We start from the raw sequence: 144,179 nt of genomic DNA, 5'->3' as shown, positions 1-144,179 counted from the left end.
TATCAATGGCTAGACCGAAATTCTAAAAAGTTCTATGTAGAAAGACAGCCAGAACTTCAGCTGAGTTAATATTTAGTGAAAAACCCATATAAATAAATTAAATACAATACTATATGCAGTAAGCGACACAAGCAAAAAACTATCAAAAAAGACCTCAGAAAACCAGGGAAACTGTGATCAGTTATCAAATATCACTCCGGATTCGGGCTGCCAAAAAATAGTGGTATATTCGGGATCCAGCAAACAATGTTAGCCACAAGGTAGATTTACCACAGATAGCAAGTCCAAGAGAAAAAGCCAATGAATGAAAGTCAAAATTGCTTTAATAATCCACAGCCAGTATTCAACAAACAAGCGCTTTTGCCTGGCGTATTCCAGGCTTTATCAAGTTACAATGTATTGTGTGGCCGTCCTTATTTATACCATAAGATAGGCCAACCAATTGATTAATTACCATTTAAAACATCAATTAAACAATAAAATAACTGTTTTAAAATACCTATATCTACATAATGATTAGAAATACATAAAATACAATAAATTACATAACCAGTATACGTTGTGTACCAATTGAATTAGCAAATAATGCCTAAATAAATCAAGCATAAATGCGTATACTTAGTCATTTCCATAAAAACCTTTCGTATATGAATACTGTGTAAACATTAAAAGCTCTAAAAACTAGAGTATTGGTTCATCACTATTAACATATCTATCTATATGGTACATAAGAAGACATTGTCAAAGTTTATTGTATTAAAAATCAAAACCATTTGGAGCGAAAATACCAACATAGAAAATGATACCATAAAGATGTTAACATAAAAATTGAGGCACCCCTTGTACCAGCACAACTACTTGAAAAAGTGGATAACCCTAAATACCACATTACTTCTTAATTAGGTACCTGTCCCCTTATAGTTGATTATTTCTAATTTTAAGTACACTTTTGAGACTGACACTATCATTTAGTCCAGGAAATCTGGTAGCATCCAACACCAGTTGCCACATCAGTTCACGATGCTCCAGAAAATTCTCCCAGTCCCCCCCTCTGGGATCAGGACTGACCCTTTCAAGAATAAAAAATTTGACCACCATGTTACTACACTTTAAAGAGTGCCTAAAAAAAGCATTACTCTCTTTCTTCTTTTCAATATCATATGTATGTTCATATATTCTTTTTCTGATAGTCCTGGTTGTTTTTCCCACATAGAATGCAGAACACACAACACATAAACCCAAGTATACCACCCCGAATGAATTACAATTAGAATGTTCCCGTGCTCTCAGCATACGGTTTCTAGATGGAATGTGGACATGATCATCATTCAAGAGGTAAGGGCATTGGTTGCATGCCCCACATTTATAAGAACCATTCTTTCTAAGTGTGTTGGTGCTATTAGTAATACAATGATTGTGGCCAACTTGTTCAAACATATCTTTTAAATTCTTGTCACGTTTTCTGATGAATTGGATTTTCTCAGGTAACCAAGATTTGATATTGTTTTGGGACGTTAGTATAGGCCAAAACATATTCATTGTATTTTCAATACATTCTGAATCCTCAGAAAAAGTGTATACAAAACCTCTAGAAATGTCAGCATGCCCCTGTCTATTATTAATAGGTAACGGAAGACCATGTCCTAGTAGTGGGGGGTAATGTGAGTCTCTCTTTGTTTTAATTTCAACCACACATGAGTTAATCAACCAATCCGGGTACCCTCTCTCTTCAAATAAGGTAGATATGTGCTGAATTTCATTCAAAAATAAGATCAAGGTACTGCACATTCTTGAGGCTCGTATCATCTGCCCTCTGACTATTCCTCTTTTCGTAAAATGTGGATGGTGACTATCATAGTGTAAGAATGCGTTTGAAAATGTTTCCTTCCTAAAAATCTGGGATGTGAATGTATTGTTGCTCCTGTCCTTCACAAGAGCTACATCCAGGTAGTAAAGAGAGTGATCACTGAGTTTGTACGTAAAAGCTAAGAAATTGGTGGAAGAACTTATATAATTACAAAACTCCAGGAAGCTATCCTTTGAGCCTTGCCATAATAAACAAATATCATCCAAATAACGCTTGTAAAAAATGATGTTATTCTTCCAATCTGATGCATGAATGAACGTGGACTCCCATTTATGCAACACAATGTTAGCATAGGAGGAGGCACATGGAGCACCCATGGCCACCCCCTTACACTGCCTAAAAAATTCCCCACTGAAAAAAAAAATATAATTGTTATTTAAGATGATTTCCATGAATTCAACTATTAAATTGACCATATTGCTGTTGAACCCTGATTCAGTGGCCAGAATCTCCGAAAACCACTCAATACCAGTACTGTGGGGTATGCTGGGGAACAATTCAGTAACATCAATGGTTATCATTAACAGATCAGGGTGATACCTATCCAAAGGGATACTGGCTAAAAATTCCCAAGAATCTTTGCAAATATAAGGCAGTGAAGAAGCAAAGCTTTTTAAACTGTGTTCCACAAATTTACTCAGAGGCTCCGTAATACCACCTGCACCTGATACCACAGGACGGAATTTTAGAGGTTCTAACCCTTTATGAACTTTCGGTATTCCGAATATAATCGGAATTTTAGGGTTAGAAACATGTAAGAAGTTAAATAGCTTCTCATTAATACAACCTTGTAATAAATGATCTTTCATCAAATAATTGATCTTAGCATATGCTACATTAACTTCATTCCTGGAGACTTGTTCATAAGTATTATTGTCTTGTAAGATGTCGTGCATATAATTTTCATAGTCAAAATGTTGCATCAAGACCACCCCTCCCCCTTTATCAGCTTTCATTACTCGGATTTTGCTTTCTCTCAAACTGTTCACCACCTCCTCCAAATTTGCATCATAGTTGTTAATACTAGAATTGTGAGGTATACCACAATTACTTCTGAGTTCTTTTTCCACTAACTCCTCATAGGTTCTTAGACTAGGATGAATAGGTGGGTTAAAAGTACTACTTCTATGTAAACTATTGTCAATGACATTTTGGCCTTTAAAATAAATAGACAGATTTAAATTCCTAATGAATAATTTTAATTCCACTAATAATTTAGGGATGTAGGAAGATTTAGCAGGGACAAAATGGAAACCTTTGATAAACAAATCAAAAAATTCCTGAGTTATAACTAGCTCAGTAAAATTGTAAAGGGTTAGATTATTATTAGTTACCACCTTACAATTAATACCAGCTTCCATGATTTCTTCATAATGAGGGTAGTCACCAATAGAGTTAATCTGCACCCCCTCCCCCAAATTTACTAATGGCATGACTGCTGCATTCCCGCTTGTCTGCTTTAAAGTGGAACTATTATTAGACACCACCAAACATGTATTACCAGGTGGGTGACTACTGCCATTAAGCCCTCCACCAGAAGTCAAAATCATCTGCGTCCCCTCCCCCAATTTTGCTGGTAATATGACTGATTCTTCCCCATCGGTCTGCCCTGGGGAAACTGAAAAAAATTTGGGGAACTGTTACCACCTTTTTGCGCTAGCCGCTCACTCCTCCTAGGAGGGTCCACATCAGGAGTGCTAATGGTGTTATCATTCCTTACCATATTATCTGCATTGACATGGTTTGCTAGGTTTGAGTTATGACCCATAGGTGAGGGATATGCCCTACCGTCCCTATATTCCTGTAGGTCCCTTTCCAACTTCCTAGTTTTTCTTTCCAAAACTTTAAGGCAATGCTGATCTACTTCTAGAAAAACATCATCATATTTGTTTTTATAACCTAAAAAATTTTTGTGCTTAACAATCGTGTCATTCAGTGCAGTTAGCTCATTCAAAATATTGTTAGCTTTATTTTGGTAATCATTTATCATCAATTCTAACATTTCAAGCCCCGTACGATTGAACAATTCAACCAACTGGGAATGTAAAGCTGAACCAAGTTTGGCACCATTAGGAAATTTATATACACGTAAACCTTTCGGAACTCTTTGTACTTTGAGACATTCACTCAAATAATTAATTTCCAACTGTGCATTTTTATACGTGTAGATTTTTTTATTAAACTCATCAAAGTCTGAGTCCAATTTGTTAGAACATATGTTTACAGTACCTTGTTTAAAGCTCAGTTGGAACTCAGTCCAAGCTTTAAAACTAAATGTTCTCCCATTACTGTTGGAAGCACCAGTAGTTTTACTCCATTCTCTCTCCTTATTGGAACCCTCCGTGTCAATTGCCGTGGGTAGATGTCCTTGGTTTCCTCCAGCTCCATTCGGCTCCTGAGTGTTCCCGGCTCTCCCATTAAGTAAAGCCTCATGTTGTTGATTCCCCGGGATCAACACATCCCGGTCAATGTTGCCGCTAGTCAAAGCATTGCTAATTTGCGTGAGCAACTGCAATACATGATTAAATTCTTTCCGTGTTACCGGGGCCTCTTCAGGCTCACCACGCAACAACGCAGGTGTGTTAACCAGGTCCACAGTATCCGGGTCTTCCGCCATAGACGTAAGAAGTAAGCGACACAAGCAAAAAACTACCAAAAAAGACCTCAGAAAACCAGGGAAACTGTGATCAGTTATCAAATACCACTCCGGATTCGGGCTGCCAAAAAATAGTGGTATATTCGGGATCCAGCAAACAATGTTAGCCACAAGGTAGATTTACCACAGATAGCAAGTCCAAGAGAAAAAGCCAATGAATGAAAGTCAAAATTGCTTTAATAATCCACAGCCAGTATTCAACAAACAAGCGCTTTCGCCTGGCGTATTCCAGGCTTTATCAAGTTACAATGTATTGTGTGGCCGTCCTTATTTATACCATAAGATAGGCCAACCAATTGATTAATTACCATTTAAAACATCAATTAAACAATAAAATAACTGTTTTAAAATACCTATATCTACATAATGATTAGAAATACATAAAATACAATAAATTACATAACCAGTATACGTTGTGTACCAATTGAATTAGCAAATAATGCCTAAATAAATCAAGCATAAATGCGTATACTTAGTCATTTCCATAAAAACCTTTCGTATATGAATACTGTGTAAACATTAAAAGCTCTAAAACTAGAGTATTGGTTCATCACTATTAACATATCTATCTATATGGTACATAAGAAGACATTGTCAAAGTTTATTGTATTAAAAATCAAAACCATTTGGAGCGAAAATACCAACATAGAAAATGATACCATAAAGATGTTAACACAAATAAATAAATTAAATACAGTACTATATGCAAAAGAGCAAATAAAAGTGTACTTAAATTCACTTATACATCCAGCTGATTTCAGGTAGATGTTAGCCAGCCAAAGCTCTGATATTAAGCAGAGATAACTCAAAATGTACCACTTATATAAGGCAAGACAGGATGTCAGTGATGAGCTGAAACTACCCCCACTGCTATCAATGGCTACACAGAAATTCTAAAAAGTACTCTGTAGAGAGACAGCCACAACTTCAGTTGAGTTAATATTCAGTGAAAAACACAAATAAATAAATTAAATACAGTACTATATGCAAAAGAGCAGATAAAAGTGTACTTAAATTCACTTATACATCCAGCTGATTTCAGGTAGATGTTAGCCAGCCAAAGCTCTGATATTAAGCAGAGATAACTCAAAATGTACCACTTATATAAGGCAAGACAGAATGCCAGTGATGAGCTGAAACTACCCCCACTGCTATCAATGGCTACACAGAAATTCTAAAAAGTACTCTGTAGAGAGACAGCCACAACTTCAGTTGAGTTAATATTCAGTGAAAAACACAAATAAATAAATTAAATACAGTACTATATGCAAAAGAGCAGATAAAAGTGTACTTAAATTCACGTATACATCCAGCTGATTTCAGGTAGATGTTAGCCAGCCAAAGCTCTGATATTAAGCAGAGATAACTCAAAATGTACCACTTATATAAGGCAAGACAGAATGTCAGTGATGAGCTGAAACTAGTGCCCACTACTATCAATGGCTACACAGAAATTCTAAAAAGTACTCTGTAGAGAGGCAGCCACAACTTCAGTTGAGTTAATATTCACTGAAAAACATAAATAAATAAATTAAATACAGTACTATATGCAAAAGAGCAGAGACAAGTGTACCTAAATTCACTTATACATCCAGCTGATTTCAGGTAGATGTTAGCCAGCCAAAGCTCTGATATTAAGCAGATATAACTCAAAATGTACCACTTATATGAGGCAATACAGAATGTCAGTGATGAGCTGAAACTACCCCCGCTGCTATCAATGGCTACACAGAAATTCTAAAAAGTACTCTTTAGAGAGAGAGCCACAGCTTCAGTTGTTAATATTCAGTGAAAAACACAAATAAATAAATTAAATACAGTACTATATGCAAAAGAGCAGATAAAAGTGTACTTAAATTCACTTATACATCCAGCTGATTTCAGGTAGATGTTAGCCAGCCAAAGCTCTGATATTAAGCAGAGATAACTCAAAATGTACCACTTATATAAGGCAAGACAGAATGTCAGTGATGAGCTGAAACTACCCCCACTGCTATCAATGGCTACACAGAAATTCTAAAAAGTACTCTGTAGAGAGACAGCCACAACTTCAGTTGAGTTAATATTCAGTGAAAAACACAAATAAATAAATTAAATACAGTACTATATGCAAAAGAGCAGATAAAAGTGTACTTAAATTCACTTATACATCCAGCTGATTTCAGGTAGATGTTAGCCAGCCAAAGCTCTGATATTAAGCAGAGATAACTCAAAATGTACCACTTATATAAGGCAAGACAGAATGTCAGTGATGAGCTGAAACTACCCCCACTGCTATCAATGGCTACACAGAAATTCTAAAAAGTACTCTGTAGAGAGACAGCCACAACTTCAGTTGACTTAATATTCAGTGAAAAACACAAATAAATAAATTAAATACAGTACTATATGCAAAAGAGCAGATAAAAGTGTACTTAAATTCACTTATACATCCAGCTGATTTCAGGTAGATGTTAGCCAGCCAAAGCTCTGATATTAAGCAGAGATAACTCAAAATGTACCACTTATATAAGGCAAAACAGAATGTCAGTGATGAGCTGAAACTACCCCCACTGCTATCAATGGCTACACAGAAATTCTAAAAAGTACTCTGTAGAGAGACAGCCACAACTTCAGTTGAGTTAATATTCAGTGAAAAACACAAATAAATAAATTAAATACAGTACTATATGCAAAAGAGCAGATAAAAGTGTACTTAAATTCACTTATACATCCAGCTGATTTCAGGTAGATGTTAGCCAGCCAAAGCTCTGATATTAAGCAGAGATAACTCAAAATGTACCACTTATATAAGGCAAGACAGAATGTCAGTGATGAGCTGAAACTACCCCAACTGCTATCAATGGCTACACAGAAATTCTAAAAAGTACTCTGTAGAGAGAAAGCCACAACTTCAGTTGAGAAAATATTCAGTGAAAACACAAATAAATAAATTAAATACAGTACTATATGCAAAAGAGCAGATAAAAGTGTACTTAAATTCACTTATACATCCAGCTGATTTCAGGTAGATGTTAGCCAGCCAAAGCTCTGATATTAAGCATAGATAAATCAAAATGTACCACTTATATAAGGCAAGACAGAATGTCAGTGATGAGCTGAAACTACCCCCACTGCTTTCAATGGCTACACAGAAATTCTAAAAAGTACTCTGTAGAGAGACAGCCACAACTTCAGTTGAGTTAATATTCAGTGAAAACAGAAATAAATAAATTAAATACAGTACCATATGCAAAAGAGCAGATAAAAGTGTACTTAAATTCACTTATACATCCAGCTGATTTCAGGTAGATGTTAGCCAGCCAAAGCTCTGATATTAAGCAGAGATAACTCAAAATGTACCACTTATATAAGGCAAGACAGAATGTCAGTGATGAGCTGAAACTACCCCACTGCTATCAATGGCTACACAGAAATTCTAAAAAGTACTCTGTAGAGAGACAGCCACAACTTCAGTTGAGTTAATATTCAGTGAAAAACACAAATAAATAAATTAAATACAGTACTATATGCAAAAGAGCAGATAAAAGTGTACTTAAATTCACTTATACATCCAGCTGATTTCAGGTAGATGTTAGCCAGCCAAAGCTCTGATATTAAGCAGAGATAACTCAAAATGTACCACTTATATAAGGCAAGACAGAATGTCAGTGATGAGCTGAAACTACCCCCACTGCTATCAATGGCTACACAGAAATTCTAAAAAGTACTCTGTAGAGAGACAGCCACAACTTCAGTTGAGTTAATATTCAGTGAAAAACACAAATAAATAAATTAAATACAGTACTATATGCAAAAGAGCAGATAAAAGTGTACTTAAATTCACTTATACATCCAGCTGATTTCAGGTAGATGTTAGCCAGCCAAAGCTCTGATATTAAGCAGAGATAACTCAAAATGTACCACTTATATAAGGCAAGACAGAATGTCAGTGATGAGCTGAAACTACCCCCACTGCTATCAATGGCTACACAGAAATTCTAAAAAGTACTCTGTAGAGAGACAGCCACAACTTCAGTTGAGTTAATATTCAGTAAAAACACAAATAAATAAATTAAATACAGTACTATATGCAAAACAGCAGATAAACGTGTACTTAAATTCACTTATACATCCAGCTGATTTCAGGTAGATGTTAGCCAGCCAAAGCTCTGATATTAAGCAGAGATAACTCAAAATGTACCACTTATATAAGGCAAGACAGAATGTCAGTGATGAGCTGAAACTACCCCCACTGCTATCAATGGCTACACAGAAATTCTAAAAAGTACTCTGTAGAGAGACAGCCACAACTTCAGTTGAGTTAATATTCAGTGAAAAACACAAATAAATAAATTAAATACAGTACTATATGCAAAAGAGCAGATAAAAGTGTACTTAAATTCACTTACATATCCAGCTGATTTCATGTAGATGTTAGCCAGACAAAGCTCTGATATTAAGCAGAGATAACTCAAAATGTACCACTTATATAAGGCAAGACAGAATGTCAGTGATGAGCTGAAACTACCCCCACTGCTCTCAATGGCTACACAGAAATTCAAAAAAGTACTCTGTAGGGAGAAAGCCACTACTTTAGTTGAGTTAATATTCAGTGAAAACACAAAAAAAAAATTAATTAAATACATTACTATATGCAAAAGAGCAGATAAAAGTGTACTTAAATTCACTTATACATCCAGCAGATTTCAGGCAGATATTAGCCAGCCAAAGCTCTGATATTAAGCAGAGATAACTCAAAATGTACCACTTATATAAGGCAAGACAGAATGTCAGTGATGAGCTGAAACTACCCCCACTGCTATCAATGGCTACACAGAAATTCTAAAAAGTACTCTGTAGAGAGACAGCCACAACTTCAGCTGAGTTAATATACAGTGAAAACACAAATAAATTAATTAAATACAGTACTATATGCAAAAGAGCAGATAAAAGTGTACTTAAATTCACTTATACATCCAGCTGATTTCAGGTAGATGTTAGCCAGCCAAAGCTCTGATATTAAGCAGAGATAACTCAAAATGTACCACTTATATAAGGCAAGACAGAATGTCAGTGATGAGCTGAAACTACCCGCGCTGCTATCAATGGCTACACAGAAATTCTAAAAAGTACTCTGTAGAGAGACAGCCACAACTTCAGTTGAGTTAATATTCAGTGAAAACACAAATAAATAAATTAAATACAGTACTATATGCAAAAGAGCAGATAAAAGTGTACTTAAATTCACTTATACATCCAGCTGATTTCAGGTAGATGTTAGCCAGCCAAAGCTCTGATATTAAGCAGAGATAACTCAAAAACTACCACTTATATAAGGGAAGACAGGATGTCAGTGATGAGCTGAAACTACTCCCCACTGCTTTCAATGGCTACACAGAAATTCTAAAAAGTACTCTGTAGAGAGACAACCACAACTTCACTTGCATTAATATTCAGTGAAAAAACAAAATAAATAAATTAAATACAGTACTACACGCAAAAGAGCAAATAAAAGTGTACTTAAATTCACTTATACGTCCAGCTGATTTCAGGTAGTTGTTAGCCAGCCAAAGCTCTGATATTAAGCAGAGGTAACTCAAAATGTACCACTTATATAATGCAAGACAGGATGTCAGTGATGAGCTAAAACTACCCCCACTGCTATCAATGGCTACACAGAAATTCTAAAAAGTACTCTGTAGAGAGACAGCCACAACTTCAGTTGAGTTAATATTCAGTGGAAAACACAAATAAATAAATTAAATGCAGTACTATACGCAAAAGAGCAGATAAAAGTGTACTTAAATTCACTTATACATCCAGCTGATTTCAGGTAGATGTTAGCCAGCCAAAGCTCTGATATTAAGCAGAGATAACTCAAAATGTACCACTTATATAAGGCAAGACAGAATGTCAGTGATGAGCTGAAACTACCCCCACTGCTATAATGGCTACACAGAAATTCTAAAAAGTACTCTGTAGAGAGACAGCCACAACTTCAGTTGAGTTAATATTCAGTGAAAAACACAAATAAATAAATTAAATACAGTACTATATGCAAAAGAGCAGATAAAAGTGTACTTAAATTCACTTATACATCCAGCTGATTTCAGGTAGATGTTAGCCAGGCAAAGCTCTGATATTAAGCAGAGATAACTCAAAATGTACCACTTATATAAGGCAAGACAGAATGTCAGTGATGAGCTGAAACTACCCCCACTGCTATCAATGGCTACACAGAAATTCTAAAAAGTACTCTCTAGACAGACAGCCACAACTTCAGTTGAGTTAATATTCAGTGAAAACACAAATAAATAAATTAAATACAGTACTATATGCAAAAGAGCAGATAAAAGTGTACTTAAATTCACTTATACATCCAGCTGATTTCAGGTAGATGTTAGCCAGCCAAAGCTCTGATATTAAGCAGAGATAACTCAAAATGTACCACTTATATAAAAAAAGACAGAATGTCAGTGATGAGCTGAAACTACCCCCACTGCTATCAATGGCTACACAGAAATTCTAAAAAGTACTCTGTAGAGAGACAGCCACAACTTCAGTTGAGTTAATATTCAGTGAAAAACACAAATAAATAAATTAAATACAGTACTATATGCAAAAGAGCAGATAAAAGTGTACTTAAATTCACTTATACATCCAGCTGATTTCAGGTAGATGTTAGCCAGCCAAAGCTCTGATATTAAGCAGAGATAACTCAAAATGTACCACTTATATGAGGCAAGACAAAATGTCAGTGATGAGCTGAAACTACCCCCACTGCTATCAATGGCTACACAGAAATTCTAAAAAGTACTCTGTAGGGAGAGAGCCACAACTTCAGTTGAGTTAATATTCTGTGAAAACACAAATAAATAAATTAAATACAGTACTATATGCAAAAGAGCAAAAAAAGTGTACTGAAATTCACTTATATATCCAGCTGATTTCAGGTAGATGTTTGCCAGCCAAAGCTCTGATATTAAGCAGAGATAACTCAAAATGTACCACTTATATAAGGCAAGACATAATGTCAGTGATGAGCTGAAACTACCCCCCCACTGCTATCAATGGTTACACATAAATTCTAAAAAGTACTCTGTAGAGAGACAGCCACAACTTCAGTTGAGTTAATATTCAGTGAAAACACAAATAAATAAATTATATACAGTACTATATGCAAAAGAGCAGATAAAAGTGTACTTAAATTCACTTATACATCCAGCTGATTTCAGGTAGATGTTAGCCAGCCAAAGCTCTGATATTAAGCAGAGATAACTCAAAATGTACCACTTATATAAGGCAAGACAGAATGTCAGTGGTTAGCTGAAACTAACCCCACTGCTATCAATGGCTACACAGAAATTCTAAAAAGTACTCTGTAGAGAGACAGCCACAACTTCAGTTGAGTTAATATTCAGTGAAAAACACAAATAAATAAATTAAATACAGTACTATATGCAAAAGAGCAGATAAAAGTGTACTTAAATTCACTTATACATCCAGCTGATTTCAGGTAGATGTTAGCTGGCCAAAGCTTTGATATTAAGCAGAGATAACTCAAAATGTACCACTTATATAAGGCAAGACAGAATGTCAGTGATGAGCTGAAACTACCCCCACTGCTATCAATGGCTACACAGAAATTCTAAAAAGTACTCTGTAGAGAGACAGCCACAACTTCAGTTGAGTTAATATTCAGTGAAAACACAAATAAATAAATTAAATACAGTACTATATGCAAAAGAGCAGATAAAAGTGTACTTAAATTCACTTATACATCCAGCTGATTTCAGGTAGATGTTAGCCAGCCAAAGCTCTGATATTAAGCAGAGATAACTCAAAATGTACCACTTATATAAGGCAAGACAGAATGTCAGTGATGAGCTGAAACTACCCCCACTGCTATCAATGGCTACACAGAAATTCAAAAAAGTACTCTGTAGAGAGACAGCCACAACTTCAGTTGAGTTAATATTCAGTGAAAACACAAATAAATAAATTAAATACAGTACTATATGCAAAAGAGCAGATAAAAGTGTACTTAAATTCACTTACACATCCAGCTGATTTCAGGTAGATGTTAGCCAGCCAAAGCTCTGATATTAAGCAGAGATAACTCAAAATGTACCACTTATATAAGGCAAGACAGAATGTCAGTGATGAGCTGAAACTACCCCCACTGCTATCAATGGCTACACAGAAATTCTAAAAAGTACTCTGTAGAGAGACAGCCACAACTTCAGTTGAGTTAATATTGAGTGAAAAACACAAATAAATAAATTAAATACAGTACTATATGCAAAAGAGCAGATAAAAGTGTACTTAAATTCACTTATACATCCAGCTGATTTCAGGTAGATGTTAGCCAGCCAAAGCTCTGATATTAAGCAGAGATAACTCAAAATGTACCACTTATATAAGGCAAGACAGAATGTCAGTGATGAGCTGAAACTACCCCCACTGCTATCAATGGCTACACAGAAATTCTAAAAAGTACTCTGTAGAGAGACAGCCACAACTTCAGTTGAGTTAATATTCAGTGAAAAACACAAATAAATAAATTAAATACAGTACTATATGCAAAAGAGCAGATAAAAGTGTACTTAAATTCACTTATACATCCATCTGATTTCAGGTAGATGTTAGCCAGCCAAAGCTCTGATATTAAGCAGAGATAACTCAAAATGTACCACTTATATAAGTCAAGACAGAATGTCAGTGATGAGCTGAAACTACCCCCACTGCTATCAATGGCTACACAGAAATTCTAAAAAGTACTCTGTAGAGAGACAGCCACAACTTCAGTTGAGTTAATATTCAGTGAAAAACACAAATAAATAAATTAAATACAGTACTATATGCAAAAGAGCAGATAAAAGTGTACTTAAATTCACTTATACATCCAGCTGATTTCAGGTAGATGTTAGCTGGCCAAAGCTCTGATATTAAGCAGAGATAACTCAAAATGTACCACTTATATAAGGCAAGACAGAATGTCAGTGATGAGCTGAAACTACCCCCACTGCTATCAATGGCTACACAGAAATTCTAAAAAGTACTCTGTAGAGAGACAGCCACAACTTCAGTTGAGTTAATATTCAGTGAAAAACACAAATAAATAAATTAAATACAGTACTATATGCAAAAGAGCAGATAAAAGTGTACTTAAATTCACTTATACATCCAGCTGATTTCAGGTAGATGTTAGCCAGCCAAAGCTCTGATATTAAGCAGAGATAACTCAAAATGTACCACTTATATAAGGCAAGACAGAATGTCAGTGATGAGCTGAAACTACCCCCACTGCTATCAATGGCTACACAGACATTCTAAAAAGTACTCTGTAGAGAGACAGCCACAACTTCAGTTGAGTTAATATTCAGTGAAAAACACAAATAAATAAATTAAATACAGTACTATATGCAAAAGAGCAGATAAAAGTGTACTTAAATTCACTTATACATCCAGCTGATTTCAGGTAGATGTTAGCCAGCCAAAGCTCTGATATTAAGCAGAGATAACTCAAAATGTACCACTTATATAAGGCAAGACAGAATGTCAGTGATGAGCTGAAACTACCCCCACTGCTATCAATGGCTACACAGAAATTCTAAAAAGTACTCTGTAGAGAGACAGCCACAACTTCAGTTGAGTTAATATTCAGTGAAAAACACAAATAAATAAATTAAATACAGTACTATATGCAAAAGAGCAGATAAAAGTGTACTTAAATTCACTTATACATCCAGCTGATTTCAGGTAGATGTTAGCTGGCCAAAGCTCTGATATTAAGCAGAGATAACTCAAAATGTACCACTTATATAAGGCAAGACAGAATGTCAGTGATGAGCTGAAACTACCCCCACTGCTATCAATGGCTACACAGAAATTCTAAAAAGTACTCTGTAGAGAGACAGCCACAACTTCAGTTGAGTTAATATTCAGTGAAAAACACAAATAAATAAATTAAATACAGTACTATATGCAAAAGAGCAGATAAAAGTGTACTTAAATTCACTTATACATCCAGCTGATTTCAGGTAGATGTTAGCCAGCCAAAGCTCTGATATTAAGCAGAGATAACTCAAAATGTACCACTTATATAAGGCAAGACAGAATGTCAGTGATGAGCTGAAACTACCCCCACTGCTATCAATGGCTACACAGAAATTCTAAAAAGTACTCTGTAGAAAGACAGCCACAACTTCAATTGAGTTAATATTCAGTGAAAACACAAATAAATAAATTAAATACAGTACTATATGCAAAAGAGCAGATAAAAGTGTACTTAAATTCACTTATACATCCAGCTGATTTCAGGTAGATGTTAGCCAGCCAAAGCTCTGATATTAAGCAGAGATAACTCAAAATGTACCACTTATATAAGGCAAGATAGAATGTCAGTGATGAGCTGAAACTACCCCCACTGCTATCAATGGCTACATAGAAATTCTAAAAGTACTCTGTAGAGAGACTGCCACAACTTCAACTGAGTTAATATTCAGTGAAAAACACAAATAAATAAATTAAATACAGTACTATATGCAAAAGAGCAGATAAAACTGTACTTAAATTCACTTATACATCCAGCTGATTTCAGGTAGATGTTAGCCAGCCAAAGCTCTGATATTAAGCAGAGATAACTCAAAATGTACCACTTATATAAGGCAAGACAGAATGTCAGTGATGAGCTGAAACTACCCCCACTGCTATAAATGGCTACACAGAAATTATAAAAAGTACTCTGTAGAGAGCCAGCCACAACTTCAGTTGAGTTAATATTGAGTGAAAACACAAATAAATAAATTAAATACAGTACTATATGCAAAAGAGCAGATAAAAGTGTACTTAAATTCACTTATACATCCAGCTGATTTCAGGTAGATGTTAGCCAGCCAAAGCTCTGATATTAAGCAGAGATAACTCAAAATGTACCACTTATATAAGGCAAGACAGAATGTCAGTGATGAGCTGAAACTACCCCCACTGCTATCAATGGCTACACAGAAATTCTAAAAAGTACTCTGTAGAGAGACAGCCACAACTTCAGTTGAGTTAATATTCAGTGAAAAACACAAATAAATAAATTAAATACAGTACTATATGCAAAAGAGCAGATAAAAGTGTACTTAAATTCACTTATACATCCAGCTGATTTCAGGTAGATGTTAGCCAGCCAAAGCTCTGATATTAAGCAGAGATAACTCAAAATGTACCACTTATATAAGGCAAGACAGAATGTCAGTGATGAGCTGAAACTACCCCCACTGCTATCAATGGCTACACAGAAATTCTAAAAAGTACTCTGTAGAGAGACAGCCACAACTCAGTTGAGTTAATATTCAGTGAAAACACAAATAAATAAATTAAATACAGTACTATATGCAAAAGAGCAGATAAAAGTGTACTTAAATTCACTTATACATCCAGCTGATTTCAGGTAGATGTTAGCCAGCCAAAGCTCTGATATTAAGCAGAGATAACTCAAAATGTACCACTTATATAAGGCAAGACAGAATGTCAGTGATGAGCTGAAACTACCCCACTGCTATCAATGGCTACACAGAAATTCTAAAAAGTACTCTGTAGAGAGACAGCCACAACTTCAGTTGAGTTAATATTCAGTGAAAAACACAAATAAATAAATTAAATACAGTACTATATGCAAAAGAGCAGATAAAAGTGTACTTAAATTCACTTATACATCCAGCTGATTTCAGGTAGATGTTAGCTGGCCAAAGCTCTGATATTAAGCAGAGATAACTCAAAATGTACCACTTATATAAGGCAAGACAGAATGTCAGTGATGAGCTGAAACTACCCCCACTGCTATCAATGGCTACACAGAAATTCTAAAAAGTACTCTGTAGAGAGACAGCCACAACTTCAGTTGAGTTAATATTCAGTGAAAAACACAAATAAATAAATTAAATACAGTACTATATGCAAAAGAGCAGATAAAAATGTACTTAAATTCACTTATACATCCAGCTGATTTCAGGTAGATGTTAGCCAGCCAAAGCTCTGATATTAAGCAGAGATAACTCAAAATGTACCACTTATATAAGGCAAGACAGAATGTCAGTGATGAGCTGAAACTACCCCCACTGCTATCAATGGCTACACAGAAATTCTAAAAAGTACTCTGTAGAGAGACAGCCACAACTTCAGTTGAGTTAATATTCAGTGAAAAACACAAATAAATAAATTAAATACAGTACTATATGCAAAAGAGCAGATAAAAGTGTACTTAAATTCACTTATACATCCAGCTGATATTAGGTAGATGTTAGCCAGCCAAAGCTCTGATATTAAGCAGAGATAACACAAAATGTACCACTTATATAAGGCAAGACAGAATGTCAGTGATGAGCTGAAACTACCCCCATTGCTATCAATGGCTACACAGAAATTCTAAAAAGTACTCAGTAGAGAGACAGCCACAACTTCAGTTGAGTTAATATTCAGTGAAAACACAAATAAATAAATTAAATACAGTACTATATGCAAAAGAGCAGATAAAAGTGTACTTAAATTCACTTATACATCCAGCTGATTTCAGGTAGATGTTAGCCAGCCAAAGCTCTGATATTAAGCAGAGATAACTCAAAATGTACCACTTATATAAGGCAAGACAGAATGTCAGTGATGAGCTGAAACTACCCCCACTGCTATCAATGGCTACACAGAAATTCTAAAAAGTACTCTGTAGAGAGACAGCCACAACTTCAGTTGAGTTAATATTCAGTGAAAAACACAAATAAATAAATTAAATACAGTACTATATGCAAAAGAGCAGATAAAAGTGTACTTAAATTCACTTATACATCCAGCTGATTTCAGGTAGATGTTAGCCAGCCAAAGCTCTGATATTAAGCAGAGATAACTCAAAATGTACCACTTATATAAGGCAAGACAGAATGTCAGTGATGAGCTGAAACTACCCCCCACTGCTATCAATGGCTACACAGAAATTCTAAAAAGTACTCTGTAGAGAGACAGCCACAACTTCAGTTGAGTTAATATTCAGTGAAAAACACAAATAAATAAATTAAATACAGTACTATATGCAAAAGAGCAGATAAAAGTGTACTTAAATTCACTTATACATCCAGCTGATTTCAGGTAGATGTTAGCCAGCCAAAGCTCTGATATTAAGCAGAGATAACTCAAAATGTACCACTTATATAAGGCAAGACAGAATGTCAGTGATGAGCTGAAACTACCCCCACTGCTATCAATGGCTACACAGAAATTCTAAAAAGTACTCTGTAGAGAGACAGCCACAACTTCAGTTGAGTTAATATTCAGTGAAAAACACAAATAAATAAATTAAATACAGTACTATATGCAAAAGAGCAGATAAAAGTGTACTTAAATTCACTTATACATCCAGCTGATTTCAGGTAGATGTTAGCCAGCCAAAGCTCTGATATTAAGCAGAGATAACTCAAAATGTACCACTTATATAAGGCAAGACAGAATGTCAGTGATGAGCTGAAACTACCCCCACTGCTATCAATGGCTACACAGAAATTCTAAAAAGTACTCTGTAGAGAGACAGCCACAACTTCAGTTGAGTTAATATTCAGTGAAAACACAAATAAATAAATTAAATACAGTACTATATGCAAAAGAGCAGATAAAAGTGTACTTAAATTCACTTATACATCCAGCTGATTTCAGGTAGATGTTAGCCAGCCAAAGCTCTGATATTAAGCAGAGATAACTCAAAATGTACCACTTATATAAGGCAAGACAGAATGTCAGTGATGAGCTGAAACTACCCCACTGCTATCAATGGCTACACAGAAATTCTAAAAAGTACTCTGTAGAGAGACAGCCACAACTTCAGTTGAGTTAATATTCAGTGAAAAACACAAATAAATAAATTAAATACAGTACTATATGCAAAAGAGCAGATAAAAGTGTACTTAAATTCACTTATACATCCAGCTGATTTCAGGTAGATGTTAGCCAGCCAAAGCTCTGATATTAAGCAGAGATAACTCAAAATGTACCACTTATATAAGGCAAGACAGAATGTCAGTGATGAGCTGAAACTACCGCCACTGCTATCAATGGCTACACAGAAATTCTAAAAAGTACTCTGTAGTGATACAGCCACAACTTCAGTTGAGTTATTATTCAGTGAAAAACAAATAAATAAATTAAATACAGTACTATATGCAAAAGAGCAGATAAAAGTGTACTTAAATTCACTTATACATCCAGCTGATTTCAGGTAGATGTTAGCCAGCCAAAGCTCTGATATTAAGCAGAGATAACTCAAAATGTACCACTTATATAAGGCAAGACAGAATGTCAGTGATGAGCTGAAAATACCCCCACTGCCATCAATGGCTACACAAAAATTCTAAAAAGTACTCTGTAGAGAGACAGCCACAACTTCAGTTGAGTTAATATTCAGTGAAAAACACAAATAAATAAATTAAATACAGTACTATATGCAAAAGAGCAGATAAAAGTGTACTTAAATTCACTTACACATCCAGCTGATTTCAGGTAGATGTTAGCCAGCCAAAGCTCTGATATTAAGCAGAGATAACTCAAAATGTACCACTTATATAAGGCAAGTCAGAATGTCAGTGATGAGCTGAAACTACCCCCACTGCTATCAATGGCTACACAGAAATTCTAAAAAGTACTCTGTAGAGAGACAGCCACAACTTCAGTTGAGTTAATATTCAGTGAAAAACACAAATAAATAAATTAAATACAGTACTATATGCAAAAGAGCAGATAAAAGTGTACTTAAATTCACTTACACATCAACCTGATTTCAGGAGGATGTTAGCCAGCCAAAGCTCTGATATTAAGCAGAGATAACTCAAAATGTACCACTTATATAAGGCAAGACAGAATGTCAGTGATGAGCTGAAACTACCCCCACTGCTATCAATGGCTACACAGAAATTCTAAAAAGTACTCTGTAGAGAGACAGCCACAACTTCAATTGAGTTATTATTCAGTGAAAACACAAATAAATAAATTAAATACAGTACTATATGCAAAAGAGCAGATAAAAGTGTACTTAAATTCACTTATACATCCAGCTGATTTCAGGTAGATGTTAGCCAGCCAAAGCTCTGATATTAAGCAGAGACAACTCAAAATCTACCACTTATATAAGGCAAGACAGAATGTCAGTGATGAGCTGAAACTACCCCCACTGCTATCAATGGCTACACAGAAATTCTAAAAAGTACTCTGTAGAGAGACAGCCACAACTTCAGTTGAGTTAATATTCAGTGAAAAACACAAATAAATAAATTAAATACAGTACTATATGCAAAAGAGCAGATAAAAGTGTACTTAAATTCACTTATACATCCAGCTGATTTCAGGTAGATGTTAGCCAGCCAAAGCTCTGATATTAAGCAGAGATAACTCAAAATGTACCACTTATATAAGGCAAGACAGAATGTCAGTGATGAGCTGAAACTACCCCCCACTGCTATCAATGGCTACACAGAAATTCTAAAAAGTACTCTGTAGAGAGACAGCCACAACTTCAGTTGAGTTAATATTCAGTGAAAAACACAAATAAATAAATTAAATACAGTACTATATGCAAAAGAGCAGATAAAAGTGTACTTAAATTCACTTATACATCCAGCTGATTTCAGGTAGATGTTAGCCAGCCAAAGCTCTGATATTAAGCAGAGATAACTCAAAATGTACCACTTATATAAGGCAAGACAGAATGTCAGTGATGAGCTGAAACTACCCCCCACTGCTATCAATGGCTACACAGAAATTCTAAAAAGTACTCTGTAGAGAGACAGCCACAACTTCAGTTGAGTTAATATTCAGTGAAAAACACAAATAAATAAATTAAATACAGTACTATATGCAAAAGAGCAGATAAAAGTGTACTTAAATTCACTTATACATCCAGCTGATTTCAGGTAGATGTTAGCCAGCCAAAGCTCTGATATTAAGCAGAGATAACTCAAAATGTACCACTTATATAAGGCAAGACAGAATGTCAGTGATGAGCTGAAACTACCCCCACTGCTATCAATGGCTACACAGAAATTCTAAAAAGTACTCTGTAGAGAGACAGCCACAACTTCAGTTGAGTTAATATTCAGTGAAAAACACAAATAAATAAATTAAATACAGTACTATATGCAAAAGAGCAGATAAAAGTGTACTTAAATTCACTTATACATCCAGCTGATTTCATGTAGATGTTAGCCAGCCAAAGCTCTGATATTAAGCAGAGATAACTGAAAATGTATCACTTATATAAGGCAAGTCAGAATGTCAGTCATTAGCTGAAACTACCCCCACTGCTATCTATGGTAACATAGAAATTCTAAAAAGTACTCTGTAGAGAGACAGCCACAACTTCAGTTGAGTTAATATTCAGTGAAAACACAAATAAATAAATTAAATACAGTACTATATGCAAAAGAGTAGGTAAAAGTATACTTAAATTCACTTATACATCCAGCTCATTTCAAGTAGATGTTAGCCAGCCAAAGCTCTGATGTTAAGCAGAGATAACTCTAAATATACCACTTATATAAGGCAAGACAGAATGTCACTGATGAGCTGAAGCTACCCCCCACTGCTATCAATGGCTAAACAGAAATTCTAAAAAGTACTCTGTAGAGAGAACACCACAACTTCAGTTGAATTAATATTCAGTGAAAAACACAAATAAGTAAATTTAATACAGTACTATATGCAAAAGAGCAGATAAAAGTGTACTAAAATTTAATTATACATCCAGGTGATTTCATGTAGATGTTAGCCAGCCAAAGCTCGGATATTAAGCCGAGATAACTCAAAATGTACAACTTATATAAGGCAAGACAGAATGTCAGTGATGAGCTGAAACTACCCCCACTGCTATCAATGGCTACACAGAAATTCTAAAAAGTACTCTGTAGAGAGACAGCCACAACTTCAGTTGAGTTAATATTCAGTGAAAAACACAAATAAATAAATTAAATACAGTACTATATGCAAAAGAGCAGATAAAAGTGTACTTAAATTCACTTATACATCCAGCTGATTTCAGGTAGATGTTAGCCAGCCAAAGCTCTGATATTAAGCAGAGATAACTCAAAATGTACCACTTATATAAGGCAAGACAGAATGTCAGTGATGAGCTGAAACTACCCCCACTGCTATCAATGGCTACACAGAAATTCTAAAAAGTACTCTGTAGAGAGACAGCCACAACTTCAGTTGAGTTAATATTCAGTGAAAAACACAAATAAATAAATTAAATACAGTACTATATGCAAAAGAGCAGATAAAAGTGTACTTAAATTCACTTATACATCCAGCTGATTTCAGGTAGATGTTAGCCAGCCAAAGCTCTGATATTAAGCAGAGATAACTCAAAATGTACCACTTATATAAGGCAAGACAGAATGTCAGTGATGAGCTGAAACTACCCCCACTGCTATCAATGGCTACACAGAAATTCTAAAAAGTACTCTGTAGAGAGACAGCCACAACTTCAGTTGAGTTAATATTCAGTGAAAACACAAATAAATAAATTAAATACAGTACTATATGCAAAAGAGCAGATAAAAGTGTACTTAAATTCACTTATACATCCAGCTGATTTCAGGTAAATGTTAGCCAGCCAAAGCTCTGATATTAAGCAGAGATAACTCAAAATGTACCACTTATATAAGGCAAGACAGAATGTCAGTGATGAGCTGAAACTACCCCCACTGCTATCAATGGCTACACAGAAATTCTAAAAAGTACTCTGTAGAGAGACAGCCACAACTTCAGTTGAGTTAATATTCAGTGAAAAACACAAATAAATAAATTAAATACAGTACTATATGCAAAAGAGCAGATAAAAGTGTACTTAAATTCACTTATACATCCAGCTGATTTCAGGTAGATGTTAGCCAGCCAAAGCTCTGATATTAAGCAGAGATAACTCAAAATGTACCACTTATATAAGGCAAGACAGAATGTCAGTGATGAGCTGAAACTACCCCCACTGCTATCAATGGCTACACAGAAATTCTAAAAAGTACTCTGTAGAGAGACAGCCACAACTTCAGTTGAGTTAATATTCAGTGAAAAACACAAATAAATAAATTAAATACAGTACTATATGCAAAAGAGCAGATAAAAGTGTACTTAAATTCACTTATACATCCAGCTGATTTCAGGTAGATGTTAGCCAGCCAAAGCTCTGATATTAAGCAGAGATAACTCAAAATGTACCACTTATATAAGGCAAGACAGAATGTCAGTGATGAGCTGAAACTACCCCCACTGCTATCAATGGCTACACAGAAATTCTAAAAAGTACTCTGTAGAGAGACAGCCACAACTTCAGTTGAGTTAATATTCAGTGAAAAACACAAATAAATAAATTAAATACAGTACTATATGCAAAAGAGCAGATAAAAGTGTACTTAAATTCACTTATACATCCAGCTGATTTCAGGTAGATGTTAGCCAGCCAAAGCTCTGATATTAAGCAGAGATAACTCAAAATGTACCACTTATATAAGGCAAGACAGAATGTCAGTGATGAGCTGAAACTACCCCCACTGCTATCAATGGCTACACAGAAATTCTAAAAAGTACTCTGTAGAGAGACAGCCACAACTTCAGTTGAGTTAATATTCAGTGAAAAACACAAATAAATAAATTAAATACAGTACTATATGCAAAAGAGCAGATAAAAGTGTACTTAAATTCACTTATACATCCAGCTGATTTCAGGTAGATGTTAGCCAGCCAAAGCTCTGATATTAAGCAGAGATAACTCAAAATGTACCACTTATATAAGGCAAGACAGAATGTCAGTGATGAGCTGAAACTACCCCCACTGCTATCAATGGCTACACAGAAATTCTAAAAAGTACTCTGTAGAGAGACAGCCACAACTTCAGTTGAGTTAATATTCAGTGAAAAACACAAATAAATAAATTAAATACAGTACTATATGCAAAAGAGCAGACAAAAGTGTACTTAAATTCACTTATACATCCAGCTGATTTCAGGTAGATGTTAGCCAGCCAAAGCTCTGATATTAAGCAGAGATAACTCAAAATGTACCACTTATATAAGGCAAGACAGAATGTCAGTGATGAGCTGAAACTACCCCCACTGCTATCAATGGCTACACAGAAATTCTAAAAAGTACTCTGTAGAGAGACAGCCACAACTTCAGTTGAGTTAATATTCAGTGAAAAACACAAATAAATAAATTAAATACAGTACTATATGCAAAAGAGCAGATAAAAGTGTACTTAAATTCACTTATACATCCAGCTGATTTCAGGTAGATGTTAGCCAGCCAAAGCTCTGATATTAAGCAGAGATAACTCAAAATGTACCACTTATATAAGGCAAGACAGAATGTCAGTGATGAGCTGAAACTACCCCCACTGCTATCAATGGCTACACAGAAATTCTAAAAAGTACTCTGTAGAGAGACAGCCACAACTTCAGTTGAGTTAATATTCAGTGAAAAACACAAATAAATAAATTAAATACAGTACTATATGCAAAAGAGCAGATAAAAGTGTACTTAAATTCACTTATACATCCAGCTGATTTCAGGTAGATGTTAGCCAGCCAAAGCTCTGATATTAAGCAGAGATAACTCAAAATGTACCACTTATATAAGGCAAGACAGAATGTCAGTGATGAGCTGAAGCTACCCCCACTGCTATCAATGGCTACACAGAAATTCTAAAAAGTACTCTGTAGAGAGACAGCCACAACTTCAGTTGAGTTAATATTCAGTGAAAACGCAAATAAATAAATTAAATACAGTACTACATGCAATAGAGCAGATAAAAGTGTACTTAAATTCACTTGTACTTCCAGCTGATTTCAGGTAGATGTTAGACAGCCAAAGCTCTGATATTAAGCAGAGATAACTCAAAATGTACCACTTATATAAGGCAAGACAGAATGTCAGTGATGAGCTGAAACTACCCCCACTGCTATCAATGGCTACACAGAAATTCTAAAAAGTACTCTGTAGAGAGACAGCCACAACTTCAGTTGAGTTAATATTCAGTGAAAAACACAAATAAATAAATTAAATACAGTACTATATGCAAAAGAGCAGATAAAAGTGTACTTAAATTCACTTGTACATCCAGCTGATTTCAGGTAGATGTTAGCCAGCCAAAGCTCTGATATTAAGCAGAGATAACTCAAAATGTACCACTTATATAAGGCAAGACAGAATGTCAGTGATGAGCTGAAACTACCCCCACTGCTATCAATGGCTACACAGAAATTCTAAAAAGTACTCTGTAGAGAGACAGCCACAACTTCAGTTGAGTTAATATTCAGTGAAAAACACAAATAAATAAATTAAATACAGTACTATATGCAAAAGAGCAGATAAAAGTGTACTTAAATTCACTTATACATCCAGCTGATTTCAGGTAGATGTTAGCCAGCCAAAGCTCTGATATTAAGCAGAGATAACTCAAAATGTACCACTTATATAAGGCAAGACAGAATGTCAGTGATGAGCTGAAACTACCCCACTGCTATCAATGGCTACACAGAAATTCTAAAAAGTACTCTGTAGAGAGACAGCCACAACTTCAGTTGAGTTAATATTCAGTGAAAAACACAAATAAATAAATTAAATACAGTACTATATGCAAAAGAGCAGATAAAAGTGTACTTAAATTCACTTATACATCCAGCTGATTTCAGGTAGATGTTAGCTGGCCAAAGCTCTGATATTAAGCAGAGATAACTCAAAATGTACCACTTATATAAGGCAAGACAGAATGTCAGTGATGAGCTGAAACTACCCCCACTGCTATCAATGGCTACACAGAAATTCTAAAAAGTACTCTGTAGAGAGACAGCCACAACTTCAGTTGAGTTAATATTCAGTGAAAAACACAAATAAATAAATTAAATACAGTACTATATGCAAAAGAGCAGATAAAAGTGTACTTAAATTCACTTATACATCCAGCTGATTTCAGGTAGATGTTAGCCAGCCAAAGCTCTGATATTAAGCAGAGATAACTCAAAATGTACCACTTATATAAGGCAAGACAGAATGTCAGTGATGAGCTGAAACTACCCCCACTGCTATCAATGGCTACACAGAAATTCTAAAAAGTACTCTGTAGAGAGACAGCCACAACTTCAGTTGAGTTAATATTCAGTGAAAAACACAAATAAATAAATTAAATACAGTACTATATGCAAAAGAGCAGATAAAAGTGTACTTAAATTCACTTATACATCCAGCTGATTTCAGGTAGATGTTAGCCAGCCAAAGCTCTGATATTAAGCAGAGATAACTCAAAATGTACCACTTATATAAGGCAAGACAGGATGTCAGTGATGAGCTGAAACTACCCCCACTGCTATCAATGGCTACACAGAAATTCTAAAAAGTACTCTGTAGAGAGACAGCCACAACTTCAGTTGAGTTAATATTCAGTGAAAAACACAAATAAATAAATTAAAAACAATACTATATGCAAAAGAGCAGATAAAAGTGTACTTAAAGTCACTTATACGTCCAGCTGATTTCAGGTAGATGTTAGCTGTCAAAGCTTTGATATTAAGCCTTCTGGGAACTTAAAATTGACATTGTGGAAATAAAGACATATATCATATTTATTTAGTGGACTATGATGTTTGCAGATGACATTGTGATCTGTAGTGAGAGTAAGCAACAGGTGGAGGAGACCCTGGAGAAGTGGAGATATGCTCTAGAGAGAAGAGGAATGAAGGTCAGCAGGACTAAGACAGAATATATGTGTGTGAATGAGAGGGAGGATAGAGGAAGAGTGAGGATGCAGGGAGTAGAGATGGTGAAGGTGGATGAGTTTAAGTACTTGGGATCAACAGTTCAGAGTAATAGTGAGTGTAGAAGAGAGGTGAAAAAGAGAGTACAGGCAGGATGGAGTGGGTGGAGAAGCGTGTCAGGAGTGATTTGTGACAGACGAGTACCAGTAAGAATAAAAGGGAAGGTCTACAAGAGGGTAGTGAGACCAGCTATGTTATATGGGTTGGAGACACTGGCATTGACAAAAAGGCAGGAGTCAGAGCTTGACGTGGCAGAGTTGAAGATGTTAAGATTTGCACGGTGTATGGCGAGGATGGACAGGATTAGGAATAAGTATATTAGAGGGTCAACCCATGTTGGAAGGTTTGGAGACAAAGGTAGAGAGGCAAGATTACATTGGTTTGGACATGTGCTGAGGAGGGATGCAGAGTATATTGGAAAAAAGATGCTAAGGATGAAGCTGCCAGGTAACCGGAAAAGAGGGAGTAAGTCCAAGAAATATCACTCCCCACAGGACTAACACTAGCTGTGCCAAACTCAGTCCAAGCACATAAACTAACATAAAAGGCAGAGTAGCGATGCAGGCAGTGAACACAGCACTAAACAAAATGCAGGAAGCAAAGCTGAAAGAACCGCTGCTTCATGAACTTTAAAATTTGGATTTATTGTGATACAAACAGGAGACGTGGTAAGCGCTTTCACCTGGATAGGCTTCTTCAGACCAAAAGAACCCCCCCTCTTGTACACCGTTCTATGGCAAAAAAGGTGCAAAAACAGATAAACCATTAAAGGCACAGTGCAACTATCATAGTACACAACATAAATAAAGTGCTTACTCTAAAATACATTAACCATAGTGAAACAAAAATGCCTATACCACTCATAAAACATGAATAAAAATGCATAAAAACAAAAAAACTGCATAAATTCATACTAATTGCACAACACTAACAATAAATCCTCTCATAAAAATGCTCTCATAAAAATGCTCTTATAATATATGTAAAAAGCACAGTCATACATATCACTTCAATCTCCTGGACTTCAGGAAATGTCTCAATGGTACTTTCTCATTCAGTCCAGGAAAAACATCTGCTCTAAGTCTAACAATCTATTTAGATTCATTACTCTCAGTTCTACCCCTCACATCTCCCCCGCTAAAACTAGTGTGTGTAAGATCTAGTACTTTAAAATGAAAAAGATGTGTGGAATCATTAGACAAGACATTTTTGGACAGAGCATTGACAGTGGAATGAATCCTGATCTGGTAGAGATGTTCCCTTATCCTGTTCCTCAGCCTCCTGTCCGTCTTGCATACACAGGAGGCCAAATAAACAACATGCGTAGATTCACAGTTTGCATGAACTCGAACTTCATGGTTAGTGCCATAGACAGGGTGATAAAAATGGACATCAGTGTCTATGGAACAACAATAGTTGCAACTACCACAGGGTACAGTACCAGCAACCCTATCAGCTCCACCATCCATAACAGGATAACACAGCAATTTCTTTAAATTCGATCTAATCTTATAGACAAAACCTGGGGCAACACCCACAATTTGTCTCACATTCGGGTCCAGTGTTAACACACCCCAGTGGGATCTAATCACATCCTTCAACCTACCTACATCCTTAGTGTAATATAAGGGCACTCTGAAACCATGATTTCTACTCCCTGCCAGAACACCCTGGGAGGGACCATCATGGTCCACTCCAGTCTCAGAGAAAAAGGGTGCAGCAGCTTGTTCCCTCAAATTAATGAGGTCTGCCAATCCTCTCTCCCTATCAGATGTTTGATATTCCCTGCTCTTAACTCTCTCACATAAATCCCTAACATCTGCCTCAAAACCATCCTGACTGGGATTATACCGTGACATCCTATATACCTGACCCCTCACAATATTACCAAAGATGTAACCTGGATGCATACAGCATCTATGAAGATAGGAATTACATTGACACTCCTTATATACACTCCTGTGTTCAATAGGCCACTTTCCAATCTCTGAATGTAAACATCCAAAAAGGAAATCCAATTCTCAGAAACCTCATGGGTAAATTTCAGATATTGCGTTATACCATTAACTCTCTCCGGGAAGAGAGATAACTCATCTTTTGTGCCCTTCCAAAGGAAAAACACATTATCTACAAATGCCTATAAAACATCACGTTCCTCGAAAAATCACCTATACCAAACGAGAACTTGGTCTCCCATGCAGCCAAAAAGAGGTTGGAGTAGCTATTGGCACAAGAATTGCCCATAGCCACACCATCCATCTGTAAATAGCACTGAGAGCCAAAACAAAAAATGTTCTCTAACACAACTTCCAAATACAAAGCTAACAAATCCACTGCATCACTATCTAATCCAGATTTGTCCTTCAAGTAATCCGACACCAACTGCACCCCATCTCTGTTTGGTATCACAGTGAATAGGGACTGAACATCCATCGTGACTAAATAATATGGGAGATCAATGGGGACAGATCTCACAAACTCATACAAATCCAACAGGAACTGTTTCGTGTCCCTAGGAATATAAACATTTGCGTCAACCACCGGGCGCAGGAACCTCTCCACATACAACAAAAATGGTTCCGTGATCCACCCCCTGCCCACAGCAATGGGCCTTATGGGTGGACACACACTATCCTTGTGGATCTTAGGAAGACCCTGTATCACTGGCAAGAGGGGATCACTAACAAACAAATATTCATACAACTCATTCGTAATAACATTAGTCTTAATCAAATCATCCAAAACCATCTGTATTCTATGGACATCTTACATTCCACCAAATTGTAAAACCTTTGGTCTGATAACACAGACCTCATTGCCTCAACAAAGAATTCAGAATCCATAACTACCAGGGCACACCCCCTTGTCAGCAGGTCTAATGACAAGGGAGGGATCACTCCACATTTGTTGAAGGGCTCTCCTCTGTGCATAAGTTAAATTCCCCGTTCATTTCCTGGACTTACCCACTCTCTTTTCATGTCATACAGATCATTCTGAACTAGTTTTCTGAAAGCAGCTACTAGCGGTGGTACCATTGGCATGTACACACTAGGCTTCTTAAATGATTTCCCATTTTATTTCACTATCATTAATGTATGTTAGAGTAAACACTTTATTTATGTTGTGTACTATGATAGTTGCACTGTGCCTTTAATGGTTTATCTGTTTTTGCACCTTTTTTGCCATATAAGGGTGTACAAGAGGGGGGTTCTTTTGGTCTGAAGAAGCCTATCCAGGTGAAAGAGCTTACCACATCTCCTGTTTGTATCACAATAAATCCGAATTTTAAAGTTCATGAAGCAGCGGTTCTTTGAGATTTGTTTCCTGCATTTTGGTTAGTGCTGTGTTCACTGCCTACATTGCTACTGTGCCTTTTATGTTAGTTTATAGGAAAAGAGGGAGGCCTAAGATAAGGTTTATGGATGTGGTGAGAGAGGACATGCAGAGGGCAGGAAGAAATGGAAACAATTGATCTGCTGTGGCGACCCCTAACGGGAGCAGCTGAAAGAAGAAGAAGAAGAAGATCATATTTATTTAATGGAAATAAGAATACTTGTAATTTTTTAAGTATCTGACAGTAGCTGATATGTTTTATAGCATCTCATTAACCTGTAGCAGCAGCATGATGACTCTGTCCCATTGTAGTTAGAAGTGTCTGTAGCTGAACTGCTGGAGTGATGTTTTTTAATTTCCAGATGATCACAGGTTTGGGTGTTCTTTCCTAAAACAAGTACTTTGAATGATGGCCCATTATCAACAAAGCATGGCAACATGAGATGATTGCTGCACTCTTGAAGAGTCTTCCTTAAGGTGAGGTATTAAATGTCATGTAAAACTTTTATTTATTTATTTGGTTGTTTGTTTGTTTATTTATTTTTTTATTTTATAATTGGAACAGTATTTTTTGTTGAGTATTTACAGTCCAGCTGCTGGGTCCTGTTATTTTCTTCTCTGTTTAGAATAAATTGTTAATATTGTTTGTAAAGTAATTACATTTAATAATTTTATTTCCTGTGTTACTATGTTTGTCCACATTTCTGTCAGCATTGCACTCCATGTTTGGTTGATGTGACTGTAGGGATCAGAAACTACATTTGTTTTGGAAGTGGCTCACCATTTCTTGCTACAGAAACCAAATAACATTGCTCTAACAAAACATTTGTTTTATTCCAGCATATTGTGTATGTAAATGTATGTCTGTATATATATATATATATATATATATATATATATATATATATATATATATATATATGTGTATCTATATATGTATCTATATATACAGTATATACATATACATTATATTTATATTACATGTTCATCATTTAACAGTGAATCACCTGCACTTTGATTAGAGAGAAATGTCAGATAAGGAAAACCTGGCAGCAGGAAGTATGTTTACTACATGGCAGATCAAGGATGGAAACAACATTTCCAGGAGCTGCAATGGATTGTTACAGGAAGCATTGCAATGTAAATATTTGTGCAATGCTTCAATATCTGGTGAAAGAAAGTCCAGGATAATTCTGAATATATCATAAAGAAGAAGAGGAGGAGGAGGAAAGTAATAGCTTTGGTGGAAGATAAAGAAGAAAGTGGAGGATAGCTATCTATTTTTCCGCATCTCTTCTGCAAAATGTCTTTGTCCCTACCATGACAGGCTCTTCAACTCAACAGCATAGGCAGACAAATATGTTCAGTTTTGCTTTTTGACACTAAATGAAATATTAAAGTTTTACCAATAAAACTTCAGAGTTTACATCGCATTTAAGGTGACCTGAATAAACATAAATACAAACCTTTAGTAGGACGGCACAGTTAATGGTAATCCACCATCACATTTTATTTTTGTATTTTTTATGCATTTCTAAATCCACTACAAAGAACACTAAAGTTAAAAGACTGAAGTAATATCACAGTGCTCTTATTTTTTGGTACAAGTACTGATGTGAAGCTATTGGTTTTACAGGAAACTACTGTACTTAAATGGGATAACTTCCAGTAGGCAATTGTTGAGGAGTCTAAAACTTCTTACCAAAAGATTAAGAAATGCAGGAAAATAAATTACAAGATTAAATAAATTGTAAGCAGGGGGAGTTAAAAAGCTGATTATTCTAAATACATTTAATTTGGGATTCTGACCTCACTTTAATTACTAAAAGGATGTTATGATCTTAGAGACAGCTTATAGGCAACTTCATTTGAAGTTTTATCTGATGATTGAGCAGGCTTTCCATTATCCAGTACCATGCAAAGCTTAAAACTCCTATATTTTTCATAATCAATAACTGGTAATTATTACTGCAGCTGTAGTTTTTAAAAAATTATACACACACACACACACACACACACATATATATATATATATATATATATATATATAAAATATATATATATATATATATATATATATATATATATATATATGTGTGTGTGTGTGTGTGTAGAGAGAGAGAAAGGGCGGGTAGAGTTATTAGCTTGTGACATGTGGTGGGACTTCAATATGTACAGTCTGAAATATCAGAAAGGGAGTTTGAACTTGGGCTCATCACATGTATTTAGTCGTCTTTCATGAGGTTGAGTTTGGGCAAGGTGCTTTATCAGTGAGATGCATTCAGTAGCTGTGAAGATACCAGGCACAATTCATATCACTGGGAAGATATAGGTAATGGAATTCAGCTGATCCAGTTGTTATCCAGGCAGAACATGGCTTTCCAACAGGATATATTATGGAGGACTATGATCAGGTGACCGGACATAAACAGCTTAGGATGTGTTTGAGACATGGATGCCAAGACATTCACCTCAAGAGCAAAGCTAGAGAGCTAAAGATTGATATTCATGCTCAGAACACATAATAAAAAAACTCTGATTGGTCACCCAGTCATAATTCCTTTTAGTACATAGAGCTTTATCTGCTTCATGTACTACCAATAACCAGGGCCGGATCATGGTGAAATGGGGCCCTAGGTAGGGTAATGTATCACCCCCCACTCCGCAGCCATTCCAGTGTCCTGTTACTTGGCTATTTCTCCCCAGTTACCGTAAACACTGTTCAAACCTGTCTTTGTGCATACTATTGTCTTTTTTACTTCTACAATAATTGCATATATTTAGATTTAATTTAAACTTTTATTTCAAATTTTATAGTGCAAACACTGATATACATTTGCCAAAGAAACAATACAATCACAATGAAAACAGAAAATGAGCAACAGTAAACTTCACTGGTTTTGAAACATACATTAATTGAAACTGCATTGAAACCCACATTCATAGAAAATGCATCTGGCCAATGGAAAATTAAGTGGCCCTTTGGGCTGTTTTCAGACCATAAGCCCATTGCATACATTTTTAGGACCATGCATACATGCATGTGTTCTTTGTTTCACCTTCTTGATTTTATTAAATTATTTTCCTTGTATAATACACCATCACTTGTTAGATTGTCTTTTCTATTTGTAGTTTTGAACATTTTCCCAGTAAGCAATGAAGCCAAATGTGTGAACTAGTAATGACTAAACTACCGATTTCAAAACATTTAAAAATAAAAGGCCACTCAGACTTCTGTCATTACAATCCACCAATATCAGTTAATATGCACAACCTCTGTGGAAGCAAAAGTCATCTGAATAATTCCACATTAAAGAGATCTGTAACTAATTAAGAGAATGCTGCTGGCAAACAACTTTGCATTTCAGTGTTGTATCTACAAATTCATTGCCTGTTGCCCTTGAAGAGTAAATTGCCTATGTTACATTTAAAAAATGGTGTGTGTTGCTTGCCAGATCAGGACAAAGCAAGCAAGCATCATGGGTTCTTATTCAAGCAGCTTTATTGTATGCAAACACATCATAAATGAGGTTGAGTAACTTTAACTTATAAACAGTTTTGGTATCATGCACATGGATGTTAACATTCTGGCTGCACCTTCAAAATGGCATTGAAGCTAATACGTGCTTGGTATTTATATGCACACTCAGCTCTTGGAAATGCTTCTTTAAGGTACAGCACACCTGTTATTCTACATCCTCCCTCTTTGAGAAAATGAGTTAGACATTGTCACCGAAATTAATGAATATGCAGTTTACATAGAAATGATTTTCACCATGCAATTATACAGAGCTAGACACATATATACAACTATATCCAAGCTGCTGTGTATTACACACTAGGCTTTGAAATGTGACCATATTGAGTGACATAAAATTTGGGATCGGGTTTAGCAACTGGGATTGTCTCTGCTGAATGCTCATTCTTAGGAACCTTGGGACCATCTGCTGGAACAGTATCAGAAGTTAAGACAGATTCTGGAACAGGAAGATCATCTGGATTGCTCTGAGAGTTAGTCTTTATCACAGGTAAGATGCTGCGATATCAGTTCTGCTACAGGAAGATGTCTGCAATTTCTTCTGTACTGCACATCCTCGAATTTAACAAAATAGGTTCCATGCTCTGCACAAATACTTGTTACTTGACCAATCCGGTCGAAACCTTTCACTGTTTGTATCCTCACTGTCTCTCTTTTTTTCAATGGATGTAGAAATCTGCTCAACTTGTCATAGTTTGACTTTTGGAAAGAACTCTTTCTAGATTACTGGGCTTTGATTGCTTGGTTGTTCTTAGCTTTAGGCCTCAATAAACTGGAACTGATAGGCAATGATCTTCTGGTTTGCTAGATAGATGTTTCTGAGCAGGTGAGCCAAGTATATCATCATGGGGTATGTTTCTGAGATTGAATAAGTTAAAAAAAATGCTTTGACTTCTGATGTAATTGCTTTGCACTCTGTTCTGCAAATTCAGCAAGTCCATTCAGTTGTGGATACTCAGGACTACTAGTAACATGTATGAAGACCCATTCTCTGGCAAATTTCTGAAACAATTGACTGGTGAATTGCGTACCATTGTCAGAGATTAATTTCTGGGACTGCTATGGACTGAGAAATTATGTTTCAACTTAGTAATGACTGTAGTAGAAGTTAGATTAGGTAGTAAATCAGTCTCAGACCAATCTGAATAAGAGTCTACCAGTACTAAGTAACGTTGATTGTTCCACTTGAATATGTCAGTAGCTACAATAGACCAAGGTAGATCAGGAATTTGACTTAGATGAAGTGACTCTTTGCAAATGCACTTTAGTATTATTACATACTGAACAGGAAGACAGTACTCTACCAATGTCTTTCACTAGAGAAGTCCAAAATACTAGTCCTCTTGCTCTTCTCTGAATAGATTCAGAACCCGGGTGACCACGATGCAAAATCTGTATATATTCGTGTTGTAAGGAAGCAGGAACAACAATTTTCGGACCTTTGAAAATAATGCCATCTTCCATCAACAACTCATCTCTTTAAGGAAAGTAAGATTGCACTTCTGGTGGTACACTTGATTGCTTTCACGGCCATCCAGCACTGATATATTGATTGAGCTTTTGCAAAATTGGATCAGTCATTGTATGATCTCTTAGCTCTTCAAGTCTTGTGGTAGAATAATTACGCAATTCCATGATATCAAAGTCAAAATTCTCTGCATGAAGCTGTTTCATTGTATTTCTAGGTGATCTGGATAAGGTATCAGCCAGATAAAGATGTTTGCCTTTCATATAGACCATTTTGAAGTTGTACTTTAGCAATTTGAGCATCATTCTTTGTAATCTTGCTAGAACTGAATGCATATGCTTCTTTAAAATAGTAACTAAAGGTTGATGATCAGTTTCAATCTGGATTTCTCTAACATAAATATAATCATGAAACTTGAAACATGCAAACACTATTGCCAAAAGTTTTTTCTCAATTTGAGCATATTGCATCTCAGTCTGGGTAAGTATTCTAGATGTGTAGGCTACTGGCTTGCCTTTTTGGAGAATAACTGCACCTAAACCAAATTTTGAAGCATCACAGGAAAGAGTCACTGGTTTGCTGACATCATAGTATCTTAATGTTGGGGGGAGCAATTTTCTGCTTAAGAATTTCAAATGCTCTCTGATGCTGGTATAGCCATGACCAAGTAACATTCTTATGTGTGAGCTCTCTCAAAGACGTTGTCAACTCACTGAAGTCTGGTATAAACTTGCCTAAGTAATTGACCATACCAAGAAAACATTGTAGAGCTTGCACGTTATCTGGTGCTGGCATTTCAATAACAGCTGCTTGCTTGGATGGGTCTGGTCTCAAGCCTATACTTGTAAACAAATTACCTACATCTGTAACTTCTGGTAGTCTGAATTTGCACTTCAGAGGATTGAGCTTTAAGTTCACTTCACGTGCTCTTTCTAGAACTCTCTTAAGATTTATGTCATGCTCTACCTCACCATTTGCTCCGACCAATACATCATCTACTATTATGGTACACGGATCACCCAAAAAAATTTGCTGCATTGCATGCTGGAAGACTTCACTTACAGAATTTATTCCAAATGGCATCCTGAGAAATCTATATCTTCCAAATAGGGGTACTGAATGTAGTCAGTAATGAAGATTTGCGATCAAGCATCACTTGCCAAAATGAACTCTTTGCATCTAAGACAGAAAAAAACAGTAGCATTCGGTATCAGGGCTGCAACCTCTTTGACTGTACATGTGGGATGATGTGATCTCTTCAATGCTTTATTCAAATCTCTTGGGTAAATAAATATTCTGATTTCATCTGAGCCTTTTTTATGAGCTGCTACCATGGATGACACCCATTCGGTAGGTTTCTAACTGGACAAATTACACCTTGTTCCTCCATTTTGTCCAACAGAGCTTTGACATTATGCTGTTTAGCTATCAGAGCTCTTCTTGCTGGTCTGACCACTGGACTGATTTTCTGGGTCTAATTTCATGGAATACACAACTGGAAGTTTGCCCAACTTATTATTCAAAACATCAACATACTCTGAAAAAATAGTATTGGTGAAGCTGGAACTAGGACATGTGCTTATCCGATGACTTTCTTTGGTAAAAGAAAGCAGATTCATTTTCAAACTGTCTCTGAGACCCAATAATGACTGCACAGGTCTTTGAACCACATAGAACAATAGGCTATAACAGCTCTTAGCTACATAACATGAACGCACTACTGAGCCTTCGGTTTGAATTTCTTCGCCTCCATAAGCTATAAGTTTCGCACAACTAGTCACATTTACTTGTTCACCAGCTCTGACCCTTGCAAACGTATCTGCAGACATGACATTACACTTTGAACCAGTGTCTACTTTAAGCATGGTGGATTTACCATTGATCTGGACAGCACAAAACACTTCATTTCTTGTCAGTAAATCTACCGCATCAATCTTTTCACCAATTACCGATACACTATCAACATAGAAAGACTGTTGCAGGTTTACTTTATTAACTTGCTTTTTTGAGTGACCCTTCTTTGTAATTGTGTGAGGCTTACTTGATTTACAAAATCTTTGGAAATGGTTCCATTTCTTACACTTATGACATTGCAGACCAAATGCCATGCACTTTTCTCTTCTGGACTCATGTTTAACACCATAATTGTCAGAGTTAACAATAAAGCTTGATTTGAGTTTTGCTGATTTACTCATGCTGTAATGAGGAACATTTGTTTTGCATTAGGTACCCTTGGTTTTGCACTGAGCATGCTCCTTTAACTGAACTGTTCTTGGAATGTTCTAGAAGACTATGGGTTTTACCTGGAAGTCCTGCAGGGGCTGCTGCTGTCATGTGCTTAAGCCTGATTTTGCCTGTCACATGTTGAATGCTGTCTACATGAGCTCTGGAGCCTACAGAAACTATGCTCTTATCACTAGCAAGCATATTTGTGTGCCTTTCTGTAACTTCATGAATCTGATACATCTCAATGGCTTTACACAGCATTAAATCACTGTCACAAGGCAAAATCTTTCTCAGAGCAGCATTATTAATACTGCACATGAATCTGTCCTTTATTAACTCATCCTTTAAATCACCAAACCTACACATTTTAGCCTTGTTTCTCAGGTTAGTAATATAAGCTGTGAAAGTCTTCCCTTGGTTTTGATCTCTTGTGTAAAACAAATGTCTCTCTAGTGTAACATTAGTCTGGGGGTTACACATTTCCCTGAATTTGCACTTTAAACACTCAGAGACAGAGTCCTCCCTTGACTTAGCCTGCACAACAACACAATGAGTTTCTCCTTCACCTTCATACACTGCTGGTGCATAGACAAATGAATGCTCCCTTTCAATGGCTTCTGACCCTGCTAGGTTCAGCAAAGTGAACGTCCTGGTACGTGCATCTTTATCCAAATAAACTGCTTGTATAATATATCAAATTCTTGTGGAAATATTCTCCAGTTCTCTGCAATGTTCTGATCAAACAGAAATGGTCATGGCTTGCGAAATCCATCTGCCATATTGACATATCTTAGTGAAAACACTTGAAAATATGCACAAACATGCACACTTTTACATACACATATACATGTGCTTGAAATTTATGCCAGTACTTGTAACAACACAATGAGCCTTTGTATAACTGAATTTCACAAAACAGGTTTCCTGGGCATTGCAACACTTTGAAATCTCTTTACTGTAAAGCCACTTGCCTTGAAATTGTTTTACTATAAAAGCCATTTGTCTTGTAAAGGAAATAATGCTAGAGTCATTATCATCATTTTAAGAAACATTTTGAACTGCACAGTGTGACTAAACTGAGCCATAAAAGCTGAGGGCCCGAAACATTTTGAAGTAACTGTACTTTACGAATACACTAGCTCAAAGCAAAGGCACTTTACGAATAAACTGTTTTGAAGTAATGGCACTTTGCGAATAAACTGTTTTGAAGTAATTGCAATTTATGAAAGTACTGGGCAGGAGAAGCTCAGAGTGAGAAATCCCTCACAATAACTGCACTTTGTGAATAAACAGTTCACAGCATACTGGAATTTCCCAAAAATGGCTGCACTTGCTATTCGGAATTAATGCACAGTAATAAGCACACACTGTAAGCACTTTTACGCACTGTGAGATACCTTGAACTACTCTAGTTATGCTATTCAAGGCTTCAATCAATGCTAAGTAGTAATCTCTATCAAACACAGTAATTCGCCCAAAACACATGCAGTCGCCTTTGCTTTATTTATACTCAATGTGCCCTTTTCTGCCCTTTCTATTATAGTTGTTTCATTCATTGAATCTCTTAATATGCCTTTTATGCCCTTTATGCCCTTTTACTATATTTGTTTTGCTCATTAAATCTCTTTTCATGCCCATTATACTTTCTTGTGCTCATTTTAACTTTAAACGTGCTCGTTGTACAATTCTGAGGCAATTCCGAACCCTTTATGTACTTTTCTAATGCTCATTTTATCAAATAATTTGCTTTCAAACATTATGACTGATTAATGAGCTCTTTTCTACTTCTCGTTTGCTTAATAAACTTTTCTATACTATTCATTTGCTTAACAATATGGTTTGTGCTCTTGTAATGCTCCATTTAACTTCTTTCAATAAATAAATCATTCACGTGTGTTCTCTTTATCTTTGGCTTGTTTCTGGCCCTTTTTAGCTCTCAATTCTTTTAGTTTGCCTTAGCCATTACCTCTGCAACTCGTGGCTCTGAAGAATAGGCTTTGCCATCCCGGTTCTGACACCATGTTACTCGGCAGGTAAGGATAAAAACAAGTGAGCATCACGGGTTCTTGTTCAAGCAGCTTTATTGTATGCAAACACATCATAAATGAGGTTAAGTAACTTTAACTTATAAACAGATTAGCTATCATGCACATGGATGTTAACATTCTGGCTGCACCTTCAAAATGGTACTGAAGCTAACACGTGCTTGGCATTTATATGCACACACAGATCTTGGAAATGCTTCTTAAAGGTACAACACAACTGTTATTCTACAGTGTGCTGGTAATATTGCAATAGGGAATGGCTTGCAAACTGACAACAGGTTCATAGTTGTCTGACATCTCATCCAAAGAAGGGACCACTCAGGAGTGCAGCTCCCCCATCCATACTTATGCTGCACAGTAGTGTCAGCAACAATTTACCTCTTGTGGGAAGATAACCCACAACCTTCTGCACCAAAAGAGAATGTGCTACTTTTTGCACAATAGACACTGAACAGCAGCTTTGAAACTCTATGATTGACATTGACAGGCTATATTCCTCAGTGATATTAAAACAAGCAAAACAATAAAGTTAAATGAGACCTGGCAGTTTGTGTGGAGGTTTAAGGCACTTGCTTGCTCTTAATTATTAAGGTTCAAGGTTTGACTCTGAGCATAAGCATTTAACTAGACAGTGCTTCTAAATGGGGCATTACAGATACACACACTCCCACACACCTCCATCTGCTCTAAAGGAAAGAGCAGCTGTGCACTAACCAGAATGCATCTGTGCTCTGCATATCCATTACAAGAGATGCTGTTGCTCTGTACCTCCCCTGTAGATGTCACCAGCTTCATATCTCTCATAGGTTTCTACAGATGACATTAGGGTGTTGTCCTAATATTAATCCTTCTGGGGCTTGCAGAAGTCACAAAGTAAGGACATTTTTCTGCAAGGTCCTAATGCTATGGTTTTAATTTACTGAATATATATTTTTTTTAATTTTATAATGAAGCTGGGTAGTCCCCAGCCAACCTGGCCCCTCAGCCAATATGGATTCTAGGCAGTTGCCTAGGTCACCTAGTGCTGGATACAACTTGGGCAGTAACAGAAAAAAAAGAGGGAAAGTGGTGGACACTGACATGTTTTATTGCCTTTGAAATCTAGCAAAGTGCATACCAGTGTCAACCAAACAGCAGCATACCTGAGTTTCTTTGCTTAAGAATTCTGGACAAATCCAAAAATGATGGGGGGGAGAGACAAAGGATCAAAATCAGGAACAGTTTTTAAATATTGCTCTTATTTACTTAAAAAGTTAATAGAACAATGTTTTACATCAATATGCATGTTCTTAATAATAAGAATATGAGACTCTAATGTCTGTCATTACTGACTGTAATCCTCAGTGATTTACCAGAAAATGAAAAAAATTATGAGAGACAGAGCAAAAATATGGAACAAACTCAGAGCCAGATGAGAGACATGAACAGCATGCTGAAACAAAGCTGCCTTACCCTGTGCCACTATTCTCTGCTGGTTTACACTGTCACCACTTAGTCTGTAATATGAAACATGATAATAACAGTGCACTCACCTTAATGCTGTTACAATCAGGCCTCACTAGGAAGCTGTTACAAGCTCAACTTTTTATCATATTGGAGCATAATCTCGATGTCCCGTGGACTGCAGATAGATCTCCTCATGCTCCAATGTAGGTTCTCAACTCTTGTCACAGTGAGCTTCCATCAAACTACAAAAAATTATTTTGCCTTCCTTGCATATCAAAACAGTACTTTAACCTCCACATTTATTTATTTTTATTTATTTATTTGACATTTATTTGACATTTGTTAACAGGGATAGTCTGACTGAGCCAAAGCCTTTTTTCAGTGGAGGCCTGGGGAGAAATGAGGTTTGGAACAGACCAATTTGTCCTGGGACATCTTCAAGTGGGGAAAGATAGAGTAGCAGGAATTAAGAGGATAAGGGTAGGATAGGGTTAAATGGGATGGAGGGATGTTTGGAAGGAAACGAGGAAAGGATGGAAGGAGCTTAAAGGGTTTGAGGCAAGTGTAACTGGGGTAAGAGTCACATTTTAGGTGTGAACTTGCTAAGGCAAGTGTATTTTCGAGGTGAACTTTGGTATTGTAGGAAAACAGGTACGCCTCGAGTTAAAGATGGATGGTGGGATGATTGGTGGCAGGTTTGTATATATATATATATATATATATATATATATATATTTTTTTTTTTTTTTTTTTTTTTTTTTGCTGATTTGTTATGGTTGGAAGTGGGAAAAGGGCAGCTGGGATGGAGGTAGTAGTGGGGTGCAGGCCATTGAGTTATTTTGTGCTCTCTTGTCCTGAAGTGTCTTAGGATTTTGGGGGGGTTTGCTGTGTCATCCCAGTTTATGGATGTTTGGTGTTTTGCTGAGTTGGTGAGGTGCAACAAGCTTCTGGTTCAGTATATATATATATATATATATATATATATATATATATATATATATATATATATATAAAATAATTTAAAAAAAAAAAAAAAAAAATATATATATATATATATATATATATATATATATATATATATATATATATGTATATATAGTGTTTGTTGGCTTTGTGCGGCTGGGGTTGCTTGGTGTTGTAGCTTGTTGTTAGGGATGTGGGCGGAGCGGTTTTTGAATTGTGTGGCTTGGGTTTCATGTCAATTGGCAGTGGTCAGGGCATGCACACCATTGAATCTCAGCAAGGATATTTTACAGGCTTTGAGGAAGGTGCAGCACCAGTTATCACCGTGCATGTGCAGTGCTTCTTAACAGTAAAGTTTCTTGAAGTCACATTCCTAGCTCCTCTCCCATTCGATTTGGTTACACTTAGCTGTTCGGATGCATGAAGTTGAACAGCTTGAACAGCACTATAATCTGTGAAGTGGGACTATTTCAGGGGTGTATTTAGTAATGCTTTTGAGGCCAAGGGAGCTGTGTTAGAGTTCCATTAGGTAGAGGTTGTCCCCGCTCATGCACGGTAGCATATGCATGGTGTTAAGGGGATTGGGCTTATCTCGCAACTGTCCTCATTGTCATAAGGTTAGTAAAGTTTGTGGTTTTTCAGAATATCTAAGGTGCAAGCAGATAGTGCCTTATAAAGTTCCGGACATCCTACAAAAATGCATGCTAACTCTTTTAGTAACTTAACATTTATAAGAGCAATATTTACAATCCATCCTGGTTCAGTATTACATACGGCAACCTGCTTGACTCCCTTAGCATGTATAACTGCAGGTTTGCTTTCACAGTTGGGCCGAGTGGCAAGTTTATTTGATTTAATAAGGAAAAGAAAGACAAAATAAAGAAATAAAATACAAGGCATATCTTCATTGTAGTGGCAGGGCTGTTTATGCTTCAAGTGCGGTTGTTCATGAGGGTTTTGTCATGCCGGTCAGCAATAGAAATTTGTGCAGAGTGCTTCGTGAAGTCACTGTTCACCAAGTGTTTGTTCTCATGGGCTGGGGTGTGAGACAAGCAACTGGAAGGTCTGTGTATGCGGGTTAAACAGCAATGGCAGGGAAGGGAGAGGTTTGCAAGATTTTCGCAGAATGTCCTGAATTTTGCATCATGTTTGGTCCATTTTTCATAACACTGTGTTTTTTCTGACAAATCATGGACAGTGAAGATCAGGAAGTAGACAATCATTTGAGTTTCAGACTTTATAATCTTTGGGGCCTTTGTACCTCACTACTGATGGCTTCGTCCAGATTGCTTGCTGTAGGAGGTTGAGAGGTATGCTATAGCATTAATGCACTAACTGTTTGGGGGAGGCGTTTGGAGGAAGGATGTCAGCATTAAGCGGAACAGATCTCTCACTTGTCTATTAATAGTGGTGGGGGATGCCTTGCAGTAGTTTACAACTGTGATTATTGGAGGGTGATCGCTGCTAGTCTTGGCATAAGCAATAAAGTTAAAAAAAAAAACAGCCAGGGACTAGCCTTTGTAAGCAGGTTTGTAGTCTGTGACAGGGGCATCTGTAATATAGTGTGTGTGTTTTTCAATTCAGATGCATGTGCAATTGTGGGGGGGGCTGTTGCTGCGGTTAGGTATTGGATGTTTTGCTAGTCCTACATTTTAAATATACACATTGCAATTAATGTGTAAAATATTGTCATTATTATAAAAAAAAAATAGATGCTTTAGATTTTGAAGTATATCCAGGGTTTTCATCCTTTTCTGTTCATCTTTGTATTGAGGTTCTGACTAATCATTGAGGGCAGAAGTTAGAAACAATGACAGGTATTGAAGCTTAAGAAACCTACTTGGGCAAGCCGGTCATTCTGTTCATTTAAGTTACTAGGGGCAATAATTAAATGGGTGACTAGTTATTAGCCAGGGGGTTAGCATAAGGTTAAAGTGTTTAGTTTGACTAACACAAGGTGCAGGGTTTTCTTCTCGCAAGAGAAGTTGGGAGAGACAGGAGAGCGAGAGAGAGACAGAGATGTAAAAAAAAAAAAAAAAAGTGGCAGCTGGTTGCAGTACAGCTAATGCTTGGCTTGGTGTACGGTACAGTTTCCTTTTTGGTAGAGGGGATATGGTATTGTTCACTTCTGTAGGTGTTGGTGTTCTCTTTGGCTTTGCTTTTCAGAGTGCTGACTCCTACATTTTACATCACTCTGGGTTTATTTGCAGGTTTTAAATATTTTATAGGTAATTCGTAAGTGTGAACGCATGGGGTCTGGCACCTTGAAGTGATTCTGTATTTTAGTTTGGCCCTAAGTATCCCCGACATGTAGTGCTCAACGGTAAGGATTGCATCATGCAGTTTTCCTTATTCATAAAGCTCTTTGTCACTGCATTGTTTACAAGCATGGAGCTGTTGCTTACTGTGACAGCTAATAGCAGGAGACTTGACTCATGGACTGTTTCCTTGTTCTAGCCTTTACTTTTCAATTGGTAGGGGAATGATCATTGAGCTGTGTCAGCACAGCGTGGGTGGGGTTTTAGGACAGTCATGATGATGTCAGTGGTGGGACCATGGTTGGCAGGAAGGTGCTTATTACAGCTACAAAATATTTTTAGGCTGATGACACAATCGATATGTTATCGGTTAACTCTTTCAGTTGCTAAGGGGGATAGGAAGGGTTACATATAAAACTTATTTCTTTGTGTTCAGAAGCCTGACAAAATTAGAGGGGGTTTTTGAATGTGTTTGGAGGACAAGGATGTTTCATATGACTTGCATTTCATTTTCTTTGCAGATGACGGTGCAATGATTGGTCCTTCACCAGTTAGAGGATTATGCAATGCGGTCACAGATGGTTCAGCGCAGAGGTCATATAAGCTGATGGTGTGAAGGATGTAGTCTTACCAGGTGATGGATGCTGCTGTAAATTGTTGACTGGTGGATCTGCATGGATTGTGCTCGCAAGTGGTGATACAGTTTTACCTCTACATTTTGGCGTGAGTGGGTGTGACATGTGAGTGTGCGGTGACTGGTAAGGAGGATATATCTTGGTAGATCACTGAAGCAGGTGTTAAGGTTAATTATGGGGAGTTTGGGGTCTAGCCTCAGTTGGGGAATTGTCCTACTTAATAAGGTTGTTTAGTCCTTTTTCACGTTATGGGATTTTGGTGTGTTAATTTCCCTTGGGGTAGAGTTCACGTCAAGCAGAGAGGCTTGTTGTAGTAGGTTATGGCCTTTCCCTTGTCAGTAGTGTTTAGCTACAAGAGGCGGGGTTTTATGTTGGTAGTCAGCAGGTATACACTCAGTGGGTAGGTATATGGAGGTACAGGCAATAGATGAGGAAGGCATGTTGGGTATTCTCAATAGTCTGATTTTGTTAAGTGGGTAACAGATGGGATTTCTTTATGGATTTTGATTGAATCAAGGAGTATGTGGGTCAGTTTGTAGGACTAGTTCCTTCTTATAAGAAAGGTCAGGTTTGAAGTTATGGTGAGGTAGGAATGGGGGATGAGTAGCTTAGTACGCCTAGGTTAGGACGTTTGAAGGAGGGATGTGAGACTTTGATATTAGTTCCAATTTAGCAGGCATCATGTTTTAGTAGGTGCACTTGAGGGGAGAAGGGTTCATTTTCTCCGGGTAATATGGCAGGGGTATGGGTTGCTGGTGCAGCTATCAGAGGGTGTTAGGTTATAGGGATTAGATGCATGTTGCAGGAGTCATAGGGTGGGGTGTTGTGAGTTGGGTCAAACTGTGTTGCTGTTGTCAGGATAGGAGATTGGTGGGATGGATTTTGAGTTTATTCACTGAGTGTGTGAATAAGGTGGGGTATTTTTGTTGGGTGAGGAAGATTTATCAGTTACTGTCACAGTGGTAGGATGATTAAGGTAATGTTAAGTTCTTAAATCTTGAGCAGTGGTGCATATGTCAGAAGGTTTATGGTAGATTTGTTAGTGTGAAGGTTAGGGATATTGGCACTGTCAGGTTAAGCGGTTTGCAAGGGGTGGTGGTTCGCAAATAGAGAGTCATGGGTCTATGTTTAGGGTGGTTTCTTCATGGGCTTGAATTCATTAACATGGTGTTTTTGGATGCTAGATGTTTAAGGGTATTGGGGAGGATGCCAGGATGAGTATGCAATTGATCCATTAGAAAAAATTTAATTTCACTCCATCATTAGTAGACTTGTTGGGGGGGGGGTGGCAAAGAAAATTTAAAAAAAGGGGGTTTGCAGTGGGGGATGATGGTCACATGGCCTCATTTTGGCTGTTTTGGACTTCCTGCATTTTGGTGGATCACTGGGTAGGTATTGGCACAGATATGGGTTATCAGTTATTGAAAGGTGTTTTTGTTGGTTATGATATGTTAGGATATTATTAAATGTTTATTTCAGTAAACTGGTGATGTGGATTACTACAATATTGATTTGAAGGAAGTGTCATTTGAATATTAGTAGATACATTGGGCAGTTAAACAGGGATGCGGTTAGACATGATGGGGCAATTGGAATTTTGATCTGAGAACTTATGTAGGGGCTATATTTATTGGGCAATTAAATGGGGCTGCAATCTGATGTGAGGGTATGTAGTGGCTTTTGGATGGTTTCAAGTGAAGAGACTTCATTTGGTTATTATAGTCACTAGGTGGTAAATGGGGTTTCTATGTGGCATGATGGTATGCAGTTGTCTTTGCATGGTTTTTAAGGGGCAGAGGGTTAATGTTTGAGCTATGCACTTGGTTGGTAATGCCTCGGGAATCATTGCAAGGACTTCATTTGCTGTTGGGGAAGGTTTATTTAGCTCTTGCACAGTGGTTAGGCTAGACTATGACATTATCGTGTGTTACTTTAGCATAACAGAGGGATCACAGGCTTGCTTTCAGCTGTTAGGCGACTGGCTAGATTCATTGGTTATGTGACAGGGTTTTAGGAGGGGGACAAGGATCCATTTGGTTAGGGAGGATGGGGTACACCAAATGATGTTTGGCCTTAGGCCTTAATGGTGGTTAGGTTTGGAAGTTGGGTCGGAGAGAGGAGGAACAGCCTGGTCAGGCTGGTGGGTGGAGAAGAGGGGCAGGCTTGCCCTCTTCTGTTCCCCCTCTGGTGTTGTATGTTCAATTCAATAAGTTTGGGAAGGAAAGTGAGCAGATGTGCTCATTGATAAGTAAATGGGCAAGCAGAGCTGCTTATTTGGTTGGAGGTGTAAGTCAATAAATTGAAGGAGAGCGGTGTAACGCTGCCTTGTAAGTGAAAGGATAAGTGAGCAATTGGGGAACACTACTTATCCAAGTGTGAGTGGTTACACTGCCCTTATGGTTATTTAGTTTATGTTTTCTTTCCATGTCTGTTATTATCACCTGTGTCATGTTTGGTTGAAATTAATAAGTATTGGTTAACAATCATATTTACGGAAGTTTAATAAAGGTCATCAAATGTCATTTGGTGTGATGTGTTTATTGAAGGGGACCAGGACAAATGAGATTTCTAACAGACCAATTTGTTCTGAGACATCTTCAAGTGGGGATATATAGAGTAGCAGGAATTAAGAGGATAAGGGTAGGATATGGTTAAATGGGATGGAGGGATGTTTGAGAGGAAATGAGGTAAGGATGGGGAGGAGCTTAAAGGGTTTGAGGCAAGTGTAACTTGGGTAGGAGTCACATTTTTGGTGTGAACTTGCTACTCTCCCTCCCCTTTTTATGGGTGCGGATTATGATTACTTCAGTTTGGGTAGGGCAGAGAAGAGGGGCAGGCTTGCCCTCTTCTGTTCCCCGTCTGATGTTGTATGTTGAATTCAGTAAGTTTGGGAAGGAAAGTAAGCGGTTGTGCTTCTTAATTAGTAAATAAGCAAGCAGAGCTGCTTATGTGGTTGGAGGTGTAAGTCAATAAATTGAAGGTGAGTGGTATAACACTGCCTTGTAAGTGAAAGGATAAGTGAGCAAGTGGGGGACGCTAATTAACTAAGGGTGAGTGGTTACGCTGCCCTTATGGTTATTTATTTTATGCTTTCTTTTCATGGATGTTATTATCACCTGTGTCATGTTTGGTTGAAATTAATAACTATTGGTTAACAATCATGTTTATGGAAGTTTAATAAAGGTCATCAAATGTCATTCGGTGTGATTTGTTTATTGAAGGGAACCAGAACAAAGGCTCCACAGTAAAACAATTAATTACATCAGTAAGATATGATACAAGAATATATAAAAACAATATGCAGGCAAATCACATATAACACAATAATATGCATAGCACACTGACTAGTAGGATACTAAAGTAAATGGCATTAAAAGTATATGCAGACTTACAGAAATAACCTAGGATTGCTCACGTAGTCTTATAGTGAGTTTTGGTTTAACCAGAGGTCCAAGAAGAAATATTAACAGCATTTGTTAGATAGTGAGCTGGGAATGTATACTGTTAGTAGAAAGTTATTTAGGGAACGGAGGAGCTATAAGAATTGGATAAAGGCATGTATGTAAGGTTAGAAGGGAGGCAGGTACCAAAGAATCTTATGCTGTACTACATAGAACAAAGCATCCCTTCCGCTTCCTCCAAAACATCCAAATAACCAAGACTTGGTATAGTATATTTTTCTTTTACTCTTAATTTTCAAACAAACATACATCTTAATCGACTATTGTATTTCCCATTTAGCAGTGAGCCCCCCATAAAAAAACAATACCAGATAGTTTACCCCGAATTACATTATAGTCAGACTGATCCCTGAATTACATCATAGTCATACTGACCTATACCTCCCACAGAACAAGTCCTGGCTGAGACAAGGTCGACTGGACTAATGAAGAAACAAGGTAAAAATCTAAGTAGACCAGAGGGTCTTCCCAAATCCATCATGTAGATCTGTGCTGCAATTAATTTATAGGCAGAAATTCAGTATGGAAACAGCCAATCTACAATTGATAAAAAAATAAATAAATAAAACTTTGCTAAGTTGCATAGATTACATCTACAATTGAATCTTGTTATGATATAAAATAAATATATTTTGAGACACATATGTTTTAATGTTAGATGGTTTGGTGTGTGACAACAACTGTTTACAAATGGAAATTTCTGGCAACACTCCACTACTAAATGCAAAAGGATGACATCTATTAAAGGTGAAATTTGCAGTGACTGCATTGCTTTCTGCGTTCAGCTTCCCATTATTTTTCGTTAAGGTGCTCTCACCCACATGTCACACAAAAATTCTTCTGCAGAGCTAAGACAATGTTAGAATGTTCTTCCCCCATCTTTGCAGAGAAGAACAGTCAGTCCATGTTGAGGTCTGATTACAATTTTATACTTAAATAAAAAAGTAGGCAGCATTAAAGTGGCAATTTATAGATAGAGGCTTAACAAATATTTTATTAAAATGCAAGATCAGCCACGAAAATCATGATGTCAAAGCAAAATCTTTTGGGTAAGGTCAGCTGGCTTTTTGGTGCCAGAGTTGAACTCGGATTATACTTTTGTTTAATTTTTACTCAGACCAGAAACACTCAGAATATATGGAGATAAAATGGCTATAAATACTGGCAAATGAATTTCTTGGATGTTTATATGCATGATCTAGTAAATGCATGCAGCAATGTATCAGGTAGCTCATTGAATGAAAGACTTGAAGACAGTATGTAACCTGATTGCGTTTACCTTAACTGGAGGAAGATGTACTGCAAGGAATACAATATTCCCAACCATTTTCAGGAAAGGATCTCTTGGACTTTGCTGTTAGAGTCATATGACAAGGGAGCCCACTATATTATAACTGCCCAAGTAGCATTATTTATACTCTCTTTCTGAATAAAATTGCTTAAATTGAATTAAGCATGTTTGAAAGTGTTAGCCAAGCAAAGAAGGACACCAATTAAAAATGCATGCTGGTTGATGTATAACAATATCACCATGGTAACCAGTCTTAAATTTGCATTTTTTTTATCAAAAATTGATAGGTACATTAACAGTTAGAATAAAACAAACATGTCAGAGCACTCAGTTATTGTAGGATATTCAAATGGTTCTCTTTAAGCAAACAGAAACACAAACAAATGATAATAGAAAATTATAACTCCTGAGTAAAGTATGCATTTTGCACATCTAACACGATGTGCATATTCTAGACTATGACTGCAAAAGGCTTGTGCAAGGGTATTCATACATCAGTTTGGTTTATGTTTTCGACTGAAAAAATTAACATTGGCAAGTAGTTTTCCCATTCAATTTGAGAGCAGTATATATCAAGAAATCAGGTATCAGAGTACTTCTACTTAGCATTGTATTTATGTAGGTATATTTCTTCGGAACTGTCTCATGACTGGGAATCCATATGGTCTACAAGTCGAAGCCCCCAGTTTGCAAAAAATGAGTGACTTGCACCAGCCAACCCTCTCAAAAAGGAATATTTACCTGATATCACGCCTGAAGTCCAATGCAAGTGTTTTTGTCTGCTGTATTTGTGAAGATGACTAGATATTACAGGAGATATACTTGTTTTTAGTGTGGGAATATTTACATAGCAGATATGGCTGTAAACAGTAGTCATAATGTGAGCAACAGTCTAAAGTCTTTAAGATCAGGCAACATCTCTTTAAAATTCTGGAAAATAATTAAATGCAAAGAACACCTATCATAAAGCTGTATTTTGAAATCCCATCCAATGTATGCAATCTTTATACTGAAGAAAAACACATTTTGAGACTTCTAACATGGTCAGTTATCAATACTGACATGGCACACTCATCAAATTTGTCAAAAAAACCTGCTCCTCGAATGTATATAGAATCTCCTCCAATTTTGTTGCACCATAGTAATCTTATTCTTATAGAAATAGTTAAAAAAGTTATTAAATTATCAAAGTATCTCTTAAGATATGGGCACATATACCTTAACAGAAAAGAAATAAAACCACAACATTTTTTTCATGCACTATACATTACATATATGTTTTCTTCTTTTATATCAACTGTCATACACTCCAACATTACATATACTGAGCAATGTCTGCCTTAGCTTTCGGCATAAGCATGAAATGAAATGTAATTCATGGACAATGCTAAGATGCCAACACTTTTTGAATATATAAATATATTTAGATTTTATACATAATGTGTGCTTGTGTGTGTGCGACACACACACACACACATACACACACACACACACACACACACACACACACACACACACACTCACACACACACACACACACACACACACACACACACACACACACACACACACACACACACACACATGCACACAATGAAATGGGCAAGGAAAATGTCTAGACTACTATCTACCTGTGTGTAATAAGAAAAAGAACAAAGCAAAAGTGAGGATTATGACAATTTAAAAAAAAAAATTAGAGTAATAGAGGCAATAAAAGATCAAATTTTAGTGCATAACCTGATCAGGAAAGTAAAAGACATTTAAAATGGTACAAAATAACCTCCATATGAAAGTGAACTTATAAACCCACAAGGATGGAATAAAGAAGTGTTGGAAGAGATAGGGAGTCAATAACAGAGCAAAAACAGGGTAAGCTCTCATAACAGCAGATAACAGCCACTATATCCTAGGAGTCAAACTGCAACCCCCCCCCACACACACATACACTTGAAGATACAAACAGAAATAAACTCACATAAAATTACCTCAGACACCCAATTAAATAAAGCCAATAGACGTGCAATCAGCTAAGCCAACTTAAGAAAAATGACAGGAATGGGAGAGTGTTAGTGCTTAAATCCATATGTGTTTTTGTTTTGCAGTTCAGGGAAGTTGCCACCAAAATGATTACCTCTGTCAATATGTTCTGGTGTAGTCTACATATCATTAGCAAAACCAACTTAAAAAATGAAGGAGGGGACCATTGCTGCTTGCATAATTATGTATTTCCCTTTGAATAGTTGTCATCAAAATGATTACTTTTGTTAATATATGTGAGTCTGTGTTACCTGGAAAACAGTATACGTGTTTATGGAGAACTGTGCGACCATACTTCTCAATTGCTTAGTGCAAGAAATTTGGACAAAGCCTAAAATAATAGGGGGGGGGCAGCACATGTACAAAAAAAATAGGGACATAGTTTAAATATTGCTCTTATAAACTTAGAAAGTTGCTAAAATTACATGATTTTTGTTTGCATGTATTTTCTGAAAGATATAAAGTCTGAAATTCAAACATATTCAATTATTTGCTGGGAGGTTGGCATAATGGTTAAGGTGTTTACCTAACAAACGCAAAGTGCAGGGTTTGATTCTCACATGGGATAATTGGCTAGGCTGAAAATGGCCCACAAGGGCAGTTAGCCTAGTACTAATCTATGAACCTATTCAGCGGCTTCAATTATCAGTGATTTGCCAGAAAACCACAAGCTTTATGAGGAACAGAACAAAAATATGAGGCAAAAATCTGGACAGTTGAGATGCATGTGTACTATTAATATGTATGTCTCTTTATCAGGACCGATTCACTGCCAGAACTCAGCTACGTGTTGTGTAGTACTAACACCTAAAAAAACTTACATGCGAATGACTACCATCATTCAAGTAAAAACACAAATAAACAATAGAATCTTGAACTGAAACAAGTCCACACGAAGACAATTCACCAAAGAATCTAGTATTTAAAACTAAAAGTTTAGTATGATGTAGTCTTGAATCCTGCTTTCTATTTACTGAGATGAAAGTGCTTACTCAATTGTGTGGAATAAATTGTTGATTCTTTTAGTTGCTTGTCTTCTTGTGGACCCACGTTAGTTCATTTTCCTATTGTTAAGGATTAGCACCACTTTATAAACTGGAATGTGCATTAGCATACTGGAGTTTGATAAAAAGGTCCTTTAAATGATGACATTTCGTATAAAAATTCCACACAAATAAAAATATATAGCACAGGAATCAGTTAGTTAGAATGGGCAGAGGAACTATTTTACATTAAAACACATGGCAAAACATATAATTATCCTACATAAACAACTAAATGCAAAAGTCAGACTGCAAAAAAATATGGAAGCCAATTGGGGTATGTGTAGTACAGGTGTTACCTTATGCACAGGGATGATATGGCACTTGCCTTTCAAGCATCTGTCTCACAAAACCCCTGGGCATGGTGTAATACCTGTACTATGCTCACCCTTTCTTGCTTTATTGCGTGTGTGTGTGTGTGTGTGTGTGTGTGTGTGTGTGTGTGTGTGTGTGTGTATATATATATATATATATATATATATATATATATATATATATATATATATATATATATATATATATATATATATATATGTATATAGTTAGATAGATAGCTATATAGATCCCCATCAGTTTATGAAAAGAACACAAGACCAAAATTTAAATGAATGAGATGAAAACAACGAAATTGTAAAAGGACAAATGTTCACAAAATCAAAATGTACACCAAAACAAGCACAGTCAGTCTAATACTTGCCTACATGCATAACCATTCAGTAGAACTAGACATATGTCCCTTTAAACTAACTTCTGATTTACAGCAACTACTATGGCATACACAGACCACATTTCTCCTAACAATTGCTCAAATCAAATAGTAAAGGTACTGTAATGTTTACCTTCAATACAACCTTTTTTAAAGTTTTTGCAGGGAGGTTAGCCCCGGCGCCCCTCAACTGTTGGCCAAATAGTTACTTTCCCTGTATCACAGGTTCGATGAAGTGGACGTTCAATGGATGGAGATTCGATGCTTTGCATTCTAGGATATGTCGTTTGATGGTTAGTCCTTTCGATGATAAAACCATAGACCCATATACATATATATGTATGCATGTGTATGTATACACATATACATGAACACACATATTTTGTAGAATATTACAGGCAGCAAAGATTACCATTGTTAGAAAAATAATGAAGTTTATTGGACAAAAACATAAAGAGGTAAGTTCTTCCCAAAACAAAATGGCTTAACAAAAGTTCACAGCAAATACCTTAAACATAGTCCCATAAGGGTGGGATAGACCTTTTTTTACCAGGTCTCTCTCACTTTCTCTTTCTTTCTCTCTTCCTCTATCTCTGAGCCTCTTGGTAGTTCTGCCTACTATATTCCTATAACAGGAACAATCTCAGATTCATTCTTATATTTTCATGCAGATATATTTTCACTGTGCTCTCTCTTTCTTCCAACTGCTATTCTAGACATCAAACCTCTCTCCAAGAAGGGCGAACAATACTTTCTGAATAGGCTTTCTTTATCATTCCTTTTATAAAGCATTAATTGTTTCATTAAATAAACATGGTATAGCTAAGATAGCAGTTTCCCTCTGCTCTTAAAGCAACATTCTTATTTAAAGTCTTTTTTGGATGGCACAGTGGTACAGCGGTAGCATTGTTGCCTCACAGCAAGAGGTTCTCTGGTTCGATTCTCAGCTGGGATGCCTTCCGTGTGGAGTCTGCATGTCCTCCCTGTGTTTCTGTGGGTTTTTTCCAGGTACTTTGGTTTCCTACCATGTTACAAAGACATGCATCTGGAGTGTTTCTCCCCAGGCCTCTGCTGAAAATTGGCTTGTTCCAAGTCGGACTTTCACGGTTAATAAATAAAGTGATATCAAGACTTCTCCAGCTAAAGTTCCTCTGCTTTGTTAAAGCAACTATTTTATTTACCTTATGTGCTTAAAGAAAAGACATCTTATTTGCAGAAGCAGTTCTATTTGTACACTGTTCAAACAAAAAAGTGTTGAACTCTCTTCCTAGAAAAGGCAGCTTAGAGCAGTATTCTTTAATGCCAGTTGATATCTCTAACATTTTAGTTTGTTTTTTGTTCCTTTCCTTTGTGAAACTAATACATAGACACCTCTTCTTTTTGCTTTGAGCACTTTTATTTTGGTGCAGCAGGCATATCATTAAAGTTCTGTTTAAAGTTATATTGCCTCTTAGTTACTATATCTTCTTTTTCTTCACTTTATATGGCTCACCAGATCTATTTTAAAACATCTAATTATCACTTTACCAAACCACTGTCCGCTGAGTTGACATCGCTGAATCCACAGTACATCAAATGGTAATCTCATTGAATTACATGTCATCGAAAATCACAGTGGGCCATCAGCTGATAATGTCAGTCAAACATGGTTGACAAGTATAAGCTTAGCCATAAGTTCACACTCGGCTCTTTGAAGGGAATATATGAAAGTACAAATCTCAGTGACGTAAAGAAATATTAATCATTGATGGTTACATCTATCATTTGGAGAAATGGTCAAAGAACAGAAAGTATTGGAGCTGTAGACTAAAATCAAGGGATGGACGTAAAGGTAGCGCAATCACTCTGTGTGGTGTGAATGGTGAACAGTTAGTTAAACTAGTGGAACAGTAACATGTCTTAGATTCAACTGTATCAGAAAGATATAAAGCGTGTGCGGAACTGAAACAGAGAGCTGTTATGTCTTGAAATATTCAGTGCTTAGTGGCTGACAATGTCATTGCTAGTACATTTATAGAAATCACAGTGTCTTTGCCTACATAAAAAGCTATGTAACAACAGATGAACAGGATGAGAAAGAAATGTCTACTAACTAATGCTTCCCTAGATATACCCAGTAGCATATCTACTCAGGATTACCCATTAAAATGTGTGACTTTATGCAAAAACGTATATGTGATTCTTTCACAGAGACACAGGTATTAGTGTTTTCCACCACGGACAATTTGAAAGATTTAAGCACAGCTAACATTTGGTTAATGGATGGTATGTTTAACAAAAGGCAATGTCTGCAGGCAGTTATACACTGTACATGGTTACATGACTTACTGTGGAAATAGTAAAACTGTGCCATTAGTTTATTTTCTAATGAGTAGAAAATCACTGAAAGCATACAGTTATATGTGGCAGTGTATCTTCTACCCATTAGCAAAGTGCCAGCTGACATGTAATGTGAAGTATGTTTTAACTGACTTTGAAATAGCTGCTATTAGGATCTATTAATATAGATGGTGCTGAGGCTAAAGGTTGCCTTTTTCAATTCGGGCAGAAAATATGGAGAAAAATGCAAACCCCTGGATTATCTGCATTGCATGGCAAATCCCCTACCTTTCATTTAGAAGTTAAGAAATTGGTAGCATTATTGTTTTTGAATGAGGATGGAGTTATAATGGCTTTCAATTATATCAGCAGTAGTTCTCCATCTGAGGGTTGGGAATTTCTCATATATTTTGCAGAGTGGTATGCATTTGGTCAGCCTTATAAGTTTAGCATTAGAACTGCAATAACATCAAGGTTCCTCCACTTTTTCCAGTTAAATTCTGGAATGTTTGTGTTTTAATCAGCTTTTTCTTCCATGAACATAGAATTCTGTGGAAGCCTGGCATTGATGGATAAGATGCCTCTTGGGAAGACAAATAGCTAACATTCTGTCCATAATGTCAGTGTTAGCTAGGAAACAGAGTAGAACTGATGAGTTACATTTGCAGTTGTCTGGTGGATGTCTACCTTCCCCTAAAAAGTGGAAATTAATTAAAAAACACAAACAATTGCAGCATGTAATTGATTCTAAGAGCTCTTAAACTATCCAGAGTTTTCTAAAAGCTATTGGCATGCTTATCAAAGTGTAATCTGTCTGTATTGCTTACTGCATCAATTCTATGTGTCACATGCGTTTGCATATTACTTTTGTTATACCTGGGTTTATGTTGATAGCCCTAGTTTTATGTGAGTATAGTTGGGTTAATCATATTATGTTTTATTTTATTACCACATTGTATGTTATACACTGTTATTCCTGTATGGGATTTGGATGTGTTGAATGGGATTCACTATTGTACAACAGTCAACAGAGTACTTAATTTCCTGTGTAACATGTTTTACACTTCTGGGTCATGGTGCTGAGTATGATACTGGCCGACCATGATTTTTGATGATGTATATTTTGATGAGATCGACATTTGATATACTGCAGATTCGGTGATGTTGTCTTGACTGATAGTAGATCATTAAAGGGAAAATTTGATGTTTTAATGTTGCTCTCCCTCTGTAAAATATTATCAGTTTTCCCTTTTTCCTTACTTACTGATACAGTATATGTTGCCTTGTGTCTTCCTTTATTTGAGGTTTTAGTTTTATGCTGACAGAAAGAGATTTAAAATTATGACTAATTACTGTTCTTCCCTTTTTAACTAAGATGGTAATTATTTTCTCTCTTCGACACTCACCTGCCTCTCAGAACTCTCTGCTTCTTGGCCTTTCTGTTCTAGACTGACAGAAAGTTCAGAATTCTGTTCAAGTTGTGCAGTTTTCATACTTCGCAATGTCAGTCCCTCAGGATATACTATTCCAGTGAGAGAACTCACCTCTTTACTTTCATTCAGTGCTTTGCACCACTTTCAGACTTTAATATTCTGTTACGTTAAGTGCATTTTGTCTACTGACTGTACTCTTTCAAGCTGATCTGTCATAGGTGTATGCTAAGATGTCTGTTTAAAAGGTGTAGGTGCAGTGGTGCAGTGGTAGCTTTTTCATCTCACAACAAGGTTCTCTGGTTCGATTCTTGGCTGGAGTGCCTTCTGTGCGGAGTCTGCATGTGCTCCCTGTGTTTGTTTGGGTTTTCTCCGGGTACTCTGATTTCCTTCCATGTTACAAAGACATGTGTCTGGAGCATTTCTCCCCAGACCTCTGCTGCAAATTGCCTTCATCCCAAGTCGGACTTTCCTGGTAAACAAATGTTAAATAAATACATTTTTCTGTATCCTTAGCCAAACTTTTGAACCTTTGGTGTTTTCTAACATTATGCCCTGATCTTTTTTGGAGTCATATACTCTAACTAATATGACTGGTGATTGCACCTCTCCCCGTTTTTTTCAAAGTTAGCCAAAGTTATATTTGTAGGCTTTATTCGCATGCTGGCTCCTCCCCCCACACCAATAAGGAAGTTCATCAAACGGGATTACGTTCTTCCCATTGTTTCCAAAAACTATAAAATATAGAAAGCTTTCCATATTATTGTGTTTTTTACGTTTTATTTTGGTATGTTGTCCATCGGGATCTGACCATTAATTAAGCATATGATTTCAGCTGCGTAATTGTGATCTTACAATTTTGTTATGAGAAAACATCCAGCTATAAAACTGTGAATCTGAGGTAACACCAGCTATGACAAGTAATACCTATATAACTTTTTCATAATTAAAATGCTTAGTCACTCCTATGTCTATGAAGGCTTTCAGCGGTTCTCCAGTCAGTTCAGCTGAAAGGATCCTGACTCATCAGTTTGGTCCCATGCCCTTTGGCGTACTGATCAAAAGCAACAAGATACATCTATCTGTCCTCCTCCTTGGTTAGTTCTTTTAGTGGTGGAACTGTTCTTTGGAGCCATCAGTTTGGCCACTGCCATATCCCTTCAGCTGCAGCAATGATGGAATGGAATAATTTTTCTACAGCCATCATCCTGGTCAGTGGACCAACACAGACTCACTTAATAAACAGGAAAATGAACTGAAATACAGACTACAGGACAGTTTCTGTCATAGTGGGGAAAATTATGGATAAAATGTCTGAGCTTCTTGTAGGCAACAAAAGGTGCATTCTTGGGACTTTGACATGGAAATGTATGGCAAAAAGATGCATGAATTCTCTATCACTGTGTGGGATATTATTGATAGCATAGATTCCAAGCTTTTTAAAAATGTAGTCTGTTGTAAAAGAAAATAAAGATGCAAGTTCTTCCTAAAACAAAAGTCTTATTGCCATACCTCCCAACCATTTGGAGCAAGAAATCTGGACAAAGCCATAAATAAAAGTGGGACAAAGGCCCAAAAATAGGGACAATTTTTAAATATTGCTCTTGCAAACTTAGAAAGTTGATAGAGTAACAAATTTTGCATGACCATGTATTTTCTAAAGGGCATGAAGTCTGAAACTCATTATTTTCTAACTTCAGTCGTTAATGATTTGCTACTCATTTGGCAGAAAACCACAATTTTATGAAAAATGGACCAAAAATACAAGGCAAAAATCTGGACATTCTGCAAAAATCCGTGCAACTGAGAGGTATGATTATGGCTTAAGAAAAGTTCACAGCAAGTACCTTCAATGCATCTTTATACAGTTGGATACATTCTCTATTTCTCTGTCTCTGGGCCTTGTATTATCTTTCTCTTCTGGACTCCCACAACAGTAACTATCTCCAGTGCCTTTCTGGTGTCTTCTCTCAGGTCTTTGTTCAGTCTACTGTCTCTTCCAACACCACTGCTCTCCACATTGAATCCTTCTCCAAGAAGAGCAAGCAACACTCTCTGAATATCCTCCTTTCATACAGCATTAACTGTTTTATTAAGCAAACTTGCTGTAGGTAATTCAGCAAAGTTTCTCTCTACGCTTAAAGTAACATCCCATTTGAAGTGATACCAACACGTCTCTGGGTAATTCAGCAAACTTTCTTCTCTCTTCATAGAAAAACACTTACTTATCTTATATGCTTAAAGGAAACATTTCATTTTTTTATAATAGTCATCTACAAAACACCTCAGAATTTACAATGTAAAACAAACAATAGACCTGGGAAGGTATACAATAAAGCTCGCAGGCAGTCAAATTCTCTTCCTTTAATGTCACAATCAAAGCACAAAAACAAAGCTCTGCATTAACGTTCTGAATTACGTTTTCATTTGTAAAAGTTCATCAGATGTGGGCTTCAGAGCTAATTCGGTAATAGAAAGGTGTAGATCAGTGGGGTACCAATAGCATTTGTAGTACCTCAATTCACTTCTGGATCCGGAGTTACAGGAAAATAATACAATGAATAAATAGCACTAAGTAACTTGGCTGGATTCCTAGCACCAGATTTTAATTTTGCCAGCAATGATCTTAGTTTATTTTAATTTCACAACAGTGAGTTTGCCTTCTGCCGATCATACTTTGCTTTATTTTAAATTGTAAAGGAGGAAAAACACTAAAATAAGCATTGGTTATCAGTTGATACTAGGAATGGAGCGAATGGACCAGACGCTCTATTCCTAGTATCGACTAATAACCAATGCTTAAGAATCCAGCCAAGTTACTTAGTGCTATTTATTCATTGTATTATTTTCCTGTAACTCCAGATCCAGACGTGAATTGAGGTACTACAAATGCTATTGGTACCCCACTGATCTACACCTTTCTATTACCGAATTAGCTCTGAAGCCAACATCTGATGAAGTTTTACAAATGAAAACATAATTCAGAATGTTAATGCAGAGCTTTGTTTTTGTGCTTTGGTTGTGACATTAAAGGAAGAGAATTCGACTGTCTGCGAGCTTTATTGTACGCCTTCCCAGGTCTATTTTGTGGACCTAGTGCAATTGTCTTCTCACTATTTACAATACTGTTAGATGTTCTTGTTTTGTTTGCATGCACTACAATAGCAGTATTAACAACAGTGGTAACTATTATAGCAAGAACAGACAATGTTGGTGTGGTATATTGAAGATTTACCCATGGTTGGTGTGGTTTAATCACAAGGGTAAAGCCTGAGTGATTAAATGAAGCCAGCAATGGGTAAATCTTCAATATCACACACCAGAGTCAGTTATTGCTATTATACAATAACTTTATTTAAGAAATAAATTACTTACTTTTCCTAAGTAATGTCTTTGTGTAACAGTGCCGTGCTGTTCTTCTGCTTCTACTGCATATCCTGTTGCTTTTTTTGATGGACTGCACATGCATATGGGACTTGCATTCCCACTCTTACCCAGAATATCAGTGCTTTGGAAATGAAGCAATGGAGAAAGGAAGGTCTCCATTGCTCCTTTTTTTTTTTTAAACAAAAAAAGGTTTCGGACACTTTAGGGGTAGGACAGAGAGACAGAATGGAGGAAATACAAGGAAAATCAAGTATATTTCTTTAGTTCTGAATAACATACATGATTTTCCTAGTATTTTCTCTGTCCTGTCTCTCTCGTATGTCCAGACTGTCCGGATTTCTAATTGTATTTATTTCTTTTGTTTAAAAAAATTAAAAGTTACAGTATATAACAGTGGAAGAAAGCCAAGGCGACTGGACCTTTTTTCATTGGTATATGCTCAGATTTACAACAGGCATGCTGGTTGGGCTGAACGATCAGCGTGCTACCTTTTGAATGCTAATGCCCAGTAATTGTATAATATAGCAATAACCCACGCCTGGGTGAAGGTAATGCTGGATTTACCCATGGTTGGTGTGGTTTGGTCATGAGGGCGAAGCCTGAGTGGCCAAACAAAGACAACCGTGGGTAAATCCAGCATTACCCACACCAAGAAGTGGGTTATTGCTATTATACAATGACATTATTTAAGAAAAAAAAAACTTACTTTTCTTAAATAATGGCATTGTATAATGCCTCCTTGCTGCCCTTCCACAGCTGTCTGGTAGTGTGCGGCAGTTCTGATGTACTGAGCATGCGTATGCTTACGCAGTACATCAGAAGTGTGGGTGGAAGCAATGGAGAAAGCAAGATCTCCGTTGCTTTTTACGAAGTGTCTCGCTAAGGTAAAGGAGTTTAACATAGCGAGAGAGCTTTAAAAAAAGCAACAGAGAAAGGAAGATCTCTGTTACTTTTTTTTAAAGCTGTCTCGCTATGTTAAATTCCTTTAACATAGCGAGACAGTGTCTAAACAGCAACGGAGATCTTGCGTTCTCCATTGCTGTAAAAAAAGACTTATACTAATGGAAAAAGTCCTGGCGACCGGACCTCTTTCCATTAGTGTAAGTCTGATGTACAACGTGCATGCTGACCAATCAGCGTACACGTTTTGGAATATTAACGGAGAGGCGTTGTATAATATGTATGTTGTCTTTGATGGAATCATTTATTTCCTAGCCCTAGCTGAAACTGTCAAGACAGAGCTTCTGCTGGCATTCTGAAGTATGTCATGTTAGCTGAACAGTGCTAGAGTACAGCTCAAAAAATTGAAGCATTGCAGGCTGTTTTTCAGGGATTTGTTCATATTTTTCCTGGGGCTTCAAATGTGAAAGGATAAAAGTAGTACAAATGCATTCAGATTTACTTTTGTAATCTCAACAGTATTATACCTGAGAGTTTTACTATTTCACACAGCACTACTTTTCAAGGAGTCACCATTTAGTTTGTGCAATGGTGAAATAGGTTGTAATCTGTGTATTGTAATGCCAGCAGCCTCATGATTGTTGAAGTTCATTTTGAAAAATGGCACAATGTGTTTTGTTCCTTTGGGAATAGTTAATCATTTATATATTGTTTTCAGATGTCTAAACTAAACTAAGATATGATGTTAGTTATGTTGTGCATACTGCTCAGGTGTTCAAAATATTGCAAATATCCCTGATTGTGTTTTCAGTCACACGTGAATCCTTAACACAATACCACCACACACTTCATACATGACTTCCACATGCTTAACTCTCAACTTTTCTGAATACTGCATAATGTCCCTGACCATACCTCTCAACTTCTTAGCACAAGAAATCCGGAGAAAGCCATAAATAATGGAGGACAAATTACCACAAAATAAGGACAATTTTTAAATATTGCTCTTATAAACTTGCAAAGTTGATGGAATAGCAGGTTTTGCATTACCATGTATTTTGTAAATGGTATGAATGTCTGTCATTATTTTCTGACTTCAGTTCTCAGTGATCCAGAAAACCAAAAAATGTATATGTACAGATCAAAAATATGAAGCAAAAATCTGGACATTCTGTGAAAATCTGAACAGTTCAAAGGTATGTCACTGACTAGATTTTCACACAGAAACGGAACTTTATCACAATACCACTGCATACTTCATACATGACTCCGATGTGTACATCACAATATTTCTGAGTGAACTAATCTCAACACTATTGTTATGACACCCTCTCTCTTTCTCTCTCTCTCACTCTACAAATAGTTTCAGGAATATTTGTTCCCTTTTAAACTGTACTACACAGCTGTCTTATAGGTTCATGCTACATTTTATTCAGAAATGAAAAAACATTCACATTACATACAGACAAATTTAAATAATGCACTGAATTTCAATCCCTTAACAAAAAACAAGTGTGTGTGTGTGTGTGTGTGTGTGTGTGTGTGTGTGTGTGTAGTTTTATGTGTGTGTGTGTGTGTGTGTGTGTGTGTGTGTGTGTGTGTGTGTGTGTGTGTGTGTGTGTGTGTGTGTGTGTGTGTGTGTGTATGGGTGTGTGTATGTCCACTCCTGTCTGAATCTTTCTGTAGCAATATATGACACACAGCTTCTGTGAGGATCACTACAGTGTTCATTCCTAATTTTATATTTATAACTAATTTTCAGACATATTTATACTGCTCACTAGTGTCTTCTTCTACTTTTCAAACAAAAAACACTTTACCAACACACTTACTTCAGCCACTCAAAACATTAATAAAAACAGCAGTACACAGCTCTGAACCCATAGTGATAACTAAGTATGCCCACAAAATGAAAATAATACATTCAATCATTAAAAAAGAGAGAGAAAAAATCTATCTATCTATCTATCTATCTATCTATCTATCTATCTATCTATCTATCTATCTATCTATCTATCTATCTATCTATCTATCTATCTATCTATCTATCTATCCACCTATCTAACATAACCTTATGAAACAGAACAGTAAAAGAGTTAATAAAAAAAGAGCAATAATTTTTAGAGAGAATATAAAATGACTGAAAACTGCACAGACTAAAAGTAATGGTTTTACAGGGGTGAGCCCTCCGCAGTCCCCATATACCCCACCAATTTTATTTATATATATATATATACTAACTCCGAGATTGTGCAACAGTGGGGTCAGGGCAAATTCCCTTACCCTGCTGTACCACGATCCCATACAAATAACTCTAGGAAAGAACTCCCTACAAAAGAATGATCACTCATGTTAGTGTTTTTTTTTTTTTACACCAAAGCATTCATTCATATGACTGTTCGCTCCTCTGGATTACCATATGTATATTTTTTATTGCAAAAGAACATCATTTTCTACTAGCAGAACTTATACTATTCATGATTTCCCAAATGCCTTTTACTATGGTATGTAAGAAGCCATACAGCCTCATCAACATCACTATCATCAGAAATTCTTGCTGAAATAAAATAAGGATCATCTATGAAGAGATTTAGAAATTCAACATCAGTAGTTTAACAACATAGACACAGCTGCTATCACTAGAAAAAAAAATCTCACTCCTTAGAATTGCATTCATGCACTGAGCTGACAGCATTAGGGAAATCTCTTACACAATATCAAAGGTCAGAGGGCATTCCAGAGAGATTTACATGGAGGCAGAAAATCACAGAATAAAAACAACAGGAGAAAAAAAAAGAGAAAAATGATTGTACACCCTGAATTGTTTATGGCAAAAACACAGAAGGAGGCATTTAGTCAATGAAACAGCCATGAAAGTAAGAATAGTGACAAATCACTTTAAATTAATGTGGCAAGATCTGCCATCCTATGCTGCTATGTGGTGTATATGTATGTGTATGTGTGGTCATTTATATATATATATATATATATATATATATATATATATATATATATTTTTTTTTATATATATATATATATATATATATATATATACATATATATATATATATGTGTGTGTGTGTGTGTGTGTGTGTGAGGGTGAGTATATCTCAAATAATCAAATTCACTAGTTTTCAAATACAAAATAATAAAACATTATTGATCAAAACAACCTGTAAAAAATCAAAATAAACAAAACTTTTCTAACAAGTGTTTTTTTTTTTTTTTTGCTGGAGGGAAGCCCCTGCACCCTCATCCCTATTACTTACATATATATATATGTGTGTGTGTGTGTGTGTGTGTGTGTGTGTATACATATATATATATATATATATATATATATATATATATATATATATATATATATATATATATATATATATACATGGGTCTACTTCAAAACAGCAAATACTCACAATATCGAATCCCACTTCATTGAGCCTGACTTCATCGAATCTTCATTATATCAAACTCCTGGAACAATGAAAATGAACCCCAGGAAAGGAATCAGTCGACCACCAGGACAAAACAGCAAACAGCAAAACAAAAAACACCTCCAGATGTGGGGGGCCCCTCCCACACCCCTCCAAATTAAATATACGAACTCTGAGATCCCACTACAGTGGAGGAAGTGCAATGTTTACCATGGTGGCCAGTGGTTCCTTTCCCAGAGTTTGTTTTTGTTGTTCTGGGAGTTCAGTATAATGAGATTCAATAAAGTCAAGCTCAATGACGTGGGATTTGATAATGTGGATGTATATATATATATATATATATATATATCAACTGTGAGATCGCACAAAGGTAAAGGAAGAGCAAATTCTCATTTCTTGCTGTACCACAGCCTTTGAATAAGAAATACTAGCACTTTGCAGTTACTTAAGTTTACAAGCTCTGGCAGTTCAGTAACCTGAGCTTTCTGCTTTTTTGAGACTGATTCTGTTTATCAGATATACCCAATTCAGTGGTTACATAAATAGAGCTTCTGCTTGATTTACTTTAGAGTTATATTGTTTAAAAGTAGAAGCTGTGGATATTAACCTTCCAATCAACTGGATGTATCATTCCCATGTGTATCCTACTCCTAGCAAATGTATCCTTTATGCTTGGTCAGTCTCTTTGCTGTTGTATCTGTGTACAGCTAGCAGTATGGCCATGCATTTTAAATAAGGAGAGATAGAGGTTTTGACTACTATAAGCAGATATAGCATACAACATCATATTTTACTCCTGATGGGGACACAATTAAAAGAATCTTTATCCCATCACATGTTAAAACAATGTTGTATATTTCGGCTTTTCCCAGTTAGGGATTGCCACAGTGGAAATCTGGTCTGCTAATGATTGGCAGTAGATTTTTACATGCCGAGGTGCCAGCCCTGACGCACAACCTTCAATGAAGGTACACCCATTCATGCATGTCTCCACACAGAAAACGCTTTAGCTGAGAATCGAACAGGACAACAACTTACTGTGAGGCGACAATGCTACCGCAGCACCACCACTGCAGTATCACATGTTAAAACAATGAATTCTAAACAATGAATTCTAAAAATTTAAATTAACATGTATTTATGAATGTGCACAAAGCTGAAAGGGATATCATCAAGTTTGGTGAACTGATGTGAGAACTAAAAATGAATAATTGAAAAACAATCAGTTTATGGTAATAGTTTCAACCTAGTTTATTGTAAAAGCAGCCACACTCGGTTAAACATTGCATATCTCTGTCTCTGCCAATCTTTACAAATTCACAGGATGATTTTGTGAGTGGTAAGAAATACAGCTAAGAGAGTCTGTCAGTCAGGCTTATAGAATATCAATAAAAGCAATGCTGGCATTCAAATTCATACTTGTGAGAAGTATCATTGTATTAATTTTTGTGTAATTTTTCACTGCAGGATAGTTTGTGGTAAAGTCAGCCTGAAGATATTTTCCTGCATTTTTTTATATTGGCATTCTGTATGCAGCATGGAATGCACTGGCATTTCTAAATTCATCCTCAGAAGATTTTCAGTTGCACTGATGAAATAGGCCTATATTTTAATTAAATACACTTTGGTAATTTCTCTGCATTGTTTTTGCAGTCATGTATTATTACCTATTATACCATGACTCCCCAAAAAATGATTGCCGCTTGGAGCAAAAATCGAAAGTATAGGAAAAGAGAGTACCCCAAAGGTCCGTTTCCCGGACTTTTTTCCATTAGTATAACTGTTTTTGTTTTTTAAACATGTTGCCTGGTTAAAACAATTTTTTAATAGTGTATTAGTGCAAGAAATGACCCCAAAATGTGCACGCCTGATTGGCAGTGTGCGTGTTGTATCGAGTTATATACTAATGGAAAAGGGTCCGTCATGTTTTTTTCCCGTGGCGCTATGTTAAATGAGTTTAACATAGCGAGACAGTTTAAAAAAAAACGAGAGGAGATCTCCTTATTTTTTGTTTTGTTTCCCTATGTTAAACTCATTTAACATAGCGAAACACTAAAAAAGCAATGGAGATCTTGCTTTCTCCGTTTGTTTTTGCCATGATGTACTGATGTAACAGCGCAGCAGCATCAGAGAACCCCAGCCGCCGCCGAGCGGGCAGCAGGAAGACGGGCAAACAGGCATTATACTATGCCATTTTTTAAGAAAAGTAAATCGTAATAAAAAATAACATGAATAACTAATATAATAACAGGGAAAATAAATCTGCCCGGTGTGGGTCTTGTGTTACGCTTTTGTCGGTTTCTTTGACCGACTACCACCGGACCAAACCAATTAACGAATAAATTCCATTTACTGTTACCCACATAATAATGCTAACAATGATGGCAATACAATGTATCCTTATCTGGTAATACTAACAATGATGGTGATAAAATGTATCCTTATCTCGTAATACTAATAATGATGGCAATAAAATGTATCCTTATCTGATGGCAATAAACTGCATCTTTATCTGGTAATACTAACAATGATGGCAATAAAACTCATCATTACCTGGTAATACTAATAATGATGGCAATAAAATGCATCATTACCTGGTAATAATAATAATGGTGGAAATAAAATATATCCTTACCTGGTAATACTAACAATGATGGCGATAAAATGTATCCTTATCTGATAATACTAACAATGATGGTGATAAAATGTATCCCTACCAGGTAATACTAACAATGATGGTGATAAAATGTATCCTTACCTGGTAATACTAAAAATTATGGTGATAAAATGTATCCTTACCTGGTATTACTAACAATGGTGGTGATAAGATGTATCCTTACCTGGTAATACTAACAATTATGGTGATAAAATGTATCGTTACCTGGTATTACTAACAATGGTGGTGATAACTTGTATCATTACCTGGTAATACTAACAATAATAACGAAAAAGTAACTTGAGGGATTCTTCCTGTAATGCGATTATTTTGCAGGTGTATCTATTCCTCAGCATAGTAATGTCCTACTAATTCAGTGCAAAGACACATCCAGTACTGGCACATATAAATTTCCGCATTCTGTCTTAAATAACTTTTGTTTTGCAGTTTTCACTTATATACTGCTTAAGACTCTGGGCCAGATTCATGAAGGCTTGCACGGAGTCTAAGAGTAGAGTAAGACTCCATGCAGCCAACATGTTCGCCGAGCGATCCAGGAACAGCCGGTAGGGGCATGCAACAGAGCTCCCAAAATGAGTCCTACACGGACAGGGCTTGGATATGCAAATTACCTCAATTGCAGGTGAAAGCTATGAAAATGAGGTAAATTTGCGATCCAAGAAACCCGAACCTGTCCAAGTAAGAGTAGTGTTATTTGCAGAAATGTACTCAGTTGACAACTGAGTACAGTTCTGCAAATAGCAAAACGGAGCCATGACAGCTCCAAAAAAGGATGCATCCAATTGAGGAAGCATGTCAATGGCCAAAAATACGGCCATTGGCAATGTTCACTGATGCAAAATAAAAATAAAATAATTTTTTTTTTCATCCCGATCCCCGGGGTTTAAGCGTAGCGCAGTGCTGCGTAAACGCGCTGCACTGCAAAAAACAGAAAATCAATAATTAAGATCCACAAATGTGGATTTTATTGTTATTCTGAATTTACAATGCAAGGGAATGGCAGGCTGAAGACAACATGGCCACCGAGTAGAGGTTGCTAAGGGGGGAAGCTCAGTCAAAGAAATGTAACCAAGCATTAGTAGGCAATCCTATGCAAATGAGGGTTAGGATAGTGAATCGCAAGTTTACATAGCAAATGAGCACAGTCAGTGGAGTGTAGGAGTAGGATAAGGGGAGTAACAGAATAGAAGATAGGTGACATCAGCTCATTGGAGCAGATTGGCATGTGTCAGCTGTCATTTACACATCAGTGGAAAAGGTGTGTCAACAGGTAGGCTAGGTAAAGGCAAGAAATTGAAGGTGTATGCCATGGATAACACTAAAGTTTCTTGCTGAGCATGTATCTTGTAGAAGACTGTGTGTGCGTTTGTTGGAGTAAGCATGTACAAGGCTGTTTAAAGTTGTGTAAGCGTGTTTGCGCCGGTGTGCGTGCGTTTTACCAAGAATAAGCAAGTTTTAGTCAGTGTAAGCATGTGTGCGTGCGTGTGAACTGGTGTGCACGTGTTTGCGCTTGTGTGCGTGGCACTGCCCCCTTGAGGAAACAGAAAGGGAAAAGGAAGCACAACAAATAGTAGGAAGTTTACCAGGGAGTACCAGCAGAGCTAGCAGGTGAAAACCATCAGAATCAGGCAATTACACAGGCAGTACACTAGCCCAGCCCAGAACGTAAAACTCTGCAAACAACATTCCACTATGTTTCTCTCAAGAGACACTGCAACACTGCAATAAGTTAATAGAAGTGAAAACTGAAAAAGCTTTACTGAGACAAAGAAATGTTAGGGGCTTCCATTGCTGCTATAAGGCGACATATGCAACATGCTGAGGGTGGTGACAATGCGAATGCTGCTGGACAACCCACAGTGAGGAGACAGAGAAGAGTGTACAGGCCCAGGGTAACCTACCAGGGGCTACATGAGCTGGAGATAGTGGAGCGCTATAGAGTGGACAGAGACCTCTTGCAGCAACACACAGAACCAATGCCTCATACACAGAACCAACAGAGAGGAACCCAGCCCAGTGGAAACCAAGGTATGTGTTGGCCTAAGAATATTAGCAACAGGTACCTTCCAGAGACCAACTGGTGATATGATGGGGATATCACAGGCATCAGCATCCAAGGTACTGCACCAGTTCCTGGATGCCATGTCAGCACATGTTGGTGATCATGTATATTTCCCCAATTCCCGTGAGGTATTGGCCAGCAGTATGCATCTCTTCCAGCAAATAGCAGAATACCCTGAGGTAGTGGGTGCAATAGACTGCACGCACATACACATCAAAGCACCAGCCGGTGAGCGGGGTAGGGTCTACTTCAACCGCAAGGGCTTCCCCTCCATCAACTGCCAGGTCATGTGTGATGCCCAGGGCATAATACTGAATGTGTGTGCTGGCTGCCCTGGAGCTACCATGATTCCCATATCTGGCATCTGACGCAGCTGTACCAGACATTTGCCAATGGGGACATCCCTCATGGTCACCTAGTGGGGGATGCTGGCTATGCACTGAAGCCATGGCTGATGACACCCATCAGAAATGCACACACACACCTGAACAGGAACGCCATAATGTGGCACATGCACAAACACGAAATGTAATCGAGCATGTGTTTGGCCTGCTCAAGTCATGGTTCTGGTGCCTGGACACATCTGGTGGAGCCTTGCAGTACTCACCAACTACATGTACCCAAATTGTCATGGTATGTGCCATGCTACATAATATGATCCTGCGAAAACACCTGCAGCAGGAGCTGCATAGGCCTGGACAAAACAACCCCCCACCATTGCCAAGGCCATCACAGGCAGAGCATGACTCAGAGGACGAACAACCTGAGCCTGCCCCAGTAGGCAGAAGGAGGGGTGCCCAGTATGCTTTGGCCTTGGCAAAGAGGCAACGCATAGCACATACACTGGCTCAGTAGGAACCCTGGAAATGATACCTCTCTCAGACTCACACAAATAGTAAAAAGGATGCCTAACTTGACACTACCTGTTTCCAAACATGTATAGGGAGTGCAGAATGTGCATCTGACATAGGCAGCTCTGCAGCACCACCTGAGGCATGATTGCCATGTGTTAAGCAATATAAAGCAGTGCTAAACAGCTTTCACCACCATTTAGTATATGTAAAGCAATTGCACACACTAACACTAGCACAACTGTGGTCAATGTTGAGCAATATTGGGCAATGTTCTGTAATGTTGGTTAATGTTGAGCAATGTTGGACAAGCCTGGTCTATGTTGGGCATAGCTGAACAAAAGCCAACATGCTCATATTTGCTCTACTGGCCCTTAAGCAGTCTGGTCTGCTCAGTATGAAAATATAAAGCTGTGACAGGCCTCAAACCCAGGATACTGTGCACTACAGTCATACTACTGAACCACTATACCATGACAGTATTGCACTGGTTAGCCTGTATGAAGAAATGTTGATAAGTCTATGCAACGTATCTCATGGAAACCCTGCAGGCACAGCATAATCCCTGTCGAGTTATGACACAAAGGTGAGCCCTGCAGTAAGAATAGAACCTGATTTTCAACACACATATAATATAATTGTTAATATTGGTCATGTTCACACACATCAACAAATGTAGTGGACTTCAGACAGCAACATACTGAAAGGTCACACTGGGCATGCTCACACACGAATAAATGAGACAAATGTCAGGCAACAAAACACTGAAAGGACAGACTGGACATGCTCACACACACTTAGGCCATGCCTGAGTATAGCTGTGTTGTCTGCCTTGGAGAGGGCAGCACTCACCTGATCATCTGTTATGTCAGGGAGGCTACACTCTGTTGGGATGGACATTTGCTCATTAGGGGGGATGGGGGGTGACATTTGCACTGAACCTGTTTGCCAGGATGATGGCAATGTCTGTGGGTTCAGTGTATGTATTGTCATTTCACAGTAACACACAGCATATCTGGGAGTTGGCACCCAGGTTCATGACATAACTAAAGAAGGCCTTGTGATTGTTCTCAGTGTGTGGTGCAATTTACCTTTCAAAGTGGGTCTTAGATGAATTTATGAGTGAATGTAGCTTCTTGCTAGTACTGATCAGAGATGCCTTCCCTTATTGGGATTGTGCTCAATCATGTAGTAGCCCCCTCCTTTTGTTGTATAGCTTATTCATGGCTGTGGTCCACCAGACAGATCCCCTGCCTTTGGAGGAGTGAGTCTTGTTCTTATTTGGGATAGCACGATCCATGCATTCCAGTAGGTGTCAATAGAATGTGTTTGTAAAGGATTCAGTGGTCTGAGCCGTACTTACCTCTGTCCCAGGGTCTTTGAAGGATACCACCTTGGTTTGGAGGAGTGTGACATTTGCTATTGGTAAGTACTTCACCGAGAGAACCTAGGATGGGGATGGGGACGGGATATGAATGTCCAGTGAGATAAATGTATGGTCTGACCTTACCAATGAGGGGCATACCTCTGGTGTGGAACATGGAGTCTCCATGTTGGTGATGATCAGGTCCAATATGTTTTCCCCTCATGTGGGTGTGGTGACCAGTTGTGACATAGCATTTGTGTTTAGAAATTCTAGCAACCGTTGGGTGAGGGTGTTGTGGCTTGAGTAGTATTCCCAGTCAATGTTTCTGTAGTTGAAGTCACCCCATATAATGGTGTTTGTAGAGACCATCATATCCTCCAGTGTTTCCAGGAAAGCAGAGTGGGGTTCCTGAGTTCAAGTGGGTGGTCTGTAGCAGGCTACAAACTGAAAGGCAGTTTTGCCCACTGTTAGTTGCACATGTATGGTCTCTGATGCTTCCTGCAGTGCTACTAACCTGGAGGTGTGTGTATCTGTGATGTATACGGATACTCCCCCTAAAGTTGTTGGTCGGTCCGAGTCTTGTGGCCAAAAAGCATGGTATGAAGTATAACCTGGTAGTATTGGTTTGCATTTGGGAGCCTGAACCAGGTGTCTGTTACTGCACAGATATCGACATTTATCATAATGAGGAGAGTCTTGAGTGCATGCATTCTGTGATCTACACATCTGGTGTTGAGCAGCATTACCCGTACTTTCTTTTACTGTGTATTGTCCATGGAGGTGGGTTTGTCATTTGAACCTTGCCCAAAAAAGGCAGTGTGGGGGTGGCAACAGCCTTAGCCAGTATTTTAAAGTCCAGGGGTGACAGGTGCAAGCTGTCCATAGCGAAGCTATGTGGCATGTCGAGCATGTCATCCCAGGCTGACAGACACCAGATCCCCTTTGAATGACACCAATATGTTAGCCAACTGTTACAATTGATCAGCTTGTCTGTATACTGTGCCATCATTCTTGGTGAGGGTAAGATGCTACACAAGGTCAGGGTGAGCTCCTCTATGTCCCTTGTCATGTAGTCCAGGGTGGAACGTCTGAGGTAAGTCACACCAGCATGGACAATGATGGAGCCATATTTGTACTTGCTTTGGAGTGACCTGAGTGCTTGTTTAATGTGGCAGAACCTGCCACCCGACAGACAGCGCAAAGTGTCCTTCTCCTTGTTCAGCCTGGTGAGTGTGACATCAGTGTGTCTGACAATAGAGTCATCTATTACAAGTGTATTAGGTGTGTTTTTACCCCTACGGGCAGTGACTGTGTGGCACACTGACTTTGTGAACCATGTGATATGTGGGTAATATCGTGGGGTAGCAGTTGTCTGGGTGTCTGCTTAGGAGGTCTCTGCTGCTTAGGCAGATATTATGTACAGCCTCCGAGTATGTAATTGTGTGGTAATGTAGTTTGTTTGCTGTCACTATAGGTCTATGTGTGACGGAGTTGTGGTGTGTGTGGTTACCTTCACCACCTGATAGACTGTGCCAGTCATGGGTCGAGAGAGCTGAGCCTCCTGTTTGTCTATATAATTGCATCTCCCACATATATCTGAGTTTGTTGGGAGGAGGTGAGGGTTGTCTGTGTACATAAGGCAGTTGTAACATTGCCTCAAAAGTCCCATATTCACCAGCTGGACTGGAGAGTACATGCAAAACCAACCATTGGACATGCCAGGATATTATGATGGCATACTCTCTGTTGACTGATCAAAAGGGATCAGTAGGGCATTAAGTGTGTAAAAGAGTATAACAGGGGTTTAGTGCTCAGGTATGTTGGTGTGTTTGAAAGATTATCTGCGAAGGAGTCCAGACAGAACCATGACACTTCCTTCAGCTATGTCATACACAGCACTGTACACACATATATGTCCTGAGTCAGGGCCAACTGTACCTGGCTGACAATGCTGACATCCTTTCAGACAGGCCCATACATACATACCCACCTCCCACTGAAAAATGTCCCTATCATCATACCAGGAGATATCACATGTAGAATGGGTAAACAGCTCCTCCCAAAGCCAGAAACATGGCAGCAATTGGATGACATTGTTTCCCGATATGTGTCATAAGTGAACTACAGAACAAACAGACCCTGCACCTGAACAGTCTGTTGAGCCACACCCTCTCTACAGGATCTGAAACTGTTGAATGTGTTACAGCAACATATGGCACATCCCACAAGTGTTAGTGCACAACAGACCATGGGAACTATAATCCTATAAGCCTATGACGTCTGATCTGCAAGGCCATTGAGTCCATCATGATTGAAGTCATAAACAGAGCTATTGGAAGCCGACAAACACACAGCCCTACCAACTGTTGTATGATCACGGGCAGATCATGGTTCCCACACCTGCTAGACTGTTTGCAAGGCAGCCACCCAGGACACACATCACTGAAGGGAGCTACACACGTCCCACATAGACTCTGAATAGCCCTTTATCAACATCACAGACATATGTTGTATCCACAAATTCAACAACCTGTGCATAAATATGTAGTGTCATATGAAGGAATGGAAATTTGCCCACAGAGAGATCACACAAGCTAAGAATTGTGGAGTCCTGTTCAAGCTGTTAACACCTGCTGACCCAGATGGTTCATTTCTGGGATTGCATAAAACAAAGTGCACACACATTACCATGTCTAGTCTGATGATGTCAACATCCTAGAAATATAGCAGGAGAAAATACAACACCCAATAAAATATATAGTGTGTCGTGTTAATGCGTACCGCTGTAGTATCATAACATAGTGAGGTAGGGGTTTGAATCCTGCAATTGATGTATGTGTGTGATCTCCGGTGAGAGGAGTGCCCTTTTTGGAGACTAGGTAGACACATGAAAAGAGGTAGATTCTTCTTTGGCAAGTCTGATGATGTCAGCATCCTAGAAATATAGCAGGAGAAATGAAAACACCCTGTAAAGCATACAGCCTGTTGTGTTAATTCATATCTCTGTAGTATCATAACATATTTAGGTAGGGGTTTGAATCCTGCAATTGCTCTGTGTGTGTGATACCCTGTGAGAGGAGTGCCCTTTTTGGAGACTAGGTACACACATGAAAAGAGATAGAGTCTTCTTTGGCAAGTCTGATGATGTCAGCATCCTAGAAATATAGCAGGAGAAATGACAACACCCAGTAAAGCATATAGTGTGTCGTGTTAATGCGTATGTCTGTAGTCTCATAACATAGTTAGGTAGGGGTTTGAATGTGTGTGTGTGTGTGTGTGTGTGTGTGTGTGTGTGTGTGTGTGTGTGTGTGTGTGTGTGTGTGTGTGTGATTTCTTGTGAGAGGAGTTCCCTTTTTGGAGACTAGGAAAACACATGAATAGAGATAGATTCTTCTTTGGCAAGTCTGATGATGTCAGTATCCTAGAAATATAGCAGGAAAAATGAAAGTGCCCAGTAAAGTATATGCTGCTTCGTGTTAATGCGTATCTTTGTAGTATCATAGCATAGCTAGGTAGGGGTTTGAATCCTGCAATTGATCTTAGTGTGTGTGTGTGTGTGTGTGTGTGTGTGTGTGTGTGTGTGATTTCTTGTGAGAGGAGTTCCCTTTTTGGAGACTTGGAAAACACATGAATAGAGGTAGATTCTTCTTTGGCAAGTCTAATGATGTCAGCTTCCTACAAATATGGCAGGAGAAAAGAAAACACCCAGTAAAGCATATAGCGCATCGTGTTAATGTGTATCTTTGTATAGTACCATAACATAGTTAGGTAGGGATTTGAGTCCTACAATCGCTGAGTGTGTGTGTGTGTGTGTGTGTGTGTGTGTGTGTGTGTGTGTGTGTGTGTGTGTGTGTGATTTCCTTTGAGAGGAGTGCCCTTTTTGGAGTCTGTGAAAACACATTCAAAGAGGTAATCTCCTGTTTGGCATGTCTGATGATGTCAGTATCCCAGAAATACAGCAGTGGAAATGAAAGCGTCCAATAAAGCATATAGTGCATAGTGCTACTGCGGATCTCTCTAGTATCATAACATAGTTAGGTAGGGATTTGAATCCTGCAATTGCTGAGTGTGTGTGTGTAACACTGGTGGTTAATGTGTTGTGGGTTTTGCTTTTACAACTGCATGACATATCAGTAAAACAACAGTATGTGCATTGCACACTTCTGGTATCTGTGTGGCACATACATATATGTACACATGACCTCAATTGTTATCTGTGTGGCAAATACATATATGTACATGTGACCTCATTGAGTTCATAGGTGTGAAGCCTGCTTTCTACATGAATACATCTGTTACCATTAACAGTCTGTGCTGCTGCTTCACAGACCTTAGGTCACATATGTATGTATGTGTCAAGGCCAGCCACTGTAGTGATCTGTGGCCTAGGTCATCTGTGTCACACACACCCATGACAGTTTCTATACAATAGTGTGAGTGAGGGTTCATGCCTGGGGTATATGTCAGACATGTTCAAACACAACACAGTCTGTCAATAATGGCCATTCATTACAGGTGTACAACACCTCCATGGATATGCATACAGACCCCTTCATGCTTATGTGATTCACTGAGGGACATCAGCATACCTTTGGAAATGTGAACACCAAAGGACAGATGACATAGCATGTGGCTGTATGTACACATTGGTATTCCTGCTACATGTTGTGGGCTACTAACAATGTGGTACTGTCAGGATACTATGTATTGTAAATGTGGATGACTATGCTATAGTTGGCTTATAGCTTTACAGCATGTGTTGGTCAACAGGTATCTGTCTGTATGATACCCATGTGGAGGATAAGTGTCTCATCTGGAGAATGCATTGTAGGCCACTGTATGCATTACCAGATCTGGACGGAGATATCCCTAGTGTGTTTGCTTGTACCTGGGACGTCTACATGCCAAACAGGAGTGGTCCCAGGAATGTGTGGCGGCCAATACCACTGGTTACTGGTATAGTATAGTACCGGAAGGACTCAATTGCTACTGTGTATCCTGCATCTGTGTGTCAGTTGCCAAGACATCAGCTAATGATTGGGTAAAGTCAGGCTGTTGAGGTTATGTATACTACCAGTATGCAAAACAATGACCGATATAAACAGTATCACCCACAGCATAGTGTCAAACCATGTCATACACACATGTGTACCCAAGTTGTAACATGTGTAGTAAAATGCATACTGGCCACCAATAGGAAATATGAAGTGTTAACACTGTGTAATACAGGGAATGTCACCCTTCCCATGTGTCCACTATGCACAAACATGCAGATGGTGCACCTCCACCATGTTCACAAATGTACACCTGCAAATCTGTACTGCACACATCACACACATACCATCCACTCACCAACACATGCTGCCAGTACTGCACACATCAGCAAATTGGCACATGGGCGGACAATACAGTATTGGAATTAACACTGGAGTAAACAATACTACATTGATAATCATAGTTTTAATGCATCATGCCTGCTTAGATATACCTACAAGGATATCAGTACACTTTGCTGTTGACAACATGCTAACACTGCTACACTGCTATTAGGTCACCCTGTGCATCAGCATCATGTAAGCCTGTTTCTGCATCATTGTCACAGATGACAGGAGGTGGCAAGGTTTCATCATATGCACAGGGTGTGTTATTGGTTTGCCAGAGCCCGACAATGACCCATCCAATCGACATGTGTGTGTGTGTGTGTGTGTGTGTGTGTGTGTGTGTGTGTGTGTGTGTGTGTGTGTGTGTGTGTGTGTGTGCGTGTGAGCAACAACAGTACAGTATGGGTCAAGGTTGGTGTAATGTGTGTGTGTGTATGTGTTAGCCCTAGGTGTTTGGTTTATGTGTGTGTGTCTGCATGCATACAGTTCCACCTTGTGGCTGCCACATACGGGTGATTGTGGGACAGCCATGGACTGTACCTGCCAGGCTGTACAGCTCACTGTCTCTGACCACTGACACAGTACCTGTGCCTGCCAGGGGTGCCACGGGCAGTGTCAGGTACCAAGCCAGACTGGGTACTATCGTCAGAGGCAGAGGCAGAGGGATGTCGACTGGACCCATGTCTCCACTGGGACTGGCCAGAGCCATGTGCACGTGGTCGTCTAGGACGGTCTATTGACAGCCCAGCCCCAACATTGCTGGGGCTGGTACTGCCACTACAGGAGTGGCCGGGACTTGTGTGTCGTCCACGACGAGTGCCAGCGGATGATGTTGCTGGCATACATCCACATCAACATCTCAGCCATCCTGCTCTGTCCTGGCACATGGACATTACATTGAGGAGGACATCTACTGTCTCCCCCAATGTCTCTCAATGACCTCGGTGTAATTACGGATGGCACCAGCAAGGTCACGGATATTGTCATTGATAGCACTGTTGTGAGCCCTCTGTGCCCTTAGCCCCTGCCTGGTGTACCATTCCATACATGCCCGTGCCTGCATTACAGACCGGAACATGGCTGAGGTTGTGTGACCTGTGGGGGCGCGTCTGCCAGGGGCATTGCGACCAGCAGTGCTCCCACAAGCACCCCTGGACATAAGCCTATGTGGTACTGTTCCAGGTGTCTGGGTATGCTGTGTGGGGTTGCATGTGCCATAGATACCACACTATCCTGGTCAATGCCTGCTGTATGCTGTTCCTCCGCTAAGGCCATTGGTGTTGAGGGATGTATCGACAGTATGAATGTGCACGTAGATGGGGTGGACAGCTGTGTACTGTTGATTGGCGGACCAACAACAGACCCTGACAAACCTGCCTGTGCCACTACATATGTGTCATCATGCCCACTATTTGTGGCAGCGACCTCAGGTTCCCTGCTGCACTCATCCAATACCTCAGCACCTGTGAGAGGAAGATATGAAACACACTTCACAATCTGTACAGGATGTTAGCGCACATGCACACATGAACACATGCACATATGCACACATGCACACATGAACACATGCACACATGCACACATGAACACATGCACACATGAACACATGAACACATGAACTCATGCACACATGCACACATACACTACTCAGTCAAGTTAACACACACACACACACACACACACACACACACACACACACACACACACACACACACACACAAACAGCAATATGGAACATATCCATTAGTAGTTGATGGTGCAGTACAGTATCACAAGCCAAAGAGTCTTATCACATGTGTCAGCATGCAGGATGTGTGTTGCTCAAAAGCATGCAGCGCGAGTGTGGGGAGTCCTTGTTGATAACAGTATACATGTCTTTGATGCATGTGTGTTGTTCAATGATTGGCCTCACCCTGGAACACAATGTGTACATGGACACAACATTGCTGTGCAAGTCTGGAACACTTTCCAATGTCCTGTGCACCATCACTCATAGGTATACATACCATGGCTGGATGCACACAACTGTCAGGTGTATAGCAATGAATGCTATATGTAGTACTGAAGTTACTGTAACTGGATGTAGTGTAGTACCATGAGCCATCATCAGGCAGCATCATGTGGTCACTCAAAGCCACTAATGTATATCACACTGGCAACTATCTTGCTGTACCTGACCTGCACCACTTTTGCAACTGCATATGACAAAGTGGCGTATGTTGTGTGCATGTGTATTGACTCTGCCTATACAATGTCCACTACAGTGTACCACAATTGGTTGGGATGCTCTGTGTGTTACATGTGTTTGAGGCGGATACTCATGTTACTGGGATGTGCATAGTCCCACAGAGAACATGCAGAGCATGCATTATGTGTAGGTGTTTTACATGTGTATATGGCCTACAGGTCTCCTATGACATGCACATCTTATATGCTAAATTAAATGTAGAACACTCACCAGCATGGGTGTGCTGTCTTGCTATCACACCAGAGGGACCTACAAGGATATGAGACAGTCTGTCAGTGTCAACAACTATGGCATTGCTGCTGTGTGTTTGCAATTCCACACTAGTACAAGAGGTGACAGTCACAGGCATACATATTATGTTCCAAATTATCAGTATTGCATGACACCAGGCTCCACATCTTCTGAATACACAGTACACATCTGGTAAATGCATGTTCTAACAATTGATCTAACAGTAGTCTACAGATATGCCATGTTACCTGCACGCTCTGTATCTATGTGCTGGGTGACTCCGGCCTCCATGATGATGCATGTCTGTTGTACTGCTTGTCCAGGAGCCACCATGCTGAGGAGCAGCTCTTCCACTCTGCTGAGGGGGGATGTGTTGATGCACCACCACCCGTGACAAGCAGTTGTCTGTGGACATCGGAGGCATGCTGCTGGACATGTCTGATTAAATCACTGCAGTGATGGCGTACCTGCTCATAAGTCTGGTTATGCATGCCTACATCATTCATCCGACAGACAACATCCTGCCACAGTGCAGTGCATCCAAGCTGGTCCTGGCTAGATCTGGAGAACAGCAGGTTGTAATGCTGTACCAGGGTATCAAAGATGACCTCCTCAGGGGAATAGGCAGGCTTCTTGTTGTGAGACATATTCCTGTAAGACAATAAAACAGTCATTGTGAGCAAGTCATGTGGCACACTTATGCTAAAGTACAGACATCAATGAAATGCCATATATAGCAACCTATTGGCTGTCAGTAGATACACACCTTTAATACCACATAAGACTGCTCAGCCCACAACTGCCTGACAGTGCCAGGCACATACTATATTCCAAAACATGTTCTGCACAGCAACAAAGTGGAACCAGTATGTAAGACTATACAACAGTACATGGCACACTCTATGTGACACAATGCACCACCTAGCCACAGGGGGTGTGTATGAAGCTAATGCAGACATTTGTCATCCATTGAAATGAATGTTAAGTACAGTTTAAGTACTATCAGTACACCACACTACTTGTTGATAGCAAACCCCTCAGTAACAAATATGCACATTCATCACTATAGGTGGCATACTGCTGTAATACACTACACATGTTGCTAGATATGCACATATATCCTGTGACACACATACCACCAAGGCCATGTTACAGGCATACCCATACACACATCAGACATACCTACAGGACAAATAGGTATGGCAACCCAGATCAGTTTTACCTGTGTAACATACAGTACTGTGTGTCAGCACCTACAAAACCTCATGCCTGAGGTTTGTAATGTGTGAGGACTACAGGTAACAAACAAAACAGTGTGTCCAAGCAATGTGGATATAAACCATACTGTGCTGTTTAGGCCTACAGCTTCAGGTAATACTACTGTTCATACAGGATTTGTATTCACTAGTGTTACCAATCAATAAGCATACATGTATGGCTTAAGCCTACAATGGCACACTCCAGTCAACACCATGGGACTACATCACACCGTATGCCTTACTGATTTTCCTGCCTAGCAATAGCATACATATTCGTTGCTGGGATTTGAGCTACAACACTACATACCATGATATACACGGTTTCACACTAGGCTATCACACATATGCACAACTTTGACACATTCACCTACACATTCGCCATCACACCCAGTCAACCTCACATAGCAAGTAATGCAACAAGTACATGCGTGTGTGTATCGGGTCCTAGGTAGCTAATAGGCTATTATCTGTAGGACCTATGGAAGCCTAGTGCACGCTTGCTTAAACCCACTTACTACTGCTTAAAAGTGCTTACTCCCGCTAACCCCTGCACTAATTTCTTTGAAAGAAAAGAAAATGGGGAGATAGGAAAGCAGTGAAAAAGGGGGCACAAAGAGGGAAAGACAGTAGGAAAACAAGTTTGTGATGTGCAGGACCTGTAGGGAAGGTCCATAGCTGCCCATTTCTTTACCAGCAACAGCTGTGCATATGCAATAAATTTGGAGTGAAATTTGAAACCTTCCACCTCTGGGAGAGGGGTGAGGTCAACAAAGTATGTTGTACTGCCAATTATAATTATCAGTTTACATGTCCAGAGGACATGTGTGCAAAATGGGCAGCTATGTATGGGACATAATTTTTTTGTGGGTACAGATTGCCCTTTTTTTTTCAGGTTAATGGGAAAGTGAGGTTGAGGAAGTAGGTATATTTGGGGAGGTAGGTTGGGGAGGTAAACAGACAAGACAGACAAGATGCATACAAGGGCGTTGTATGACACATGGGGTGGGTGAACACAATTGAAGGGGACGGATGTTTGGAAATCGCAAGCCCACAGATGGTAACAGTGGAACTGAGATCCCCACCCATGGGCAGTCACCACTGCACCTTCACAGCCCCGAGGGTGGCTGTGCTGGGGGCTGCTTAGGATGGGCAGGCTCACCCATGAGATGCGCCACTCTTGCCTTGAGCTGGCGTAGGGGATCAGTGACTGAACGCTGGATCTCCCTACGCATCACAACTAGGACCCTTCGAAGGGTGACAGGTAGCCCTTCTCTGCCCACACTTGCACGGGGGGGGACGAGCCCCATCCCCTGCAGTGCCTCCACCCAAAGGTGGCACAGGACCAATGGAGGAGGGGAGCCCGGGCTGGGCACCAGACCTGCTGGTGCCAGGTGCACTCGCCAGCTGAGGAGGGACAGGTGGGTCTGCTGGGACCGGCCTTCCCATACATTCTGTGATTAGGTGTGTTTAATTACAACATAAACAACAGCATTTCAAATTAGTTGTAACAGCATGCAGTAATATTCCCATTAATCCAACACACCAAGGTTCCAACAGTTGAACAGCAAGCATAACACATGCATAAATTGAACGACAGTGGATATTCCAACAGCATGCAGGGATGATTGGTGGCAACAGACCACCATGATTGTGGTGTTTGAACAGGGCATATGCATCAAAATGAATGCAGATATTTATAGAACACTAGGACATATGTCTCAAAAATGTTTTGAGATTACACATACCCATTGAGTTGTGGAATTGCATTGTTTATGCACATACAGTAGGATGTAGAAAGAAACCTCAATTAACATCTTATAAGTACTTTTAGTTTACACTACATTCCTATTGACTGCAGGTGTATATCCCCTACATGTATTATTACACTTGGCAACATGCATTAGGTTGTGTAATGGGTTTGGCTAGTTCATTATATACCTGACCTATATCTGACATACTAACTGTCCAAGATGCAGATGTTAATGCTACATATTTATTGTTGTATTTATATTTCTTTATCTACATATCTGGATGTGTTCACATGACATTTTCAGTTCAATTTGTACAGAACCCTGTATTTCTTGTAGCACACTCACATTTCTGGGGAACAAATTAACAAGCTACTCATGTGCCAGATTTACTTATGCATGCCAGCCAGTAACTGACTGTTGAGGACTGTATATATGCTTCACAGCTACTAGCACTTCCATCACCCACTTTAGATGGGACTGCCCAACTGTGTGTTGCCAGCACTTATTAAAACAGTACTATTTGTATAATGCAAGGGTACAACAACATTTCAAAGTAAGTGACACAGACACACTCCAGGTTTTATACCTTTATTAATTACATTACACACTTTTCCACAGGCTCACTCCTTTATTTGATATTACAGTGCATATGTAAGACATATTCAAGACATATTATACCTTTATTAATAGGTTAGAACACTCTTTTTCAGGCTCGCTCACTTATTTTATATGACAGTACCTGCTGAGATATTATTCCGGACATAGTTTACCTTTCTTAATGGGTTACTACACTTTTTTCTGGCTCTCTGACTTATTTCATATCACAGTACATGCAGAGGACTTATTCAGGGCATTTTATGGCTGTATTATTGGACTACAACACTTTCTTTCAGACTCTCTCCCCTATTTTATATAACAATACATGCAGAATAATCACTAACCTGCCTGGTGGCGCAGCTTTAGCAGCCTATCTGCATAGGCTTTCTGATTCGCAACACGGTCACCTGCAGCTGTGAAGTAAATGAAGGGATATTGAGACATACCTATCCATTATACAGAATCAATTATCATTTCTTACATACTGCATTCCATGGCTACCTACTCAGTTGTGGGGCATCTTGCATCCCACGGGCCTCCTGTATCCATTGGTTCAGTAAGTCCTGCTTCCATCTCTTCAGGTCTGCATGATGGTGACGGACCTGCTCACCAGTCTGCGGAACACCTGTGACACTGGTGAGGTCATGAGCTAACCGGTTCCAAACCTCTGCCTTGTACTCCGTCCCTTGGAATTGGCCCCACAGGAGTTTTGACTCATGACGGTGGACAAGGAGCCAAACCATGTATTTTGACTCCTCGATGCCCCAACGTTGCACTCGGAAGCGTGTACCCTCTCCAGTACCAGCCATTCTAATTGCAGATGTGAGCTACAATTAGTTATGGCGAGTATTCCCGCCTATGGGTTTAAATATGCCGCATTGCCCGCACTTTTTTGTGATTGGCCGTTTTTGAAAATTCTTGGCTGACTGCAGACCTGCTTAGTAATGATTAATCTACCATTTATGAGTATATGTATGTTAACAGTGGCTGTTTATCCTAAGCTGTCATGGCTTAGTGGTTCAGTACTTTGATTATGGTGCACAGAGTCCTGGGTTCGAATCTTGTCATGGCATTTTTATTTTACTACTGTCCAGAAAGGCTAGGGGGTGTGGCTGTGTTTAAGCAACTTTGCTCTACATTGCTCCACGTTGCCCTACTGTGCGCTGGTTGGCGCGGCGCGCACCTCCGCTCAAACTGACTTCACTGGGTAAAGCGCTATTTAGCTATGGGCAACTACATTGTGCTGGGTAAAGCTCTATTTAGCTATAGGCAACTACACTGCTCTGGGTAATGCGCTATTTAGCTATGGGCAACTACACTGCGCTGGGTAAAGCGCTGCTTAACTGTGGGCAATTATATATCAGGATCCTTTATAAATATATATTTTGTTCATTGATACATAGGCTATTTCACTGCTTTTTAGTAAAATTTTAATCATATATGTCGGGTATTATTTCATATAACTAATTTAAAACATAAATAGAAAGGGGAGTGGTGGGACTCAAACCGTGAATGCCTCCTCTTTATGCAAACCCTCTACCATTATGCTATTGCTATTTGGAGTAATTTGCATAAACATTCCTTCTTATGCTCTTCCATGTTGGGATTGCTAACTGCAGCTAAGCAATGGGCACACCCACGCACACACGCGCAAATATGGGCAGCTATTTCGGCAATTAGAAAAAATAAAATTAATGTTTTACTTTTTATAACTGTGCTGGGGGTTTACAATGTCAGGGAGTGTGGTGTTGGGTACATGGACATTTGAGCGGACTCACTCTTGTGTGTTTACATTTTGCATTTCGGACACTTGCAGGGGCGTGGACATTTAGACTGCTCGGCAGTCAGACACACCCCCTGCTTTCCTGAGCGGTCCGTGTTAGACTTGCAGTTGGGTCAGTGTGCCCTCATGAATATTCATGGAACAATGACATCATACCGTTCAACTGCAGCCTCCGAGTAAGACTTATTTAGTCTTACACGGAGGATTCGTGAATCCGGGGGTCTTTCATTTCGTTTTGGAAACAGAACGATTCGGACCCTATTCTATCAGACCTATAGTACATTCACAAGAACAATGTTATCATAAACATTTGATCAAGGGATTCACTCTCTTTTGCTAAATAAATAGAACATGCTGGATGGGTATGTATGCATCGCATAGAATACCATTGTGCTGGAACCTTCTTCTACTCCAAATAAAGCAAAGTACTTCTATTACTCTAGTCAGACATAATCTGGATGAATGGATGGATAACTGACTACAAATTCACCCCTTGATTTAGCACCCCTGTCTATCATAGATAGGAGAAACAAGTAAATATCTTCTTAAGATCTTCTCAGATCAATATATCCCAGTAAGTACCTATGAAACTATAAATATTTCCAAACTCATCCTTAAGCTTTTGGCACTTGAATATTAGATTACATTATCTGGCCCTTGAAAGATTTATTTAGCTGATGACATGTTGGTGTTTTATAAATGGTCAGCTAAAAACTTGTATAAGAAGGGGTTACTAAAGAATTTTCTTTTTCTGTTTGTGAATTAAAGACCTTGGGCTGGATTCATGAAGGCTTGCATGGAGTCTAAGAGTAGAGTAAGACTCCATGCAGCCAACATGTCCGCTGAGAGTTCCAGGAACAGCCGGTAGGGGTGTGCAACTGAGCTCTCCAAACTAGTCCTACATGGACAAGTTTTGGATATGCAAATTACCTCAATTGCAGGTGAAAGCTATGCAAATGAGGTAAATTTGCGATCCAGGAAACCCGAAACTGTCCGAGTAGGAGTAGTGTTATTTGCAGAAATGTACTCAGTTAATAACTGAGTACGGTTCTGCAAATAGCAAAACGGAGCCATGACAGCTGCAAAAAAAGCATGCATTTACAGGAGAAAGCATGCCAATGGCCAAAAATATGGCCATTGGCAATGGGAAGTGATGCAAAATAGAAATAAAATAACGTTTTTTTTTCATCCCGATCTCCGGGGTTTAACAGTAGCGCAGCACCACGCAAACGCACAGCACCCTAAAAAACAGAAAATTAATAATTAAGATCCACAAATGTGGATTTTATAGCTAAAATGAATTTACAATGCAAGTGAATGGCAGGCTGAAGACAACATGGCCACCGAGTAGAGGTTGCTAAGGGGGGAAGCTCAGTCTAAGAGATGTAACTAAGCATTAGTAGGCAATCCTATGCAAATGAGAGTTAGGATAGTGAATCGCAAGTTTACATAGGAAATGAGCACAGTCAGTGGAGTGTAGGAGTAGGATAAGGGGAGTAACAGAGTAGAAGATAGGTGACATCACGAGGGGATTATGTATGAAATGAGTGAAGCTCATTGGAGCAGAGTGTCATGTGTCAGCTGACAATTACATATTATTGAAAGAGGTGCGTCAACAGGTAGGCTAGGTAAAGTCAAGAAATTGAAGGTGTATGCCATGGATAACACCAAAGTTTCTTGCTGAGCATGCATGTGCCAGTAAGAGAAAGTGTGCGTGTTAGCATGTTAGCGTGTGTGTGTGCATGTGTAAGCTTGAGTAAGCATATGTAAAGCTGTGTAAACAGTTGTAAGCGTTTGCCGGTGCAGCGTTTTAACAAGAATAAGCAAGTTTTAGTCCATGTAAGCATGTGTGCATGCATGTTAGCTGCTGTGCGTGTGTTTGCGCTTGTGTGCACAGTGCTCCCCCCTGAGGAAATAGAAAGGAAAAAGGAAGCACGCCAAATAGTAGGGAAGTTACCAGGGAGTACTAGCAGAGCTAGCAGGTGAAAACAATCAGAATCAGGCAATTACCCAGGCAGAACACTAGCCCAGTCCAGCCCAGCACTTAAAACTCTGCAAACAACAGTCCATTATGTTTCTCTCACGAGACACTGCAACACTGCAGTAAGCTAATAGAAGTGAAAACTGAAAAAGCTTTACTGAGACAAAAAATGTTAGGGGCTGCCATTGCTGTTATAAGGTGACATATGCAACATGCTGAGGGTGGTGATAATGCAAATGCTGCTGGACAACCCACAGTGAGGAGACGGAGTAGAGTGTACAGGCTCAGGGTAACCTACCAGGGGCTACATTAGCTGGAGATAGTGGAGCACTATAGAGTGGACAGAGACCTCTTGCAGAAAATTGTTGAGCTGTGCAGGCCATGCCTCACACACAGAACCAACAGAGGGGAACCCATCCCAGTGGAAACTAAGGTATGTGTTGGCCTAAGAATATTAGCAACAGGTACCTTCCAGAGACCAACTGGTGATATGATGGGGATATCACAGGCATCAGCATCCAGGGTACTGCACCAGTTCCTGAATGCCATGTCAGCACATGTCGGTGATCATGTATACTTCCCCAATTCCCGTGAGGTATTGGCCAGCAATATGCATCTCTTCCAGCAAATAGCAGAATACCCTGAGGTAGTGGGTGCAATAGACTGCACGCACATATGCATCAAAGCACCAGCTGGTGAGCAGGGTAGGGTCTACTTCAACCGCAAGGGCTTCCCCTCCATCAATTGCCAGGTCGTGTGTGATGCCCAGGGCATAATACTGAATGTGTGTGCTGGCTGCCCTAGAAGCTACCATGATTCTCATATCTGGCATCTGTCGCAGCTGTATCAGACATTTGCCAGTGGGGACATCCCACATGGACACCTAGTGGGGGATGCTGGCTATGCACTGGAGCCATGGCTGATGACACCCATTAGAAATGCACACACACCTGAACAGGAACGCCATAATGAGGCACACTCACAAACACGAAATGTAATCGAGCATGTGTATGGGCTGCTCAAGTCACGGTTCCAGTGCCTGGACACATCTGGTGGAGCCTTGCAGTACTCACCAACTACATGTTCCCAAATTGTCATGGTATGTGCTATGCTACATAATATGATCCTGTGAAAACAGCTGCAGCAGGACCAGCATAGGCCCGGGCCAAACAGTGCCCCACCATTGCCAAGGCCATCACAGGCAGAGCGTGACTTTGAGAAGGAACAACCTGAGCCTGCCCCAGTAGGCAGAAGGAGGCGTGTCCAGTATGCTTTGGCCTTGGCAAAGAGGCAATGCATAGCACATACACTGGCTCAATAGGAACTCTGGAAATACCTCTCTCTGACCTGCACATATAGTAAAAGGGATGCCTACATTGACACTACCTGCTTTCAAACATGTATAGGGAGTGTAGTATGTGCAGCCCTGCATCAACACCTGATGCATGATTGCCATGTGTTAAGCAATATAAAGCAGTGCTAAACAGCATTTACCACCATGTAGTTTATGTAAACAAAATCTCACACACAAACTAGTACAAATGTGGTCAATGTTGAGTAATATTGGCCAATGTCCAGCAATGATGGTTAATACTGAGCAATGTTGGACAAGCTGGGTCTAAGTAGGGCATAGCTGAACAAAAGCCAACATGCTCATAGTTGCTCTACTGGCCCTTAAGCAGTCTGGTCTGCTCATTATGAAAATATATGCAGTGATGGGCCACGAACCCAGGATACTGTGCACTATAGTCATAGTACTGAACCACTAAACTGTGACAGTATTGCAGTGGTTAGCCTGTATGAAGAAATGTTGATAAGTCTATGCCAAGTATTCCATGGAAACCCTGCAGGCACAGCATAATCCCTGTCGAGTTATGACGCAAAGGTGAGTCCTGCAGTAAGAGTAGAACCTGACTTTCAACACACACAGTAGAAATGTTAATATTGGACATGTACACATACATCAACAAATGTAGTGGACCTTTGACAGCAACATACTGAAAGGTCACACTGGGCATGCTCACACACTTGAATACATGAGACAAATGTCAGGCAACAGAACACTGACAGTCTGAATTGGGCATGCTCACACACTTAGGCCATGTTGGAGTACAGCAGTGGGCCACACATATCAGGCAGTTGCATGTGTTAACCCAGGAACCTCTCACTATCCAGCAATCTGCCCTGTGCACACACTTATATGACAACAGACATGTATATAATATAGTGGAACCCTGTCATAATCAAATATGTTCTGCAGATACCTAAGTGGTTCATAGAAAGTGGGAAAGCAAAGATGATAAAAACCTGCAAACAGTATCAGCAATAAACATTGTGCATCATGAACATTATCATAGGTTCAGAGGTTGATACTAGGCTATCTGCCCTAGGGCATGTACAAGCATAGCCAGAGTGTGTTTGGCTTCTGCAACCCAGTCAAATCAGAACACTGTGCCTGTGAATAGTAGGTCACACAAGATAGCCCATTTACGTTTAGTGTATTGTGCCTCTGTCTAGCAGGGACCCAGAAGATATCCCATGGGTAAACATACGATCACCCATCCACTTGCCAAGATGTCACCTGTAGGTGTTCTCTGCTTATGCAAAACTGGGACTACACTCCACAGTGAGTGGAGCTTTTTGGATAATAATCTGTCCCCCCAGCATGTCCTATTAACATCTGTGCTGAGGTATATGTCCCTGGAGTGTGTAGCTCCAAGGGAGTTGGATATCCTGAGGTGGAGCATGTCCATTAATTCTGGGTCAGATGTTGCCTTAAACTACAGGCACACCACACATCCGTGTAGGTGGTAAGTGACTGAGTAGAGCTGGAGTTACTGTATCTGAACTGTGCAGGGCATCTGTGTGAGTCCCTATATCTGCTTGATGAGTAACATTTGTGGCCATTACAGTTGCTGCAGGTGTCATGCAAGGTACATCCCAAATGTGGCATAGTAACCAAGCATGGTCGTGATGAGTATAGGGGCACAATGACCACACGTGATCAACATGTGAAACCATGTGGGATATGGTGGGCTATGTAGAAGTACTATCTAACCACTTTGGCAATGTGATTGTCAAAGGCGAGAGTACGAACAGGTCATGTCCCCAAACCCGTAACAACTACTACCGTATGTAATGGATTACTACCTATGTGGTAATGTGTGGGCATGTTGTCATTCTCAAAGGGGATGACTATGCAACTAATGGCATGTAGCCGTAGGCCATGGCTCAGGCACCAGTCATCCTATCTCTGTGAGACCCTGTATGAGTATGCATGTGCCAGCTGGAGAGTTAATTATGGCATCCAGTTTGCAGTCACCTGCGAACATGGGCAGCCATATCCCTCCTTTGATAGCCTGTACGTCACACAAATATATACTGAACAAGAGAGGTCCCAGGACTGAGCCTTGTGTGATGCCATGTGTAACTGGTGTATAGTAAGACATGGCACCTGCAATATTGAGCATGTGGGTGCTATTCCTGATCCAGGTAGCAATCCATCATGTGAGATATGTGTCGATGTTGATGCTGGTGAGCCTATGCATAATGGCCGAGTGGGGTATTGTGTTGAAGGGTTGTGCAAAGTCCAGGCAGGCTGTGTGGACAACCGTCCCAACACTGATGGACCTGGTAACTGTTTAAAGAATACAAACAGGTCCAACAGGCAAGATCTGCCCACAACAATGCTGTAATGTGTAGGACCCAGTGTCTGTAGGTTTCCCATGTCTATGTGCATGAGTCCCATTACAATATGCTCCATAGATTTGCAGAACAGGCTAGTTAGCCTTATAGGATGATATTGTCTGTGGTCTGTTGTGGCAGTATTCAGTGGAGCGGGACCACAATCGTTGTACACCATTCCATGGGTACAAATTCTGCAGTAACTCTGATATCAAACAGTGACGTAATATGAGGGTTACGTCTGTCATGAAGGCCATGTATGACACAGGCCGGGACACTGTCTGGTCCCATTGATGCTGTGTTGTCCACTGTGGGGAGGGCAGCACTCACCTTTTTATTCGTGATGTCAGGGAGGTTACACTCTGTTGGGATGGACAGTACCTCCTTAGGGGGGATGGGGGGGAGACATCTGCACTGAACCTGTTTGCCAGGATGTTGGCAATGTCTGTGGGTGTCTGACTGGCACCAGTCATCCTATCTCTGTGAGACCCTGTATGAGTATGCATGTGCCAGCTGGAGAGTTAATTATGGCATCCAGTTTGCAGTCATCTGCGAACATGGGCAGCCATATCCCTCCTGTGATAGCCTGTACATCACACAAATATATACTGAACAAGAGAGGTCCCAGGACTGAGCCTTGTGTGATGCCATGTGTAACTGGTGTATAGTAAGACATGGCACCTGCAATATTGAGCATGTGGGTGCTATTCCTGATCCAGGTAGCAATCCATCATGTGAGATATGTGTCGATGTTGATGCCGGTGAGCCTATGCATAATGGCCGAGTGGGGTATTGTGTTGAAGGGTTGTGCAAAGTCCAGGCAGGCTGTGTGGACAACCGTCCCAACACTGATGGACCTGGTAACTGTTTAAAGAATACAAACAGGTCCAACAGGCAAGATCTGCCCACAACAATGCTGTAATGTGTAGGACCCAGTGTCTGTAGGTTTCCCATGTCTATGTGCATGAGTCCCATTACAAAATGCTCCATAGATTTGCAGAACAGGCTAGTTAGCCTTATAGGATGATACTGCCTGTGGTCTGTTGTGGCAGTATTCAGTGGAGCGGGACCACAATCATTGTACGCCATTCCATGGGTACAAATTCTGCAGTAACTCTGATATCAAACAGTGACGTAATATGAGGGTTACGTCTGTCATGAAGGCCATGTACGACACAGGCCGGGACACCGTCTGGTCCCATTGATGCTGTGTTGTCCGCTGTGGGGAGGGCAGCACTCACCTTCTTATTCGTGATGTCAGGGAGGTTACACTCTGTTGGGATGGACAGTACCTCCTTAGGGGGGATGGGGGGAGACATCTGCACTGAACCTGTTTGCCAGGATGTTGGCAATGTCTGTGGGTTCAGGGTATGTTCAGTCAGTATGCAGTAACACACAGCATATCAGTGAGTGTCCAGCCAGGTACCTGAATTAACTGAAGAAGGCCTTGTGAGTGTCTGATGTGTCTGGTGAAATTGTCCATTAGAAGCGGGCCTGACATAAATACACGAGTGATTGTAGCTGTCTGCTAGTACAGATCACAGATGCCTTCCCTGTCTGGGATTGTGCTCTATCATGTAGTAGCTTCCTCCTTTTGTTGTATAATGTATTAATGGCTGGGGTCTACCAGACAGGTCCCCTGCCATTGGGGGAGTGAGTCCAGGTGTTATTTTGGATAGCACGATCCATGCAGTCCACTAGGTGTCCATAGAATGTGTATGTAAAGGATTCAGCAGTCTGAGCCATACTTACCACTGACCCAGGGTCTCTGAAGGATACCACCATGGTATGGAGAAGTGTGACGTGTGCTTTTGGGAAGTTTACCAAGATTACCCAGGATGGGTGTGGGGATGGGATATGGATATCCAGTGAGATAAAGTATGTTCTGACCTTACCAATGAGGGGTATATTGCAGGTGTGGAACATAGAGTCCCCATGTTGGTGATGATCATGTCCAATATGTTGTCCCCTCTTGTGGGTGTGGTGACCGGTTGTGCCATAGCATATGAGTTTACAAATAGTAGCAACTGTTGGGCGAGGGTGTTGGGGCCTGAGTACTATCCCCAGTCAATGTGTGGGTATTTGACATCACCCAATATAATGGTGTTTGGGGAGACCATCATATTGTCCAGTGTTCCCCAGAAAGCCGAGTGTGGTTGCTGAGTTTGTGAGTGTGGTCTGTAGCAGGCAACAAACCAAAAGGCAGATTTGCACAATGTTAGGTGCATATGTATGGTCTGTGATGCTTTGTGCAGTGCTACCAACCCGGAGGTATGTGTATCTGTGATGTATATGGATACTCCCCCTATTTGTGTTGGCCATTCCGAGTTATGTGGTCAGAAAGCATGGTACGAAATATAACCTGGTAGTGCTGGTGTGCATGTGGGAGCCTAAACCATGTGTCTGTTAGTGCACAGATATTGCTATTCTCCATACTGAGGAGATTCCTGAGTGTGCGCAATTTGAGGGTAATACATCTGGTGTTGAGCAGCATTACCCTCAGTGTCATGTACTCTGTAATGTCTATGGAGGTGGGTCTGTCTTTTGAGTCCCGCTTAAATAAAGCAGTATGGTGGCAGCAAGTGCCTTAGCCAGTATTCAAAACTATGCCTATCCAATGTGCAGTACGGGGTTGCCACATGCTTTGTGTATTGCATGTCAGTGAGGCAGCTACTGACATTACTGAGCTGTGCAATGTCTTACAGCAAACATGCATGGCATGCATTATGCGTAGGTGTGTTACGTGTACATGGCCTACACCTCACCTATGACATGCATATTTCATTACCAACATTGCAGTGATAACACACTCACCAGCATGGATCGGCTGCCCTGCTGTCACACCAGAGGGACCTACGAGAATATAAGAGAGTTCATCAGTGGCCACAACTGTGGCATTGCTACAGTGGGTATGCTAAACTGCAGTATAACAACAGTCAACAGTCACAGGTGTGGAGATATTATTTGAAATATCAGTATTGCACAACACTAGGCAGCAGAACTGCTAAACACACAGTACACATCTCATGTAGACATAATCTAACAATACAGTTAACTGTCGTCTACAGATAGGGCATGTTACCTGCTTGCTCCAGGTGGACGTGCTGGGTGGCTCCGGCCTCCAAGACAACACATGTCAGAGGTTGATGTTGCTGTTGTCCAGGAGCCACCATGCTTAGGAGCAGCTCATCCACTCTGGTGAGGGGGTGAGGGGGGGATGAATGGCCTCCCCACCACCTGTGGCAAGCTGTTGTCTTTGGATATCAGACACACACCACCAGACATGTCTAATTAAATCACTGCAGTGATGGAGTACCTGCTCATATGTCCAGTTATGCATGCCTATGTCATTTACCCAACGAACAAGTTCCTGCCACAGTGCAGTCCGCTCCTGCTAGTGCTGACTGCTTCTGGAGAACAGCATCATGTACCACTGCAATAAGCTTTGCAGTATCACCTCTTCCTCATCTGCTGTGTACGATGGGTTGCGTTGGTGGGCCATCTGGCTGAAAAAGATATGAACAATATGTGTGAGCGAGTCCTGTGGCACACTTTACACCTTTAACCACAGATATCAATTTACTGACATATATACCATCCTATTGTCTGTCAGAGTGTGTAACAGCATTAATGCTGATATGCCTGTGTGTTTCTGCCTCTGCCAGGCCTCAGATACTCTCAGGTATATATTTGAATGGCCTCAGTGAAAGGTACATATAAGTGAGATACACCTGCAATATATTACTGACATATTGCAGTTGAGACTTTCTTGGGAATCAGAGCATATGTATAAGTACACCTTTTCTGACGTGCAAGCAGTGTCTACTCTCACCTATTGACATTATTCACTACATGTGATTCCACACTTGTCTGCCTACAGTTAGTACTTTTCAGAGTGATTCAGTGGGGCACAGCTAACTGGTTTACAAATCAGGGACATCCCTGTAAAGCAGTCACAGTTGGGGAGTCTGGCCTCTGCCCTATTCAACTTTGCCAGTATTTATCCTGGTCTGATACTGTGTGGTGTTTGTAAGGTGCTACTGTAACATTATTCCCTGCTAGGATGGCTGGTTCTCCTTTCACAGTCATGTCATGCAATTCCACAACAACTGCTGGTAAAGACCCACAGAACAGGATTTGTGTTATACCATTCCTAATTTCCATTTCCATTCCCTCATTGTAATGCATGATATATTTATTTCAGAACCAAGTTATTTGTATATCTGCTGTGGCTTAGTGGTAATTCATGCAGGCTATTGTGTCAATAGTCTGGGGTTCGAGACTGGCAGAGTTTTTTTCTTTTGCTGCTCGGCAGAACAAGGGCCCTGCCATAGAGTGACTAAGGCACTTTTAAGCAGTTCTAAGCAGGTTTGTGTGAGTTTGCGCAACGCTTAGCGACGCTTAGCTAAGGTCACACATGCACACTCCCACTTAAACCCACTTACTACTGCTTAAAAGTGCTTACTCCCGCTAACCCCTGCACTAATTTCTTTGAAAGAAAAGAAAATGGGGAGATAGGAAAGTGGTGAAAAAGCGGGCACAAAGAGGGACAGACAGTTTGTAAACAAGCTCGGGATGTGCAGGACGGGTGTAGGGAAGGTCCATAGCTGCCCATTTCTTTACCAGCAACAGCTGTCCATATGCAATAAATTTGGAGTGATACTTGAAACCTTCCACCCCTGGGAGAGGGGTGAGGACAACAAAGTATGTTGTACTGCCAATTATAATTATCAGTTTACATGTCCAATGGACATGTGTGCAAAATGGGCAGCTATGTATGGGGCGTAATTTTTTTGTGGGTACAGATTGCCCTTTTCTTTTTTCAGGTGAGAGTGGGAAGTGAGGTAGAGGAAGTAGGTGTGTCCGGGGAGGTAGGTTGGGGAGGTAAACAGACAAGACAGACAAGATGCATACAGGGGTGGTGTATGACACATGGGGTGGGTGAACACAATTGATGGGGTCGGATGTTTGGAAATCGCAAGCCCATGAGCCCACAGATGGTAACAGTGGAACTGAGATTCATACTCATGGGCAGTCACCACTGCACCTTCACGGCCCTGAGGGTGCCTCTGCTGGGGGCTGTGTAGGATGGGCAGGCTCACCTGTGAGACACGCCACTCTCACCTCGAGCTGACGTAGGGGATCAGCGACTGAACGCTGGATCTCCCTACGCACCACAACCCGGACCCTTTTAAGGGTGACAGGTGGTCCTTCTCCACCCACGCTTGCACGGGGGGGGGGTGAGCCCCATCCCCTGCAGCGCTTCCACTTGAAGGTGGCACAGGACCAACAGAGGAGGGGAGCCTGGGCTGGGCACCGGACCTGCTGGTGCCAGGTGCACTCGCCAGCTGAGGAGGGACAGGTGGGTCCGCTGGGACTGGCCTTCCCATATGTTCTGTGATTAGGTGTGTTTAATTACAACATAAACAACAGCATTCCAGATTAGTTGTAACAGCATGCAGTAATATTCCCATTAACCCAACACACCAAGGTTCCAACAGTTGAACAGCAAGCATAACACATGCATATATTGAACCACAGTGGATATTCCAACAGCATGCAGGGATGTTTGGTATTAACAGGCCACCATGATTGTGGTGTTTAAACAGGGCACATGCATCAACGTGAATGCAAATATTTATAGAACAATAGGACATATGTCCCAACAAATATTTAAGATTACACATATCCATTGAGGTGTGATATTGCATGGTTTATGCACATACAGTAGGGTGTAGAAAAAAACCTCGGTTAACATCTTATAATTACCTTTTAGTCTGCACTACATTCCTAGTGACTGCAGGTGTATATCCCCTACACGTATTATTACACTTGCCACCATACATTAGGTTGTGTCATGGGTTTGGCTAGTTCAATATATGCCTGACCTATATCTGACATACTAACTGTCCAGGATGCAGATGTTACTGCTACATATTTCTTGATTGCATTTCTCTTTCTTTATCTACATATCTGGCATGTTTTCACATGACATTTTCACTTCGATTTGTACAGATCCCTGCATTTCTTGACACACACTGACATTTCCGGGGAAAAATTAATATGCTACATGTGTGCCAGATTTACTTATGCATGCCAGCCAGTAACTGACTGTTGCTGACTGTATATATGCTTCACAGCTACTAGCACTTCCATCACCCACTTTTTATGGGACTGCAAGACTGCACAACTCTGGGTTGCCAGCACTTTTTCAGACAGTACTATTTGTATAATGCAAAGGTACAACAATATTTCAAACTCTGTGACACAGACACACTCCGGGTTTTAGACCTTTATTAATGACATTACACACTTTTCCACAAGCTCGCTCCTTTATTTGTTTTAACAGTGCATATGGCAGACATGTTCAAGACATATTATACCTTTATTAATAGGTTAGAACACTCTTTTTTCAGGCTCACTCACTTATTTTATATGACAGTGCCTGCAGAGATACTATTCCAGACATATGTTAACTTTCTTAATGGGTTACTACACTCTTTTTCTGCCTGTCTGACGTTTTTATCTGACAGTACATGCAGAGGACTTATTCAGGCAATTTTATGGCTGTATTATTGGACTACAACACTTTCTTTCATGCTCTCTCCCATATTTTATATAACAATACATGCAGAATAATCACTAACCTGCCTGGTGGCACAGCCTTAGCAGCCTATCAGCATAGGCTTGCTGATTTGCAGCACGGTCACCTGCAGCTGTAAAGTAAATGAAGGGATATTGAGACATACCTATCCATTATACATACTCAATTGTCAATTCTTACATACTGCATTCCATGGCTACATACTCAGTTGTGGGGCATCCTGCATCCCACAGGCCTCCTGAATACATTGGTTCAGGTGGTCCTGCTTCTGTCTCTTCAGGTCTGCATGGTGGTGATGGACCTGTTCACCAGTCCAAGGAACGCCTGGGGCACTGGTGAGGTAATGAGCTAACTGGTTCCAAGCCTTTGCCTTGTACTCCATCCCTTGGAACTGGCCCTGCAGGAGTCTTGACTCATGACAGTGGACAAGGAGCCAAACCATGTATTCCGACTCCTCGATGCCCCAATGTTGCACTTGGAAGCGTGTTCCCTCTCCGACACCAACCATTCTATCTGCAGATGTGAGCTACAATCAGTTATGGTGTGTATTCCCGCCTATGGGGCTTAAATATGCTGCATTTCCCGCACTTTTTTGTGATTGGCTGTTTTTTAAAATTCTCGGCTGACTGCAGACCTGCTTAGTAATGGTTAAACTACCATTAGTAAGTATATGTATGTTAACAGTGGCTGTTTCCCCTAAGTTGCCATGGCTTAGTGGTTCTGTACTTTTATTCTGATGCACAGAGTCCTAGGTTCGAACCTTGTCATTCATTTTATTTTCATACTGTCCAGACTGGCTAGAGGGTGTGGCTGCGTTTCAGCAACTTTGCTCTACGTTGCTCCTCGGTGCCCTATGGTGCCCTGGTAGGTGCGGTGCACACGTCTGCACAAACACATTGTGCTAGTTAAAGTACTATTTCGCTATGAGCACCTCTATTGCGCTGGGTTAAGCGTTATTAAACTATGGGCAACTCTATTGCGCTGGTTGAAGCACTGCTTAACTGCAGTCAATTATATATCAGGATCATTTAAAATATTTATTTTGTTCACTGACACATTGGCCATTTCACTGTGTTTTAGTACTATTTACACATATTTGTTCTTTGTTTATTTCATATACTGATTTAAAAATAAATACGAAGGGGAGTGGTGGGACTCGAACCATGAATGCCTCTTCTTTGTGCGAATGCTCTACCATTGCACTATTGCTATTTGGCGTGATTTGCATAAACATTCTTTCTTATGCTCTTCCATGTCAGAATTGCTAACCCTAGCTAAGCAATGGGCACACCCGCGCACACACATGCAAATATGGGCAGCTATTTTGGGAATTTAAAAAAATAAATTTAATGTTTTGCTTTTTATAACTGTGATGGGGGTTTACAATAGCAGGGAGTGTGGTGTTGGGTGCAGGGACATTTGAACAGACTCACTCTTGTGTATTTGCTTTTACTTTTCAAACACTTATAGGGGCATGGACATTTAGGCTGCTCGGCAGTCGGACACACCCCCTGATTTCTTACATGGTCCGTGTACGACTTACAGTTGAGTCAGCGTGCCCTCATGCATATTCATGGCACGCTGATGTCATACCGTTCAACTGCAGCCTCCGAGTAAGACTTATTAAGTCTTACACAGAGGATTTGTGAAACCGGGGGTATGTGGAATCTTGTTTTCACAAATAACATTTAGTGGATTAGTTGATTACTTTGACGTATTACTTTATCATAGATTTTCAAGTTTATAGCACAGTCCACCATCAGAGAGTGGACTGGCTGGGTGCCTTGATGTACCAATTAATCAAAGATTTCCAGGTTTATAGCTCAGTCAAACTACTCAACTGACTAGATTTCTGTCTCATAGTTTTGGTCTATTCCTCAAAAAAGATTTTATTTTCTGGCAAATCATTGATGACTGATGTTACTAAATAATGGAATGCACTTGAATTTCAAACTTAATATCCTTCAGAAAATGCAGGTTAATGTAAAACTTGTTAGTTCAGCAACTTTTAAATTTATAAGAGCAATATGTATAATCTGTCCCTGATTTTGGGCCTTTGTCCCACATTAGCTTTGGTCTTGTCTAGATTTCATCTGCTTAGAGATTGAATGGTATGAGCACAGTCCAGCAAGAAGAAGCATCACTATATAACTCTCTCAAAAGCTTATTGGAATCTGTCCATCTGAGGGCTGTCCTTCGTACATGTGCACCTTTTCATCTGAGAGCTATCCTTCATACATATCTCCCTGTCCATCTGAGGGCTATCCTTCATTAGTTTGTCACTGTCCATCTGAGGGCTATCCTTCACTGATGTGCCCTTGTCCATCTGAGGGCTATCTTTAATACATGTACCCCTGCCCATTTGAGAGATATTTTTCATAAATATACCCCTGTCCATCTGAGGGCTATCCTTCATACATATAACTCTGTCCATCTGAGAGCTATCTTTCATACATGTACCCCTTCATACATGTACCCCTATCCATCTAAGGGCTATCCTTCATATATGTATCCCAATCCATCTAAGGGTAATCCTTCATATGGATTGCCATCAACATTTTTTCAAAGGCTTGTTATCGAAAAGCATGTGGCTGAAAGTATGTTTTCAAAGTTTCACAATTCTGAACTGGAATAATATGAAATCATAATAATGAAAGAAAAATTTGATTCATTATTATGAGTTCTGCATTGTGAATGGAGATCATGGTACAGTGAGGATCGGGGAAGTTACCCTTTTCCTCACTGTAGTGTGATCTTGGAGTTGGTATATAAAATTTGTAATGGGAGTGGGGAGTGCAGGGGGACATAAAAGAACATACAGGCTTTCAAAATCAGAAATCTGGTATGTCAAATGGCGTACATTGTGTTTTTGACGTTCGACATATAGACTAAATGTTGTTTTTTTTTGTTTTCAGAATTTTATTTCATTGTTTTGATCACAAATGATTCCGCCTTCGAAATTTTGATGGCAAACCCCTTCCTACATGTACCTGTGTCAGTCTGTGGGCTATTTTTCATACATATACCCCTGTTCATCTGAGAGCTATCTTTCATACATGTACTACTATCCATCTGAGGGCTATCCCTCATACATGTACCCCTGTCCATCTGAGGGCTATCCTTCATGCATGTAGCCTGTTCCATCTGAAGGCTGTACTTCATACTTGTGCCCCTGTCCATCTGAGGGCTATCCTTCATACATAAACCCCTATCCATCTAAGGGCTATCTTTCATACATGTACCCCTGCCCATCTGAGGGCTATCCTTCATACATAAATCCCTATCCATCTGAGGGCTATCCTTCATACATTTTCTCGTATCCATCTGAGAGCTATCCTTCATAGATGTACCGCTGTTCATTTGAGGGCTATCCTTCATACATGTACCTCTATCCATCTAAGGGCTATCCTTCATAGATGTACCTCTATCCATCTGAGGTCTATCCTTCATACATGTACCTCTATCCATCTAAGGGCTATCCTTCATACATGTACCCCTATCCATCTAAAAGCAATCCTTCATACGGAATGCCATCAAAATTTCAAAGGCTTGTTATCGAAAAGCATGTGGCTGAAAGTATGTTTTCAAAGTTTCACAATTCTGAACTGGAATAATATGAAATCATAATAATGAAAGAAAAACTTGATTCATTATTATGAGTTCTGCATTATGAATGGAGATCACAGTACAGTGAGGGTTGGGGAAGTTACCCTTTTCCTCACTGTAGTGTGATCTCGGAGTTGGTATATAAAATTTGCAAGGGGAGTGGAGAGTGGAGGGGGACGTAAAAGGACATATGGACTTTCAAAATCAGAAATCTGGTACATCAAATGTCGTACATCATGTTTTTGATGTTTGACATATAGGATAAATGCTGTTTTTGTTTTCAGAATTTTATTTCATTGTTTTGATCACAAATCATTTTGCCTTCGAAATTTTGATGATAAACCCTTCATACATGTACCCCTGTCAGTCTGCGGGGAATCCTTCATACATATACCCCTGTTCATCTGAGAGCAATCTTTCATTCACATACCCCTGTTCATCTGAGGACTATTCTTAATACATGTATCCCTGTCAGTCTGAGGGCTATCCTTCATAAATATCCCCCTGTTCATCTGAAGGCTGTTCTTCATACATGTGTCCATGTACATCTGAGGGTTTTCCTTCATACATGTAAATCTGTCCATTTGAAGGCTACCCTTCATACATGTACCCCTGTCCATCCTTCGTACATAAACCCCTGTTCATCTGAAGGTTATACTTCATACATGTACCCTTGTCCATCTGAGGGCTATGCTTCATACATTTTCTCCTATCCATCTAAGAGCTATCCTTCATAGATGTACCTCTATCCATCTGAGGTCTATCCTTCATACATGTACCTCTATCCATCTAAGGGCTATCCTTCATACATGTAACCCTATCCATCTAAGGGTAATCCTTCATATGGATTGCCATCAAAATTTCAAAGGCTTGTTTTTGAAAAGCATGTGGCTGAAAGTATGTTTTCAAAGTTTCACAATTCTGAACTGGAATAATATGAAATGATAACAATGAAAGAAAAACTTGATTCATTATTATGAGTTCTGCATTATGAATGGAGATCATGGTACAGTGAGGATCGGGGAAGTTAACCTTTTCCTCACTGTAGTGTGATCTCGGAGTTGGTATATAAAATTTGCAAAGGGAGTGGGGAGTGGAGGGGGACTTAAAAGGACATATGGACTTTCAAAATCAGAAATCTGGTATGTCAAATGTCGTACATCATGTTTTTGACGTTCAACATATAGGCTAAATGTTGTTTTTGTTTTCAGAATTTTATTTCATTGTTTTGATCACAAATTATTTTGCCTTAGAAATTTTGATGGTAAACCCTTCATACATGTACCCCTGTCAGTCTGCAGGGTATCCTTCATACATATACCCCTGTTCATCTGAGAGCAACCTTTCATACATGTACCCCTGTTCATCTGAGGACTATTCTTAATACATGTACCCCTGTCGATCTGAGGGCTATCCTTCATACATATATCCCTGTTTATCTGAAGGCTGTTCTTCATACATGTGCCCATGTACATCTGAGGGTTTTCCTTCATACATATAAATCTATCCATTTGAAGGCTACCTTTCATACATGTACCCTTGTCCATCCTTCGTACATAAATCCCTGTCCATCTGAAGGTTATACTTCATACATGTACCCTTGTCCATCTAAGGGCTATGCTGTATACATGTACCCCTGTCAAGCTGAGGACTATCCTTTATATATATATATATATATATATATATATATATATATATATATATATATATATATATATGGGTCTACCTGAAAATGCCAAAATCGCAGAATGCAGACAATGAGCACACTGATACCAGACGATCGACAACAGAGAAGACCGACAGTTGAGAATCCCGACGCTGAGAACACCGACATGTTAAAGTAAGTGTGCGATAGGGATGGACGTTAGGGTCAGGGTGTGGGTAAGGTAAGTGTGTGATAGTGATGGACGTTAGGGTAGGGTGCGGGTCAGGTAAGTGTGCGATAGTGACGGAGGGTTAAGGTTAGTGCATAGATAGTTGTGTATGTAAAGATTAGTGTAGGTTTGTAAGGTTTTGGTGTGCTTGTGTGTTTTTCAGGAAAGGTATTTGTTTTGTTGATTGTCGGGATTTTGGTTTGTCAGGCATGTGAAGTTTCGTGTTTTTGAACTTTTTTTTCCGTGTCGGTTATTTCGTTGTCATCAGGTAGACCCATATATTTATATATATATATATATATATATATATATACCCATTCATCTGAAAGCTATCCTTCATAATGTATCGCTGTCTAGCCTTCATACATATACCCCTGTTCATCTGAAGGCTGTCCTTCATACATGTACTCCTGTCCATCTGAGGGCTATCCTTCATACGTATAACCCTGTTTGTCTGAGAGCTGTCCTTCATACATGTATCCCTGTTCATCTGAGGGCTATCCTTCATACATGTTCATAGGTTAGTACTAGGCTAACTGCCCTTGTGAGCCATTTTTAGCCTAGCCGATTATTCCTTGTGAGACTCAAACCCTGCACCTTGTGTTTGTAAGGCAAACACCTTAACCATTAGGCCACCCTCCCATCCTAAAATTGTCAACATTTTCCATTATGTAGTTCAGAATAAATAACCCTGTTCATAGGTTCATAGATTAGTACTAGGCTAACTCGCTTTGTGGGCCATTTTTAAGCCTAGCCAATCACCCCATGTGAGAATCAAACCCTGCACCTTTGGTTTATAAGGAAAATACCTTAACCATTATGCCAACCGCCCACCCCACTATTCCCCCTGTCCATCTGAGGCTATCCTTCATACATGTAGCATGATCATACACCTAAACTACTGCCCTTCTTCAAGAACCAATTATCCTACAGCCCATTACTGGGGCAGGGGGCTTTGCTTCTCTGTGCTGGTATCTGCTAAATAATGGTTCACAGTCTTTCTTCTGTATGATAGTAAGACATTTTCATTGTCATCTCACAATTTTGACATGTACTTGTGGTTTATTTCCATAGTGAGGATACACATATTAAATAGGTTGTATTAAGGTTTCAAACCTGACACATTGTATGCTAAGGTATACTTTATGGCCCATTCTTCTTTTAATTTGCAATATTTCTATATGATTTGCAACTGTAATTGATTTTGTATTTTACTATTCCTTTCAGTTTGATATTGTAGCATGCTCATAGCTAACAATGGATCCCAGTGGTCCACTCTGCTTATGTTCTGAAAAAATGAAATTAATATGTAAATAGGCTTAAATAAAACATAACAAAAAGAAACAGTAGCAGTCAGGCACCCATAGTTACTTTAAAGAAAAAAATGTTTGAGATTCAGAAACATGTTGACTGCAACAGTGGTGAGCCTCCTATAGATTCTCGATTAGGCACAAAGCAGCTCTTAGCTCATTATTAATTAGTAACATGAAAACAGCTAATTACTAATCCTGCCTGCTCATGTCCAGAGTAGAACTTGTGGTGGGAGAGAGAGAAAGAGAAAGCAATAGTAGCATCTATGGAAAGAGATGTGAACATCTGCTGAACTCGTAAGGTGTACATGCCTCAGTGAGTGCACATGCACTAAGACGTGATAAAATGAGAAAATCATTCTACAGCTGTAAAGGGCCCACTGCATTGCTTTAATCTTGTTTTTGAGCAGAAGAAGGGGTAGAAATTGGAGTATAGGACAGTAGTAAAAAGGACGTAGCAAGCAGAGGGAAACACATAAGTGGAAACAAAGAAAGAAAGAATGACAATGGGGAAGGAGAAAAAGGGTAACCGTTTTGTTGGACGTGTCCACTTTTTATTTTCTGAAGAGGGATAGCTGGCTAAGGATGCAAGGGAAGGCAAAGATAAGGTCAGAGGTTGGGGGACGGGTAGCAAAGGCAAACATACAAACTTATATCAGAGATAAGACTAACAGAAGAGGTGGTGATACACTGAGTGGGGCAGGACAGTCGCTATAGAGACATCAGACAAACAAAGGGAAGACACTGGTGACGGGGAAAATTAGACAATAAACATGAGAGGGCAATGAAACAAAAGGGAGGGCTGTGTGGGATGGGTAGTAGGGTAGGTATGGTCTTCTATAGTAACCCCAGTCAGAGGTCAGACAGCAGCCTACCCATCGTCCTCACTCTGTCTTGCCTGAGGAGTTGCAGGCAGTATTAGGCAGGCATGTGAATCTACTAGTCAGTAGAGGAACATTTCCAGGTGACGAGTGTGGACATCCATGTACTGGTCCACCCGCTCCCCATCACCACTGCCAGCTCCCTATGGGTGATACATGGGATACTCCTAGCAGACCAATTGGCAGGAACAGCAGCATTCCCAGCTGGTGAAACAATACCAGAGGCAGGGGAGGTTGGCTTACCACTCTTCCCTAGTGCAGTCACCAGAGAAGTAGCCCTAGCTGGTTCTTGGATAGATGCATGGGCTGTCTCTGTCTCATTTGGAGCCCAGTGCCGCTCCCCAATCTGGTGTCCTTCAACTCTAAGTTGAGAACAAGAAAAAGGGTCCATTCTCTGATCTGCTGCTCTTCACTAGGTATTAAAGCTCTAACCACATGCCCTGATATCCTACACCCTCACTCTCTATGTGCAAGCAAATAAGAAAAACTACAAAACTGGAAAATAAAGGGAGAAAAATAATGTAACAAACAAAACAAAATAATTCAAAAAGAAAGGCTAGTAACAAAAGAAGGGAACAAGAAGGAGATGGGAGGGGATTTGACATAAATCAGTATATTAACTGTATACAAGAACATTATGACTAAGTACATGATACAAAATGCAAGTACAGCTGCTAAAATATGACACAACTGATCAGCAGCACATTTGTCTGACATGTAAAGTGTGCAATGCAATGATGTGCTAACATAGCAAGATGAACCTAAGGAAACCTGATGACAGCCTACTAAGCCTATGCCTATTACTCTCACACCTAGGAGTGCTACTCTACATAGGAAGTGCTGTAACATAATTCTGGGTCAGTATTAACACCTGCATTTCTGGACCTCTCATGCACTGTAACACTGCCATACCTGTACAGACTTACAATTCCATTTAGCCATGCTCATAAAACCATTTAAACAACAGTGCCAGTACCTCTACTTGTGTACAGAACCACACTTATCAGAGAAGATTTGGCTGATATGCAGGTAGCTGTCACAGAACAAATGCACTAATACAAAAGAAGTTTCAACTCATTCACTCCAATGGTGCTCAGGAAGTTTGCACCAGTGTTGCCAACTGTCAGAGATGAAATTGCACTAGATTTTCTGACCCTACCTTCACCCAGACTTAATGGATACAGGGACTAGTAAGTACATATGGTAGAATGACAAACCGCTCAGAGTCAAACAGGTGGTTCACCTATTGACCAAGTAATAGACTACATTGCGAAGACAGTGACAGCAGGATAAAGAATTACAACAAGTTGATTTCAAAAAGCCAGCAGCACAGTAAGTATGCAGAACGGCCCAACTCCTGCTTCACTAGTCACAAACATTATGACAACTGCGGGGGAGTAGTGCAGGTTCTGAACCCAGCAGTGGCAACAGAGAAATCTAGAAGGGATAGGCTAGGGCAGTAAACACTACACCAAAATCTTTAGTCAAATAGTCCACCTTCGTCCAAGTGCGGATATAACCAAAACAATGAGGGAGAAAAACCCACGATTTAGTACAAATGTTAAGCTATTACTCTGAGGTAATGCAGCACGTTTCCATCAACCTGCATTTTCTGAACAGCAACAATTGTCAAACTTGTATGTCTAACAAGACTGACTCTAATCCACAGTGATTTACCAAAACCAACAAAAAATTACAAGGGCCAGAGCAGAATCGGGGGAGTCCTGTAAATTTGAGGGCAGGTGACGGATACGAGTCTACCGTCTCAAAAAAGGGAAATGAAAACTTAGTGTAGGACATGCACAATTAGACTACGCTATGGGATAATTGGGAGTAAATGCATTGTTTATAGACAAATTCATGACACTGTTACAACACAACAAACCAGATACATTTGTTAGCTACAATGCAAGCCAAAGAGAAGAACTCAAAAATGTTTAAATACAACAACTGCGAAAGTGATGCAAAATAATACGTTACGAGTGGGTACCCCCTCCCCACTGTTTAATATCCAGCATTCCTCTCCTAAACTTGCATTTACCTGCAGTCTCCATCAGCTGGGCAGTACAAATAAGCAGCAACACAAGCATCTAAAGAAATAGAGACACTGGTACAAACTCTATTCTGGCTCAGTCTATTTGTCCCCTCTCTGTTCCCTTTGACGCGATGTCAGTGTAACTCAACTTGACCAGCAGCAATAACATTCCTCCAAACACTGGTCAGAGGCAAGGCAGTTAAATCAGAATAAGGATGAATTTCCACAAAGTGTTCAGAAAGTAAACTATCATATGAGATACCACCAGACAATGGACTTATCCAACTTGATGTCAAATCGCACTGTCTTTCTCCCTGCACAGTCCAGTGTACTTTTGTGAACATTAGCAAACCCCAGCTCTGATCGAAGGCATGTCTCTCCCTGCACCTTTGTCTCCCAGTCCTGAATGTCCAATAAAGGATGACCACAACCCAGTTCTGCATGTACTGTAGTGCCGGTGGTATTTGGCAGTTATATAAGTGTTACACGTTAACTCCACTGTACAGGCGTACGTTCCATTGTCCCCAAGTTACCACAGGGCTGTGCGACTCGAGTACTCCTAGTCACAACACTCAGTCCTTTATGGGTTGTGCTCCATCTCACTTTCTCTACAACCTGTCCCGTGCAAATCAGACTTAGTCTTACTGTTCACACACATTACTTTGCCCTGTAGCCTGTCCCGACGATCTTATGTTTTGTACCAAGCTGCTAGCCTTCACACTTTTTACCACTTCTTTCATAACTTACTTCATCAAACTATGTTCCTTGGCACGAATATTGAAGAGCACCAAGCAGTACCACGTGTCAGCCAAGGCCACTCCAGAGTGGTTTGTTTGGAGCAGTACAGCCGCGGGAATGACAACAAGAGGCAGTCCATTGGGTGGGTGGGGCAGATCTGGTACCAGGTTACACTTTGGGACTGTATAACTGTATAAAGAAAACAACAAAAACCTTTACGTTTTTAGCATCACACCATCACCAGGATCAATGGAAATGTGCTAGATTTCATGCTAGGTGCTAGGGAACTAATGTTCGAGCTAGATTTAGCGTGAATAGTGCTAAATTGGCAACACTGGTTTGCACTGTAACTTTCAATGGGCGGAGCCTAAGCCTTTTGACAGAATCAAATTATGTCCTCACATTTCAGACAAATATTCATATCTCTTGAACCGTAGGAGTTATGAAAAAAATATAAATGGCAAACGCTTCACCACAAACTATTTTTATAGTGGTAGTGTTATTTAGGTTCTAGATCTTAAACTGAGTTTTATAAGTCACAGTAAACACAGTAACTATTACATTTGTAATATTTTGTAAACAACCTATGATATCTCAGCAACCACTCAAGCTACTCACATATTGCCAGTAGCATTTTATTCATCTAGTTGAGAGCTTTCAAATGAGGCTAAGGAGTTATGTCTGTGTTACTTGGTTGTTGAGATATTTAGAAAAAAATTGAAAATTATATCTATATAAGGGTGATGTGCAAAGCTGTAGTAACTACAGAGGGATTAAATTGATCAGTCATAGCATGAAGTTATGGGAAAGAGTAGTGGAAGCTAGGTTAAGAAGGGACATGATGATTAGTGATCAGCAGTATGGTTTCATGTCAGGAAAGAGCACTACAGATGAGATGTTTTCTCTGAGAGTGTTGATGAAGTACAGAGAAGGTCAGAAGAAGTTGCATTGTGTTTTTGTAGACTTAGAGAAAGCATATGACAGGGTGCCTAGAGAGGAGTTGTGGCATTGTATGAGGAAGTCGGGAGTGTCAGAGAAGTATGTAAGAGTGGTACAGGATATGTACAAGGGTAGTGTGACAGCGATGAGGTCTGCGGTGGGAGTGACAGATGCATTTAAGGTGGAGGTGGGATTACATCAAGGATCAGCTCTGAGCCCTTTTTTATTTGCAATGGTGATGGACAGGTTGACAGATGAGATCAGACAGGAGTCCCCATGGACTATGATGTTTGCAGATGACATTGTGATCTGTATTGAGAGTAGGGAACAGGTGGAGGAGACCCTGGAGAGATGGAAATATGCTCTAGAGAGAAGAGGAATGAAGGTCAACAGGACTAAGACAGAATATATGTGTGTGAATGAGGGGGAGGATAGAGGAATGGTGAGGATGCAAGGAGTAGAGGTGGTGAAGGTGGGTGAGTTTAAATACTTGGGATCAGTAGTTCAGAGTAATGGTGAGTGTAGAAGAAAGGTGAAGAAGAGAGTACAGGCAGGATGGAGTGGGTGGAGAAGAGTGTCAGGAGTGATTTGTGACAGACAAGTACCAGTAAGAGTGAAAGGGAAGATCTACAAGATGGTAGTGAGACCAGCTATGTTATATGGGTTGGAGACAGTGGCATTGACAAAAAGGCAGGAGTTAGAGCTGGATGTGGCAGAGTTAAAGATGTTAAGATTTGCACTGGGTGTGATGAAGGTGGACAGGATTAGGAATAAGTATATTAGAGGGTCAGCCCAGGTTGGAAGGTTTGGAGACAAAGCCAGAGAGGCAAGATTACATTGGTATGGACATGTGCTGAGGAGGGATGCTGACTATATTGGGAAAAAGATGCTAAGGATGAAGCTACCAGGTAACAGGAAAAGAGGAAGGCCTAAGATAACGTTTATGGATGTGGTGAGAGAGGACATGAAGGTGATTGGTGTGAAAGAGCAAGATGCAGAGGACAGGAAGAAATGGAAACTGACTCTGAGCAAAACTGCAATCCAAATTGTAGCTTGCTACAGATCCCTCACCATGCCCCAGGATTCCCACTCCTCTTTTCTTGATATAATGGAAAATATTAGGGTTCCAGCCAAACACCCTAATAATGGGTGATTTCAACTACCCCACCATTAACTGGGAAAGCTACTCATGTACCAACACCTTTGCTCAACGCTTTCTGGAATTCATAAATTCCAATGCCCAGGATCAACCTATCCACACCCCCACCAGGGGCAACAATATCCTAAACCTAGTCATTACCAACATGAGTGACCGGTGTTCCACACCTGAAATCAACTCCTCATTGGTCAGATCAGACCATAAGCTAATCATCCTAGATATCTGCATCCCACCCCCACCCACCATTAAGGAAACCACGGTAAAGAAATTTCACCAAAGCCAACTTCATGTTTCTGAAGACAGAAGTGACGAACTTCATGACACTCATGCAGATGGACAATACAGTTACGACTGCTAAATCCTACACAAATGCACTCTATAAGCACTTACACAAGTGCATGGATCATGCTATCCCAAAAAGAACCAAGACGCTAACCTCCAAAAAAAGGAAGCCAATCTGGTGGTCCCCTGCCATAAGCAAACTCTACAACAGAAGGAAGAAACTGTTGCAAAAGAGAGTAAAATCCCATGAGTGGAGGAGCTGCCTGGTCAGCCTCAGTAAGAAGCTAAGATCCCTTATAAGATCCTTCAAAGCTAGCTACGAAAACAAAATCACCACTGATTCTAAGAGCAGCCACAAAGCATTCTATAGCTATATCAAGAATCTCAATGGCAACACCCAGATCTGCTCTGAGTTACATCACAATGGCATGAAAATTACAGAACCAACTGATAGTGCCAACATCCTGGCAGATAGGTTCAGTGCTAACTTTGCCCCCCCTCTCACCCCCTAAAGGGCCCATATCTATACAGGAAGAATGCAGAGTCCCTGTAATCACATCTATGCAGGTAAAAGATGCACTCTCTAAAACCAAAAACACAGCATCCATGGGACCGGACAACATCGCAGGCTGCATTTTACACAAACTTCAGAATGAACTGACTCTCCACCTAAGCACCATGTTCAATCATAGTCTCACATCAGGCTTTGTGCCCACTGAATGGCACACAGCAACAGTTATCCCACTTCACAAAGGGGGAGCCACCACTGATCCTGGGACCTATCGCCCTATTAGCCTGATGAGCCTGGTCTTCAAGGCCATGGAACGTATCATCATGGAACTCATAAACAAAGACACTGGTAACCTCCAAACTCTGGACCCCACCCAGTTTGGGTTTGTGAAAGGCAGATCATGCCTTCTGAACCTGATTGACTTCTCTGAGGCAGTCATCAAAGCCAATGACGAGGGTAAGGTGGTTCAAACAGCCTATCTTGACCTTGCCAAGACTTTTGACACCATCCCCCATTCTGGAATTATAGCTAAACTCACTAATCTATGTATAAATCCCTACATCACAAGATGGGTTGTCAACTGGCTCACTGACAAAACCCACACTGTAAAAGTTGCAGACTCCAAATCTGACTTCAAACCAGTGACAAGTGGAGTACCATAGGGTTCAGTCCTGGGACTTCTTTTGTTTGGTATCTACTTCTCTGATGTACAGGCTAACACTGAAGGCCTCTGGCTAATGAAGTTTGCAGGTGACTGCAAACTAGGAGTCATAGTTGAGTCCCCAAATGATGTGGGCACCCTACAAAGGGCCCCACTGAAACAGATGCCTGGTGTCAGAGGCATGGCCTCAAGTTCAATGCCAAAAAGTGCATTGTCATCCCCTTTGGTAAAATTCAGTACCCATGAACTACCACATAAACAGCAGTCTGCTTAATGCCGAATGTGTGATAAGAGACCTTGGGACCCAGGTGGACAGTAGTCTTGCCTTTGATAATCACATCACCACAGTAGTCAGGAAATCCTTCTATGTGGCACACCTCATCACAAAAGAGTTCTCATCCAGAAAAAATAGGTAATTGTTCAACTCTACTCGGCACTCATTAGACCCATTATAGAGTACAACGCCCCTTTTGGAATGTACCTCACAAGACATCTGCAGCAGCTGGAAAGACCACAGAAGTACCTCACAAAGAGGATTACTGGCCTCAAACAGATGCCCTACACTGACCGTCTCAAAAAACCCCAGCTTTACTCTGTAGCATACCACCTACTCTGAGGAGATCTCTGCCTAACATATAAAGCTATGTTAAACCCAGAGCAGTTGGACATGCTACACCTTAAGAAATCCCAATCCCTCCAAGCTACATGCTTTAGGGACTTAAACTTTGTCACCACAATAAACAGGACATGCTGGAGGGATAGATTCCTGTCCCAGAGACTTCCTATACTCTGGAACAAGCTACTTATCTATGTCACGCAAAGTTCCTCATTAGCACTCTTCAAGAAAAAGTCTTGATGAGTGGATGGGAAATAGGAAATACACCCAGGGATCACTTCTGTGGCTCTGCTTGATAGGGGCACAGGAAATAAACTTTCTTGGGTGGCGTAAGCCAGGGAACCTTGTTGGCTAGGCTTACTTAGGCCCTTGGGCTGATAGCCTAGTACCTACCTATGAACCTATGAGCTAATATCTGTTTACCTGCACTAGACAGTGGTCAAATGTTAATGCAGTTGAGCTTGCCATTGTACAAGCTTTAAGATGAAATCTTTTAAAACCTTGTACATAGTATGGTTTTGGAATTATTGCTGCAAATATGAACATGCAATATTTGACGCCTACTGGCATCAGTAGGAGTTACCTGCAGATACACCTGGAATCATCACTCGGATGTAATGAGTTAACTCCACATCCAAGTGACAACTGCAAGATCATCAAAATAAAGAAGGCACTCACACCCCTATGTATGGAAAATTGTTCCATCCTCATTTGGTTTAGGAATCTATTCTCCTCAATAGCTTCCAGAGCTGCAGAGAAAAATGTAATTATTTAGCTGCATCCTCTCCGGGTAGTAATGCAGAAACCAAATATCCAAATAAAGTTGACAGAGATACTTAAAATACATCTCAGGTGTCATTCTGACCTCTTCTCATCAGCTTGCACAGTCAGGAAGTCAACTCCACAGCTTACTGTAGTGGTGCCTGCACTGCTCGCCAGACTGGCGTATGCTGGTGGGACAGGTGATAGCCCTGGAAAAACATTGCTAGACATTAACTTTACACTGGGGCCCATCTTAGGAGTCCTCAAGCAGGTGCTCCAGATTGTCCAAATAGAGCAAATAAAGGAAAATTTTAGATGTCTTACTGAACTAGTGGGGTATAATGGCTGCCGTCTCATGGCCACTCCTGCTTTCCATTTTGGCAAGTGCTGCATAACACAGGGAATCACAGCAGTGTGAATTCTGACAGCATGTGAAAAGACAACTCCAAAAATATGGACATGCTATGTGGCATAAAGTAATGAGAAACTTCATGACATGCATGCACTCTCTGTATTAGGTTTAACTTTGAGATCACAATTGCTCTTTATTACCACCACATCTGTTCCAAATGTAGTAAATGTTACATGAGAATCCTGTTTGTGTCATTAATCTTTACATGCATGCTCAGTGCACTCCTGAAGTGCTTGTGCATGCTCATGAGCCTCTTACCATATCTATGGTCATGACAACAATGCATACAAAAAGGGATTCAGAAAGATTCATGAGATGGAACTTCACTTGTACAATATCTGAGCTGAGAGGCTTAAATGTACATGATATAAACTCAGGCTGTTGTAGTGAGACTCATCACTCTTGAGAAGACAGCAAAAGGCAACACTGGAGAGACATTATGTATACCTGGAGAAAGTTTCTGAGAAGGAAGAAACATTTCTGGCAGTGCGTGGTATTACCTACTTTCCCTAAATTTTATCTTTGCTGGTGTAACTTCAGAAGATCTTGCTTGTAGAAATGTCCAAGAAATGTGAGTTTTGAATTTAGCATGAATATGTTTTGCCTATTGCTACAGGAAGAAGAGCAAATTCAAGGCAGTTATACTGATCAAATGGTGCAGTTAACTAGGATGAAACTGCCTGGAGTGAAGAAGTAATTCAGCATTACAGGTACAAAGCAATATTGCTTTGGATTGCTATCCGCTGTCCTTGTGCAATGCAGAACAAGAGATTCTGCAGACGTTAGGACTGTAGTTTATTTTTGTATGAAGGTGTGCTCAGATTTTCACTTAATGGGGGCAGTACAGGCAAGACATGCTTAGTTTAATTCTGAATCTTAGCTATTGCATTTGGAGCCCACTGCTGCTCCCCACTCTGGTGCCCCTAAACTCTAAGTTGAGGAACAAAAAAAAAAAAAAAAAAAAAAAAAAAGGGTCTCTGATCTGATACTCCTCACCAGTTATTAAAGCCCTAACCCACATGCCCTGATGTTCTACACCCTCACTCTCTATGTGAGAGCAAATAAGAAAAAAAAGCACCCTGTCAACCCACAAATGACCCTCCTCAGCCCTACTCTCATGTCCTGATGTCCTGTGATTTCACACTACTTGAAAGGACATGACATGAGGAGTGAACATTTAAAAAAAGAAAGAAACAAACAAACCAAAAGGGATTTGCTGATCACATCCCTTAATCCCTTTTGCTGGGGTTGGCTGCTCCCTTCACCTCACTCTAGCTATGGTTCTGATGAACGTCCAGTCCAAAGTCATTGCCATTTGTATGCTGTGCTAGCATTGTGTGTGGCAATACCTGCTTGATTGGGGGGGGGGGGGCATTTTCATGACGGCAATATTACAGTTGAAAATATAATCTTTAATGGAAATGATTGCTACTACTTTTATTCAATGTACTGTGAATGCATGTAGGGCTGTCTGGTAAAATCCTTTGTCAGGTAACATGAGATTCAGCCAAAGCACAGCAAGTGTACAGCATACACTGTTACCCAACTATTTGTTGTCGGGAGGAAGCAATTGTGCAACTTGTGAAGGTGATTATGTTGGGTCTGTTTGTCGATAATAATATTTATTTACAGACATCTAAGTAGCACAATATCAGTATCTAAGTGCAGAAGGTCTAGTATACAACATTTTCCTTATCTGTATACTTAAGCAGTTTGTTCTTTTTCCACACAGCATAATGTGTGGCAAAGGAAATGCATATAAAAGCAAGCTCTCCCATGTGTAGAATGAGATCTTGCTACAGGCCCTCTGTCTCCATGGCTGATGAATATTCAGCCAGGAGGCATCTGGCCAGCCCTAACGTGACTGTGCTTGTCTGGATGCAGGGAATGACCTGAATGCTGTTGGGGCCAAAGCAGAGGCTACCAGAAAGTTAGATGATGGGCTACTGACATGATTAGGGAAGTAGAAAAGCATGTTGCCCATCTTGTACAGGAGGATGGGAGGATGGATTTGGCTCATCAGTTGAACCACTGTTAACTCAGATGGAGGGGTTTATTGCCTCTCAGCATGGAGGATCAGACTTGTCCTTATCCCATGGTGGGGTCTTGGGCCTTGGTTCACAGAACTGTAGTGTGCTCCTAGAATATCCATTGGAGATGCCCCAGGTGTGTCCCACTACTCTTGTGACAATTGTATTCTGCTTAACTGTGCAGTGTACTACATATCACTAAATGTAGTTTTATCTGTTGTGTAGGAACATCAGGGCTTCAAACAGCAAAAGCACCTGCACAAGGTGAGATCTATCTTATTTTATTCTGCCATTATCTGTCATGCTTATTATTTCTGCATTGGAATAAAGCTGATAGATTTTACTTATTTGCAGTATTTTCATTTAGTTTCTTCACAGGTGGCATACTCTCTGGCTCCTCTGTCATGGATGTACCACTGCCTGATGCTGGAGATGAGTCTGACTCTGACAATGATGTCAGTGAACAGCTGGTACAACCAGGAAGCATGGTGTCTGTGGTGGATACAGGGAATATGGAATTCCAATCCTCTACCAAGTCAGGGGACATTGCCTCTGTAGAACCTCCACACAGGGTACACAGATTACTAGTGAAAGACAGGTTGTCGCTGACAGATCTATGTAGGAATATATATCTTTCACCTATGGCACAGGTCTCATAATTTCTTGCAAACTATACAAGGCATAAGCAGTAGAGGGGTGATTGATGTGCTGGTGGTAATAGATGCCATAGGTATTGACCATCTCTGAACTGTCGCAGTGTCTGCAGTCCAGTGAATTTTCAGTGCCTTCATAGAGGGACAGGCTGGCAGCACTTCAGTCATGACAGAGATGGTATGTACTTTACAGGGTGCATGTAATAATCTGAGGGACTGCTTGTCCTGTATGTGTGACATCCAGGACTTGTTCTATCAACTGCTGGTGTGACTAAGCCCCTCCTCTGGTGACAGGACATATGCTAGGCACATGTCATGTTACCACTACATTTCTAGCTCCAGTGCTGATGGCTGTCATGGATGTGGGAGGTCTAGGTCAGGCACACTCAGTGCCATCACTTCCACCTAGTCATCTCGTGTGGACAAACAAAGGGAAGAAGAAGATGTCCACAGGGTGTGATGCTAGTTCCACTGTTATGTCTGGTATGTCCATCACTCACATTCAAGCAGCATGCCTATATCCAGGCAAAGGTTTGTTACTGTCTGTGACACTACAAGGAAAGGTAGCTCCTGTGTAATGGGACATTCTTGAGATGACCACAGTACTTCCTAACGTTCCCTGTTCCAGTCCATAAGACCCTGCTACAGTGCTACAGCATCTGCAGAGACTGTGTCACAGACATAGACATATTTATTTAAAATTTTTTACTGGGAAAGTCCGACTTGGTATGAAGCCAATTTTCAGTGGAGGCCCAGGAAAAAATGTTCCCGATACATCTTTGCAATGTGGGAGTAAACTGGAGCACCCTGAGGAAACCCACATGGACACAGGGAGGACATGCACACACCACACAGAAGGCATCACAGCAGAGAATTGAACCGGAAAACTTCTTGCTGGGAGGTGACAATGAAACCGTTGTAGAACTGCACCATCCTACACATATTATGCTGTGGGATCCAGATCCACACACACACACACACACACACACACACACACACACACACACACACACACACACACGCGCGCGCGCACACACACACGTTGAAAGCTGTCCCTCTCGGAGCATTTTACCTTACGCTCCATCCCATGTCATACATGTGCTGCACAAAGTTTATTAAGGCTAGTGAAGCATACTAACACATATTCCTCTGTAGAAGACACTACACACTGTGTACTCCACAAACCGTGCAAATGATTATAATTGTGCCCTGCCCTTTTTTTATTTGGGTTGCATATGTCTGATGCACAGTACGGCCTGTCTAGGCATGGCTAAGCACAGTCTGGTTGTAGGTTTGCATGCTTCTTGGGCCATTCCACAGCATATTGCACCTGCATTTGTCTAGCATGGTCCTCCCTTATTGTTGGTTCCTCCACTGATTCCTCCATCTAGCTCATCCTCCACTACCTGATGTGGTAGGAGATGTTCCTTCCTGCATACACACTTCCAGTTGCAACTAATACTATGTTATGTAGTGCTGCACATACTGGGAATATCTTTGTACATGTGCCAGGCATGTACTGCAGGGCACTACCAGCTACATCCAGATAGTGAAAGCGCATCTTCAGCAGGCCAAATACATATTTGATGATTACCTGAGTTTGTTATAAACTGCGGTGGTGGTGCTGTGGTACCATTGTCGTCTCACAGTTAGATGTTGCCCGTTCGATTCTCAGTTAGAGCGTCTTCTGTGTGGTGACATGCGTGAATGGGGGTTCCTTCATTGAAGCTTGTGTGTTAGGCCCGGCAAGCCAGCACGTAAAACTCTACTGCCAATCATTAGCGGACTGGAGTTCTGCTGTGGTGACCCCTAACCGGGAAAAGCCGAATGACACACACACACCTGAGTTTGTTATAAGGCATACCTGTAATCACTGTCTGCCACAATCTGTTGATTTCTTACTGGTGTCAGCAACCATGGCTCCAAGGCATATCCAGTGTTGCTGATAAGATGTTGTGGGTTAATGTTACCCCCCACAGACTGCTGACGCAGGTCACTTGTGCACCATATATGGTAGTAATGAGCACTGCCTGGCTGGCCTGCAGACACATTGTAGATTATACCCTCTGCATTACAGACTACTTGGCAGTTGACAGAGTGGTAACCTTTATGGTTCATGTACCTTCTTCCCAGCTCAGCAGGTGGGGCCTTTATTTCAATGTGGATTCAGTCTTTCCCCACAATTCTTCTGGGAAATGGGCTGTATTCATAAAAGTCATAAATGCTATTGACTGTCTCCTCTGTGGTATGAGGAAACCCCATATACTCCCCCACATGCTGTAATATGGTGTGATGGCTTCTCTACCCTGGGCCAGTAATCAAGGAACCTCAATCCTCACCACTGACTCTGATATGAGACAATCACTAAAAACAGGAATGAATTTGCCCAGTATTTTCAGCACAATTTCTCCCAAGAGCACACAGGAGACATGCTCCAGACTGGGACTTGAATGTCTGTTTCTCCACATCCTAAACAAGACTCACTTTTGTGCACTGTGCCCCAATTCCAAGTAGCTGACACACCCATACTTGGGTATTGATTTTTTACACACACACACACACACACACACACACACACACACACACACACACACACACACACACACACACACACACACACACATTCCTGGGAAAGACTGGTACAGATTTACTAGCTGTACCCCTTCTGCCCAGACTATAACATAACCATATTGGCACCAGTCAACTACTCCCAGGCTCTTACAATGGTATCCAATTATACTAAGTAAAATTAATACTAATATAAATGATAGAGTGTAACCAAAGCAGCAAGGCATTTTGGAGTGGCCACGGCATCCCTAAAATAAGCACAAGTACTCTCAAGATGTTAAAAGTATTCTCTAAAGGACCAACTACAGTGAAAGGTATAAAATTATTTAATAATAAATAACAAAATATAAAACATGAGAATACTAAATATCTAAGTACAATAAACAGCAGAATTTCAATCACAGGAGAAATAAAAATAATACAGTCAGGTAGATTCAAACAGATGCAGAAAAAATGATACTTAACTAATCTCACTTATTTTCTAACTGTCTAAAGAGTAACTGTTCCCTAGCTAACCTAATTAATACAGCAAGGCAAGATTAGATGCTGAGATGCTTATTTCCACAAGGCAAGGTGATGAGCTTTAAAACTTAAATGAACTGAACTCAATTAACTGAAATATGATAAATGACACAGATCATTTATATCAGGCTCCAAAGAGAAAAAAAAAAAAAACTGCTGTGAGAGTTCCATCTTTCAGTGCTGGTTAAAGAATTACATCATTTTGATCACCTGACTTTGGTACAATACACACTCAGGGCTTTGCTAAGATCTGTTGCAGTATCTGAATGCTATAGAACAATTTCAAAAACTTCTACTCTTCCCCTCCAGAATTCTTTGTTTAAACATAAACATTTAAACTGTTATGATAACACTTTGACACATTTTTAACACAAACATCTGTACAAGTCAGTGCGACAGTCAAATGACACAGAAAGTATACACAAAACTCCAGCTAACTATGCTGGCATATGTTACACATGCACTGCCCTACTCTCCCTGGCAGAGATGGCAACCCCCCACATCATCACACATAGCACTGAGGAGCTGTTGGAGTAGCTATAAGGCAGATGTATGGGATACCTCCATTGGTTTTTGAAAGGTGTCTGTAGCTAGTATTCTCAAAGACACTCATGCCTTAGTATCCACTTGGATAGGCACTCGGTGACTCCCATTGAGCCTTCAGATGAAGGTAACACATATAATAGCCATCTCCTGCACTGTGCAATGTCCACATGCACTGGGCTATAATGTCAGCATGTTGAAGGCCATGAGATGCTAAGAGCAGCTAGATGACATGGTGCCTCTGAGGGTGACGATGCACAGCAGCATGACTACTAGTGGTGAGTACAGCTTGTTGCATATGTAGGTTTATCAAAGCTGCAGCTAGACCCAACATCATTCTACTATTTCCCGGCAGTAAAACCAGGATTTTATGCTGGTCATATTCATTGGCAGTGGTGCTTCCAGTCATGGAATTTATACGTTTATGAATTGCTCTCCCGTATTGTTTTCCCTCATTTTTCACACAGTGAGTCTTATATTTTAACAGTGTTAATAATGTTGCTCATTTCCATGTCATAATACTACTGTTAGCATACATTGTCTGCAATTATGTTGCTTTGCCTCCCCCTGCCCTGCTCATGCTCAGTGTGTCTGAATCATACACATCCTGCATGTGGCTGCTTGTGGTGTACAAATATATTGAATGGTAGTACAGACGACTAATACTTTGTTAAATAGCTGTTTTTGAGTGCTGATGGAACACAGTTTGAATCTTTTTAAGTGCATTTTGGGCAGGGTATAAGTAATGTCTAGTATTCCTCCACCCCATATCTTTCATGATATAAAACCTGTTCTTTTAATTTTTAAGTGTCTTTAAGGTGTGATTTGCAGAGTATTTTTGCTGTCTAGAGCCCCTCTCAATATTGCAGGATTTACTCATTAGTCTAGAGGACTGTGGAGAAATGACAGCCCCTCTTAGACACACACACACACACACACACGCACACACACACACACACACACACACACACACACACACACACACACACACACACACACACACACACACACACACACACACACACACACACACACATATGCACACATCCAAGACCCTCTGCCTATACTCACTTGTGCAGCTATACACATATGCAAAGACTCATATATCCCTTACTATTACTGTGTCGCTAAACTCCCCAACACTTGTCCATTGAAAGTAAAGGATGAACATGAACTTTTGGTTGTATTCATTAACATGACCAACTAAGGTTACTTACATAATCACTCGGCTGCATAAATGCCTTACCACAGACTTCTCTTAGGGGGAAGCCTGTGGCTAATTACCATAAACCACTCCTTTGAGAATGCCTCATTTTGGTACATCACGGTGGTAAAGCTGTCTCTGAAACTGTTACCATGAGGGGTTAAAAATGGGTTTACTGCTAGAGGTAACCTTTCTGAATGTTGTCAACTGTTTAAAGAAGGTACAGTATTAGAAAAAAATATGCACAATGTGATACTGGACATGGGAGTGAAATGGAATCTATAGTCTAATACTTGTGTTTGTGCCTACACTTTAATACCTATGAAGTTATTAAAGACTAATTATAAAATGTAAAACTACATGTAACAAAATCAGAAGTCCTAAAGAACAAAGCATGACCATTTTGCAAATTAACCAGTACTGATGTATTTCCTCATTGTGCCTAACAAATCTCTGAATCACATTTTCACCGATCGTGGAAACTGTCTCTTTTGTCTCTCCAGCTTTTACATACAGCAGTGGGGTTCTGTCAGAACATTTGCATAGCTGATTCAGCTAGTGATAATTCATGCTGATGTTAAAGATCATGTGTGATATGGGAAAAGCAAACTGTAGGCTTTTATTTTAAATCCATATTTAAAAAATAATCATGGAATAACAAAAATGAAATAAAAATAAAAAAATATAATAAACTTTTGCAATCAAACACGTTGTTTGCCCATCCCTCAAATATAATTAACCACAACTTAATTTAATCAGAGACAAAAAATATTGTCAATATATAGAGAGTCTCTTAAACCCATAAGAATGAAAACTGACATCTGATTCTACTGATGAGAATATTGCCGTTTTTCCTCTTTTACTTCGAACTTTTTGAATATTCTTTAACTGCTTCAGATTTTTGCATATTTCCTCTCATATAGCAGCTCACCACTATCCCACTTCATTTAATGACTATTTCCACAACACATTTCCATGCCTTGTCATTTCTTCAGTTCCATTATTCTAACCTTATACCTTAACTGTCATCCACTGCCCCCCCCAACTCCCACTATCACATTACAAATCAAAAAGATATACTACCATATTTATTCCAATGCTCCTGATCATTTCTCTGATAACTGTGTTTCTTCCATTGGTTTATCTTTATATTTCATAGAAACTTTCACTAAAAGTATTCTGTGTGACAAAGTATCCTGTGTGACACCTTCCAAACTAAGTGCCATTACTCTGATTGCTTGTTAATACTGTGCAGTCATTTATACATTCATGCAGCTCTGTGCCAACTGTTCCTTGGTCATATGCAATAGGCAATTGGTCTGAAGATGATTGCAAGCTTAGCCAATAACCCATATGCAGAAGTTCCCCCCAGCCTTGAGAAGGGCAGTACAAGATAGACCTGGATAAAATCTGTGGCTGCCCATCCAGTTTTGTAGGTTTACTTTGAAGGTGGCAAGGGCACTACCCTGCTTGACAAATAGCAAAACTTAATTCCAGAGGTAGGGGAATACGCTTCTGCTGCATGATAAAGTAGCACCCTTGCCACCTTTAAAGTAAAAGTAGATAATTGTCTCTAGCATCATAAAAAAATATTGGCCAAAATCTTCTGGCAGTGCTCTTCCTGCTTAATTTTTCACTTCTTAATTTTCTTAAACTATTTTATCATATTTTCCTAATCCTGCATAAACCTGCGCTTTTCTTTTACACACTTATTACAGATATATTTATACTTATTAGTCATTATCCTTCCTTGCATTAGTTTATTCTATATCTCTGTCTGTCTGTTTCTCTGCTCTGCAGCTTTCTAATCATATGCCCCAATTGTCTTCTTAAGTAATTATTTTGACTCCCATCCTCACATTAAGCCCTGTCTGCAGCAGGCTCATTCATTCCTCTTGATAGCCCAGTACCCAAGACTTTGGTATTGGGAAGTGATATTTGATTAGGAGTGTCATCCTCCTATCACCTACTCTGAAGCCAGAAAGTACTGGGCAATGCCTGCTATGCTAGCCCAGTATGGATTTGTGATTCCACATGCACCCTGTGTTTCCATTATAGTGAATGCATAGTCTTTGGTGGGTCTGCACACCACAGAATCCCTAATTGCAGAAGATGTAATTTTAGGTTTCCCTCAGGCTGCACTCTTGTTAAAGGTGACTACCAGAAACTTCTCCATAGAATGTGAAATGCAGCATGTATGGCTCACTCCCTTTAATACCTTGGTTCACACCCATTGCTCCCCTGCCAGCTCTTCAAGTTTCTCAACCAGTTGTCATGTTTAGGACGATACATAAATGCATGCATTCTTTGATTTGCCTTCTTGATTGCTTTAAATTATAGTTTGTTTAATACAGCAACAGTTGTTAATGTGTGCTGTAAGTTTGTAGTTTTTTGAACATTTTTTCCTGTAAGCAGTGACAAAATGTAAGCAATAATAACAACATTACCATTTCAGAGCATTTCAACCATAAAGGTCACTCAAACTGCTGTCATTATAATCTATAAATATCTGTACTGAACATTTATGGCCACTTTAAAGACTGTACTCATCACCTGTCTGATTGTGATAAAAATGGCCAAAGTAAAGTATTACAATTTGCTTTACATAAATGCTCAACAGTCCTGCAAAGACAGATAAATGATGTTTAAATTTTAACAGCTAAGCAGGGTCAGTCATTTTTATCCACATACATCCCCAATCTTAACAATTATTGCTACACTGCTGACTGCATCTTTTTCTGAGTTTGTGACAAAAATAATAATGATAATAGTGACCAAATTCAGATATTTCAAATTTATTTCACACAAACACCCAATAGCCAAGGTATTCTAACTTAATTCACATAAATGTGCATTAGTCATGTGAAGTCAGATTAAAGACCGTTTAAAATAATAAGATGATAAGATCATAAGGTACTTTCATCCACAGAGAGCCCCCATCAGCAATAATAATTACTTTGTTGATTATGTACAACCCTTATTGTTATAAAGGAATAATTTGCATGTACTTTATTGGTAGCTTTGGATGAACTATATAGAATTGTATAAAGGTCACTTAGCATCCTATCATAAGATCCAGCCATATGTGGTACAGTTTAAAGAAAAGAGCATTAATGAGCATAAGAAATATTAACTTACTGATAACATATGCTAAGTCAATATGCACAATTACTGCAGAAATGAAAGTCATCGGGATAATATCACATTAAAGAGAACTACTACTACTTTAGAGATTGCTGCTGGCAAACAACTTTGCATTTTAGTGCTTCATCTACAAATGCATTGCCTGTTGCGCTTGAAGAATAAATTGCTTATGTTACATTAAAAAATGATGTGCTGGTAAACAATGGCAACAGGTTCATAATTATTGGGCATACAGCCATGGAGACCATTAAGGAACCTAGCCCAGATTCCCAAATTCTACAGAGTACTGTCTGGTTAAGTGACTTGCCTGATATTAAATAGTAGGTAAATTAAGATAGAAAGATTCAAAGCATGTATCCTTGCCACAGAAAGCAGCTTATTAACAAGCCAGAGGTTTAGTCTTATGAGCTGCCATAGTAATAGTTTGTAATTAAATGCAGAAATCTCTTACAATCTAATCTGGTAAAGAAGACTGTTTCACAGTAAAATCATCACTCTAAACAATGCAGACTCTATAACCTGACAAATGTCAGCCTTCTTACAGCTGCTGGAGGCTGTAAAGACAGTATTGTAAAAATATATTACTAAAATGCAACATGTTTAGACTATATTACAAAATCCAAGCCTATTAATGAATTAATTCATTCTTTAGTGCAATGAATAAAGACAGACAAATGAAATGCTGCAGTGGCCTTTGTTCATCAACCCACAAGTCATACAAAAATCCAAAATATTACTGCATACAACATACTGTTTTTGGGGATGGTGGGGGGGTTACATGCTTGCAAGGCATCTACATCTCATTTTTGACCTCCCTATGTCGTCTCTGTCATCAGAAATAGCTATCCCATGTGACATCACTCAGTACAAGTCTAAACTACTTCAGTGTCGCTAATAATACTGTGTTGTTGCAGCATATGTCACCACAGCCAGGCTGTAGGCAAATGGGGCCTATGCAGGGTAGTGAATCAGTCCCCTGATCAGGGCCAGTGCTAGCATTTTGGGGGCCCCGGCAAGTTTCAAGTTGGGGGCCCTATTCAGGAAAATATAAAGTGTGACCATGTCGCCGTCACACTCCCTTCCCTATCAAGCTCATCCAGCACCATGTTACTATCTCTATAGTGTTACTACATTCAGATCATTAAGAACTGATATGCCAAGGCACACCGGCTGACTGGCATTTAGTACCAATATTACATTATGACAAACCCCTATACCACAGAAAGGTAGCCACTTACAGAGGTGCATGCACATCCTGACTGGCTTTTAATACCAATTCTACATTATGACAAGCCCCTTTACCACAGCAAGGTAGCCACTCACAGAGGTGCATGTACACACTAGTTGGCATTTAATACCAAGGTTACATTATGAAAAACCCTTGTACCACAGCAAGGTGTGCACGCACACTTACTGCATACTTCTCAACTGCCCATATTTTCAGAGAATGTCCAGATTTGGCACAATTTTGGTCTGTTTCTCAAAATTTGTAAATGTCTAGATTTTTGTGGCAAAATCATTTAGGGTTGAATTCACTAAGCAATGACAGGCATTTGAGTTTCAGACTTCATATCCTTCATAAAATGCATGGTAACACAAGACCTTTTATTCTAGCAAATTTTTAAGTTTATAAGAGCAATATTTAAAATTTGTCCTGATTTTTGGGGCTGTCCCCCATTATCTTTCCCTTAGCCCAGATTTATTGTGCTAAGAGATTGAGAGCTATGACTAACTGGCATTTAGTAGCAACGTTGTTACATTATGACAAGCTTCTGTACCACATCAAGGTAGCCAGTCTGACAGAGGTACACAAAGACACCGACACTGACTCATACACACAGCACAGACACACAAGAAAAAAAACAACAATATAGCAAGGCTGAACAGAGACACCTACACAGACTCCCTTACACAGGATAGACGCACACAAGACAGAGAACCACACAGACTCTTGCACACAGGACAGATGCCGACACATGATAAATACAGCACTACAGCAAGACTGAACATTAACACCCGCACAGACTTTCACACGCAGGACAGACACCCACACAAGACAAATACGGCATTATAGCAAGACTGCACAGAGACACACAAGACAGACAGCTACACAGACTCTTGCACACAGGACAGACACACATGATAAAGACAGCACTGAAGCAAGACTGAACATCCACACAGACTCCCATACACAGGACAGAGACACCCACCCACACAGGACAGAGACACACAAGACCAGGACAAAGCTACTGCAAGACTGAACAGAGACCCACACAACAAAGGCAGCACTACCACAAGAAAGAGCTGAGACACAACACACAGATTCCCAAACACAAGATGATTACAGCACTATGGCAAGACTGAAACACATAAGCAGCATTAGATAAACTGACCCCATCACACAAGAAAGACAGGTACTGACATGCAAAGCAGTCACACTGTAGAGGGACACAAGACAACCATGGAACATAGACATAGACAAGACTACAGTCACTCAAGACATACAAGGGAAAGCCATGGGGATTACTGAGCCTGAGGCAGACAGACTCAAACCCAAACAAACCCAAAGAAACACAAGAAAAAGCTATAGGAATTACTGAGCCTGAGGCAGACAGACAAACCCAAAGAAACACACAAGACAGCTAGATATGGGGATTACTGAGTATGAGACAGACAGACTCAAACCCAGAGAGAAACAGATGAAGTCAAGACCACCAGAGTGTCATTTATCTTCAATGTGCAGTTAGCTCCTCAGCTTTTCTGATGGCTGCCACTTTTAGTGCCATTAGCAGTTTGTTCTTCTTGTGCTTCTTTCCTGGCCTCACAACAAATTTTGCCTCTCCCAACTATTGTGGCCTCACGACGAGTCCTTCCCCTTCTAACTATCCTGGCCTCACAATGAGTCCTGCCACTCCTAGCTACCTTTGCCTCACATCCTGCTAGTTTCATCCTCCTTGTACTACTCGGTCCTACCTGCTGGAGTAAGCAAAAATTAGTGAAAACACAACATAATATACAAGCCAGGCTAAGGTGATACCTAGAATTTACTGCCTTACAGTAATATAAAAGGTTACTGGAAAGGAATATGAGCATATACCTAGAGTTTTACTGAGATTTTACGAATTTTCTTCTGGACAGTCTTCAGTGAGACTGCTGTGCGATAAATCTTGTCCCACTTCATGCTCAGTTAATAGCACACCTAAGCCTTAAAGTCCCTCCTGGCTCATTGATGAATGTACTTATGTTTTTATGAGTTTCAGTTTAGAAAAGCTGCATTCTGCAGTAGCCACTGTAACAGGTACAGTCAAATAAATGTGTAAGGAAACATAAGTATTTATATAGATGTCTTGGAAGTGGTTGCGAGTGAGGAAATTTAACACAGTCAGTGAAGATGATTCATTATCAGTCATTCAAGAAAGGTTTTTCAGTTCATCTCCACTTATCCTATCAGTTAGTTGTTCTTTCAAAGCCTTGCATTGTTGGAGCAATGTGTCTTCTGCAACTTAACTCAAGGCTTTAATATTAGATAAAAATCCAAAGGCCTCATCAAATTCTGAAAGCTGCTCAAACCGGTCAGAAAAATAATTTTATTGTTGTGTCCAGCAGTACACTGACTCTATACGTAGTTTATGTACTGTCTCATCCTCTCCTTCATAGTCAAGGAAGTGCTTAACTTTCCTTTGCCTCTTTTCCCGAAATGTGATGCCAACATCCAGTTCTTCTGCTATCTTGGAGGCTTCACCCATGGTGTGTTGAAATCCTGTCTCTGTAATTCTTCAGCAAGTCCATAGTTGACTCCAGCACTTTAACTCATGTAGAAATATCAGCCAATGGACTCTGCAGAACTTTGTATGATTTACCTCTGTCAGCACATCATACCAAACAACTAAACATACAATGAATTGGTATGAAATAAGTTCCGAGTACAGCCCCTTGTTTGTTGATATGTTGATCACTTGTACGTAAAACTTCACCTCTCTCCTGTAATGCTTTCACAACTCCCTTCAACTGAAATCTTACTGGCTTGACAGAGTCTGTCCTGCTTTCCCAGTGAGTCTCAGACAGTGGCTTCACAGTGACATATATGTGTCATTTCAAGATCTGCAATTGGCTTGTTGATGCTGAGCACAGTATGAGTGTTTGCAGGCATCCAAAGAAAGACACAGCCTGTAGTGATGAATGTGCTCCATCACTAACTATAAGATTTAAATTATGGCAGGCACATGACACATAAAAAGCCCTTGAATTCATCTGTTTCATCTGGACTTGCACTGCAGCTTGTTTCCCCTTCATGTTGCTGCCATTGTCATATCCTTGTCCTCGACAGTCATTAATGTCCAGTTGATGATTTTGCAAAGTCCGAAAAAGTGCTTCTGTAAAGTCCTGCTCTGGTCATGTCATTCACAGGCACAAATCCCAGAATGTTTTCTTTAACTGTGGCTGCAGGGCTTGAAATGTCCACATACCTAACTACTATAGTCATTTGCTCTTGATTGCTGATGTCTGGAATGCAATCAAGAATCACGGAAAAACACCTATCATCCTTCACCTTCCCTACAATGGTTCTTAAAATAGCATTTGCAATCAGCTGGATAATTTCACTCTGTATGTCCTTCCCAAGATAATGATCCATTACTTCTTTATTCCTAATACGATGCAAATGCTCAGCCATGAGAGAATCAAACTGTGACAAAAGCTGCACTTGGCCTAAGAAATCGCCATTGCCGTAGGTGTATAGGGGATCACTTGTAACATGGAATATCATTTTCCATTCCGCCAGGCACTGCACGATTGCTATAATGTGTTCTAACAATCCACACCAATGAATTCTCTTTTTCAGCCACTGCTTGCATCCTATCATGCATTGTCTGCCTACTCTTTACTCTATTGTCCAGTTCCTTCCACGTCAGCATGCATGCTGCATGCTCTGGTGCTCAGTCCTGGCTATGTAAAGCTTTAGACATCTCTCTCCATGCTCTGTAACAGCCTGACCTGAGAAGATGGTAAGAATGCCTAAATAATTTGCATGCAAAGCAAAACAATGCATCTTCTGAGACTGAATATGTCAACCAAGTGCATTTTGCTCTCTCCCCATTAGGCAACATATGAATAGTTCTCTGATGTAAATATTCTTTTCTGTTCATTGACTGGGAACTGTGACAACACCAATTGCTCAGGTCCATGATGAATGCCAGTTACTCTAAACTCATGCCTTATCAAGTCTGGCCAAGTTCCTAGATCCTCAAAAGATACACATGACTCTCTCTGCAAGTCATAGCCCAAACCTGTTGTCACTACAGAAGTATGGGCTTCTCCTGTATCAAACTCTGGTGATCCAGGTAGCACTTCTAAAGTTGAGTCTGCATTTGCTGACATAATTTCGCCCATGGTAACAGCTGTAGGTTCACAGGAAATAGCCTGTGGTGCAGCCACAACAGAGTGGTCACTTTCTATCCAAACCCAGTCCTACTGGAAATGCTGCATATCTGCAAATCAAACACCATACATGTCACACACACTCAGGACCTAAACCTAGCCTGTGAACATAAATAGGACCTGCTGGTGGGACAGATATGTGTCCCAGAGACTCCCCCATTTGTGGAATAGACTCCCTCTCCATGTTAAGCAGAGTACTTCTCTGTCCTTGTTCAAGTGTAACCTGGATGACTGGATGGGTAATAGAAAAAATATCCCTGGGATCCCATCTATGTCCCTGCTTGACAGGGAGAATAGGTGCTGACCTTGGAAACATAGGCGCAAAACTTTGGCTAAGCTTGGAAAGACCTCATGGCCAGTAGCCTAGTGACTTCCTATGATCCTATGATCCTATGATAAGGATGCTGGGCTCACAGTGGGTAGGCTGTAATGCAGAAACACTGTGTTGTCCTAAAGGGAGACGTTTTGCTAAATCTCTCCTCTCTGAAGACCTACAGAAAAATTTCTTAATGGAACCCTGTCTCTTCACACCCTCACTCCGCTGCTGCTGAAGCTTTGTTTTTGCTGCTCCTGACAAATATGTACGCTTCATTTCTAACTGGGAATGGAAGTAAAGCAGAATTACTACACACTCAGACATGGGGTCATTTTATCATAATGTTAGCAAAAAACACTACCCTTCAAGTACATGTTACACCACTTTCTTTGACCTACCCAGGACTGCATAATAACAAACATTAGCATTCTGAACACATTCTAAGCATAGTATTTTCCATATTACACAGAAACAACTCCCATGACAATAGTGGAATGTTACCCATCAGACTTACTTAAATGGACGTATTGAGGCAAACCCTCAACTTTGTGGTGCCCATTGCCACAATATGTGAAACACAAACTCCAAGCTAGCCGACCAGTGTAAGCAATAGTATCTTAATGATCAATACAGATATAGTAAAACTCCAGACACACGACCATACCTCTCAACCGTACCAAATTCCTTGGTATTTACTGGTTTTGAGGTTAAAATAAGGGGGTGCCACAAATTCCCGAGTGGCCCCTATAATTCCTGATAATTTCCCATTTTTTTTTAAATTTTTTAAACCCGCCCCCCAAAGTTGTTGCTGCTGATGTCATCACGCATGGGCATGCACAATGACGTCGGCTTTGTGAAGCAAACTGCCAGCCAGTTGGAAGTCGGCTGAGCTAAGGGCTGGCATGTCTGTAGTGTTTGTTTACCTCCTCTATGTACGTTCATACTTTGTTGTACATTGGGAATGGGATTTGGGTGAAGAAAAAAAAAAGCTGGACAGTTGGGCAGTTTGATGAACATTTATCTTGAATCCAATCTTTAGCAAAAATTAAAAGTATAGTAAGTTTAACATCCTCACATTTGTTTAAAATGTGCTGCTTTTGGCAGCTGAAAACATTGCGAAAGTTGCAACTTTGTATAAGGTCACCCATTGTAGTCAAACCGGTCACACTGGTGCAGAGTATACTCATATACACCTGTGGTATATTGGAATGGAAATTGTGTCAGACAGGCAGTGATAAGTAGAGAGGAGGGGGATTGTCTGCTTTATTTTCGTGCTTGTATAAATCTGGTATTTATGTTTTGGATCTCCTACTCCTCCTATTCAAATGGAAACTCTTTGGAATATTGAAGAATGTTAGCACTGTTTCAGTGATAAAATGATCACTGTGAGACTTATGGATCTGTTGTTAAGTGATGTCATGTACTTTATGGTTGAGACTAATGTAATGCAGTTAAACCAGTTAGCTCTTTTATTAACACAGATACTGAGAGGTTTCTTCTTCCCTCTGTTTGGTTATCAGCAAATCTGCTATTTTAAACTGTCTTTGAAGTAACACTTGACAAGTTAAAAGAAGTCAAACAAGCGTGCACAGTGTGAACATGCTCAGTTACAGGTAGGGAAACAAATCTCTTCAACATTCCCATAATTATGCCCTGTTCTTCATAAATATCCCCTTCCAGTAATTTACAAAGGCGTACAGTTGACCAGTAATGCCATACATTAGAATAGCCTTCTTATTCAGAAAATGGATGTTGATGCAAAACATGTTCTTATTTTAACTTTTTAAGTGATATTTAAGAACTTTCCAATATTGAGGGCTTTTGTACCCCCATTCATTTTGGGTTTATTCCTGACACTTGAGCAAACAAGTTGATAAATAGGCTTCACAATATCATTTTCTACCACAAAATTGGCATATTGTAACAACAAAATCCTAAGATTAATAAAGACACACATTTTCCTCCAGTTTTAAACATACAAATGTTTTTAAATGTACAGGTGGCATCCAATACCATGAAAATGCTGCCATGAATGTCTGGGGGAGAGGCATATCTACAAATCTCTTGAATATTAAAGATTATATCAGGAAGGCAACCCTGAAATGGGTATTATGTTATTTTATGCACAGCAGTTACACACACACACACATGAATGATTGCAGGGTCTTGGAATTACTTTAGCTCCGTGCTGTTGTCAGAGGTACAGCAGGACACTCTTTAAGCATCTCACCGTGATGACTGCTTTAGATTTGTTTTTCTTGTGATAGGAATTTAATAACACTCTGATGAGCCGGGGTGGATGGATGCAGAGCTAGTTGCTGAAGTTTGTGATTAAACAGTTGAGTGTGACATTATCCCCAGAGCTATTCATTTTTGTTCTGAAGTTAGCAGTAAAACATTTAAGCTTAAAGTATTTTGTTAGTACCCAATGAGTAATACTTTCAGAGTTCAAAGCTTAATTTTGATATTTATGTGGAAACAGATTAATTCCTGATGGTGCCTTCAGTATTGATCAAAGGAAGAAGGCTTAAGGAGCTTCTGAAGTATCAGATTTCTTGCTTTATTTGTTTCCTTCATGCCTGTCAATCTCTCAGAGCAAGAAATCCAGACAAAGCCAAAAATAATGGTGGGACAAAGGTCCAAAACAGGGACAGATTTTAAATATTGCTCCAGATAGTTGCTAGAATAACAGGTTTTACAGTATTATGTATTTTCTGATGGATATGAAGTCTGAAATTCAAATGTCTGCTGTTATTTACTACTATTTAGTGACGTCAATCTTCATGTTAGTATCCCACAATTGCAATGGAGTGGGCAGGGTTACATGATTATGTATGCAAATTGCATGTTAATGAGCATTCCGGTTTTTAGGTAGTTGTACCTACTTTTAATGGGCCTTTGTCCAGATTTTTGATGTTTCCAGATTGAGAGGTACGCACTGGACCCAACCCAGTCTGGTTTCATCAAGGGCAGATCATGCCTACTCAACCTGGTGGGCTTCTTTGAAAAGGTAACCAAAGTAAAGGATGAGGGAAAAATTGTTCACACTGCCTATCTTGACTTGTCCAAGGCATTTGACACAATACCCCACTTGGACATTGTTGACAAACTCAAGAAGTTAGGTGCAGACTTGTATATCACCCAGAGGATAGCCAACTGGTTCACAGACAGGACCCGGGAAGTTAGTTTTGGGGAGTCCAGATCTACAAAGAGGCTAGTCAGAAGTGGAGTCCTTGGACCCACTCCTTTTTGGAAATTACTTCTGTGAAGTCAAGGCCAATGTCAGTGGTCTCTGGTTGACTAAATATGCAGATGACTGCAAATTGGGAGCTGTCTTTGAATCACCCGCTGACACAAATGTTCTCAAGGAGGGGCTGACACATACAAACAATTGGTGTCAGAGCCATGGACTAAAACTAAATGCCAAGAAGTGCATAACAGTATCCTTTGGAAAGTCATCCACCCATGGTAACTATCATATTGACAATAAACCCCTTAAAGGTGACCCAGTAGTCAGGGACTTAGGGACACACATGGATAATAATCTAGCCTTTGACCATCATGTGTCTACAGAAGTGAGGAAATCATTCTATGTTGCACAGCTTATAAAGGTATGGCATTTATGTCCAAGGAAGTCATTGTTCTACTGTATTTGACATTCATCAGTCCTATCATTGAGTACAGTGCCCCCTTTGATATGTACCTAACCAGGCATATTCAAAAACTGGAATGTCCACAGAGGTTCCTCACAAAAAGAATACAGGTTGTAGGTAAAACATGCTATGCAGACTGCCTCAAGGCCCTATCCCTATATTCTGTCTCTTACAGGCCTTTGAGGGGAGATCTATGCCTAGCATACAGGACATTATCAGGCCCCACTCTGATGGACCTCCTGCATATCCACAAAATAAAGAGCACCAGAATTATTCATTATAAAGAGTTAAACCTTGTGTGTCATATAAATAGGACCTGCTAGAGAGACAGGTATGTATCCGAGAGACTACCGCATTTATGGAACAGGCTCCCCATCCATGTGAAGCAGAGTTCCTCCCTAACCCAATTCAAGTGCAATTAGGACAATTGGATAAGAAAGAGGAAATTCATCCCTGGTTTGGCACCTAATGGACATAGGCAGCCTGTAAGTGGTTCATCTCCCAGACACAACTTGTAAATGTTTCATCTCCCAACTCCCTGCTTACACTTATCAAGAGTATCAGAACTTGTCAGAGATTTGGGATGCATGGCTAGGCTTAAAAAGGCCCCTGTGGTCATTAGTCTAGTAAACACCTATGAACCTATTAACTTTAAGCACAAGCTACAAATCTACAACCTTCCTCTTAACACACTGATACTTGCCTCATCTACTTACAAAATACAATCACTAACTATAAGTCACTATTGTGCATTATTCTCCAAGCATCATCTACCATATTGCACTACTACTTCTACAAAAAGTCATAATAAAAGGAAGTAACCCCAGATATATGGCCTATAACCAGGTAGCACTACATATTGATATGAAAGACCACTGCAAAATGCATTTGAGTTAAGCAGAAAAACTGAAGCTGCCACACCAAGTCAACTAAGAGCTACACAATCCATGTTGCAATGCATACCCAATGAGAAATGACTAGTTGATTCCATCTTGCACTGTGGGCAGAACTGAAGAGAAATGAGGACCAATAGGCAGAATAACTGCAGTGCAGGCATATAAACCAGAAAAAATGGATTAGGTTCCTAAAAGTCATGTTAGTATGATTGCAGGCACAAAAGAATGATCAACCTAATACTAAATGCTGTTCATAAAGACAAGCTATACAGTAGGCACAACTAAAATGTTTTACAACATTTCTATTGACGTGTTATTATTGTACCGCAGGCCGAAAAACTGCTAACAGTAACCAATAAGCAAAAAAACTGTAATGTTGGCAACAAGCACAAGTGAATTGCATTACAAAATACATACTGCATAATGACTTCCATTTACATCAGTCACTATTGCACTGCAGGCAGAAAGACTGAAGAATGACTGACTAGTAGGCAAAAACTTAATGAGAAAGGCCCAAATTACAGTTTTAAGTTAAATACCAAACACGGGAGGTGAACCTCAGCTTTTTCTACAAAATTCTCTCCCTTTCTTTTCCCCCAAACATGTGAAGATGCCCAAAAAAGACTTAAAATATTGCTATTACAACCTCTCTGGAACGGGCAACTAAAGTCTGTAAGAACAAATGGTTAGGTAGAAAGGCACAAATTTTAAGAGGAACACACCAAACTATGAGGCAAGAAAAAAGTTATGGAGCAAAAAACAAGACATTTCCAAAAACTATTTCCATAATAAAGATGACAAATTATTTTGGTTACTGAAAAACTATTCCCATTTTAATCACAAACTAGCCAAAATTCTGGAATGCAATCACAATGGCAGGCACTGCATACCATGTTCATTTTCATACAACTACCCACTACCTCTCAGTCTCTTGGCACACAATTCTTAACAGACCAAAATCATTGCTAGAACAAAGGAGTAAAATCAGGGACTTGCTAGAAAACCTCATTTATGAGGGACATAACAGAAATACCAAGCAAATATTGGGAGACAGACATTCCCACATCCCCTTAGCACAAGAACTCTGGACAAAAAAGCATAAAGCCAGGGAATGTAACATGCATTATGTGCAGGATATGAAACATGAAATCCATTTTGCTAGTAGCTTCAGCCCTTAACATTATTATGCTACATAATCATTTTGTGAGCAAGGAACGGACCAAAATTATCAGGCAAACATTCTATAGCATACTCCCAGCCCCTACCCCCTGACCTCTCATTACAATAATTTTAGTAGACACAGCCAAATATAACTGCAGAACAAATGCACAATATCAAGGACAGATTAAATCATTCACCATCATCTTCTTTCGGCTGTTCCTGTTAGGGGTCGCCACAGCGGATCATCTGTTTCCATTTCTTCCTGTCCTCTGCATCATGATCTTTCACACCAACCGCCTGCATGTCCTCTCTCACCACATCCATAAACCTCATCTTAGGCCTTCCTCTTTTCCTCTTACCTGGAAGCTCCATCCTTAGCATCCTTTTCCCAATATACCCAGCATCCCTCCTCAGCACATGTCCAAACCAACGCAATCTTGCCAATCTTGCTTTGTCTCCAAACTGTCTAACCTGAGCTGACCCTCTAATATACTGATTCCTAATCCTGTCCATCCTAGTCACACCCAGTGCAAATCTTAACATCTTTAACTCTGCTATATCCAGCTGTGACTCCTGCCTTTTCGACAATGTTACCATCTCCAACCCATATAACATAGCTGGTCTCACTATACTCTTGTAGACCTTCCCTTTCACTCTTATTGGTACCCGTCTGTCACAAATCACTCCTGACACTCTTCTCCACCCATTCCACCCTGCCTGTACTCTCTTCTTCACCTCTCTTCCACACTCACCATTACTCTGAACTGTTGATCCCAAGTACTTAAACTCATCCACCTTTACCAACTCTACTCCCTGCATCCTCACCATTCCTCTACCCTCCCTGTCATTTACACACATATATTCTGTTTTAGCCCTGCTGACCTTCATTCCTCTCCTCTCTAAAGCATATCTCCACCTCTCCAGGGTCTCCTCAACCTGGTCCCTAACTCTCACTACATATCACAATGTCATCTGCAAACATCATAGTCCACAGGCCTCCTGTCTAATCTCATCTGTCAACCTGTCCATCACCACTGCAAATAAGAAAGGGCTCAGAGCTGATCCTTGATGTAATCCCACCTCCACCTTAAATGTATCTGTCACTCCCACCACAGTCCTAACCAATGTCACACTACCCTTGTACATATCCTGTACCATTCTTACATACTTCTCTGCCACTTCTGACTTCCTCATACAATACCACAACTCCTCTCTAGGCACCCTGTCATATGCTTTCTATAAGTCCACAAAGACACAATGCAACTCCTTTTGACCTTCTCTGTATTTCTCCAACAACACTCTCAGAGCAAATATTGCATCTGTAGTGCTCTTTCCTGGCATGAAACCATACTGCTGATCACTAATCATCACCTCCCTTCTTAACCTAGCTTCCACTACTCTTTCCCATAACTTCAAGCTGTGACTCATCAGTTTTATCCCTCTGTAGTTACTGCAGCTCTGCACATCACCCTTATTCTTAAAGATAGGTACCAAAACACTTTTTCTCCACTCCTCAGGCATCCTCTGACTTTCCAAAATATCATTAAACAATCTGGTTAAAAATTCCACTGCCATTTCTCCTAAGCACCTCCATGCTTCCACTAGTATGTCATCTGGGCCAACAGCCTTTCCATTCTTCATCCTCTTCATAGCTGTCCTTACTTCCTCCTTGCTAATCTGCTTCACTTCCTGATTCACTATCCCCACATCATCCAAACTTCTCTCTCTCTCTCTCTCATTCTCTTCATTCATCAGCCCTTCAAAGTACTCTTTCCATATACTCAACACACTCTCCTTACTTGTGAGTACATTTCCCTCACTGTCCTTTATCACCCTTACCTGCTGCACATCTTTCCCAGATCTATCCCTCTGTCTAGCCAATCGGTACAGGTCCTTTTCTCCCTCTTTAGTGTACAATCTCTCATACAACTCTCTATATGCCTTATCCTTAGCCTTCGCCACCTCTCTCTTTGCCATGCGCCTCATCTCCTTATACTCATGTCTACTTTCTTCATCTCTTTGACAATCCCACTTCTTTTTCACCAGCCTCTTCCTCTGTATACTCTCCTGTACTTCCTCATTCCACCACCATGTCTCCTTGTCCTCTTTCCTCTGTCCAGATGTCACACCAAGCACCTTCCTAGAAGTCTCCCTTACTAGCTCTGCTGTAGTTACCCAGCTATTCGGTAACTCCTCATTGCCTCCCAGTGCCTGTCTTAACTCTTCCCTGAACTCCACCTCACAATCACCCTTTTTTAACTTCCACCATTTAATCCTTGGGACTGCTTTCACACTCCTCCTCCGCTTCTTGATCACCAACATCATCCTGCAGACCACCATTCTATGCTGCTTAACTACACTTTCCCCAGTCACCACTTTACAGTCCCCAATCTCCTTCAGACTGGCCCTCCTACATAGGATATAATCCACCTGTGTGCATCTTCCTCCACTCTTGTACATCACCCTATGCTCCTCCCTCTTCTTAAAATATGTATTCACCACAGCCATGTCCATCCTTTTCGCAAAATCCACAGTCATCTGACATTTGCATTCCTCTCCTTAACACCATACCTACCCATCACTTCCTCATCCCCTCTGTTCACTTCACCAACATGCCATTTAAGTCTGCTCCAATCACTAGTCTCTCACCCTTGGGTACACTCACCATCACTTCATCCAACTCACTCCAAAATTTTTCTTTCTCATCCATCGCACACCCAGTTGTGGAGCATATGCACTAACAACATTCATCATTACACCATCAATTTCAAGCTTTATAAACATCACTCTATCTGACACTCTTTTTACCTCCAAAGCACTCTTGGCATACTGTTCCTTCAGGATAATCCCTACCCCATTTCTCCTCCCAGTCACACAATGATAGAACAATTTGAACCCACCTCCTATACACCTGACCTTACTTCCCTTCCATCTGGTCTCTTGCACGCACAATATATCAACCTTCCTTCTCTCCATCATATCAGCTAGCTCTCTCCCTATACCAGTCATACTACCAACATTCAAAGTTCCTACCCTCAGTACTACACTCCTAACCTTCCTCCTCTCTTCCTGCCTTTGGGCATGCCTTCCTCCTCCTCCTCTTCTTCTTCTCCTCTTCTTCTTCGGCCAATCAAAGGACAGTTTAAATCATTACTATGATAAATTTATGAAAGATACTAGAATAGCAGGGTTTGCATTAGCAAGCATTGAAACAGTACATTCTGCAAAATTTTAACAGCGTGTCTCATCAAAATAATTCTAGACAAAGTAAAACAAACTAAAAACTGAGAGAAAGGCATAACATTAGGGATTTAAAACAATGTAATTATGAACTGAAAGATGCTAGAACAGATTTTGCTGGAGCATGCATTGCATGAGCCTACATTTTTGATGAGGAACAGACTAAAATTACCAGGCAAACATCTAAACATTGTGCAACATTCTAGCAGCACTATCCCTCTCCTAACCTATCAACTTAACAATTCTAGACAAAGCCAAAAATAATCACGGAACAAAGGCGGAACATGAGGGATAGTTTTAAACATTGTATAATAAATCAGCATGAAGCAAAACCACCATAAGACAAAGGCATTACATTAGGGATTTAAAATACTGGGCTTAAGAACTAATAACAATGCTAGAATAAGATTTTGCAGTAGCATGTATTGTATGATCACATTTTTGTGGAAGGACAGACCGAAAATAATAAATATCTGGACATTGTGCAACATTCTCCCAGGCTCTATCAACCTCCTAGCCTCTCAGTATAATTCCAGACTCAGCCAAAAATAACTGCAGAACAAAGGCGTAACAATGGAGATAATTTAAACCATTGCCATGATAAACTTGGATAGCAAAACAGTGCTTGTGTTAGCATGCATTAAGATATCAGTACATTCTGCAGAATTCTCACACCCCCACCACCCAATGTCTTAGCACAATAATTCTGGATGAAGTGAAAACAAATTAAAAACAAGACAAAGTCATAACATTAAAAATGTGCTTACACATTGCATGACCCCACATTTAAGAAACCAAAAAAAAAAAAACATTTGAACGCTGCAACATTCTCACAGCTCCTGACCATGTGCCTAGCCTCTCAACACAATAACTACGGACAAAGCAAAAATGATTATAGAAGTCATAGAATCAGGGATAGTTATAAACATTGTTGGTATACACAATACTACCATAACAGGGTTTGCATTAGTATACATTAAAGCATCTATACATTCTGCAGCATTTTCACAGTCACTAACCCTCCTCCCAACATTAGGCATTTTAAACAATGTACTTATGAATTAATAAAAATGGTAGAACATATTTTGCAGTAGCATGCATTGCATGAACTCACATTTTTGAAGAGGAACAGACCAAAATATCAGGCAAACATCTAATGCATTAGCATGCATTAAGACATCAGTACTTTCTGTACAATGCTCACAGCCCGTAACCCCCAATGTCTCAGCTCAGTTCTGGATGAAGTGGGAAAGTAAAAACAAGACAAAGGCGTAACATTAGTAAGAAGTTTAGCATCAGGGATGTAAACATTGCTTGTATACACAATAAAATACTAGCATAACAGGGTTTGCATTGGTATGCATTAAAACAACATGTGTACATTCTTTAGCATTCTCACAGCCACTATGCCCCCACTACCAATATTTCAGCACAATTATAGACAAAACAAAAATAAATTAATGAACATTCTTGTGCAAGACTGACTACAAAGACTACATCAAATCTGGGCATTAATTATTACAGACAAACCTCCCTTTCTCAATCTCTTAGAAGAAGAATTCTATACAAAGGTAAAATAAAACTGTTAAATCACAGCCCCTCACCCCCCATCCTCCTAGCACAAGAGCTCTGCACAAAAAAGTGATGCAATCATCTCCCTAGGTTACCTCACCCCACCCACAAAAAATAAAATTAAAAATAAACACAAAAACTTACCTTTTATAGAGTTGATAGAAGGCTGCTACTAATCCTCTGCTCCCTCTTCATTTTTTCTAGCAATGTTATAATAATTGTCTGCTCCCTCTTCATGATTGTAGACTGATCTACTGCTTGCTTCCCCTCCACACAGACCAGACCAGTGCAGTCCTTTTAAATTGCCCTTAAATGGGCAGTTTTTCAGATCTTTTAGAAATTGCCATTACAAGGGTAGTTGAAAATACCTTGGTTTGTCAAATGGCCATAATCACTCTGAGAAAGCTGGGATCCACTGTCTGTCATCCATTCTCCATCCTCACACTGGTAATCCACAGCCCTGATAGATCTGCTGCCGATACAATGCAAAGCAAACTCCTCTCTTGAAAAACAAGAACAGAAGCAATGCTTGTTACACATGAGCTTTTTTTAAAGTCAGTTGACACAGAAAGTGCTTTGCAAGGACCATTCAGGTCCTTGCTTTATCACTTCCCTGTAAAAAAAAAAAAAAAAAAAAAAAAAAAACAACACTTTCTTCCCTAGCTGCTGTGGACCTGACTGAATGTAGCTTACAGACAAATAAAAAAAAAAAAAAAAAAACAAACAAACTAGAAGATAGTTTGCAGTTCTGTGGTGATATCACACAGCTGTGTGGATGTCCACGAGGTACTGAGGAATGAAGGGAGGAAACAGAGAAACCTGCAGCTGCTGCATGGGGGGGCCCTCATTCACAGGGAGATAATCAGGGGCTCCTTGAGGTGAGTTCTGCTGGTGCTTAACTCTGTCTATGCCCCTGCCAGCCATACCAAATCTGATTACTTGGCTGTAGTTAGTCAGGGAGAGCAGGCAAGAATGTCAGCAGAGGAGTATGGTAAGTTGACAAGGAGCTGTTCCCTGAGATGTGCCAAGCCAATGGACTGGTGCATGCCAACCTGACTAAAGCAGAAATGATTGCAGCCTTAGTCACAGCCGCATCACAGACCAGCAACCAAGAGGGCAACCAGACTGGCCTTGGGGATGTACAACTCTCAGAAAATGGACAGTTCAACTTTGCCTCAGAGGACTTAAAAATCCATCTGGAGTCAAAGAGACTTGAACTGGAAGCCAAACAGTTAGAACTAGAATCAGCAGAGAGACTGTGGCATTTGAAGGCCGAAGAAAAGGAGAACACATGGCATTAGAATCAACAGAAAGACTGAGATGTCTGGAAGCTGATGAAAATGAGAGGCACAAGCAACATGAAAAGGAGATGCTGACTGTTCACCAGGGTCATGGAGGTAATGGGGAAGGGAGTAACCAAACCCCAGAAACAACAAGGTCAGTAAATTTCTTCCACAATTTACAGAGGGTGATAATTTTAAAAGGTTTATTCATATGTTTGAAAAGGTATGTAAACAGTATAACATTGACCAAGGGCTCTGGGTATGGTTCCTGACCCCCTTACTCCATGGTAAAGCTGTAACTGCTATTTCTAAAGTGTCTAATATTGATTGCTTAAATTATAATACTGTTAAAAATTGTTTATTAGAGTGCTTTAAGTCAACACCAAAAACTTATAGAAAAAATGTTTTGTGAGCATAGACACAAGGCAGCTGAAAGTGTGTGTGAATATATTGCTGAGTTAAGCACTTATTTTCATAGATGGGTGAGTGGGTTCACCTTGACTGGGAGGGTGGAAAAGGAAGCAAGCAAGTAGGTGTGTTTGAGGATATCCCCGGAGATATCCTGATAGGGAATGATTTTGATAATGCAGTACCTTGTGTGCATGCAGTTACACACAGTTAGGCTTGGAGACAAGCATGTGGATTTGGTAGCCTGGGGGGACCCAGACAGACTGCACACTTAAAGCCAGGACTGGTGAGGTGTACTTCAGGGAGGAGCTACCCTGTAGCAGCGATACTGAACTTGAGCCACAAGTGCTGGGGGGTACTGATGTTCTCTTGGACAGAGTGACTGCAAGGGCAGAGGAGAGTAGTAGTACCCAGGCTGACAGGCACCGCTGTCAGAGAATACAAGACTTCCTCTGGAAGGGGAGCTGGGAAGAATTACCAAGAGAGAGTTGAGACAGGCTCAGCTCTCAGACCTTACATTACAAGGCCTGAGGAAGGTAGCCAGTGAGGCACCTGATTGTCAAGGAAAATGGAAATCTGTATACTGGGACAAAGGGTTACTGTATAGAGAGTGGACCCCTGAGGGAGGGCTAGAGGGTGAGAGAATACAGCAGTTGGTAGTGCCCAGAGCCTACCATCTGGCACTTCTAGCAATAGCCCATGACATTCTCTTTGCAGGTCATATGGGCATAAAGCATACAAAGAGACTTATTATGCAAAACTTTTATTGGTCTGGGATTTCCAGGGATGTAAAAGGGTGCTGCAGGACCTGTGAGCAGTGCCAAAAAGTTGGTTATGCAGGAGACAAGGTCAAGGCTCCTTTGATGCCTTTGGCTGTGATTGAGGAGTCATTTCAGAGGGTAGCTAAGGATATTGTGGGGCCTCTGAGTACCCCAAGTTTCAGAGGGAAGACGTATATCCTAGTGGTAGTACATTATGCTACCAGATACCCTGAGGTGGTGGCTCTGACCTCCACTGAGGCCAAAAAGGTGGCAAATGCTTTGTTAGAGATCTTCAGCAGGGTAGGTTTTCCAAAAGAAATACTGACTGACAGAGGTACCAATTTCATGTCAGACCTGCTGGCTTGTCTGTGGAAGGACTGTGGCATGAATCACCTAAAGACCACCCCTTACCATCCCCAGACTAATGGTCTGGGGGAGAGGTTAAACTCTACACTAAAGACCATGCTACAGGCATTTGAAGACCAGTTGAAGAGGGAGTGGGACAAATATTTGCCCCATCTGTTGTTTGCTTACTGAGAGATACCCTAGGAATCCACAGTTTTTTCACTCTTTGAGTTGCTGTATGGGCATAGGGTGAGGGGACCTCTAGATTTGATTCATGATGAGTAGGAGGGTGAGTGTGAAGCCCAGAAGGAGTCTGTAATATCATATGTCCTAAATCTCAGGAACAGGCTCAGGGAACTCATGAGTTTGGCCCAGGAGAACCTGGCAGAAGCCCAACAGCAGAAAAAGGTCTGGTATGACATGAATGCTTGAGCTAGAGAGTATGCTGTGGGGCAACAGGTTATGGTTCTTATTCCTGTCAGACAGAACAAGCTGGAGGCAGCTTGGGAGGGACCCTTCAAAGTGGTAAGGAAGGTCAATGTTGTTAACTACATGGTAGAACTGCTAGGCAAGAGGCAGGGGCACAAATTGTACCATGTTAACACCATGAAACCTTCATGTAAGATGCTTGTGTTACAAATGTATTAGAGCTGTATGTCGTATATATCAAACTAGGTTTGTACAGACATGTGTGTTGAAAAGATATTTTATAAAGTACTGAGCTTAAAGATGTATCCACAGTGTGCCCTGCTGGAAGAGAACAGAAATGTACATGCATTATTGTAACTGTTGAAATGTATATATTTTAACAGTGGAAACTAGAACACAGGAGGTTAACTTTAGTCCAGCAAAGCTTCAGAAAAATGGCTGAAATGAAATTACTTCATGGCAGCTACAGACACAATATCTGTGCTGAGAAGATTTTTGTATTGTCTTGGAAGTGTTTTATTGTTTTATGACTTCCAGTATTTGCCAAAGATCTGAGGAAAAACCCTTGTGTATATATTTTTACAGGTAGATGCTAAATGCTACCAGCTGCCATCAACGGTTGTTTTAGGCCTGGAGACTAGAAGTTAAATGACAAGAAATGATGTAATTCTGAAAGCTAGCCCAGCAGTAATATTTGAGATATTAATCTGAGAACTCTCTGAGAGACACAGCATTCTGTATTCTGTCTTTGACCTGACAACCACAACTAGAAAAGATACATTCATCACATCTGATTTGCTCTGATGAAATAAGTTACTAGGGAACAGTATAATTCTCTTAGATAAAGTCAGGAATATAGCAAAGCTTAGCTTATTTTTTTATTTGAGACTGTTCTGCAATGCTGTTTTAAATATTTCCTGTGATTTTGAACTCTTATATCTCTGTAAATATATATTTAGTATTGTCTTGTTCTTTTATTATTTATTATTGACTATATTTAAACATTTCTTTGTGGCTTATCTGTCCAGAGATATTTCAGTTCTGAGAGTACTTGCATATTTATTTGGTGACACTGTGGCTACTCCTAATAGCCTTGCTCTTGGTCAAACTACCATTTATATCAATAGTAACATTATACAGTAAGACTGGACACCCTTTGTTAAGGGCTTTAAAGTAGCTGATAAGGAGCTGGCTGATGGCAGTGATAACTACCTCATAGTCTGGGCAAAAGGGAGCATAGCTAGTAACCTTGTGCCAAGCTTTTTCAAGTGTGTATTTATGTGTGTGTGTGTGTGTGTGTGTGTGTGTGTGTGTGTGTGTGTGTGTGTGTGTGTGTGTGTGTGTGTAAATCAAACCTCAAATAGTCAATTACTTGGGCAGGGACATGAAGCACTGGTCAGACAGAGAGGGTGCTGGAAGTCTTGGCTTGGCCACTCAGCTGAGATCTCAACTCTATAGCTGTACCAGTAAGGAGTCTTATAGGAGATCTGGAGAAAGAGGG

Source organism: Protopterus annectens, chromosome 1.part2 (genome assembly GCF_019279795.1).
Source record: "Protopterus annectens isolate FY-2018-M chromosome 1.part2, PAN1.0, whole genome shotgun sequence".
NCBI lineage: Eukaryota > Metazoa > Chordata > Ceratodontiformes > Protopteridae > Protopterus > Protopterus annectens.
This window is presented reverse-complemented; position numbering follows the sequence as displayed.